The sequence below is a fragment of the Oncorhynchus mykiss genome, chromosome 21, assembly GCF_057628025.1.
Source record: "Oncorhynchus mykiss isolate SJ-2025 chromosome 21, ASM5762802v1, whole genome shotgun sequence".
Classification (NCBI taxonomy): Eukaryota; Metazoa; Chordata; class Actinopteri; order Salmoniformes; family Salmonidae; genus Oncorhynchus; species Oncorhynchus mykiss.
The window spans coordinates 40,297,755-40,419,650 of NC_143042.1; the positions used below are offsets into that span (position 1 = coordinate 40,297,755).

Here is a 121,896-nt window from a genome sequence, read left to right on the forward strand (position 1 = left end):
CTCACAACCATAAAGGGCAATGGGTTCTATAACTGATTAAAGTATTTTTAGCCAGATCCTAATTGGTATGTCGAATTTTATGTTCCTTTTGATGGCATAGAATACCCTTCTTGCCTTGTCTCTCAGATCGTTCAGAGCTTTGTGGAAGTTACCTGTGACACTAATGTTTAGGCCAAGGTATGTATAGTTTATCTGTGCTCTAGGGCAACGGTGTCTAGATGGAATTTGTATTTGTGGTCCTGGCGACTGGACCTTTTTTGGAACACCATAATTTTGGTCAGGGCCCAGGTATGGCAGAATCTGTGCAGAATATCTTGGTGCTGCTGTAGGCCCTCCTTGGTTGGTGACAGAAGCACCAGATCATCAGCAAACAGTAGACATTTGACTTTAGATTCTAGTAGGGTGAGGCCGGGTGCTGCAGACTTTTTTAGTGCTCTCGCCAATTCGTTGATATAAATGTTGAAGAGGGTGGGGCTTAAGCTGCATCCCTGTCTCACCCCATGGCCTCGTGGGAAGAAATGTGTTTTTTTTCTTGCCTATTGTAACCTCACACTTGTTGTTTGTGTACATGGATTTTATAATGTCGTATGTTTTTTCCCAACACCACTTTCCATCAATTTGTATAGCAGACCCTCATGCCAAATTGAGTCGAAGGCTTTTTTTAAATCAACAAAGTGTGAGAAGACTTTGCCTTTGTTTTGGTTTGTTTGTTTGTTTGTCAATTAGGGTGTGCAGGGTAAATACTTTGCCTGTCGTATGATAATTTGGTAAAAAGCTATTTGACATTTGCTCAGTACATTGTTTTCACTGAGGAAATGTATGAGTCTGCTGTTAATGATAATGCAGAGGATTTTCCCAAGGTTGCTGTTGACGCATATCCCATAGTAGTTAATGGGGTCAAATTTGTCTCCACTTTTGTTTGGTTCCAAACATTGGGGTAGATTCCAGAGCTAAGGATGATGTTAAAGTGTTTTATTATAGCCAATTGGAATTTGTTGTCTGTATATTTTATCATTTCATTGAGGATACCGTCAACACCACATGCCTTTTTGGGTTGGAGGGTTTTTATTTTGTCCTGTAGTTCATTCAATGTAATTGGAGAATCCAGTGTGTTCTGGTAGTCTTTAATAGATGATTCTAAGATTTGCATTTGATCATGTATATGTTTTAGCTGTTTGTTCTTTGTTATAGAGCCAAAAAGATTGGAGAAGTGGTTTACTCATACATCTCAATTTTGGATAGATCATTCTTTGTGTTGTTGTTTGCTTAGTGTTTTCAAATTTTCCCAGAAGTGGTTAGAGTCTATGGATTCTTCAATTACATTGAGCTGATTTCTGACGTGCTGTTTTTTTTCCGTAGTGTATTTCTGAATTGTTTTAGTGATTCACCATAATGAAGGTATAGACTCAGGTTTTCTGGGTCTCTGTGTTTTTGGTTGGACAGGTTTCTCAATTTCTTTCTTAGGTTTTTGCATTCTACATCAAACCATTTGTCATTGTTGTTAATTTACTTCCGTTTTCTGTTTGAAAGTTTTAGATTTGATAGCGAAGCTTAGAGGTCAAATATACTGTTAAGATGTTCTACTGCCAAGTTTACACCTTCACTATTACAGTGGAACATTTTGTCCAGGAAGATGTCTAAAAGGGATTGAATTTGTTGTTGCCTAATTGTTTTTTGGTAGGTTTCTACACTGCATTCCTTCCATCAATAGCATTTCTTAATATTACTCAGTTCCTTTGGCTTTGATGCCTCATGATTGAGTATTGCTCTGTTCAAGTAGACTGTGATTTTGCAGTGGTCTGATATGGGTGTCAGTGGGCTGATTGTGAACGCTCTGAGAGACTCTGGGTTGGGGTCAGTGACAAAGTAGTCTACAGTACTACTGCCAAGAGATGAACTACAGGTGCACCTACCGTAGGAGTCCCCTCGAAGCCTACCATTCACTATGTAGATACCCAGAGTGTGACAGAGCTGCAGGAGTTGTGACCAGTCACGGGAAGTACTTGTGTTTACCCGCTGTTTGGGCACCAGAGTTTAGACACACTGTGTTTGGGAAAAAGTGGACTCCCCTTTTGAGTCCATAAGGAGTACGGTCTGTGTCTTGCGTATGTCCTCAGTGGGTATGGGGGGGGGGGGTCAGGGTGGATGACAGGGGGGGGGGGGGGGGGTGCTCAGAGGGGTAAGATCCCCTGGGCTTGGGGTTCTTCATTTATCTGTCGACGTAGTCAGGGTCTGGGGTGGACGGTTCTGCTGTGGTGTCGAGACTTTTGTCAGGAGCTGAGGCGAGTGGTTATATAATGAAGAGGTCTGGTCTGACCCGCTCGGGGTGGCGGTATCTTTCTCAAGGGAGAGCTTCTCCTGCTGAGCTAATTCTTTGATTAGGTGAAAGTCTAGCTGAAACTGTTTGAGGTTTCCCAATACTCTCAGGCAGATAATTACACTGGCTGCTTTATATAATTAACATTTCGTTATTTCTTTTTCCATATTTTCTCCTTGTTTCTGTGATAAAAAAAAATAAAAACAGTTTTAAATGAAATTCCTGTCCTGTGTTGTATTTTAGCATTTTGATACTTGTGCAAGGCAATTGATAAGCATTACAACTTTGTGATAGGAGCCTCCCAAGTTGCGCAGTGGTCTAAGACACTGCATCGTGTTGTTACAGATGCTGGTTCGAGACCTGTGTCAACTGCGACCGGGAGACCCATGGCGATGCACCATTGGCCCAGCGTTGTCTGAGTTAGGGGAGGGTTTGGCTGGCCGGGATGTCCTTGTCCCATCGTGCTGTAGAGACTCCTGTGGCGGGCCAGGTGCATGCACGCTGACACGGTCACCAGGTGTATAGTGTTTCCTCCAACACAAAATGTTTTTTTTTTGTGGATGGGTATTCATTTATATGTATAAAATGTATAATAGTAACATTTAAAATGAGTAAATCGGTTAATTTTGTATACATTTATTTAAATTTACATCGGGACGCTTCTGGGGGGATTCTGGTAAGATGCCTGCAAAGCCTGAATTCTGGGCAGTCATTCATTTTGATTCCGGGCCGAGTCCGACACTCGATTCTGGGCTGATTCAATCAGTTCCAGCACCCCGGAAGAGGGCCGCTTCTGGGCCGATTCCTCATTGCTAGCTGGGAAGACTCTACAGGTGCTCAAGATACGTGCTTTCAAGACCATAAATCACTATCATCTCTTTGCTACAAATTTATATTTTGTAAGTCCAATAATATTCTGATACTCTGTGATAATATTTCATCTCCATCAAGTGAATACCTTGGCATCCAGGCCTTATTAGGCCTACTTGTAACCTAGCCTATTGATAGGAAGATGACTGATAGCTAAACATTTACCAAGATGATTCATTCGATGATTCCTTCAATCTCTCTCCTTTCTCTTAAGGCTGTTTTGCTGTGTGTGTATTTCAGAATTGGTCAAATACAGTCACACCATTGGAGTTTGGGAATCTGCCGCGCCTTTGCCTCCACGGACCATCTCAGCAATTCTCAGCCGCAGTCCGCACACAGTGCACTTTCCCTAGACGGCCTGGAGGGGGTGGTATTGCTACACTCAGGTATGAACCAAGCACCTAGACATGTATTTCTATTCTCTCTCTGTCTCTTGTCTCTTCCTCTGCCTCTCTCGCACTCTCTTATTATTTCTGGGGTGTATTGTATTAGGGTTCCCATTAGCTGTTGCTAATGCAGCCGCTACTCATCCTGGGGTCTCTCTCTCTCTCTAACGTGAATGTCCTTGAGGGGCTTTCATCGTCTTCTTTACTGTTTTCTGTGGATGGATGACCAGTTTCTTACACTCACCAATCCTTTCACCTTAACCCTGCATAACGTTATGGGACACTCCCTTCCTAGCTCCTCAGAGTCATTTCTCTCTCTCTCTCTTTCGCTCTCTCTCGCTCTCTCCCTCCCCCTCTTTCCGGCTTTCCCTTCCCCCACTTTCTCTAAACACATACTAATTTCAAGCGAAAGGAAAGTCAACGATACAACACACCCATTTTACACAAACTACACAGGAAATGGGAGAGGAAGGGGTTAAGGACTTCTACAAGTGCACTCAAATTCAAAGCCCCTTGAGCCTTTGTGTGTGTGCGCATGTGTGTGTGTCTGCCTAAGTGCTTGTGTGTTTGTGTGTGTGTGTGTGTGTGTGTGTGTTACAAATGGTCTAATGTCCCCATAATGATGTTAGGGTGTATACAGAGCACTAATGACGTAAGCAGAGGAGATGGCTGTTAAAGAAAATCTCCCATCTCTGCTCACATGAAAAGTTCAAATCAAATCAAATTGTATTTGTCACATGCTTTGTAAACAACAAGTGTAGGCTAACAGTGAAATGCTTACGGGCCCTTCCCAACAATGCAGAGAGAAATAAAATAGAGAAATAATAGAAAAGTACAACACGTAATAATAAAAGTAATAATAGATACATAATGAGGTCACATACACATATTTAGCAGATGTTATTGCGGGTGTAGTGAAATGCCTGTGTTCCTAGCTCCAACAGTGCAGTAGCATCTAACAATTCACAATAATACACACAAATCTAAAGTAGAAGAACGGAATTGAGAAATACAGAAATATCAGGACGAGCAACGTCCGAGTGGCATTGACAAGGACTAGAATGATATGATAACTTAGTAATATACACGGGGCACCAGTATCGAGATGATGTGCATGGGTACGAGGTAATTGAGGTAGATATCAAATCAAATTTAAATGTTATTTGTCGCGTACACATATTTTGCAGATGTTATCGAGATGTTATCGAGTGTGTTTATGTTCCTACCTAGAATGCTTATGTTCCTAGCTCCAACTGTAATACTTAACAATACAAAACAATACACGCAAATCCAACAAAGAAAAAGAAAGGAATTAAGAAATATAGACATTACAACGAGGAATGTCAGAGCCAGGAATATAAATATACATGTACAGTGCCTTCGGAAAATATTCAGACCCCTTGACTTTTTCTACATTTTGTTACGTTAAAATCTTTTTCTAAAATGGATTAAATAAATAAAGAATCCTCAGCAATCTACACACAATACCCCCTAAAAATGTATTTTTGCTAATATATTAAAACAAACTGAAAAACTTTAGTATTAAGTATTCAGACCCTTTGCTATGAGACTCGAAATTGAGCTCAGGTGCATCCTGTTTCATTGATCATCCTTGAGATGTTTCCACAACTTTATTGTAGTCCACCTGTGGTAAATTCAATTGATTGGACATGATTTGGAAAGGCACACACCTGTCTATATAAGGTCCCATTGTTGACAGTGCATGTCATAACAAAACCAAGCCTTGAGGTCGAAGGAATTGTCCATAGAGCTCAGAGACAGGATTGTGTCGAGGCACAGATCTGGGGAAGGGTACCAAAAAGTTTCTGCAGCATTGAAGGTGGTGGCAGCATCATACTGTGGGTGTGTTTTTCAGTGACAGGGACTGGGAGACTAGTCAGGGTCGAAGCAAAGATGAACGGAGCAAAGTACAGAGAGATCCTTGATGAAACCTACTCCAGAGCGCTCAGGACATCAGACTGGGGCAAGGTTCAACTTCCAACAGGACAACAACCCTAAGCACATAGCCAAGACAATGCATTAGTGGCTTCGGGACAAACCTCTGAATTTCCTTGAGTGGCCCAGCCAGAGCCCGGACTTGAACCCGATGATACTTTGGACCCGATGATAACTCTGGAGATACTTGAAAATAGCTGTGCAGCAATGCTTCCCATCCAACCTGACAGAGCTTGAGAGGATCTGCAGAGAAGAATGGGAGAAATTCCCCAAATACAGGTGTGCCAAGCCTGTAGCGTCATACCCAAGAAGACTCAAGGTTGTAATTGCTGCCAAATGTGCTTCAACAATATACTGAGAAAAGGGTCTGGAAACTTAACTAAATGTAATGTTTCTAAAAACCTGTTTTGCTTTTACATTATGGGGTAGTAGTTTGATGAGAGAAAAAACTATTTAATCAGTTTTAGAATAGGGCTGTAACCTAACAAAATGTGAAAAAAGTCAAGGGGTCTGAATACTTTCCAAAGGCACTGTATATGATGGTGTGTATAGATAGACAGTATGGACAGTATACGACTAGAAAAGGTGTTTTCAGCAGTAGTTATGTAGGATGAGCCTTGACTATAATACAGTATATACAGTTGACGTCAGAAGTTTACATACTCCTTAGCCAAATACATTTAAACTTAGTAAACATTTGTTGAATGTGAAATGTCAGAATAATAGTAGAGAGAACAATTTATTTCAGCTTTTCTTTCTTTCATCACATTCCCAGTGGGTCAGAAGTTTACATATACTCAATTAGTATTTGGTAGCACTGCCTTTAAATTGTTTTACTTGGGTCAAACGTTTCGGGTAGCCTTCCACAAGCTGGGTGAATTTTGGCCCATTCCTCCTGACAGAGCTGGTGTAACTGAGTCAGGTTTGTAAGTCTCCTTGCTCATACACACTTTTTCAGTTCTGCCCACATATTTTCTATAGGATTGAGGTCAGGGCTTTGTGATGGCCACTCCAATAACTTGACTTTGCTGTCCTTAAGCCATTTTGCCACAACTTTGGAAGTATGCTTAGGGTCATTGTCCATTTGGAAGACCCATTTGAGACCAAGCTTTAACTTCCTGACTGATGTCTTGAGATGTTGCTTCAATATATCCACCAAATTTTCCTTCCTCATGATGCCATCTATTTTGTGAAGTGCACCAGTCCCTCCTGCAGCAATGCACCCCCACAACATGATGCTGCCACCTCCGTGCTTCAAAGTTGGGATGGAGTTCTTCGGCTTGCAAGCATCCCCCTTTTTCCTCCAACCATAACGATGGCCATTATGGCCAAACAGTTCTATTTTTGTTTCATCAGACTAGAGGACATTTCTCCAAAAAGTACGATCTTTGTCCCCATGTTCAGTTGAAAACCGTAGTCTGGCTTTTTTATGGCGGTTTTGGAGCAGTGGCTTCTTCCTTGCTGAGCGGCCTTTCAGGTTATGTCGATATAGGTCTCTTTTTACTGTGGATATACAGTGCCTTGCGAAAGTATTCGGCCCCCTTGAACTTTGCGACATTTTGCCACATTTCAGGCTTCAAACATAAAGATATAAAACTGTATTTTTTTGTGAAGAATCAACAACAAGTGGGACACAATCATGAAGTGGATCGACACTTATTGGATATTTTAAACTTTTTTAACAAATCAAAAACTGAAAAACTGGGCGTGCAAAATTATTCAGCCCCTTTACTTTCAGTGCAGCAAACTCTCTCCAGAAGTTCAGTGAGGATCTCTGAATGATCCAATGTTGACCTAAATGACTAATGATGATAAATACAATCCACCTGTGTGTAATCAAGTCTCCGTATAAATGCACCTGCACTGTGATAGTCTCAGAGGTCCGTTAAAAGCGCAGAGAGCATCATAAAGAACAAGGAACACACCAGGCAGGTCCGAGATACTGTTGTGAAGAATTTTAAAGCCGGATTTGGATACAAAAAGATTTTCCAAGCTTTAAACATCCCAAGGAGCACTGTGCAAGCGATAATATTGAAATGGAAGGAGTATCAGACCACTGCAAATCTACCAAGACCTGGCCGTCCCTCTAAACTTTCAGCTCATACAAGGAGAAGACTGATCAGAGATGCAGCCAAGAGGCCCATGATCACTCTGGATGAACTGCAGAGATCTACAGCTGAGGTGGGAGACTCTGTCCATAGGACAACAATCAGACGTATATTGCACAAATCTGGCCTTTATGGAAGAGTGGCAAGAAGAAAGCCATTTCTTAAAGATATCCATAAAAAGTGTTGTTTAAAGTTTGCCACAAGCCACCTGGGAGACACACCAAACATGTGGAAGAAGGTGCTCTGGTCAGAACTTTTTGGCAACAGTGCAAAACGTTATGTTTGGCGTAAAAGCAACACAGCTGAACACACCATCCCCACTGTCAAACATGGTGGTGGCAGCATTATGGTTTGGGCCTGCTGTTCTTCAGCAGGGACAGGGAAGATGGTTAAAATTGATGGGAAGATGGATGGAGCCAAATACAGGACCATTCTGTAAGAAAACCTGATGGAGTCTGCAAAAGACCTGAGACTGGGACGGAGATTTGTCTTCCAACAAGGAAATTATCTAAAACATAAAGCAAAATCTACAATGGAATGGTTCAAAAATAAACATATCCAGGTGTTAGAATGGCCAAGTCAAAGTCCAGACCTGAATCCAATCGAGAATCTGTGGAAAGACCTGAAAACTGCTGTTCACAAATGCTCTCCATCCAACCTCACTGAGCTCGAGCTGTTTTGCAAGGAGGAATGGGAAAGAATTTCAGTCTCTCGATGTGCAAAACTGATAGAGACATACCCCAAGCGACTTACAGCTGTAATCGCAGCAAAAGGTGGCGCTACAAAGTATTACCTTAAAGGGGCTGAATAATTTTGCACACACAATTTTTCAGTTTTTGATTTGTTAAAAAAGTTTGAAATATCCAATAAATGTCGTTACACTTCATGATTGTGTCCCACTTGTTGTTGATTCTTCACAAAAAAATACAGATTTATATCTTTATGTTTGAAGCCTGAAATGTGGAAAAAGGTTGCAAAGTTCAAGGGGGCCGAATACTTTCGCAAGGCACTGTAGATAGCTTTGTACCTGTTTTCTCCAGCATCTTCACAAGGTCCTTTGCTGCTGTTCTGGGATTGATTTTCACTTTTCACACTAAAGTACGTTCATCTCTAGGAGACAGAACGAGTCTCCTTCCTGAGCGGTATGACTTATGCCTGGTCCCATGGTGTTTATACTTGCGTACTATTGTTTGTACAGATGAAAGTGGTACCTTCAGGCGTTTGGAAATTGCTCCCAAGGATGAACCAGACTTGTGGAGGTCTACAATTATTTTCAAAGGTCTTGGCTGATTTCTTTTGATTTCCCCATGATGTCAAGCAAAGAGGCACTGAGTTTGAAGGTGGGTCTTGAAAAACACCCACAGGTACACCTCCAATTGACTCAAATGATGTCAATTAGCCTATCAGAAGCTTCTAAAGCCATGACATCATTTTCTCGAATTTTCCAAGCTGTTTAAAGACACAGTCAACTTAGTGTATGTAAACTTCTGACCCACTGGGATTGCGATACAGTGAATTATAAGTGAAATAAGCTGTCTGTAAACAATTGTTGGAAAAATTACTTGTCATGCACAAAGTAGATGTCCTAACCGACAACTATAGTTTGTTAACAAGTCATTATTGACTCCAACCTAAGTGTATGTCAACTTCCGACTTCAGCTGTATATATGAAGTGGGTTAAACAGAATGTAAACATTCTTAATGTGACCAGTGTTCAATGACTATGTACATTACACGGCCAAAAATAGGTGGACAGCTGCTTGTCAAATGTCTCATGCCAAAATCATGGGCATTAATATGGAGTTGGTCCCACCTATAACAGCCTCCACTCTTCTGCAAAGGTTTTCCACCAGATGTTGGAACTTTGCTTCCATTCAGCCACAAGAGCATTAGTGCGGTCAGGCACTGATTGTTGGGCGATTAGGCCTGGCTCACAGTCGGCGTTCCAATTCATCCCAAAGGTGATCGATGGGGTTGATGTCAGGGCTTTGTGCAGGCCAGTTAAGTTATTCCACACCAATCTCAACAAACCATTTCTGTATGGACCTCGCTTTGTGCACAGGAGCATTGTCATGCTGAAACCGGAAAGGGCCGTCCCCAAACTGTTGCCACAAAGTTGGAAGCACATAATCCTGAGGAATAGTTATTGTGCTGAAGTTACTTCCAGAGGCAGCTAGGAACTCGGTAGCGGGTGTTGCAACCGAGGACAGACGATTTATACACTCTACATGCTTCAGCACTCAGCAGAACCCTTCTGTGTGGCCTATCACTTCGCAGTTAGACGTTTCCACTTCACAATAACAGTACTTACAGTTGACCGGGGCAGCTCTTTGAGGGCAGAAATTTTACAAACTGACTTGTTGTAATGGTGGCAACCTATGACGGTGCCACGTTGACAGTCACTGAGCTCTTCACCAAGACCATTCTATTGCCAATGTTTGTTTATGGAGAGTCTATGGCTGTTTGCTCGATTTTATACACCTTTCGGCAACAGGTGTGGCTGAAATAGCCAAATCCACAAAATTGAAGGGGGTCCACATACTTAGTGTACATAGGGCAGCAGTCTCCAAGGTGCAGGGTAGAATTTCAGGTAGCAGCCGGCTAGTAACATACTGCAACTGTCACACCCTGAACTTAGAGAGCCTTTTTATTTCTCTATTTGGTTAGGTCGGGGTGTGATTTGGGTGGGCATTCTAGTTTTTCTATTTCTTTGTTGGCCGGGTATGGTTCCCAATCAGAGGCAGCTGTCTATCGTTGTCTCTGATTGTGGATCATACTTAGGCAGCCTTTTTCCCACCTTTAGTTTGTGGGATCTTGTTTTTGTACTGTTGCTTTCCAGCCCTACAAAACTGTGCGTTTCGTTTCGTTTTGCATTTGTTGTTTTTCGGTGTCATCAATAAAAGAAAGATGTACGCCTACCACGCTGCACCTTGGTCCAATCCATCTTTAAACGAACGTGACAGTAATTTTATTCCTAGTTATATGTAAATATAAAGTGACAGATAATTAACAGTAGCAGCAGCGTATGTGATGAGTCAAAAAAGTTAGTGCAAAAAGGGTCAATGCAGATAGTCCGAAAAACCTATTTGGTTAACTATTGAACTAACTATTTGTCAGTCTCATGGCTTAGGGGTAGAAGCTGTTCAGGGTCCTATTGGTTCTAGACTTGTTTGCTATGTAACTGAGCCACAGAGGAGGGTAGTGCATTGTGGAAGGGTGTTGGTGGGGGGGATACATAACATTTGATGCTTGGCAAGATTAAACACTTCTAGAAGTTTAACAAAAAAATCTAACAGTAGATTTGTGGTAATGGCTGGAGCGGAAAGGATGGAATGGTATCAAATAAATCGTGTTTGATGCCATTCCATTTGCTCCGTTCCAGGCAATATTATGAGCCGTCGTCACCTCAGCAGGCTCCACTGGTGTTATCTTATTCCAGTCAGTTGTATGTGTGCGTACATCAACAAACTTAATCCTGGTGAAATAGGATCAGCCCGGCGTATGCCTACATCCATGTCACGTTTCTGCTAATATTTCCCTGTAGCACAGTGCAACACTTCAGGATTGAAGTTGTCCACCTTGGCTTAAACTTTAAACCATCTCCAGTTGAATCCTATTCCTCATATGCACGACTCTTGGACCAGTACAGATCCTCTGGTCTTAAAATTAGTCCACTACGATACGAGTAATAGGGTGTCATTTGAAACTTAAATCGAGGTGGACAACTCCAGTCCTGAACAACTCCAAGTGTGTGCAGGCTTTTGTTCCAGCCCAGTTTTGGCCCATTAAATGTACCTACCTTTGACTTTCCCTTTTCCGCTGCTCTGTCAGACTCCAGAGTGGAGCTCCAGCCTACCAGCGACACCACCCTGAACCCTAGGAGCTACCACAGCAGCCGGCTCTCCCTGGAGGACAAAGCACTTCCTGCTGGCGGGGAGGGGAAGTTCCGTGATGGGAAAAAGAGCATAGGGACAGATTATGAGGAGAACTGGCAGGACGTGAGGGACAGCACCAGTGAGTCCACACACCTTGAGGATGACGAGGATTAGGAGTCCCTCCAGTCCATCTATGAGGAGGAGGAAGAAGGGTTGGTGGTGGTAATGCCAAAGCACATACAAATAAGAATAATAATAAGAAGAAGAAGAGGCAGGATGTGAAGGGGACCTCCACTGGGAGCCCATCCCCATACCTGCAGGTACAGACATTGTAGAACACAGACATTGAAGAACTGACAACACGAGTTACCTCCATTCGATGTTATTCAATGAGTCTCTTGTAAAAAAGCACTTATAAAGAGAATCCACTTTTGTCATTATAGAATCAACCAAAGGGTTTGGGTTGTTTTGAATGCGCTACTTCTGGTTTGAAGCTATTGTGTTTTTACATTTGCAAAGGAACGTAGAGGTTGTGCTCAAAGCCACGACACAGGAAGTGGGAATTGTTTCTAGTTGGCTTTTGAGTACCCTTGTTGTTCCTCTGGCTTAAGATGAAGCAGCGTTATAATATACGTATGTCTTGTTCGTTTCTGACAGTGTTTTGTATTTTCTTTGGCTTTTGTCCTTGCAGGAGTTCCATAGTTTACCGAAGAGACTGGTTCCCTCTGAGATCAAACACTGTCTGTGTGAACTTGAGGTGAGTGACAGAGACAGAGAGGAACTGGGTTGCAAAACCAGACATTGGGTTCAAGTACTATTTTGTTTTTCAAATGCTTTGTTTGATAGAGCCTGTCTGGAGTGTCAGATGACAGTGTTTTGTACTTTTCGGGACTATTTCATTGGTTGTATTATGCCAGGCAAACTCATTAGAGTGCAGCTAATGTTTTTGAAAGACAACAAATACTATTTTTAACTCTGTCTGGTTAAACAATGAACAACAACTGACAAGAAGAAACAGAGCTAATGTTGATAATTATAACCTCAACAAAATGCAGACAGATTTATGATCATTTGGAGATGTGTGTTCTCTACTAACTCCTCTTTCAGTTCCTAGTGCTGGCATCTTGCCAGGTTTCTCTCAGAAAACATTCATGAAATGAAGACTGCAACCAGACACCATCCTTAGTGATCAAGAGCAAATTGCCCGCTGGGTACACCACATCCATTCAACATGGAAACGTGGGTCTTATTTGGTTGAAATGTTGATCAATAAGATTTCCACCATTATTCACCCACTCAAAAAGATCGCTAGAAGTTTGCTGAAATTCGAATGTTTCGAATGTTGGTTGTGCTTTCAACCATCTGAAAGCACAGCCAAATTAAAGTGGAAAAACAATGTCTGATATTTGGTTTAGTTGTCATCTAAATGTGTTATCACTGCGCTTTCAACCAATTAAAAGCACAAGAAAGCTCAATTGGGAATACCATGTCAGATATTTTGTATTTATACAACAAGTTGACGCGTTATCACTGTGCTTCATCAAATAGCAAAACCAAATGACCTGGATTTCAGTTGAGATTAAATCAAATCAATTGTTATTCATCACATGCTTCGTAAGTAAGAGGTGTGGGCAAATAGTGAAATGCTTACTTACGGGCCCTTCCCAACAACGCAGAGTGAAAGAAAATAGATAGATAATAAGTAAAACACGTAATAATAAAAGCAAAAATAGATACTTAATGAGTAATGATAACTTGACTACATACAAGGGGTAACATGCAGGGAAACAAGGGGTAACATAACTAGGAATAAAGTCACTGACTGATAAAGAGAGAGAAGGAGCAATTGAAGATATGGCCAGTTGGAAATGATTTACAGATGGGCTTGAAGGAAGGGGGAGGGGAGAAAAAGAAGTTGAGGCAACAGATGAGAGCAAATTGCATGGGAAGGAAAGCAAGAGAACAGTCATGGTGAAAGGGGTCACCTGTGGGAGAGGCTTCTGAGGAAGAGAGAGTAGCAGTGAACCAAGCTGACACCCAACAATTAGGAGTGAGCCAAGCTGACACCCAACAATTAGGAGTGAGCCAAGCTGACACCCAACAATTAGGAGTGAGCCAAGCTGACACCCAACAGGAGTGAGCCAAGCTGACACCCAACAATTAGGAGTGAGCCAAGCTGTCACCCAACAATTAGGAGTGAGCCAAGCTGACACCCAACAATCAGGAGTGAGCCAAGCTGACACCCAACAGATAGGAGTGAGCCAAGCTGACACCCAACAATCAGGAGTGAGCCAAGCTGACACCCAACAGGTAGGAGTGAGCCAAGCTGACACCCAACAATCAGGAGTGAGCCAAGCTGTCACCCAACAATCAGGAGTGAGCCAAGCTGTCACCCAACAATCAGGAGTGAGCCAAGCTGACACCCAACAATCAGGAGTGAGCCAAGCTGTCACACAACAATCAGGAGTGAGCCAAGCTGTCACCCAACAATCAGGAGTGAGCCAAGCTGTCACCCAACAATCAGGAGTGAGCCAAGCTGTCACCCAACAATCAGGAGTGAGCCAAGCTGACACCCAACAATCAGGAGTGAGCCAAGCTGTCACCCAAAAATTAGGAGTGAGCCAAGCTGTCACCCAACAATCAGGAGTGAGCCAAGCTGTCACCCAACAATCAGGAGTGAGCCAAGCTGTCACCCAACAATCAGGAGTGAGTGTGTTACCTATTTGTACTACTGTTGTATGCACAAATCAAATGTTATTGGTCACATTAACAGGTGTTATTGTGGGTGTAGCGAAATGCTTGTAAGGTGTGTGTGTGTGTGTGTGTGTGTGTGTGTGTGTGTGTGTGTGTGTGTGTGTGTGTGTGTGTGTGTGTGTGTGTGTGTGTGTGTGTGTGTGTGTGTGTGTGTGTGTGTGTGTGTGTGTGTCCATCCGTCCGTCCGTCCGTCCGTCCGTCCAGCTCTCTACTGTCCCAGCGTTGCACTTCCAACATAATGGATGGGGAGAGGAAAAAATAAATGAGAAACACAGTTTTGTCTTGATTGAAACCGTTGAAATCAATTGTTTGTCTGCAAATATTTACCATTCTCACAGAGATCAAATTAACTGCACATTCACTTCCTCCTTACACCTGGACCTTTTCAGTGAAGGGAAGTAGGTAAGTATTTACGATAGCCTGCTGTATGCTAAATTAATGGTTCACACTTTGGCCTCTTTGGAGTCAAGTCACATGCAGTAGTGGTGCGTGGGTATGTTCACTGGGGAAGCGTTGTGATAATTGTTTGTTTGCTCTATAACCTGTTAATTCATATACCTTGAGATTGTGATACAGTGAGGGAAAAAAGTATTTGATCCCCTGCTGATTTTGTACGTTTGCCCACTGACAAAGAAATGATCCGTCTATAACTTTAATGGTAGGTTTATTTGAACAGTGAGAGACAGAATAACGACAAAGAAATCCAGAAAAACGCATGTCAAAAATGTTTTAAATTGATTTGCATTTTAATGAGGGAAATAAGTATTTGACCCCCTCTCAATCAGAAAGATTTCTGGCTCCCAGGTGTATTTTATACAGGTAACAAGCTGAGATTAGGAGCACACTCTTAAAGGGATTGAAACATAAGAACACTCAACTGAAATGTGGTTGGCATTTGAATCACGGGTTACACATTTAGTCATTTGGCAGGCACACTTTTCCAGAGCATTAATATTAAGGTAGCTAGGTAAGACAAGCACATATCATTCATCTTAAGGTAGCTAGGTAAGACAAGCACATATCATTAATCTTAAGGTAGCTAGGTAAGACAACCACATATCATTAATCTTAAGGTAGCTAGGTAAGACAACCACACATCACAGTCATTTTAAGCAAACCTTTCCTTGATGGAGGAGCTTTCAGCAAAGTCAGGACTAGGAAGAAAAGACAAGTGCACAAGAAGGGCAAGTACATGGTAAGCTGTTGAAAATGTTTTAAGCCTGACATGAACATTCAATGGTTATTAAGACATTAATGATGGTATAGCATTTCTCTCCTAAAGACACATCTGAAGTATACAGTACATTCAACACACAGTATGGTTGCTATAGATTGGAGTGGTATTATATGCATGGCCCTCATTCATGGACGTCACTGTTCAGCCATGATAGCAAGATTATGGAAGTGTGTTCTTTTTCAAACAATAAAATGCAAACAGTACGCCCCCATGTTAACCGTCACGCAAGATAAGGAACAAAAAGTTAAAGCACTTGCTCAACATTTCTGGTGAAATTGCACTTCTTGCTTGGCCATCTAGTTTACCACTCTCTTCTCTGGGTCCTAAGCCACGTGAAGCTGTTGGGTGACCATGTGAACCTGCTGGATGCCTGATGTGGTCCGTGTCTTAACCTCACGAGCCATCTGGCACCAGGCACAAGCGTAGCAGCAACACACCAACCCGACGTCCACGCAGGTCGAACCCTGAGAGGGGTAAGAAAGAAGGAGAGATGGATAGAAAATGAAAGCAGAGGACAAGAACATGTCAAGAGGACAGAGTTAAAAGGAGGATACGGATAGAGGTGGAGAGAAGAATAGGGCGTATAGAATGGTTCAGAGGACGAAGGAGAGAGATACGGTTGTAGTTAATTTCATATTTAGCGTTATATTTAAAGGGGAATCAACACTAAGAACAACAACATTTCCAAGCACACCAATGATATTTCTTAACACCTCAAACGTCTGATAGTTTCCAACACCATTTCCCCTCAGAAGGGTAAATGAGAGGTGCTGTGGGTACCACCCCCACCTGCCCCTGCACCCTCTGTCCACACTCACCTCCCCTCCCCACTTCCCCGCCTCTGTCTACCCTCTTTCCCAACCCATCCCACCCACTTTCCCCACCCACCCACCCTGCCATCTCCCAGGGCTCGTACTGTACCTGGATGCCATAGCGTTCTCTCATGGAGGAGCGCAAGCAGCAGGAGACAGCCATAAAGGCACATGGGTCCAGCAGGGGCATACAGGCACACCAGCCGTAGTGGGAGGCCGTCTGACACTGAAAACAGGGGAAGCACCAAGTGGCACAGCAACCTGCAGGGGGGGGGGGGGGGGCACAATTCAAGGTCATCAGAGTATCATGTAATAAGTACGTAATACTTGATGATTCATATGCAGTAGATTACAATGTGACATAACAAACTTTTGTTCCGATTGAAAATAAAGGAAAAACAATACGAAAATGTATGTAAATAAACTCATTTTCAACACATACAGTTGGAGTCGGAAGTTTACATAGACTTAGGTTGAAGTCAATAAAACTTGTTTTCAACCACTCCACAAATTACTTGTTAACAAACTATAGTTTTGGCAAGTCGGTTAGGACATCTACTTTGTGCATGACACAAGTAATTTTTCCAACAATTGTTTACAGACAGATTATTGCACTTATATTTCACTTACTCACAATTCCAGTGGGACAGAAGTTTACATACACTAAGTTGACTGTGCCTTTGAACAACTTGGAAAATTCCAGAAACTGATGTCATGGCTTTAGAAGCTTCGGATTGGCTAATTGACATCATTTGAGTCAATTGGAGGTGTACCTGTGGATGTATTTCAAGGCCCACCTTCAAAAGAATTCAGCCAAGACCTCAGAATTTGTTTTTTAGACCTCCACAAGTCTAGTTCATCCATGGGAGCAATTTCCAAACACCTGAAGGTACCACGTTCATCTGTACAAACAATAGTACACAAGTATAAACACCATGGGACAACGCAGCCGTCATACCGATCAGGATGGAGACTCGTTCTGTCCCTTAGAGATTCATGTACTTTGGTGCGAAAAGTGCAAATCAATCTCAGAACAACAGCAAAGGACCTTGTGAAGACGCTGGAGGAAACCGGTACAAAACTATCTACATCCACAGTAAAATTAGTCCTGTATTCGCATAACCTGAAAGGTCGCTCAGCAAGGAAGAAGTCACTGTTCCAAAACTGCCATAAAAAAGCCAGACTACGGTTTGCAACTGCACTTGTGGACAAAGATCGTACTTTCTGGAGAAATGTCCTCTGGTTTGATGAAACAAAAATAGAACTGTTTGGCCATAATGACCATCGTTTTGTTTGGAGGAAAAAGGGAGAGGTTTGCAAGCCGAAGAACTCCATCCCAACCGTGAAGCACGGGGGTGGCAGCATCATGTCGTGGAGGTGCTTTGCTGCAAGAGGGACTGGTGCACTTCAGAAAATAGATGGCATCGTGAGGCAGGAAAATTATGTGGATATATTGAAGCAACATCTCAAGACATCAGTCAGGAAGTTAAAGCTTGGTCACAAATGGGTCTTCCAAATGGACAATGACGCCAAGCATACAGTGGGGCAAAAAAGTATTTAGTCAATACTTATTTTCCACCATAATTTGCAAATAAATGTATTAAAAATCCTACAATATGATTTTCTGGATTTTTTTTCTAATTTTGTCTGTCATAGTTGAAGTGTACCTATGATGAAAATTACAGGCCTCTCTCATCTTTTTAAGTGTGAGAACTTGCACAATTGGTGGCTGACTAAATACTTTTTTGCCCCACTGTACTTCCAAAGTTGTGGCAAAATGGCAACAAAGTCAAGTTATTGGAGTCGCCATCACAAAGCCCTGACCTCAACCCTGTAGAAATATTGTGGGCAGAACTGAAAAAGCGTGTGCGAGCAACGAGGCCTACAAACCTGACTCAGTTACAACAGCTCTGTCAGGAGGAATGGGCCAAAATTCACACAACTTATTGTGGGAAGCTTGTGGAAGGCTACCCAAAACGTTTGACCCAAATTAAGCTATTTAAAAGCAATGCTACCGAATACTAATTGAGTATATGTAAACTTCTGACCCACTGGGAATGTGATGAAAGAAATAAAAGCTGAAATAAATCATTCTCTCTACTATTATTCTGACATTTCACATTCTTAAAATAACGTGGAGATAATTTTTAACCTAAGACAGGGAATTGTTACTAGGATTAAATGTCAGGAATTGTGAAAAACTGAGTTTAAATGTATTTGGCTAAGGTGTATGTAAACTTCTGACTTCAACTGTATATATTACCTCATCATAATTTCTTCTCTTGTTTCTCCCACTTCCTCCCACTTAGCCTCTCCCTCTTTCCCTCAGTCTCACCACTAAGTGCTGGGTATGGTTGAGACAGAGTGAGTCAGATCTCAACTCTCCCTCTCTTCTTCGCTCTCCAGCTCTCTAGAGGGCTTTCAACAACTACAGATCAATAACGGAAAATCATCAACCATCAACCAACCAGTGGTGGAAAAAGTACCACATTTTCATACTTGTAAAGTAAAGATACCTTAATAGAAAATGACTCAAGTAAAAGTGAGTCACCCAGTAAAATAAACTACTTAAGTAAAAGTCTAAAAGTATTTGGTTTTAAATATACTTAATTATCAAAAGTAAACTCAGCAAAAAAAGAAACATCACTTTTTCAGGACCCTGTCTTTCAAAGATAATTCGTAAAAATCCAAATAACTTCACAGATCTTCATTGTAAAGGGTTTAAACACTGTTTCTCATGCTTGTTCAATGAACCATACGCAAATAATGAACATGCACCTGTGGAACGGTCGTTAACAGCTTACAAATGGTAGGCAATTAAGGTCACAGTTATGAAAACTTAGGACACTAAAGAGGCCTTTCTACTGACTCTGAAAAACACCAGAAGAAAGATGCCCAGGGTCCCTGCTCATCTGCGTGAATGTGCCTAAGGCATGCTGCAAGGAGGCATGAGGACTGCAGATGTGGCCATGGCAATACATTGCAATGTCTGTACTGTGAGAGGCCTAAGACAGCGCTACAGGGAGACAGGATGGACAGCTGATCGTCCTCACAGTGGCAGACCACGTATAACAAAACCTGCACAGGATCGGTACATCCGAACATCACACCTGCGGGACAGGTACAGGATGGCAATGACAACTGCCTGAGTTACACCAGGAATGCACAATCCCTCCATCAGTGCTCAGACTGTCTGCAATAGGCTGAGAGAGGCTGGACTGAGGGCTTGTAGGCCTGTTGTAAGGCAGGTCCTCACCAGACATCTCCGGCAACAACGTCGCCTATGGGCACAAACCCACCGTCGCTGGACCAGACAGGACTGGCAAAAAGTGCTCTTCACTGACGAGTCGCGGTTTTGTCTCACCAGGGGCGGTGGTCGGATTCAAGTTTATCGTTGAAGGAATGAGCGTTACACCGAGGACTGTACTCTGGAGCGGGATCGATTTGGAGGAGGATGTTCATGGTCATGGTCTGGAGAGGTGTGTCACAGCATCATCAGACTAAGCTTGCTGTCATTGTAGGCAATCTCAATGCTGTGCGTTACAGGGAAGACATCCTCCTCCCTCATGTGTACCCTTCCTGCAGGCTCATCCTGACATGACCCTCCAGCATGACAATGCTACCAGCCATACTGCTTGTTCTGTGCATGATTTCCTGTCATGTCAGTGTTCTGCCGTGGCCAGCAAAGAGCTCGAATCTCAATCCCATTGAGCACGCCTGGGACCTGTTGGATTGGAGGGTGAGGGCTAGGGCCATTCCCCCCAGAAATGTCCGGGAACTTGCAGGTGCCTTGGTGGAAGAGTGGGATAACATCTCACAGCAAGAACTGGCAAATCTGGTGTAGTCCATGAAGAGGAGATGTACTGCAGTACTTAATGCAGCTGCTGGTCACACCAGATACGGACTTACTTTTGATTTTGACCCCCCCTTTGTTCAGGGACACATTATTCCATTTTTGTTAGTCACATGTCTGTGAAACTTGTTCAGTTTATGTCTCAGTTGATGAATCTTGTTATGTTCATACAAATATTTACACATGTTAAAATATTTACACACGTAATTGCTAAAATATACTTAAGTATCAAATGTAAAAGAAAAAGTAGAAATCATTTCAAATTCCTTATATTAAGCAAACCTGACGGCACCATTTTCTTGTTTTATATTTCTTTCAGGATAGCCAGGGGCACACTCCACACTCAGACATAATTTACAAACTAAGCATGTGTGTTAGGTTAGTCCGCCAGATCAGAGGCAGTAGGGATGACCAGGGATGTTCTCTTGATAAGTGCGTGAAATTGGGCAATGTTCCTGTCCTCCTATGCATTCAAAACATACTTTTTGGTGTCAGGGAAATTGTACGGAGTAAAGATTTTTACTTTAGTACTTTACACTGCTGCAACCGACTAATGAACATACAATAATTGTAAGGCAGGGATGGCATCAAATGATTTCAGTTCTCTCCTGTTCACTGTCGCTGTTCATCAGGGCCGCAATAGAGGATACCAATATATGCGCCCCAAGCCAAACTAGAATAGTCCCAGTAAGCAAAGTGATGTTGAAAAGACGTCAAAAATACATACAGTTGAAGTCGGAAGATTACATTAGCTTAGGTTGGAGTCATCATCCACTCCACACATTTCTTGTTAACAAACTATAGTTTTGGCAAGTCGGTAAGACAATCTACTTTGTGCATGACACAAGTCATTTTTCCAATAATTGATTACAGACAAATTATTTCACTTATAATTCACTGTATCACAATTCCAGTGGATCAGAAGTTTACATACACTAAATTGACTGTAACTTTAAACAGCTTGGAAAATTCCAGAAAATTATGTAATGGCTTTATAAGCTTCTGATAGGCTAATTGACATAATTTGAGTCAATTGGAGGTGTACCTGTGGATGTATTTCAAGGCCTACCTTCAAACTCAGTGCCTCTTTGCTTGACATCATGGGAATTTTTTTTTTTTTGCCAAGACTTCAGAAAACAAATTGTTGACCTCCACAAGTCTGGTTCATCCTTGGGAGCAATTTCCAAACACCTGAAGGTACCACGTTCATCTGTACAACCAATAGTATGCAAGTATAAACAGCCGTCATACCGCTCAGGAAGGAGACACGTTCTGTCTCCTAGAGATTAACGTACTTTGGTGTGAAAAGTGCAAATCAATCCCAGAACCACAGCAAAGGACCTTGTGAAGAAACAGGTACAACACTAAAATGAGTCCTATATCGACATAACCTGAAAGGCCGCTCAGCAAGGAAGAAACCACGGCTCCAAAACCGCCATAAAAAAGCCTGACTACGGTTTGTAACTGCACTTGGAGACAAAGATCGTACTTTTTGGAGACGTCTGATGTAACAAAATAGAAATGTTTGGCCATAATGACCATCGTTATGTTTGGAGGAAAAAGGGGGAGGCTTGCAACCCGAAGAACACCATCACAACCGTGAAGCACGGGGGTGGCAGCATCATGTTGTGGGGGTGCTTTGCTGCAGGAGTGACTTGAGCACTTCACAAAATAGATGGCATTATGAGGAGGGGAAATGATGTAGATATATTGAAGCAACATCTCAAGACATCAGTCAGGAAGTTAAAGCTTGGTTGCAAATGGGTCTTCCAAATGGACAATGACCCCAAGCTTACTTCCAATGTTGTGGCAAAATGGCATAAGGACAACAAAGTCAAGGTATAGGAGTGACCATCACAAAGCCCCAGAGGTGTGGACTCGAGTCACATGACTTGGACTCGAGTCAGACTCAAGTCACAAATATGATGATTTGCAACTCAACTTGACTTTAACACCAATGACTCGTGACTTGACTTGGACTTGAGCCGTATGACTCGACCTGACTTGATACCCTCCCCAAACCCAAATATTAAAAATAATGCTATTTTAAAAAGTGTGCAGCTCTTCATTTAAGTGATTACAGTTTGAATCGGACATCAGCCAATCAAATTGTGCCAGCTGAGAAAAAGTTGTGTGTGGCAGTGCAAAGGAATGTTGGCGGGTGAATTTAGAGATGGAGCCCTTGGAAAGATGATACCCAAAAATGATTATTTTCGGTTATAAAGATGACTCTGTATCAACAAAAAACAGATTGCAACTTGCAAAACATGCGGGAAGAAAATTACAGACGGAGGCACAACAATTTCCAACGTTGTTTGACATTTGAAGCTACACAAAGAACGGTAAGTCATGGCTAATATAGCCGACAGCTATATATTTTATTACTTTACTAGTGTATCATGTAGGCTAGCGTAATGTTAAATCAATGAGCCTCCACACAGTCAGTTAGTGCGGTAACGTGATCATTGCACCCAAGATCGAGCTACAGCTGGCTAGGCAGTTGGAAGCCTAAATCCTGCCCGATGTTCCTAAAACAAGGTTGGGCGATTGTGGTTGGGCGATTGTGTACAAGCCTACATCGCCCGATTGCACCCCATAGCGATCCTCGATAGTCGATCACTATTGGGGGGGGGGGGGGGGGGGTTCTTTCTCCTGGCTACCCATGTATTTCCATGGAAATATAACGTTTATTTGGAAAATAATAAATATATGGATATTTTTAAAGGCATTCATGATTTGCGTAAATGTAATATACTAACTATTACTCTTGTTAAAAAAATGAAATGGTATTACATTTGGTGAAGAGCCCATTATGACTTGTTTAGGACTCGAAACTCAAAGTTAAAGACTTGAGACTTGACTTGATACTTGACAGTCTTGACTTGAGACTTGACTCAGACTTTCCTGTCTTGACTTGGGACTTGACTTGGAACTTGAGTGCTAAGACTTGAGACTTACTTGTGACTTGTAAAACAATGACTTGGTCCCACCCCTGCAAAGCCCTGACCTCAATCCTATAGAAAATTTGTGAGCAGAACTGAAAAAGCGTGTACGAGCAAGGAGGCCTACAAATCTGACTCAGTTACAACAGCTCTGTCAGGAGGAATGGGCCAAAATTCACACAACTTATTGTGGGAAGCTTGTGGAAGGCTACCCGAAACATTTGAACCAAGTTAAACAATTTAAAAGCAATGCTACCAAATACTAATTGAGTGTATGTAAACTTCTGACCACTGGGAATGTGATGAAAAAAATAAAAGCTGAAATAAATCATTCTCTCTACTATTATTCTGACATTTCACATTCTTAAAGTAAAGTGGTGGTCCTAACTGACCTAAGACAGGGAATTTTTATTAGGATTAAATGTCAGGAATTGTGAAAAACTGAGTTTAAAAGTTGGCTAAGGTGTATGTAAACTTCTGACTTCAACTGTATTTTCCAGACCTTGAAGTTAGGTCCAATTCAGGATCTGAATGAAAGGTGAAAATGTATTTTCCGTATGGTTAAAATAAAAACTTTCCATGACATTGAAAATATGTATTTTCTGGATGTTGAAATCAGGCTAATTATTGGGTTCTGTATGAAAGTTGAAAATAAGTAATTTATAGACATCTATGCTTAGGCCAAATCAAGGCTGGTCCAGATCGGACAAAATCTGAACCAAACATAGACGTCTATGATTGGTTCAGATTTGGTCCAGACCGGACCAAAAACCAATGTCCATGGATGTGGAAATCAAGGCCGGTCCAGAACTGCATAAGAAAAAGACGTCCACAAGGCGTTGGTGTCAGTCCGTGCTTACTGAGATGTAGCCTGAAATTGAATTGTATGAATTCCCATCTATGTGGTAAGTCTACCGTTTGTAAGACCCCAAAAACGACATCCAGACAGGACCAAGAAAACATGTCCCTAAGACATCAGCTCGTGGTCACGTAGGCCCACAGTTTGTAAAACCTGCCATTGCGTTGGCTTTATTAGTCCTTATTCCGGTGACTAATCAATTTGGTCATTTAAGCTGTTAATATTAGCTAAACAACTTTAGCAGGAGCCTATTTGCAAGCCTATTTGCAATGTATTTACACAGCGGGAAATGCAGGAGTTTTTTATGTTTTGCTATGATCAGCTTGTCAAAAATGGACAGATACAAACTTGAAACCACTGATCATGACAATGGCGTGAAACTCCTGGACAACAGTTGTGATTGTCCATTCCATATTGTCCATTTTACTTTTATCTGTCCTGATTTTAGGATGTGTTTGTTAACATGACAGCCCTCGTCAATCTGCTGCCGTATCCCGTTTAATGAGCGGGCGGGCAGTGATGTTCATGTAAAATGTCCTAATGAAACAAACTCTGTCCCTCCCTGTAACGCTGAACATTCATTGACATTCCTAGAGCGCAGCCCCCCTTGGTCTCCATGGCTCCCGATGACGTCACCCACTTAGCTCTGGCTTTGTGTTTGTAATTCTCCAATCGGGTTCTCCTTGACCCTCCAACCACCCCCATTTCCCTTCCAGTAAATGTTAGATTCGCACAGGAAAACACAGCTCAGACCCCTCCCCTGGTAGGCCTGCAGTTTTCTTTTTTCAATTGAACTGTACAATGAATATGTATGCCTACTCTGAGTTAATCTAAAAAAATGTAATAATAGAAATATACATTACAAAATAAAACATACACCTAGATCTGGGTGTGGAGATGAGCATATTATGGAAGTGACTCGATATGACTTACATGTGCCCATGTCAGAGCAGCAGTCAAACAGTCCTGTGCTCCATTGCCCTGAGCTCTGGGTGGTGGTTACAGTGGTGATCTGCTGCTGGACAGCCATGGCTACACCACAACACACCCAAGGAGGTAGGGAATGAGGGAAAGAGAGAGAGAGTGCGTGCGAGAGAGAGAGGGAAGTAAGACAGGAGGGAGGGAGAAAGGAAGGAAGGAAGGGAGGGAGGGAGGGAAGGAAGGGAGGGAGGGAGGGGAGGAAGAGAAGAGCTTACATTTAGTGGGGAGAGAGATGTACTGGGCTGATAAGGGCTTTTAAAAGCATGAAAGGATGTAGTTAGATATTATACATTTGCATGTTAAATGGTTAACTACTATCTTGAACAATAATAATTTCTAAGTTAAATAATGTTTATAGTAATGTATTTATTTAAAATACATGTTGTAACATTTCCAATTTTTTTTTGTTGTTGCTGCAAACAGCATGTGCCTGTATCAAATAATGTCGAACATTCATATTGAATAATACATTCATACGAAAAATAAAAACTATTGAAAAATAAAACGTGCTACTCATTTATATCGCATATCTTGTCGAATCTTGAAAGTTTTGTAAATAAAATGCAACCAACCAGGAACACTTATTTTTTAAATAACTATTAAAGTTTATATCCATCTCTAATCCAATAGTTCCGGTTTCTAGTGGGAAAAGTATAAACTCATCTCGTTCGATTTAAACAAAAAGACGTTAATAAGTCATGCAATATGAAAGAACGAACTCTTTAATACATGAATATACATTTACGGAATTTGTAGTCTTACCTTTCTTAGTATTCAACTACAGCCTGAGTAGAGAAAGGGTGGACACTGGTTGCAGCAGAGTGAACAACTGTGTGCAGCAGGCTATTCCAAAGAACCGATGAGCACATCTATAAGGTCAATGCGGAAAGCTGAAAGATCGGTTCCTATTATAAAAGTTGGCATGGGTTACACTTTTGTCTCTGCCTAAATCCACCATATTGTAGCAAAAAACATTTAGGAGTACTTTAATTATTGTGGGTCCAGTGACATTTTGATGTATATCAGGACGATATTATTTTTGATATAATACATACTCATATTATAATTGTTAGGGTCCTCCTCTTTATTGTCAGGACAAAAATATTTTCACGATTTCAGTAATATCTTCAAAATCAATAAATCAAAGCAAGTTGTTGGGTTCATTTGACCTGATAAAGTAAAATCATGTTGAAAAATGATGGTAAAAGTACAATTTATAGTCATAAAACATACATTAAAAATGATAGTGTTGCTGCTTCCTGTTTTTATTTGTTATTGTTGCTTGAGGGTCAAAATACCGCTTTCAGGTATCCAAATTCATAATCAATATCCTGCAATAAGTCATGATATTTTGAAGACCAATACATACAAGTTACTCGCTACACACACGTCACACTTGTGTTCAGATTACTAGTATTTTTCTAAATTAGTACCTTATAATATACACACGCACCAATATTTACCAAATGGTCACTCAAGACTGGAATTGATTAGCTTGTTCTACTGTAATCAATAGCGTGCTCAAATTAATAAGTCACATCAAAATGGTATATCAATCAATGGAACTGGGACCGTTTGCGCTCTTCTAACAGACAAATCTCAATTATATACTACATATATGTCGATAGATGACAACTTGTCGTAGCCATTTATCAATGTAGAGTGCATTCAATTTAAGAATTATGGAGTCTATTGTGTTTTTGGGAACCTTCAATGCTGCAGACATTTTTTGGGGGTACCCTTCCCCACAAATGTGCCTCGACACAATCCTGTCTCGGAGCTCTATGGACAATTCCTTCGACCTCATGGCTTGGTTTTTGCTCTGACATGCAGCGTCAACTGTGGGACCTTATGTAGCAGGGTTGTACCTTTCCAAATCATGTCCAATCAATGTAATTTACCACAGGTGGACTCCAATCAAGTTGTAGAAACCTCTCAAGGGTGATCAATGAAAACAGGATGCACCTGAGCTCAATTTCGAGTCTCATAGAAAATGGTCTGAATACCAAATTCTGTGTTTGTTTTCGTTATGGGGTATAACTTAATAATCAAATCCATGAAGTCCCACTACCGGCGCATATGACATAAACACTGCAAGCACCAAAGATATTGATATGTTTCAAGCCTTCGATTTTGTGAGATTGTAAAGACTATAAACTTCAAAACTAACGTCACCAATTTGAGGTAAAAAAATAAAAATAAAATGTGTACTTCCTATGCGGCAACTTTGGTTTTAGAAGTGGGGGGGCTTCATAGTATTTTGTTATTTTTTTGTGCGTTAAACACTCCAAACAGCCTACCCAACCGCTCAGAGGCATCCGTGATCCTAAAGCACACATCTTCCTCCGTTTGTATCACGGAAGCATTTCCTCAGTATAAGGCACCTAAACTCTGCTTGGAGTTTGCCAAAAGGCACCTAAAGGACTCTCAGACCATGAGAAACAAGATTCTCTGGTCTGATGACACCAAGATTGAATTATTTCGCCGGAATGCCAAGCGTCAGATCTGAAGGAAACCATCCCTGTGGTGAAGCATGGTGGTGGCAGCATCATGCGTGTGGGGATGTTTTTCAGCGGCAGGGACTGTAACACTAATCACAATAGAGGGAAAGATGAACAGAGAAAAGCACAGAGAGATCCTTGATGAAAACCTGTTCCAGAGCGCTCAGGACTTCCAACAGGACAACAGCCAAGATAATGCAGGGGTGGCTTTGGGACAAGTCTCTGAATGTCCTTGAGTGGCCCAGCCAGAGCCCTGACTTGAACTCGATCGAACATCTCTGGGGAGACCATAAAATAGCTGTGCCACTGACGCTCTCCATCCATCCTGACAGAGCTTGACGGGATCTGCAGGGAAAAATGGGAGAAACTTCCCAAATACAGGTGTACCAAGCTAGTAGTGTCATAGCTAAGAAGACTTAAGGCTGTAATCGCTGCCAAAGGTGCTTCAACAATGTACTGAGTAAAGGGTCTGAATACTTACGTAAATGTGATATTTCAGTTTTTGATTTTCAATAAATTAGCAAAACATTCTAAAGAATACTGTTTTGCTTTGTCATTATGGGATATCAATTTTAGAATACAGCTATAAGATAACAAAATGTGTATTAAGTCAAGGGCTCTGAATACTTTCCCAATGCACTGTATAGTAAGTATGTGGTCGTAATTCTGCTAAAACTGCACTAGATGGCAACGTCTCAACTGTTTTAGGATCGTGCTTAAAAAGAGCCTTGCACGCCACTGAACGTCACACATGTTCTTCCGCTGTTTGTCCTAATTTGAATTGAATTTAAAAAGTGACTGTATCGAATTTATTGTATTGGAATATTTGTTATGTTTATTGATAAAGTAAATTATGTATGTGGTAACATAAAGGGCCTGTGCCCCTCAGAGTAAAAGTCCTATCCTGTATCAGAGCAGCACATGTTGGTGGAGACATTTTATTGTTTAGCATGAGTTTTGGTTATTTATATACCCAAAAGCATAGTTTCCAGTTGAAGATGGGAAAATTACTATATTGAAATGTGGGTATTAGGCACTGTGCACACTCGCTCACTTTGTGATTGACAAACAGCCAGACAGAGAAAGAGGAGGGGGGTGGGGGTGAGTAAGAGATAATTCTCTCACTCAGACTAGACCATTGCATTGCATGTCTTGGAAGTACTCAGATTGATGAGATGATCACTCAATTTTTACACGTGTTGGAAACTATGAGAAGAAAGAGACTACGATGAAAAAATCCAATACCCCAAATCCAGTATCAAAAGAGGGATAATGTCAATACCAAACGGGACTGGAGAAACTGGCGCAAAGGACTACACCTATGTACGGGTTTGTGCGTCGACCGTCTCCTTCATAATATTGGCGTTCTTCAACATCGTCATTAACTGGACTATAGTGCGCGAGGAGCGACTTCGGAGCCATGCGCGCTTTGTGTTAGTTTTTCACCTGTTGATGTCAGCTCTGGTGTACTTTGGGATGTGCTCTGTTTTCTACCTCCAGATTTACCTCGGCGCCAGGCTGGTGGCATCCATCTGTGTGGCCATGGTAACTGTCCTAATCACCAGCGCGTCCAATATACTCCTGACTCTCACTGCTATGGCGCTGGACCGTTATTTTGCTGTCTGTCACCCTATGAAGTACAGTTCTGTCTGGCATTGGCCCTGGTTAGTTGGACTACTGACGTGGGGGCTCGCGCTGGTTATTCCCCTCACTCTGCTCCCCAAGACGGAGCTGGACGCAACTGGTCCAAATGGGGAATGTGGACGGGAACAGCTGAAGAAAGGTGAACTGAAAAAAATCTTGCTGATATCTGTGTGTACGATATTGATTCTGTACAGTTATGTAAGGATACTGTTTGAGGGGCGAAGGTTGGGGGTGATAAATCGACGCAATAGTGTCGGATGCAAGACCATCGCCCTGCACTTTACTCAACTCGCCGTGTACATCCTCCCCAACTTTGTGCTAATAGTTATCCAGAAACAAGAACACCTTCAGTCGGGGACCAAAGAACTGTCAGCGGTGGTGAGCTTTGCCTTCTTTAGTTTGGCGCAGTGCATAGCACCAATCGTCTACGGTTTGCGTAAAGAGGAACTCTTGGAGCAGGTGCATCGCCGGTTCCCTTGTTGTTCCCGCCACCTGAAAAGCGTTCTGGAGTGGACCGTGCGTGCCACGACGCCTCGTCTGCATCCGCATCCACAGCCACGGTATGTGTTAAAATATTTGTGGTTAAGATAAATGCCAAAACGTGTTACTCACTTTATGCACACTCATTTGTCGAGCCCAGTGGCTTGGAGAATGATGAATGGATGAATACTGAAAGACATTAGGCATGACTAAATACTCACTTGTGTAGACCAACCAGAAACAGTACGGATTATTCAAAAAAACGTAATATTTTATACTGTATATTCTCTGACAAAGTTAAGAAAGTTGATAGCTATCATTTGCTGTGTTTCCTGCTTCCCCTTTTTTTACTTCAGTTTTGGAAAATGTGGGATGTGAGACTACAGACAAAGCTATTCTTACCGTAGCTGAAAAAAAAATGAAACAATAATGTCTCTGACAAACATCACATGGCTTCGGAGACATCTTGTTTTACTCTGATGCATGTTTGGCTTATTTTCCACAGGGAAAGAACATTGACATCCCAGACACTCATCTCACTGGAGCCTCCACAGACACCAGTATAAGGGAAGAGGGAGCCCTCACTACTAACTCAACTACCCCTGTAACAGACCCATCAGTATGTCTCCAGTGCTCCATAGGCTGGGCTAAATACGTTTTGTACCAGCCTGATACTGCCACCCAAATGCCATGGAGACGCTGGTGGAATGGAGGGTGTAGCAACTAGACATCACAACACATTTGGGAGCATATTGTATATCCATACAGTGTGGATTCACCCTCTTTTGCTGATTCATTCATACAGTACTTGAATATCCAGCATCTGCACAAAGCTGTGAAAGTGCTTCTGTTCTACCCAGGATGTAGTGACTTTATAGGAATGGGTATCGCTATGAACATACCGGCCCCAGACCTGTATTAGGTTAACTGCACAGTGTCAGAGAAGAGTCCAACGAGGTTTTGACTAATTGGACTGAAAATGTACCGTACAAAACAGTGGCACAGCCAGAGATTTGTTGATGGGTGGGCCAAAAATATACACTACCGTTCAAAAGTTTGGGGTCACTTAGAAATGTCCTTGCTTTTGAAAGCAATTAAAATAACCCACAAAACACCAGTCTCAACGTCAACAGCGAAGTGGTGACTCCGGGATGCTGGCCTAGGCAGAGTTGCAAAGAAAAAGCCATATCTCAGACTGGCCAATAAGAAGAAAAGATTAAGATGGGCAAAAGAACACAGACACTGAACTCTGCCTAGAAGGCCAGCATCCCGGAGTCGCCTCTTCACTGTTGACGTTGAGACTGGTGTTTTGCGGTTACTATTTAATGAAGCTGCCAGTTGAGGACTTGTGAGGCGTCTGTTTCTCAAACTAGACACTAATGTACTTGTCCTCTTGCTCAGTTGTGCACCGGGGCCTCCCACTCCCCTTTCTATTCTTGTTAGAGACAGTTTGCACTGTTCTCTGAAGGGAGTAGTACACAGTGTTGTGTAGCTAGCTAACACAACATAGTTAGCTAACACAAAGTGCCATTGGAACACAGGAGTGATGGTTGCTGATAATGGGCCTCTGTACTCCTATGTAGATATTCCATAACAAATCAGCCATTTCCAGCTACAATAGTCATTTACAACATTAACAATGTCTACACTTTATTTCTGATAAATTTGATGTTATTTTAATGGACAAAAAAATTGCTTTTCTTTTAAATACAAGGACATTTCTAAGTGACCCCAAACTTTTGAACAGTAGTGTATATATTTTTACTACAATAGAGGAAAATGTATAGTTTTATAGCTCATTTCATTCTATTCTACACATTTTGCCATGAGGCTTAGAGACATTTTTAAAGCTAATTGAAGCAACAAGCTAATTGAAGCAACAATGAAAAAAATAGGTGTGTTGATTGTGATAAAGGCACTGGATTATGAGCTGTCTGGTGTGCTAAATGAACAAATGAAATAAACCGTGACATGGTGTATATATAGCCATAGAAGCACAGTGACATTATGCCTCAATGCAGTCATATTCGTGGCTTATTGGGGGTGTGGCTTTCAGTTAGTTATTTTTGGCAACCCACCCCGTGAGTGAATGTCATTCCAGTGAATCTGTTTTTATATTTCATCAAATCTGACTAAACCAGTGTTTGCTATGAATTTTATCTCATGGTGTTTGCAAGTTTAGGTAAAAAGACAAATAATGTCCCGTTTGGAAACCAGACAAGTAAAGAGCATTTTTGCTCAATCTCATTGGGTGGGTGTGGCTCCCCTGCGCCTACTCCGCTCTTACAAATCCCCCAGAAGACACCAGAATTGACTGCATGAGCATTGTGCAATTTAGCCTACTATGCAAAAGTTGATTCCTTTCATGATAATTGAAGCAGCAATTACTTTTTTTGTGAGATAAAGTCAAGACAATGCGTACTACTTGAAATGAAAAGACTCCAATTAATTCAAGCAGAAGCCAGATTGAACATTATTGCCCACCCCCACCAAATGGACCCGTGACAGATTTTCAGTAATACAAGAGTTAATACTGTGAACAGCATGTGATCTGGAGCAGTAGCAGCTCTGTGGTTGAGCTCGCGTCACTTCAGTTTGTCAGACTTGGCGCTCACTGTACACTCAGACAAGGGGAAATTCTCAACGGCAAACCGCAAGAGTTCCTCATTACTGGCGCAGCAGATAGCCTACATGCAAAAACACAACCAAACTATGATTCGTAATGCACATTCACAGAGGATGAAGCAGGGGACAATGTTTGACATCGACACATAATCAGTCTTCACACACCACAACTCATTCCTGTAATTGCCTGGTTAGGTTCGGTAAACGAGGATGTTGATGAGGTGAAACTAAGATTAAGGTTCAGATGAGTGGACTGGAGGGGTTTACCTGCTCAGACCCACATGACACAAGGTTTTAATCCTGGACTATAAAGTGCTTTTAATGAAGACTTGTCTCAACATGTTTTTTTTGTTTAGGTTAAGTGTTAGTGTACTTGGCCTTTCCCTCAAACTAACAGAATTATACTGTTATGAATACTTGGGGTACCACCAGGTGGCATAAGGTATAGATGAATCGCACTCTGTTCTGCACTCTGTTCTGGGCAGCCTTCTCCAATTCGTTCCACCCCACGCTGGATCTTTTGTTGTCTTCTTCTAGCTCTCGCCTCCAGGTGTTTCATGGCCGCCCTCTTTTCCGTTTCACATGGGAGGAAACATATAATAAATAACAAAGGGTAACATTTATCAAACAAACAACTTTTAAAAGGGCAGTTCAAGTGACTATACTTCAGTTAGACATTGTATTTATTTTGTCAACACATCACAATATCTCCTCTAAGCCCCCTGGTGCAGTGCACTGGCCAAGCGTAGAGAAAATAAGCAAGACAGCTCAATTTGCAGAAATGTTCCAATGCTACATTCTGGTGCAGACAGACAGAAGACAGAGATTTCCTTCCAAACCTTGAACATTACAGAGGCGTCTACCATCATGCGACTGCTATGAGAACAGGCACTGGCCAAATGTGTGTGTGTGGTTTCAAAAAGACCTGACAATTCTCCAATGAGTCAGTTTAAACTATTATCTTCACTTAATATGTATGTAGTACGTACCTGATAACAATACTAAATATTGTTGTTCCTTGCAATCAAAATATTTAAAAACAGCATTGAAATGGGCACTGTAAGGCTAGCAGACATTCTGGGGGTAGAACGGGGCAAATAAGGGCCATGTAAGAATCCTGCGAGGGCATCAGAAACTATGTAGCAAAATGTCCATAATATCTCGATACAGAAGACAACTAGGAAAGCTGCTGTTACTGTCAATATTACTCGGCAACGTGCAATCATTGGACAATACACTAGACGAGGTACGATCACGAATATCCTACCAACGGGACATCAAAAACTGTAATATCCTATGCTTCATGGAATTGTGGCTGAAAGACGACATGGATATTCAGCTTACGGGATACACTCTGCACCGGCAGGATAGAACAGCACACTCTCGCCCCCCCTCGTAAGACGAGGGGGGGCGGTCTGTCCATATTTGTAAACAACAGCTGGTGCACCAAATCTAAGGAAGTCTCTGGATTTTGCTCGCCTGAAGTAGAGTATATTGTGATAAACTGCAGGCCACACTACTTGTCTAGAGAGTTCTCAGCTATACTTTTCGTGGCTGTTTATTTACCACCACAGACAGATGCTGGCACTAAGACCGCACTCAGTCAGCTGTATAAGGAAATAAGCAAACAGGAAACCACTCATCCAGAGGCTGCGCTCCTAGTGGCCGGAGACTTTAATGCAGGGGACCTGATCACCGACAATGACGAGACAGCCTATAGGGAGGAGGTCAGAGACCTGGCCGGGTGGTGCCAGAATAACAACCTATCCCTCAACGTAACCAAGACTAAGAAGATGATTGTGGGCTACAGGAAAAGGAGCACCGAGCACGTCCCCATTCTCATCGGCGGGGCTGTAGTGGAACAGGTTGAGAGCTTCAAATTCCTTGGTGTCCACATCAACAACAAACTAGATTGGTCCAAACACACCAAGACAGTCGTGAAGAGGGCACGACAAAGCCTATTCCCCCTCAGGAAACTAAAAAGATTTGGCATGGGTCCTGAGATCCTCAAAAGGTTCTACAGCTGCAACATCGAGAGCATCCTGACCGGTTGCATCACTGCCTGATACGGCAATTGCTCGGCTTCCGACCGCAAGGAACTTCAGGGGGTAGTGCGTACGGCCCAGTACATCACTGGGGCAAAGCTGCCTGCCATCCAGGACCTCTACACCAGGCGGTGTCAGAGGAAGGCCCTAAAAATGGTCAAAGACCCCAGCCACCCCAGTCTTAGACTGTTCTCTCTACTACTGCATGGCAAGCGGTACCGGAGTGCCAAGTATAGGACAAAAAGGCTTCTCAACAGTTTTTACCCCCAAGCCATAAGACTCCTGAACAGGTAATCAAATGGTTACCCAGACTTTTTGCATTGTGTGCCCCCCCCAACCCTTGTTTTACGCTGCTGCTACTCTCTCTCTCACACACACACACACTTTTTCTTTCGCACCATTGGTTAGAGCCTGTAAGTAAGCATTTCACTGTAATACCTGTTGTATTCAGCATACGTGACAAATAAACTTTGATTTGATTAGACCCTATTACAGTTTATCGAGCTAATATTAATTTTAGCCGAGGAAACGGCTGCACTTTGGTCATAGTAATGGTAGATGTGAAGGAATGACATTACCAGCACATTAACTCTACAGAAAACATTTCCTGTTTAAGAAACTATGAAAGTCATTTGAATTTCTAGCTAACGTGTAGTTCTTTCTCAAAATCAAGTCACAGAGGGGTACTGCACAGCATTTTGCGATTTGTTTCCAAGGCAAAGATTTTATAACGGGTTAAGTTGTTGCATGCACCGTATGAATTAATATGGACTGAAACTAAGCAGGACTAACCAATCACACAAAAAGGCATGAAGATACACATAGAAGCCCAGCTTTCAATACATCAATGTATCTAAACAAAATAGCCTTCATTTTAAATTATCCATAGAACGGCTATGGGAGGAATGCTTAAAGTCTCTGTGTCTCATTGACTTAAATAATTCTATAAACATAAGTCAACACATTCAGCTTACTGGCGATGCGGACAGTGCATTTGATAAACAGATCATCTTGCTTGCAGTGTTACACTAGGCTAAACAATCATATATGTATCATAGAACGATCGTGTTGACATCACGTACATATGAGCTTTAACATTCATGGTGCATTTAGGAGCTCCAACCTCAAGTTCCAGAATTGGATTACAGATTCGAGACACATTGACAGTACTGTCATTGCGTTGGCCAATTAATAAAAACAAGTATACATTTCTCAGGATGGAATCGGGTGTCATATTCAGTCCCTTGGCACTATATGGAGGATGATATAACGGATATAAAATGCACAGAGCAGAGGTGACAGTTTGAGAAGGAGATCAGAGGTGGAGGTCGGAATGTAAGAGAAACAGAGTGTGGCTGTAGTTAAAGAGTGAGTGGAAAGGGGAGATGGAAAGAGTAGGGAGGGAGAGGCAATAAAGAGAGGAGGGAGAGCTAAGAACAGGGATGAGAGGGGGCATTTAGAAGCCCAGAGCCAGAGGGGAGACCGCTCCTCCGTTTTCCTCCACGACTGTAGAGATGGCCCTCAGGTTCTTGAAGATCTGCTCGTCATTGCGGGTGCGTAGAGTCTTGATGTTCTGCATAATCCTCTCACGGGCCTGACGAAGGGAGGAGAGAAAGGAGAGAGAGAGTGGAAAGAAGAAGAGGAGAATGTTAAATGAGCACGATGAGAAACAGAGAAGGCAAGAGGAGTACTTGTCTTTATCTATAATCAAACAGAACATTGCACCTGCACATCTCAAAATACTGAATCAGAGGGGTTGGGTTAAACCGAAGTCCACCAAACAAACACGCACAGTGTGATGACGAACGTGTGAGGTACAGAGACAGAGATTGCGTATGTGTGTAGCAGTGTACTAATTTATACTGAGACAGGACGACCACCATGGTGTACAGGTCAATGGCACTGGCAGCAAGTCTCTTCAGCACAAACTGCGCATCTGTACCAACGACAACCAAACAGAGTCATACAATCAAACACCCTTCTGATTGACACAATCACACAACAACCATGTTCACCACTGCAGTGGCTTACATACCACAGTATCACCATCCAAGCCACTGTCCTAGCAGCACCTATCCAGTCACGTGGACAGCGCTCTTAGTCACTCAACTAGGATCCTCCTGCCGTGTTTGAGGAGCGGCACTTCAACAAGGGCTCCCATCTGCTCACTGGCTTGAATCGTCCACAGAACACAAAAATATCAACGGCAAACTGAGGAACACGTACAGTCAGGCACCAACACACTAATATACTCACCAGTTCTCCGCTTTGGGTTCCCTGTAGTGTCAGCCCTGTGCCCCAATCTGCCTTCCGACACATAGAGACAGGGAGAGAGAAGGATGGAGGAACAATGCATGATGTTCGTAATGTGTGTTTGTGTTTGTGTGTGTGTGTGTGTGTGTGTGTGTGTGTGTGTGTGTGTGTGTGTGTGTGTGTGTGTGTGTGTGTGTGTGTGTGTGTGTGTGTGTGTGTGTGTGTGTGTGTGTGTGTGTGTGTGTGTGTGTGTGTGTGTGTGTGTGTGTGTGTGTGTGTGAGAGAGACCAACCTCTTGGCCTGCTTGGTGAGTTCTCCAGCCAGAGTGTTCTGTAGGCATTTTAGCTGGTTATCAGCATTCTTTACACACACAATTTGTGTTCAATTTGTATAGCTAGATTCACATCTTAAGAGTAATGCTATAATGGTATGTACACAGAGTTCAAGTCAGAAAGGAAGAGAACAGCAAATAATATCAACGCAGGTTATTGCACCTGATACAGTCCATACAGCTCACAGTACAGTAGGGGACTTTACATTCGGACAAATATGTTTTATTAAATCTTTGCTTCCTGGTATTCTACTTAGTAACCTTTGACTCTCTGTTAGCCGGAAACTGTTGAGAGCCATGAATCGCTAGAGGATGCCACCTAGTTCCCTTGAAGATCCGTAAGATTCTGTGCTCAAGCAAACACACACACACATGAACACACACACATACACACAAAACAACAAAACATGTCAACATTTCAAGTTGAGAAGGAGGTTGAATCTAAGCTAAGCTACTACTAATATTCTTACTGCGTGAAGCTCAATTTAACAACCTAGACATCTTTATTAATTTTCGGAACTTATCCCATGAACAGTGAACGGTTTGGCCAGTTGGATGTAGAACCAACAATATGATGCAACAGAGCCTCCGCTTGCAGTGAGTATGTTTTTGTCGCTGACAGTATCACTCTTGAAAAGACACAGTGAGCTGAGAGGAAGCAGAAGAGGAACTATCACTGCTCTGAAAATAGACTGAGTGGTACATACTGTAGTGTCTGTTGGCTTCGTGTTCACACTGGCCAGATGTACGATGTTATTAGAAACTGTTTACCAGCATAATTAGAGCAGAAAAAAATACATGTTTAGTCATATGGTCTGATATTCCACGGCTGTCAGCCAATCAGCATTCAGGGTCGAACCACCCAGTTTTATTTCTACTAATACTAAACTGAGCTGCTGTATTCCTGATTAGTGGTCAACAGTACAGTGCAGTACAATAACTAAGAGATGATGACCTACAGCAGTTGTCACAAGCTCCGGTACAAGGGAGCTACCTGGCTTGCAGGCTTTTGTTTCCAGTCCATCAATAATACACTTTATCGATTAGGCTTAGTTGAAGATTGTGTATTAGTGCTGGGCTGGAACAAAAGCCTGCACACCCAGGGGCTTTCCTGGACCAGGGATGGTGGGCAGATTAATGATCTGTTATTTATTACATTTTTATTTAACCAGGTTAGCAATTGAGAACACATTCTCTCTTACAATAACGACCTGATCAAGATAGGGCAAACATCTTGCTTGGTATAATTTGGGTTGTACCTTTTATTCTATGAGCTGGGGCCAAGAGGTTTTAAATACATACCTTTACAAACAGTCCTACATTTTAGCACAGCAAGGCTCGTCTCTTGCTGCTGTATCATCTTCAACAATCTTTCACAACCTTTTCCTAGGAACTTGTATGTCATTTTCAGCAATGTTTCCATGACCCCTAACAGCAGTGCCTTGTTTCAACATGACAAGGTTTCTGAAGTGTGCGTTGCTGTTTATTCGGGTGGGTCTAATCCTGGAGGCTGATGTGTTAAAAATGCATTCCAGACGGTGTCTATTCCACAAGTTATCACCAGGCTAAATCTTTGACATTGTTGGCTAGCTCCTCTGAACAACAGCCTCATAACGAGAGAGCACATTTCCTATGCCAGGAGATATCGTGCCTCATTAGCTCATTGTTATGGATGTGTACAAATAAATGTCACTTGAAAACAGCTTAAACAAATGAAGCTACTGTTTTTATTCTGTCTGCACTGTTTAACGTGACTAAGTCAGCCATAGTTGGCCAGCTAGGAAGCAAGGGATAAGAACGTTGCCAGCCACTGGGTTGCGTCCATAGATACAGAACAAAAAGACTGGACAACTGGGTCTCGTCTCTGGCAACCGTACTAATAGAGCGAACGACCAGCCGGCTTGGGTAGCAACCCTAGAGCTGTGTTTGAATACCCATTCTAACATACTGTATACTACATATTTAATTCGTATACATATTATATACTATTAGTTCATTTTAGTATACTGTAAACAAACAGTATCATTTCAGTTGAGTGTACTAGAGCTTCACCTGTCTACCTGAATTTGATGCTATTTCTATGCTACCTCTTGCTAGCTTGTTAGCATAACAAATGACTACCTAAACATTTTACGATTTCGGTTCTGCTCGTAAATTCAATCTGGATTGCCACAGAAATAATGTGGTTGCGTTTATGAAGGCATTGGTTAACATTAGGATACAGTTTGTATTTATTTAACTAGGCAAGTAAATTAATAACAAGTTATTATTTACAATGATGGCCTACACTGGCCAAACCCAGACCACGCTGGGCCAATTGCATGCTGCCCTGTGGACTCCCAATCATGGCGGGTTGTGATACAGCTTGGATTCGAACCAGAGTGTCTGTAGTGATGCCTCAAGCACTGAGATGCAGTGCCTTATACCGCTGCGCCACTCGTTTATGTTACTGTAGGCTACATTTACAAAATAACAATAATACGAAAATAATAATAAATATATATATATATATATATATATATATATATTAAAAATAAACAAATAATAAAAATAAAAATCTAAACTTCAATTTATTTTATTTGTGGAGTGCCTTTATTACAATTATGAAAAAGAAAGCATGTGTTGGAACACATAACAGCTTATTTTTATAACAAAAATACCCTTACCATGGTCAAGACACATTGTCAAATTATGAAAAACATCAGCAGCCTAAACATCATTATAAGCGCCAAGTGGCCTTGATAAATAGTAAAACTCAGCACAAAAGCAATAATGGCATTATAATTAATGTAAGTGTCCATATGCCAGCAGTCAAAAATAGTCAATTATTGTGAGCTGGTGCTTGTTTGCGTCTTCGGCATCAGTTGGGTTTCATTTAGCTGTTATCCCTTCTAACAGTTGACACATGTTGTAACTTTCACTTGCTTGACACATCTTTGTTTGGTAGTGCGTAAATAGTCTCCGGTTTTCTCATTATTGTGACCCAGTCGCCTTGTGTCTACAGTCTACAGCAAGGTTGCAACTGCTGTGCAGGTTACTTATTTTGCGCAGAGAGAGGAAGCTCCCATCTCACTTGTTCATGTTCATGGTGCAAGCCAGACTTGTTTTCTTTGCAAGCATTGCCATTGAAGTGAATAAATTGTCTACGGTGACATTTCTCCCCTTGCCAACATAAGACTACATCATCACTACATTCTCCTACAATCGCTCAGCTGCTGCGGATATTTTTCCAGATATTGAAAGCCGTTAAGCATGTATAATTACGCACGCTCTCACTGTGTAGCATACTCCAAGCAGACCAGAGTACCCTGATAAGACTGCTTTTATTCGGTGGACTGATAATAGGGTACATAACATTTGATGATTATAATTAGTGAATCAATACAATAGAATGTCCAGCCCTGTTCTTCATTCACAGTTGGTTGTTGCATACAGTAAATTAGGCATTGTTTGCTTCTCCTCGCTCATCAACTCACCCCATCATCCTTTACTTAATTTAATCTGTTGTTATGTGTGAAATTAGTTTCGGTATGGTTTAGGGTCAATTTCGAGGCAATTATCGGGGTGATTATTAGCTGGACACAGCACTTTCAACTGTCAGAAGGAGCAGAACAGACCCTACTGTCAAGGAGGAGGGGAAACTGGGGGGAAGCTATTTTTTTAAATGACTTGCCCTCCTAAAACTAGTTCTAACTTCATTTCTGTGTGATATTAAGATTCTATCACTAACCGTGTGTTATACTGTATAGTCGTCTTAAGAAAAACTAAAGGACAGAGGGTGACATGACTTAAATAATGTCAATCCCCAAAACATGTAACCAAGGCCCAGTATTCAAGCCTGTGTCTCAAGATGTGAGGTTTCTTGTTGTTCGCAGTCCTCTTTCTCTGACAAAGCGAGACTAAGTATAAGCTTCCTCAATTTGTGACAATGAACAATAATATTTGTGTCACTCAATTCAACCTTTTATAGATTCTGGGTTATTTATTTTGGAAATCCCAATAGGTAGAAGTCCAAGCACAATGGTGGCAAGGAGAACTACTCTGTTACTGTGAGTTAAGAATACATGAATATATCGTGAGGACTTTTTGCAGACTTTTTTCTTTAGTCAGATCCCTCTCACGCTCATTAGGACCTGTCTCCCTCAGGCGGACCATGCTGTCAACAGGATCCAGTTTGACAACAAGATCCACATCTATAGAGCAATCCAGGAAAAGGTGGCCCACATGGCCATGATGCACTGTCACAGAGGACAAGTCACCCGCACACACAACACACACACACCCTCTAATTTTCATTGGCTAGCAACTAACACTGTTGTGGTCCATGCAGTCCAGATTGACACTGCCATCCATAAGATCTTCTGCCTCTGTACATATTCAACCCTATCCATTAGACAACAATGTCTGCCATCTTATTTCTCTGTGTTTGTCTGTGATCTTCCTTATGTGGAAGTCTATCTGTCAACAGGGGAAGTGGAAATGGCTGTGTCAGAGTTCAAATTTAGGGGGGCAATTTACTGGAAGGCCTTCTTTAGAAATGAATGATCCTGTGGTGTGTGTGCATGTTGACACTTTCTCTCTCTATTTAACAGTAAGTAATGTGGACAGTAACTGATGAGTGAATTCAGTTCATGGGAGGCATGGGCTTCATGAAGGTGCGATGTCTTGCCAATTCTGAGCTCACTCATAGGTTATATGTGTGGTTAACCCTAGAACCGCTAAAGCAGTCATTTTGACTGCACACAATTTGTATTTTTTTTATTGGGGGCATTTCATCAGTGCATTTAGCAACAGAGGAAGCAAAGGCAGACTCGAGACCTTAACCAAGTGCTTTGTGTTTGGGTGAGCTGCAACCACCACCCATGGGCTGTGAGCTGAAGGATTGCCTCTCAAACAACCACGGTTCCCATCTAGAACGGGGGCTAGAAGTAGCAAAATAACCAAATGACTGAAAAAGACCCACCACAGAATACACTTTCACTACAACGTCTTTGTTTATGGTAACTAGGGTGTTTGCATATCATTTTGCAGTTGTACTGTGTACTGTTCGTTAGTAACATGATTATCTGCTGTTTTTCGCCATATTATCACAGCTCCTGCAAATAAATTATCTGCAAATAATGAAATAATGAATACATGAATGTAATCACGCTGCACCCTAAAGCTTCCACAGGATATGGCACTGTAGAAACCAGTGCCAACCTGTACAATGTATGGTGGGGAAATTCCATCCTACCCACTACAAAGGAAACAAGAGTGACAAAAGGTTGGATGGAGGCAGCAGACTGAAGAGAAGATACTCAAATATGTGTTAGCTTACCAACAAAGTGAGAGACTGAGAGGAAATGAAAGAGAAAGCATTTCTGCTGAATGGATACTAAGTCAAATTCTACCAATTGACAAAATACCATGTCACAATATTTTTCACATTTTTGACAGTTTGACAGGTATTTGATGTTTTAATAAAATAATATGCTTTATGAGTAGATAATGACCCTAGAGTGGAAACAGAAATTAAAAGTTATTTCAATTAGTCTTTCTCCATTCTGAATGTTTTATATTGTTAAATCCAACTTCAAACAGAAATAATTTTCAGCATTTTCATCCATTTCTGAATTTTTGTTATAATTTCCAGACTGTGCCCCACAGAGCTGCATAATACGGTCAAAAATCTATGCCTAAATAATTGGTGAAGTGTTGGAATCATGGAAAGAAAATTATTCATCTAATTCTATAGTTGGAATATAGTGGGCAGCACCTTTAATACATTGTTTCACATGACAATAAATTAATAAACCAGGGAGGAATTCTTGACAGGGTAGGAAGCAAAGTGTTGGTCAGTGTTTCCAGGGGACGCTAATCTGATGTTACATCACATTTTTTTACCAAGTGTAGCTATCTAGCTAACATATTCATGATTCACCTATTCCGCTCTGATTTGGAAGATACCGTTGCACAAACAACATTCTTATGTAGGCCTACACCAGCACTTGTACCAGGCTGTATAGGGCCCCACAATGGAGACGTCATAGTACCCATAAAACCTAGCAGTGAAACAGGGAAATGGTTCCAATCGTTTTTTTCACCATTCATTCAAATAAGGGCTGTGTTTTGAGTAAACTTACCCTGGTGTGACATTTTGATTTCCATGTAAAAGGTGACTTTTATCAATATATTCAACGCCATTTACTCTCAGATTTGAAAACACTACTTAGCATCAAAGTAGACATCATGAAGACTACACATCCCTGCGAGCTCCTGCACGTCATCTCTAGCTGACACCTTTGCTCACAATTATTGTGTCAATTTAAAAACTGCACAAGACAGTTCAAATGTTAATTACAAATGTTGCTAACATTAGATAGCTAATCCAGAGATTCGTACCTTTGCCTCGATTTGACAGTCTTGTCCAGATCATCATGGCATTTGTAGTTCTTTATGACGGCGACATTAGCAGCTAAATAGCATTTAATTTTGGGTGGATAAATACAGGCGAATATGTTGATTAAAAGTCACCTTGTTCTAGAGAAATTTACACCGTTAGCGAAATGTCACGACAGGATAAGCCTACATGAAAAACAGCCCTTATTTTAAGTATTTATAAAATCTATGGGAAAAATGAATGGGGGAAAAATGACTGGAACCATTTCCTTGTTTGATTGCGAGGTTTTATGGTTATTATGACTTATACTGTGGTATTCTATTGGCTAGCTAAGTTTGCTCTGACTTAGTACATTTAGCAAGCTAGCTAGCCAGTTATCTAGCAATTAGCATTTGCGGCTAACACAATTTATTTTAGCTAGAACTTGCTAAGAAAAGAAAACTAGCTGACAGTAGTTTGCAGACAGTACAATACACAAACTAAAAGTGTAATTATAGAATGCTTGTAGAAAGCAGCATCGTTCTCACAAACATCTGCATTTGACCATGGAGACAGCAGAATGAACGGCAAGAAAGAACTCTTAACTCCGTGGTTGAGCAACTGCTCTCTCCTTGAGTGACATGGCTTGGTGTGCGAAGCAGCATTCAGCAGGACGAGAGGGAGAAAGACAACTCAAGTAGAAAACAGAGTAAACCGTAACGTCGGACATTACACGCTCCAGCATTGCATATCACATTTAACAAAATCAACAATGCCGTCATAGAAGGTAAAGTAAAAATCAAAACCGGTTCCTGTATCAATACTGAAATAGTAAAATAAGGTAAATGCCCAGACACACATGGATGGGTTCCAATCTTAAACCATAAGACCTAAAAGAAAGGTGGGGGAGTCACATGTCCATATTATTTGCTCGACACTAGTCCAATATGTTGAAACTAGTGGTCAACCTAGTGAGTACTAGTGTAAAATCAGGGGTGGGTTGGTGGGTGGTTGAACTCAAGGCAATACTCATCATTACTGATAACTTACAGCCTTGGTGATGACTCCCTTCATGGTGCTGAAGAGGGTGGTGACAATGCCCGAAGCGCCCATTGTTCAGGATTCATAGCCACCTTGAAGCTGCCACGCACCTCGCCAAGAACGCAGTCGGCGGGCACGAGCAAGCTATCAAAGAACACCTCCGCCATGTTGGACGCCTTGATGCCTATCTTCTTCTCTGGGGGACCACTGGGAAGGGTTAGAAGGAGGAGAAGAAGATGAGGACAGGTGTAGAGGGGGCTGAGGGATGGCGGGCAAGGTTGGAAGAAAGAACAGAGGATTTGTGAAAATGTAATAAACAGATTTTCCACTTGAAAAGGTCAGTATAACACATTCATCTCCTTATCTCTTAACCATCTATCCCATCCCTTGCTAACTGTATGCCCCACCCATCTAACTATTTACTGTGTCATTCCTCCAAAGCTCCTCTCCACCACGAAGGCAGTGATCTTGTCCTTCATCTCTCCAGCCTTTTCATCTTTCACCGGGGTCTTGGTGAATACTGTTATGAGGGACAGTAAGATAGGCGAAATGTAAACCATTGATGCCCGGGATCACTGAATGTGAATGCATAATGAACAACCTAGACTAGTGTGATCCAGATCTTGCCTCCATTGAACGTAAATTACTCTCCGTAGGGCAAGCGTACCGCTATTGTCTTAATAGAAGTAGCGTCAGAACCACTGGCCGGCTCAGTCAGACAGAACGCTGCTATTCTATCTCCCACACACACACACACACACACACACACACACACACACACACACACACACACACACACACACACAGACAGAGGAAAGCACAACATCTATCAGACCCACATACAGGCCCTATTTGATCCACAACACCATACATAGGTTGAGCCAGTCTGAAGAATAGTAGTTGAACGAGATTAACTAAGCATTCAAACCAGTCTTTCTCCCAAAAATAATTCTAGCTCCAGCTGTCATGAAAGAGAAGTAGATACTCACTCACTGTTGATGGCTTCCACTGTTTATTTAATGCCACATTTCAACCTATAAGGTCTTAGGCTGGTTCTTACCTGTGGCTAGTTTGGGCAGGTACTTCTCTTTCTGGGCAGGGTTGCCATACAGCAGGATGGCCTTTGATGCCAACCCCCAGGTCATCCATGCCCACAATCTCCACCAGCCTGGCATACCGGTGGAGGAGACAGGATTCATGATGTCAGTGGATCACACAACATCAACTTGGTTTAGAGCCGGGGTCTCAAAGTCTGCTTCTAGAGAGCTACTCTGCGTGCAGGTTTCTGTTCAAGCCTGTAGCATAGCAAGTACTGTAGCATAGCATCTGAGTCATCTGACCACTTCTGTATTGAGCGAGTCACTGTGGTGGGCCGGGCGCAGTGTGTGCTAACCAGGTCGCCAGGTGCATGGTGTTTCCTCCGACACATTGGTGCGACTGGCTTCCGGGTTGGATGCGCGCTGTGTTAAAGAAGCAGTGCGACTTGGTTGAGTTGTGTTTCGGAGGACGCATGACTTTCGACCTTCGTCTCTCTGTAGCGATGAGACAAGATGTTAACTGCTAACGATTGGATACCATGAAATTGGGGAGAAAAGGGGGTAAAAAAATAAGAAACAAATCTTCCAAGATTGTGCTTTATGTTCTGGTCTCATGAGGATTCTACATTTCATGTCGGGGAAACGCCAGTAAGTAGCTGCTCCATTCTCATTTCACCACTTTGCTGCTGTCATTGCAATAACTTGATGAACTTCCAAATGGTGACGTGGGTAGTGCCAAGAGTCACAAAACATGTTCGATGCCAGCCCTCCTCTCCGTTGTTGGTCTTCGCCAAGCCTTGCAGGACAGCCTCGTAGCATTTCCATAATTCGGAAAATAAAAAAAGAGATAGAAGCAGATTAGCAACCATGTAATTGGCCTTTGGCATGCTGTCATCAATAATAAGAATAATAAAGCCATTAGTGTTAATTTGAAGGTGTGTCCACATACCTTTGTAATGACACAAATATTAATTTCCACAAAGTTTGCTGCTTCAGTGTCTTTAGATATTTTTGTCAGATGTTACTATGGAATGCTGAAGTATAATTACAAGCATTTCATAAATGTCAAAGACTTTTATTGACAATTACATGAAGTTGATGCAAAGAATCAATATTTGCAGTGTTGACCCTTCTTTTTTAAGACCTCTGCAATCTGCTCTGGCATATAGAAAAGAGGTCCATACAGAAATGGTTTGCCAAGATCGGTGTTGAAGAACTTGACTGGCCTGCACAGAGCCCTGACCTCAACCCCATCAAGCACCTCTGGGATGAATTGGAACCAGTGAAAGCTGGTGACTTGAAAAATTGAGGAGGATGGCAGACCGACGGTATAGGCGCGGAACGCACAGAAATGACTAAGTGTATTTCAAAACTCGTCAAAGACGAATTATTTTAACCTAAAGCATTTAATAAAGACATTTATAGTATGATATTATGAGGAATAGGAATGAGAGGGATACTTGCACAGTGTTGGAAAGGGATCACAGCAGTGATTGAATGACAGTATGAGGCGTGAATTGAGGTGTTCAGAGACTTGACCACTGCAGGACAGGATTTAACACAACACACTACACAGTTTGACAAAAGAGCTAAGAATGAGTTAGTCCAAGCAAGGAGTAAAATCATTGATGTGTAATAATGTGTTTGTGTATGTGATTGACTCTACATACAGTAATGAGAAAAATTTGATAGGAGTACTCACAGTGCTTGGAGGGGAAACTTGCAATGTGCCAGTGGATGAGCAGGCACACGAGATGAGGCTTCAGTTCATGTCAGGAGAAAGTTGACAATGGTAGTGGAGTGGATTAGTCATCACCTCTTAATCAGGGAACACGAGGGGACTTAGCTGTAAAAAATGTAAAACATTCATTTTTAAAAATTCATATTTTTATTTCACCACCTTTATTTAACCAGGTAGGCTAGTTGAGAACAAGTTCTCATCTACAACTGCGACCTGGCCAAGATAAAGCAAAGCAGTGCGACAAACAACAACACAGAGTTTCACATGGAATAAACAAACATACAGTCAATAATACAATAGAGAAAGTCTGAGGTAGTTGGATGGGCTATTTACAGATTGGCTATGTACAGGTGCAGTGATCTGTGAGCTGCTCTGACAGCTGGTGCTTAAAGATAGTGAGGGAGATATGAGTCTCCAGCTTCAGTGATTTTTGCAGTTCGTTCCAGTCATTGGCAGCAGAGAACTGGAAGGAAAGGCGGCCGAAGGATGAATTGGCTTTGGGGGTGATCAGCGAAATATACCTGTTGGAGAGCTTGCTCCAGGTGCGTGCTGCTCTGGTGACCAGTGAGCTGAGATAAAGTGGGGCTTTACCTAGCAACGACTGATAGATGACCTGGCGACAAATATGAAGCGAGGGCCAGCATGAGGGAAGGATGCTTTGTTGCGAAATAGGAAGCCGATTCTAGATTTAATTTTGGATTGGAGATGCTTAATGTGAGTCTGGAAGAAGAGTTTGCAGTCTAACCAGACACCTAGGTATTTGTAGTTGTCCACATATTCTAAGTCAGAACCGTCCAAAGTAGTGATGCTGGACTCTGGATTCTGTGGAGAAACCGTACCCATTACATGAGGAAAACTGTTGTAATGAACACTTGGAGTATGGTGGGCTGAATTTTCTGGACATTACTACCTAAAATAATACTTTTAAGATCAATTGGATAAAACAATTCCTAAGAAGACCCACTTTTATGTGGAATTTTATTCCTCATGTCTTCTCTACTTTTGGTGGCCTTTACTTCATGTTGGTTTGCAATTACAATATTGACAAAGGTCCAGTGAGACTTTGCTTTTCATCAGCAGGTTTTCTTGTCATGGTCCTTAATTTACAAGCATAATTTTTCTCCACACAGATATTATATATGGACTCATCGGGATATATTGTATAAAAATACTTATTTGTTTTTAGAATATTGGTTCCGAAATATTATCCTATTGGTGAGCCAACTTGTAAATGCAGAGTTTTTTAAAACTTGGTTATAAGGAATTCTTATCACTTTACAAGGTCTGTCGTGGAAAATTGCAAGATTATGTTATAATGCTTGTAAGATTATATTATAATCTTTGTATTACATTATAATAGTTGTTACATTTGACAGAATAGAGTATTGTGTGTGTGTTCGACTGAGGATGGGCCTCTATGAGATAGCACTGACAGAGGAGATTTAGGATGTCTTTGGGTAATAAAGCCTAAAGAGCATTCCAGATAGTTAAGGTAATGTTTTTGTGCTATACCGTACCAGGTTGAGACATGTTCCAGTTTGGAGTAGAAGGGGGCCAGACACTGGTCTTTACAATGAGAACTGTTGACACAGCAGTAACTATCTGCTATGTTTTATAGATATCTTTCATACAAATCTTAACCTTTGTGAACTGTTCCTAAGATCTGTGGTTCGTTATGTACGTTGAGAGGGGTGTATCTTGGCTATAAAAGATCTTTGTACTTTTCTATGGTTCATTAGAAATGGCGCATCATTGAAAGTGAAAAAGGCTATTTCAAAACTCTTTTTAAAAAGATGTAGTTTAAGTGTAACTGACTGGTGTGTGAAGTTTGTAACTCTCTCCTCCTTTGGTAAAGCAGAAAAGGGCCACCACAGGTCCCTGTAACACCTAAAGATTTTGCAATTGTTTCAGATGCCATTCCCTCATACCTTCCATTAACCCTGTTGACTCATCAGTAGGGAAGATTTGTTTCTCTTTTGGTCCATTCAACAACAGAGCAATACAAACCTTATTTCAGTAGGAGGTTGTATCTATTATACCTTATGTAATGCCTTATTGGAATGGTTTGATTGATAATATATTTTGGAAAAAAGTTTGGATGTTGCCACACACATACCTACTTATTAACAAAATTAAGGAATTTTCCTTTAAAATTGTTCATAAATATTGTCCTGCCAACCACTTTGTGAAGAAGTTTAAGGAAAACACAAAGTCAAATTGTACCTTTTGCAATGACCACCCAGAAACTTTTTTGGCATTGTATTCATGTAGGAAACTATGGCAAGACATTAGTAGATTTATAATTGAACAACACATTTATGAAGATTTTACACTATTGTGGAGAGATGTACTGCTTGGATTCTTTACCTACGATAGAAAAAAGCTGAAACAATTTTATGTAATTCATTTCATTATTCTTTTGGCCAAATGTCATATTCACAAATGTAAATTTACAAACAAACACCACATTTTCTTACCTTACAAAAACAAATTGAACTATATTTTAAGACAATGAAATACTCTAGTAACAAAAAAGCTGTTATAGTTAAGTGTATGTATGTCCCTTAAGGTCCTTGTGTAATGTGATATTGTACCTCCTAGCCCAATTGTCCTTTGTATATTATTTATATATACTTGTGTTCCCACATGTACTTCCTGTACTGATTAGATATTTTTTAAGTATGAGTATTAAAACACAGCTCTTGTAACAAAAAAAAAATGTAATACATGAATCAATACTATTGGTTCCCCTTTACATCTGTATGAACATTTCACAACCCTTGGACCAATAAAATGTGTTCAAAATAGCTTTTCATTGGCTCTATTGGCTGGCGAAATTGTCCGTCAAACGCATATCTTCACTCCTGATGATATTTTTGTTTGTGGGTTTATTTTTGTTTGTGGGTTCTAAGCGAGACACAATCAGAAGTAAGTATTTCTCTGATTTAATTCTGCTGCTGAAATTATGTTTTGAGGGCGAGTGCTAATCAAATGGCTAAGTAGCTAACCCGCTATTTTAGGCTAATCCAGAATCTGACAGATAATGATTAATCTCCTGTTTATAGCTCCCCATATTATCTCTGCTTCTTGGCTAACTTGTCATTGGCATAAAGAGTGAACAGATAAATCAGATGTTGCAATAGTTTAAATGGCTTTCACATTAGATTTCTACTAAATAAACTCGCTAAATTTGCTAGCTGCAGTGTCAACCATGTAGTTAGCTAATGTTAGTTAGATCAACCAGTCAGTCCAGTGCAGCATCATCCCACTCCAGGAAAATACCCTTCAAACTGGAAAGGAGAGGCTTGGAAGAGGAGGATGGAGGGTAAATCCTATCTTGGCAGGAAAAAGATGATGGAGTTGACTATGGCAATTGATATCTGTGAGTATGGCAATTGATATCTGTACTGGTTGATTATTTATTACTTATGTGGGTGATTCTCATGAAACCATGTCTGTGATGAATTCAGCTATATATGCTTAGTTTTTGTCTCTAACTTGTTTTGGGCTCCAATATTATTTTTGTGTTTACTCAGTCTCATTACCGTAACACGTCCAGGTCAATTTTGCAGGACTTTACATGCATTTCATTTATAAAGTGTAATGTGTTACATATTCAAAGACAGTTATCATTTCTGGGTATTCACATTATAAACAAGTCTTTTTTCAGACAGAAAAACGTGTGTCCAAGCACTTGTTTCTCATTATCATCGTGTTTTTTTTACAGTTCCTGTAAAAAATATTTTTTTTTATTTTTTTTTTACCCATAATACATTACTAAGAGAAGATCAAAGATGGCTACAAGGTAAGCAAGTCTTTTTTCTTTTATTACGTTTTAATTTGATAATTGTCCTCTTACACACCATTTACCCATTTTAGATTACCATAACTGTGTAATATTTATGTTTGAGAATAGTGAAACTATTTACAGTATAATAGATTAGAAAGAGCATGAATTGATGATGTAAGTTTTCTAGCTGAGTCATAACGGCTTGGTTAGCTAAATTTGCTATTGGCCTTCTCATTACCGTAATGCTCATTTATCAATACCATGCCATATGGTTGTCTGTGACAGTAATTCAAAGTTCAGTTACGGTAATGACAGAAACTGTTTCTGATGCATGTACAATGTAACTCCATCATACTATGTGCGCAACAGATACACTGCTAACCAAACAACAGTTCAAGGTGCATGCACACTTGAATTAAAAAGGGCAACTGCAATGCAATTATTTACTTTTTTCAGGTTTTTCCCAGACCTAAAAAAAATGGTCTCCTGATGGGGTTTAAGCATTGTTAGCACATCCAATTTTGTTGTTATTTTATTAGAAGTGTTATTTTGAGAGCATAAACCTGAAGGGAAAAAAATCTGAACAATCACAATCCCTGCATGACCCTTTCGCGTCCCACCACTGCTAAAAAACAAAGTAACAATTTTTATAATTTTTCAAAGGCACATTACAATTAAAAATCCAAAGTTTATCTGTTGTTTTTAGAACACCAAAAGTGGTGTTCGGTCAACAGATGTCCCCATCCTAGACCATATGTTTTGAAAACCCGGCTCAGCTATAACAATGCAAACCATTCAAAATGAATTAAAAATAATTTCCAGACTTGTGGTGTTTATCTTTTCCACTGACCACTAAACTTATTGGTGTTCTATTAGATTGTAATCTGTCATGGTCCAAGTATATTGATTATATTGTTGTAAAGATGGGAGAGGTTTGTCTGTGATAAAGAGATTATCTGCTTTTTTTTAACATCACATGCAACCAAACAAGTCCTGATAAGCTCTGGTTTTGTCACATCTTGACTATTGCCCAGTTGTATGGTTAGGTGCGACAAAAAAGGACCTAGAAAAGCTGCAGCTGGCCCAGAACAGAGCAGCACGTCTGGCCCTCAAATGTCAATAACATGCAAGTCAGTCTCTCCTGGTTCAGAATGAAGGAGATATTGACTGCATCCCTGATGGTCTTTGTAAGATGTGCTGAAAGTACCAAATTGTCTGTTTGGCCAGTTAACACATCGCTAAAAACCTATACCTACCCCACAATACATGTAACTAGGGGGTCTCGTCACAGTCCCCAAGTCCAGAACAGAGGCAGGGAGACGCACAGCACTGTATAGAGAAATGACTACATGGAATTATCTTCCACCTCAGGTAAGTTAGGCAATCAAAATCCGTTTTAAAAACAGATAAAACAAACCCTCAAGGAACAATGCGGACTGAGAGACACACACATAAACCCAGACATTTTTATAATTATATATTTTTTTATTTTCTCCTTTTTACAAGATGAATACAAACCCCAAGCCAGATGTATGTCTCAACACCAACAGGAAAAGATCAACACCATATAATTTCCAGGTCTTGTTTGGTGCTTATCTGTATCATTCATTTTTGGGGTTTTTGCATATAGGTGTCTATACACACAATAAATGGCCTGGGATGTGGATTTAAATGGATAATTAAATAAACCAATATGTAATGTGTGTTAATTTTATTTTACCCTTATTTTACCAGTTAAATTGACTGAAGTCATTCTCATTTATAGCAATGACCTGGGGAATAATTACAGGGGAGAGGAGGGGGGATGAATGAGCCAATTGGAAGCTGGGGATGATTAGGTCGCCAGATTGGGAATTTAGTCAGAACACCAGGGTTAACACCCTTACTCTTACGATAAGTGCCATGGGATCTTTAGTGATCACAGAGAGTCAGGACACCCATCTAACATCCCATCTGAAAGACAGCAATCTACACAAAGCAATGTCCCCAATCACTGCCCCAGGGCATTGGGATATATATATATATTTTTAGACAAGAGGAAAGAGTGCATCCTACTGGCCCTCCGACACCACTTCCAACAGTATCTGGTCTCCAGAGACCGATCAGGACCAACCCTGCTTAGTTTCAGGGGCAAGCCAGCAGTGGGGTACAGGGTAGTATTCTGCTTGCTTCCTTACCCTGTAAGCAGTCTATTAACAAGAGAACACAGCAATCCTTGCTTGGGTTTTGTTTACCTGGTCACGGTCTCCATCTTTTTAACATTGATAGCACAAAACCAATTTAACTGAATATCTGTGATATTAGCATATTTCACATTTCATGTCCAAATCATCTTAAACTAACTTTATTGAGCTAGACAATCAATTTTTGGCACTGGGATGATTTGGACATGGAATGTGAAATATGCTTATAAAAATCGGGGATATCCACTTGCAGTGGTTTTGTGCTATAAACCAAAGCATGGACTGCTGTCTTGCCTTGTCCATTGACTGCTTACAGGGTAAGGAATCCAATGTACGTTTGTAATTTCGGTGATTTATCCCTTTTAAGTCTACTTTTGAGACATAAGACTACTTTTGAGATGTGCAAACATGTGCCAAACTTTACATTTTTTGAGTGTAATGCCCCTTTAGTGGATGTGCAATAATCTAGAACAATCTGATTAATCTAAACTTCTTGTTATCTTGGCAGATAAACGTCTTGGCAGATAAGAAAAGAAAGAAGGCTGCATCAAAAGCTAGGGTGGAGAAGCACAGAAATCCAGAGCTGCTTGAGCAGCACAGAAGAAAGGAAAGAGAGGTATAGAGAGAGGAAAAATTGCAGTCATGAGTGGTTTCAGAGTTGGAGTGCTGATCTATGATCGATTGCAGAGCTCCCACTCCGGACACTCTTAAGCAGTGCAGTTAGGGTCCTCGGGGGAATCTTGGGGATAAACTTATTTCTGTGCCTGAAAAAGAACACATAAAACATAAGCCCAAAATGCACCACCAAAATGAGTGAAATCACATTTCCTATATCTCTTTTCCACTCAATCAATCTAAACACATTTACATTTGAATCATATAGCGGTCACTCCTATCCAGAGTGACTTGGCGTTAGTGCATTCATTTTACGATAGCTACAGTAGGTGGGACAACCACATATCTCAGTCAAAGTACGTACATTTTTTCTCAATAAAGTAGCTACCAGCAGTCAGTGCTAGCAGAGTGCTAGCAGAGGGGGAAAAACTCAAGTGCGAGTTCACAAAAGGCAAGTGAGTTAGTATTAAAAATCTACACTGCTCAAAAAAATTAAGGGAACACTAAAATAACACATCCTAGATCTGAATGAATGAAATATTCTTATTAAATACTTTTCTCTTTACATAGTTGAATGTGCTGACAACAAAATCACACAAAAATTATCAATGGAAATCAAATTTATCAACCCATGGAGGTCTGGATTTGGAGTCGCACTCAAAATTAAAGTGGAAAACCACACTACAGGCTGATCCAACTTTGATGTAATGTCCTTAAAACAAGTCAAAATGAGGCTCAGTAGTGTGTGTAGCCTCCCTACAACACCTCGGCATGCTCCTGATGAGGTGGCGGATGGTCTCCTGAGGGATCTCCTCCCAGACCTGGACTAAAGCATCCGCCAACTCCTGGACAGTCTGTGGTGCAACGTGGCGTTGGTGGATGGAGCGAGACATGATGTCCCAGATGTGCTCAATTGGATTCAGGTCTGGGGAACGGGCAGGCCAGTCCATAGCATCAATGCCTTCCTCTTGCAGGAACTGCTGACACACTCCAGCCACATGAGGTCTAGTATTGTCTTGCATTAGGAGGAACCCAGGGCCAACCGCACCAGCATATGGTCTCACAAGGGGTCTGAGGATCTCATCTCGGTACCTAATGGCAGTCAGGCTACCTCTGGCGAGCACATGGAGGGCTGTGCTGCCCCCCAAAGAAATGCCACCCCACACCATGACTGACCCACCGCCAAACCGGTCATGCTGGAGGATGTTGCAGGCAGCAGAACGTTCTCCATGGCGTCTCCAGACTCTGTCACGTCTGTCATGTGCTCAGTGTGAACCTGCTTTCATCTGTGAAGAGCACAGGGCGCCAGTGGTGAATTTGCCAATCTTGGTGTTCTCTGGCAAATGCCAAACGTCCTGCACGGTGTTGGGCTGTAAGCACAACCCCCACCTGTGGACGTCGGGCCCTCATACCACCCTCATGGAGTCTGTTTCTGACCGTTTGAGCAGACATGCACATTTGTGGCCTGCTGGAGGTCATTTTGCAGGGCTCTGGCAGTGCTCCTCCTGCTCCTCCTTGCACAAAGGCGGAGGTAGCGGTCCTGCTGCTGGGTTGTTGCCCTCCTACGGCCTCCTCCACGTCTCCTGATGTACTGGCCTGTCTCATGGTAGCGCCTCCATGCTCTGGACACTACGCTGACAGACACAGCAAACCTTCTTGCCACAGCTCGCATTGATGTGCCATCCTGGATGAGCTGCACTACCTGAGCCACTTGTGTGGGTTGTTGACTCCGTCTCATGCTACCACTAGAGTGAAAGCACCGCCAGCATTCAAAAGTGAGCAAAACATCAGCCAGGAAGCATAGGAACTGAGAAGTGGTCTGTGGTCACCACCTGCAAAACCACTCCTTTATTGGGAGTGTCTTGCTAATTGCCTATAATTTCAACCTGTTGTCTATTCCATTTGCACAACAGCATGTGAAATGTATTGTCAATCAGTGTTGCTTCCTAAGTGGACAGTTTGATTTCACAGAAGTGTGATTGACTTGGAGTTACATTGTGTTGTTTAAGTGTTCCCTTTATTTTTTTGAGCAGTGTATATCTTTGGGGGGCGCTGTGTTATTATATAAGATACTATTTGAAGATGTAGCATTCCAGCCATTTTAGAAGATGGGCAGGGACTCTATTAAGATGACATATACTATTATAGAGACTATAGACTACTGGTATATATATATATATATATATATATATATATATATATATATATATATATATATATATATATATATATATATATATGTTTTATTCTATTTGTCTTCTATTTTATTTGATAACGGGAACATGGTGGTATGGTAACACAATCGGTAACACAATTACAGGACATCACTGTCTGTGTTCTGAAAGAGGGAGAGCATGTAGAGAAAGAAAGAGGAGAAAGTACCATAGATTTCCTCTTCGCTCCAGTCGCTGCCTCCCTCCCCACACCATTTCGTATAGACTGCTTTAAGCTTGACTCTGTACTGGCATCTCTGGTCATATGAAACCTTCCCTGGTACACGTTCCAATTGTATTTCCTTACCCTGGAAGAAACATACACCGAACCATAAGTGGAACTCAAAGTGTACTATTTGACTGACACACCCATGCACGCACACACACAGCAGATGTCCAAAGCCCTTTATTCTAACACATTCAGTAGGTCTGTAAAAACAATGCAAATACTGTCCAGTGACTAAAGCTCTATTTTTATTGGTGTAATTCGCATACGTGGCCGGTCTCAGGTTGACAATAGCAGAACGCCCATCCCCTCATCTGACACATATTCTGTCTGCAGCCAGCTAATCTTAGGCCTCATTAGCTGTGTATTTGTTCATGGATCATTAAGTATGATTACAAAACACAGTTTCTGAAAAGTTCCCTGTTGCAAAATAGATTTTTATCTCCGTGAGACTAACCTGTACAACAATGGCACGGCTGAGTGGCGTGCAGTGCCTTTGGAAAGTATTCAGACCCCTGGACTTTTTCCACATTTTGTTACTTTACAGCCTTATTCTAAAATTGATTAAATTGTTTTATTTCCCCTCAACAATCTACACACAATACCCTATAATGACAAAGAAAAAAAATAGGTTTTTAGAAATGTTTGCTAATTCATATAAAAAAAAACTTCAATATTACATTCACATAAGTATTTAGACCCTTTACTCAGTACTTTGTTGAAGGACCTCAAATCAAAATCAAACTTTGTCACATGCCCTGAATACAACAGTGAAATGCTTACTTACAAGCCCTTAACCAACAGTGCAGTTCAAGAAAGAGTTGAGAAAATATTTACCAAATAAACTAAAGTAAAACATAATAAAAAGTAATACAATAAAATAACGAGGCTATATTCACGGGGTACTGGTACCGAGTCAATGTGCGGTGGTACAGGTTAGCCGAGGTCATTTGTACATATAGGTATGCGTGAAGTTCATAGATAATAAACAGTGAGAAGCTGCAGTGTAAAAAAAACTATGGGGGGTGTCAATGTAAATAATCCGGTGGCCATTTGATTAATTGTTCAGCAGTCTTATGGTTTGAAGCTGTTAAGAAGCCTTTTGGTCCTAGACCTGTTACTCCGGTATTGCTTGCCGTGCAGTAGCAGAGAAAACAGTCTATGACTTTGGTGGCAGGAAGCTTGGCCCCAGTGATGTACTGGGCCGCACGCACTACCCTCTTTAGTGCCTTATGGTCAGATGCCGAGGAGTTACCATACCAGGTGGTGATGCAACCAGATTGGTGCAGCTGTAGAACTTTTTGAGGATCTGGGGACCCATGCTAAATCTTTTCAGTCTCCTGAGGGAAAAAAAGGTGTTGTCGTGCCCTCTTCACTTGGTCTTGGTGTGTTTGGACCTTGATAGTTTGTTCGTGATGTGGACACCAAGGAACTTGAAACTCTTGACCCACTCCACTACAGCCCCGTCGATGTTAATGGGGGCCTGTTCGGTCTGCCTTTTCCTGTAGTCCACGATCAACTCCTTTGTCTTGCTCACATTGAGGGAGAGGTTGTCCTGGCACCACACTACAAGGTCTCTGACCTACCTACAGACTGTCTCATCATTGTTGGTGATCAGGCCTACCACTGTTGTGTCGTCAGCAAACTTAATGATGGTGTTGGAGTCGTGTTTGGCCACACAGTCGTGGGTGAACAGGGAGTACAGGATGGGACTAACCACACACACCTGAGGAGCCCCAGTGTTGAGGATCAGCGTAGCAGACGTGTTGTTGCCTACCCTTAACACCTGGGGGCGTCCCGTCAGGAAGTCCAGGATTCAGTTGCAGAGGGAGGTGTTTAGTCCCGGGGTCCTTAGCTTAGCGATGAGCTTTATGGGCACTATGGTGTTAAACGCTGAGCTGTAGTCAATGAACAGCACTCACAGAAGTGTTCCTTTTGTACAGGTGGGAAAGGGCAGTGTGGAGTGTGATTGAGATTGCATCATCTGCGGATCTGTTGGGGTGGTATGCGAATTGGAGTGGGTCTAGGATATCTGGGAGGATGCTGTTGATGTGAACCATGATCAGCCTTTCAAAGCACTTCATGGGTACCGACATGAGTGCTACGAGGTGGTAATCATTTAGGCAGGTTACCTTCGCTTCCTTGGGCACAGGGACTATGGTGGTCTGCTTGAAACATGTAGGTATTACAGACTCGGCCAGGGAGAGTTTGAAAATGTCAGTGAAGACACTTGCCAGTTGGTCTGCACATGCTTTGAGTACACGTCCTGGTAATCCGTCTGGCCCCACGGCTTTGTGAATGTTAACCTGTTTAAAGGTCTTGCTCACATCGGTTACCGAGTTATTCCACAGTCGTTCAGAACAGCTGGTGGTCTCATGCATGCTTCAGTGTTGCTTGCCTCGAAGGCAAAAGGCATTTAAAAAGAAAGGAGGACCAAGGCACTCTTCATATAATTAATTAAAATGCCTTTATTCGTATGGCATGTTTAATAGAAACAAAGTTTATATGAAGAGTGCCTTGGTCCTCCTCTCTTTTTGATTACCAATTTACCCCTTTTACCAAAGAGCACCTTCTAGCTACCAAAATGTACTATTGTGTACCTTAGTAGCGCTTCCCTTCCTCATCTTTCTACTAGAAAAGGCATTTAGCTCGTCTGGTATGCTCGTGTCACTGGGCAGCTCACGGCTGGGTTTCCCTTTGTAATCCGTAATAGTTTTCAAGCCCTGCCATATCCGATGAGCATCAGAGCCAGTGTAGTAGGATTCAATCTTAATCCTGTATTGACACTTTGCTTGTTTGATGGTTCGTCTGAAGGAATAGCGAGATTTCTGATAAACATCCGGAATAGTGTCCTGCTCCTTGAAAGTGTTAGCTCTAGGCTTTAGCTCGATGCGGATGTTGCCTGTAATCCATGGCTTCTGGTTGGGATATGTACGTACGGTCACTGTGGGGACGATGTCCTTTAGTCTTCTTGGGTATGACGCTAGAAGCTTGGCACACCTGTATTTGGGGAGTTTCTCATATTCATCTCTGCAGATCCTCTCAAGCTCTGTCAGGTTGGATGGGGAGCATTGCTGCACAGCTATTTTCAGGTTTATCCAGAAATGTTAGATCGGGTTCAAGTCTGGGCTCTGGCTGGGCCACTCAAGGGCATCCAGAGACTTGTCTCAATTCCACTCCTGCATTGTGTTGGCTGTGTGCTTAGGGTTGTTGTTTTTGCTCTAAACTGTGGGACCTTATATAGACAGGTGTGTGCATTTCCAAATCATGTCCAATTAATTGAATTTACAACAGTTGGAGTCCAATCAGGTTGTAGAAACATCTCAAGGATGATCAATGGAAACAGGACGCACCGTATCTTAATTTTGAGTCTCATAGCAAAGGGGCTGAATACTTATGTAAATAAGGTATCTGTTTTTATTTTTGTTAATTTGCAAAAATGTCTAAATCTTCTTTCTCTTTGTCATTATGAGTTATTGTGTGTAGATTGTTTTCATGGATATATAAAGGGTGACATAAATAAATAAAAATATCCACACATCCAGGGCTTACCAGAGACTCTTGACACTTGTTGTATTTTAAGATGAAATTCCAGCAGTGGACAGCGCCTATGTCCGGAGGGTCCCAGCTCAGGATGAGATTCCTACCTTCCTCTGTGATCTTCACCTTAGGGGCCGGGGGCTTGACTGAAGGGAATCAGACAGATAGTATAACATTAGATAAATGAGAGTATTATTAATAAACAGTATTGCATACTTGAGAGAATAGTCGTATCATATAATTACTCACTGGTTGGTCTACTTTCATAAAGATAAAGCTTTTTTATATTGACGACTGTCACGAACGTCATCTTGAAAATGACCGGACCAAGGTGCAGCGTGGTGAGCCTACATTTTTCTTTATTTTTTAAACGTCGCCAACAAAACAATAAACAACAAAAACGAACTTGAAGCTCCGTAAGGCTATACATGAATTAAACGAAGACAACAACCCCCAAATGAGAAAAGGAAAAAAGGCTGCCTAAGTATGATTCCCAATCAGAGACAACGATAGACAGCTGTCCCTGATTGAGAATCATACCCTGCCAAAAACAAAGAACCAGAAAGCATAGACTTTCCCACCCGAGTCACACCCTGACCAAACAAACATAGAGAATAAAAGGATCTCTACGGTCAGGGCGTGACAACAACATTTTTACTGACTTCACTTCCTGAGGCAAATGTGTTTGAATGTTTTTCAGATCATACCATGAGGATATCGTAAACATTTGTTTTTAACTGTTAAAAAAATGTGGTATGGAGTTATTCTTACCATGATATCTAGGAAGCACCAGGAAGTTATTCTGTACAGATAAGCCATCGAGAGTCCCATTGACCTTGAAGTAGACGTCATATTGAAGGAAGGATCCTCTCAGGTGACATCCTGTCCTCTGACCATCTCTGTACTGGTACTCACTGCATGCTGCTATGTGGGAGGGACCAAGGTATCTGAAACATAAGGGATGAGAGGGATGACAATCTGTCACTGCTCAGCTAAACCGACACAGCTCAACTGACAAATATTCAGTGTTCCAGGAGTTATTTTACCAGTTCAGTTGTTATCCGTTGAATTGGGTAGGGATGTATTAGGGGATTTTGACAGGAAGTAGAATAGTTCTCACCCATAGTAGAGCTGGAGGTCTGAGGCCTGATTGACTGGAAGCCAGCTGCAGTTCATGGCCTTAGAGGAGTAGAGGGAACACTGGAAGTTCTTCACCAACTCTGTTATAAATAAATAAATATATATATTATATATATTTGAGAGAGAGAGAGAACAGACTCATGGCAGACTACAAAAATAGGATCTGACAAAGAGAGAGATGGAGATTGAAATGTTGACCTATTAAGGTTTTCCATCCAGCATAGCCTTAAGCTGTGTGGCTGTTTGCTCAACCCTGTGTTCAATATTTTATTGGATGTACAGTATCTACCGTAAACTAGAATTAAATGCAAGGGAATTTCAAACATGTAAAACAATATTAATCGCAGCACATTGTTCATATTACAGTAGACACATTGGATATAGTTCAGAGGGGTTCACCTGTCCCAATTCATAAAGGGAAAACTCCTTCCACTTAAGCCAACTTTTCACTTAGTCTCCCTCTGAAATCATTGCATGACTAAGTGAAAATTCAAAGTTAGGATTTGCCCCAGTGATTGTTACCTACCTGTGGGTTTAGTGATGGATTTGCTGACAGGTTTGCTTATGGTTCTACCTGTACAGTGTTTGGGGTTTGTTTGCACTGTGTAATTCACTGCATCTTCCGTAGAGAGTCTATACTCTTTATACAACTTGAAAGTTGTCTCTACTTTGGGTCTCCTCTGCAAAGAAAAATGTTATCTGTAATTTCAAATTCAGTGTTATATCTAAGATTAATATGGTGTATATTAAAATGGCCTACAGGTTAACATCACTTCATATCAGATGTTTCTCATACTTTAAGATGTTATAATTTATAAAGTAGCTATAAAAGAAAGGTTTTGAAATTGGTGAATAAATATTTTACTTGGCTTTTGATATAAATGTAATTGTGATTCATATTTTGCATTTGATTGTTTTCTATAATATGCATGAATATGTGTCCCCATTCAGTCTATGCGTGCAAACCAGTCTGTAATTAAATAAATTCCAAATTAATATTTGTATTAAAATAAATGTCCCTTTCGTGGGCCCGAGTGAAACAGTCGACTCACCTCTCCGATCGTTGTAGTGATCATGTAGTTCACCTTGCATGATGCATCTAAATTATTTGGTGCATTCCACGACAGCTTTATACGGAATTCAGACTCCCACGTCAATGACAGATTGAGCGGCTCAGGGAGAGCTGAAGAGGTGACAAGAGATGAGCAGTGTAAACTACCCTGTATGGCAATGTGATGACCGACTGCTATATATATTGATCCACAAATCTGTTTGGAGTATGCCCTACTTAGAATTTCTGAACAACATGACTCACGGGGGAAAAGTAACAACAACAAGCATAACCCATATATATGCTTTATAGTTAGGCTACATCAAAAATAATAGGCAAATAATCATAGCCCGTTTCAAATTAACATGTTACAATGGATGCAGATTTGGCTCGGGAATCCAACATGTACTTTCATTTTAAAAGGCTTTCCTACTGAAAATGATTAAACAACTTCTGCCACATACAGTAGGACTTAAAAAGGTAATGTAAAGTTCACACAATTGCATTACCTTTCTCAGCTGCAATCTCTGTTGCGACGAAACAAATAAAGTATTGTAGAACCAAGATACATTTCAAAATCATGTTGTCCTGCACGGAATTCCAAAGGTAAGGATCTCAGAATTGTCAAGTAGTGGTCTCCCAAACTGAGAGAACAATGCAACACTGCCTCAGATCTGATTGGTCACAGGATAGTGATTGATGTCTCAATCACAGAGGTTATAAAAAGATCCGGAGTTCTGCTGGTAATTTGTTCTACCTTAAAAGTGATGAATATACATACTGCTGGGAATAGGGCAGGGCAGCGTGTGTGTGTGTGTGTGTGCATGCAACCAGACATGTTGATTCTTGCCAAAGCAGGATTCAGGCAGATTAATCTCAATTCATTATCTTGTTTTCGGAAAACCAGCTGGTTGCCACATCAACACTAGCTAACCCTTCCAGCAACCCCTTCACAGCTAGGTGGCTTCTTACAGGCAGAAGGCAAGTTCTTAACTGACTTTTAAAGATGGAATCCTTAATGCCCTTACAAAAAAAAGATTGCAGTTTTGAAACTGCCATAAAAGTGCAGTAACTGAAGTCGACTATTGTATTTTGGACACCAAGGTAAAGAAGGTTTGAAGTTGGATATTCAACGGATATTCACGCTTTCAAATGTAGTTTGAAAGCTATTGACTTGAGCCACAGGCTCCAAATAAGTGTCATTATGTTGGAAAAATTGCGCAGGACGTTGCACAGGTCTATTTTCATGATTTGGACATTAATTCACTTTCCAAAGCTAATAAACATGTGGAAATGTGAGCAGCATTTTTTATTTCTAGTTGAATTAGTTAGGGAGCGTGAACAAAGTACAAACTCTTTTTACATTTGAATTTCAATAGCTCCTTGGTCATGTGACCTACTTGACCCAAACAAGGTCCAGAATGTCCACTGACTGCCCTTCTATATTGCACACCCTTTAGTTTGTCCATTTTCATCTAACAAGATTTTACATAAATTTTTCAAAATGTAAAATTTCAATAGCTCCTTGGTCATGTGACCTAGTGACTTCAAACAAGGTTCAGAATGTCCATTGACTATACCTTCATATCGCACACTCTGATGTTTGTCTACTTTCATATCATGCTATTAGACTTAAATCTGTAAGCTTTGCAGGCCTTCATTTCACATGGGTGTTAAACATTTAAGTTAACAAATGTTCCAGCCTCGCAATAACTATCTTTCACATGGACACTGAAAAGATCCGCGAATGGCTGTATGTGGAATGGATCAAGGATAGGAGAGGTGTTCGAACAGAGGTGCTTAAAGTAAGGGGCACAGGTAGGCCTCATGAAAAACAATGTTTCATATGCTCTTTTTATTCACAGTAATAGGCAGTGATTTGTTAGAGTGAGCTTGATAAGGTGAAATAATTATTTTCATAGCATCACTTTCATATACTGTATATTAAGACAAATCCTTCTACGTTGAGTATTAGAACACAGTTTCCATAAGCTGATAATGACTTGATTTGAGTGCATTCACAACAAGCCACCTGCAGACAACTTACAACATGCAACAGTGCATTTGAGGGTCGTTTTTCTGATGAAAATAGTTATTTGATGCATGGCCTACTATTTCTAACTGGAAAAATAAATTCCTACGTCTTGTGAGTAAAATCCTTTTCCCAAAATTGATTTAGGTACATGTTTGTGAAGAGGTATGAGGGTTGTGATATGGGTCATTTAATAGCAAAACCATTTAAGGGATCAATACCAATACCAATAACCATCAGACCAAGTGTTTTTGGTTGACCCTGCTGGACAGAAAGAGAAGAAGGAATCAGAACACGCTGCATTCAAATTCAGGTCTTAGTTATTCCATTGTACTGGATCTAATACATAATAGCATTTTACCTACATTCATGAGTGTAATATTTTTTGGGACATACTGTGAAAAACTCTTGGCTGCTGGCTGTGTCACTTTCAGACATGCGCAGACCAGACTGAAAGGGGAAGGGTAGCTCTTGACTTGATCCACAGGGGTTCTCTGTAAAGAGAGAGTAATCCAAAAGGCAGACACACCCCTTGACTTTCAATTGGCACCGTTGACCTGTATGTATATTCTCTCCTGATAGGCACTTTAGTCAGACTGTGCACCACAGAGCCAGAGGTATGAGGAGAGACATCCTCCTTTGTATTTATGGGAACAAATATTTCCTAACACTTTGGATCCTATTCTTGGACAGTTAGAAGACACAATGCAACATGTATTTTTTATTTTTTACTAATTACTGTCCGTGAGTAACCTCAACCTTGTGGGTCTGTGGGTGTTTGGGCCAATAAAGTGGCAACTCAATTCTACCAGTGACGAGTCTCTCATGCCCCTATGAACGGGGGCAGAGGGCAATAGCTTTTCATCTAAACCAGTCCTTTTATACCGGAGTACACTAACCCCTAATTGGGGCTCTTTTCTTGACACACAGTAACAGTTTACCAGATAAGAAGTCAAGAAGATCAAAAAGTAGATTGTTGTAAGGGTGTATTACATCCTGTGCTGCCACATTGTCATATCCATTCTGGATTCTGAGTGGTAAAATCATAGTCGAAAAATGCCTCTATGTATGTGTATACATTTTCCCCCAAGCCAAATGGGTTGGAGTTGCAATCTACTGCAGAGTTCTGTCATGCTATCCAGGTCTATGCCCAAACAGTTCGAGCTAATACTTTTCCAGAAGTAAGTCTCTCACTGTTGCAGCTTGTTTACAGACCCCCCCGAGCCCTGGACACCATATGTGAATTAATCCCCCCCATTTATCTTCAGAGTTTGTACTGTTAGGTGACCTAAACTGGGATATGCTTAATACCCAGTCCGTCCTACAATCTAAGATAGATGCCCTCAACCTCACCCAAATTATCATGGAACCCTCCAGGTACAACTTCAAATATGTAAACTCAGGCACCCTCATAGATATCATCCTGACCAACCTGTCCTCTAAATACACCTCTGCTGTCTTCAACCAGGATCTCAGCGATCACGGTCTCAATGCCTACATCCGTAATGGGTCCGCGGTCAAACGACCAGTCAAACACTCCCTAAAACACTTCAGCGAGTAGGCCTTTCTAAATCGACCTGGCCCGGGTATCCTGGAAAGATATTGACCTCATTCCGTCAGTAAAGGATGCCTGGTTATTCTTTAAAAGTGCTTTCCTCACCATCTTAAATAAGCATGCCCCATTCAAAAAATGTAGAACCAGGAACAGATATAGCCCTTGGTTCACTCCAGACCTGACTGCCCTTGACCAGCACAAAAACATCCTGTGGCGTACTGCATTAGCGTCGAATAGTCCTCGCGATATGCAACTTTTCAGGGAAGTTAGGAACTTATCGGCAGACTCAACAGCCTTGGTTTCTCAAATTACTGCCTCGCCTGGTTCACCAACTACTTCTCTGATAGAGTTCAGTGTGTCAAATCGGAGGGCCTGTTGTCCGGGCCTCTGGCAGTCTCTATGGGGGTGCCACAGGGTTAAGTTCTTGGGCCGACCCTCTTCTCTGTATACATTAATGATGTTGCTCTTGCTGCTGGTGAGTCTCTGCTCCACCTCTACGCAGACGACACCATTCTGTATACTTCTGGCCCCTCTTTGGACACTGCGTTAACAACCCTCCAGACGAGCTTCAATGCCATACAACTCTCCTTCCGTGGCCTCCAATTGCTCTTAAATACAAGTAAAACTAAATGCATGCTCTTCAACCGATCGCTGCCTGCACCTGCACGCCCATACAGCATCACTACACTGGACAGTTCTGACTTAGAATATGTGGACAACTACAAATACCTAGGTGTCTGGTTAGACTGTAAACTCTCCTTCCAGACTCACATCAAACATCTCCAATCCAAAGTTAAATCTAGAATTGGCTTCCGATTTTGCAACAAAGTATCCTTCACTCATGCTGCCAAACATACCCTCGTAAAACTGACCATCCTGCCGATCCTCAACTTCGATGTCATTTACAAAATAGCCTCCAATACCCTACTCAATAAACTGGATGCAGTCTATCACAGTGCCATCCGTTTTGTCACCAAAGCCCCATATACTACCCACTACTGCAACCTGTACGCTCTCGTTGGCTGGCCCTCGCTTCATACTGGTCACCAAACCCACTGGCTCCAGGTCATCTACAAGACCCTGCTAAGTAAAGTCCCCCCCTCATCTCAGCTCGTTGGTCACCATAGCAGCACCCACCTGTAGCACGCGCTCCAGCAGGTATATCTCTGGTCAAAACCAATTCTTCATTTTGCCGCCTCTCCTTCCAGTTCTCTGCTGCCAATGACTGGAACGAACTACAAGAAACTGGAAACACTTATCTCCCTCACTAGCTTTAAGCACCAGCTGTCAGAGTAGCTCACAGATTACTGCACATAGCCCATCTATAATTTAGCCCAAACAACTACCTCTTCCCCTACTGTATTTATTTTGCTCCTTTGCACCCCATTATTTTGTATTTCTACTCTGCACATTCTTCCACTGCAAATCTACTATTCCAGTATTTTACTTGCTATATTGTATTTACTTCGCCACCATTGCCTTTTTTTGCCTTTACCTCCCTTATCTCACCTCATTTGCTCACATTGTATATAGACTTACTTTTCTACTTTATGTTTATTTTACTCCATGTGTAACTCTGTGTTGTTGTATGTGTCGAACTGCTTTGCTTTATCTTGGCCAGGTCGCAATTGTAAATGAGAACTCGTTCTCAACTTTCCTACCTGGTTAAATAAAGGTGAAATAAAAATAAATAAATTGTCTGGTTCTTACCTGTGTCTAGTTTGGGCAGGTACTTCTCTTTCTGGGCAGGGTTGCCATACAGCAGGATGCCCTTGAAGTCGATGAACACCCAGGGCGATGCCAACGCACAGGTCGTGCATTGGGAGGGAACTACTTGAATTTGCCCAATAACTCCAAACGAAAAATGTGAGTTTCTAACGGTTTCTGTTGCAAAACGTTAGAAACTCACGTTTTTAGTCGGAAATTCTGAGACTAATGAATACACCCCGGACTTCGGCAGCACGAGAAAGTCTGGTTTCCTTATTTCAAAGTGGGAAGAGTCAAGAAAAGAAAACTTCTTCAAAGAAAACGCATATCATAGCGCCATCTACTGTTCTGGAAAGTTGGTGGACATTAATATTTCTCTAAAATCCATTCACAAGATATTGTAAAAAAAAAAAAAGTCTTTCATTTTCAGTCTATTACAAATTTATTCTAAAATACAGAAACAAAAAGTGACAATGAAATCAAACAAGAAGGACACCAAGGTGACACTGCTATACTTCATCTAGCACCTTCATGGTTCGGTTATACATCATCGTTGTCGTCATCTATATATTCCTTCGTACAAAATGGATGCTAACGCGTGTCATTAACATACAAAATATGAGGCAAGAGGATGAGGGGAAATCACAGTTATTTGAAGAGAAAACTCATGATTCAATCCCAAAAGTACAGTTTTTGGTGTGTCTTCGTCAGCCTGAAGTACCATTTCTTATGCCACATAGTCCTAGACATGGTTACAGTACATGGTACCCATTCTTGTCATTTGAGGTCTTTATCCTCTGATTGCCAGACAGAAGTTTGTCTGTCATTGTTTGACCTATAGCTTCACAAGTTCACTATTCTATACTATTGCATTTACATGAAGTTATTATAGATATATACAAAGGCAAAAATAATACAATAAAAACTAGTTGGCACACAAGTTCATGAAAAAAAAAATGGGCTTGATGAGACATAATACATTTCATACATGTCTTTTAGGAGGCTAATGGCTGAAAATAAGGCACTTATGAGTCACGTGATACAGCCCCAAATGCCATTATCAACACAACATGATCAATTTCACCTATAAAAGAGGAAGTGGCGCCCTCTACTGTCCGAGTCCTCTCAGTACACTTGGCGACAGCTCATTTGGCCAGTTCGTTACTTCAGTCGTTTCAATGAACCACCACTACAGTTACTCACACCCACCCAGTCAGCCAAACGCTATTAACTAAATGTTGGAGATAGGAACACAAGCATTTCACTTCAACCGCAATCACAAATGCTAAATATGTGTATGTGACCAATAGAATTTGATTTTGAAATCGGTGATTTCAGAAGCAGAACTAAACCAATACACACACGTTTTAAATAAAACGAGAAGAGTTGCTTTTCTGACATGGAGAGTCCAGCAGCATGTTTCAGAGTTGCAAGTCAAGATGTATGCCAGTATATTCAGAAAAGGGAAACCAGACATGATGCATTTCATGTCTTTTATGATACTGTGCCAAAATTCCTCTGACTCACTGTTGAACCCTGTTCTTACCAGACATGAAATGAGTGACACCAATCTACTAGGTCCTAATCAGACCACAAGCATAGACTAGAATATTCAGTCCCCAAAGAGTGAAACTCCTAAACCTCACATCAATAGTCACTCACTTCACACGCACATCATCAGACTACATGACATCCACAAAGAACTCGCTGGGGTTGCCCATGGCTAGGTGGAAGGACTGGCGCGAGGCCGTCAGCTCGGGGGGAACAGAGCCCAGGTCACGGGTTGGGGGGGCCCCGGGTGGTCCTCCAGGGACAGAGGGGCCCATGCCCGGGTGCATGGGGACCGAGGGGTGCTGCTGGGGGTACTGGTGGGGGTGTCCCATGTTTGGGGGTCCCATGTGTGGGTGTGGGTGCTGGGGCACCATCATCACCATCATAGGGTTGTAGGGCATGGGCATCCCCGGGGGATAGGGCGACATGTGGGGGGGCGGTGGCATGCGGTGATGATGATGATGCGAGCGCTGTGAGGAGTGGCTGTGCTCGCTAGGCGTGGCCGAGCCGTGGCCCCGCCTCAAGCTGCTGCGGACTGAGTATTCTGATTCGCTGCCGCTGCCCGAGCGAGAGTCCCCCCCTTCCCCTCCTCCAGAGGGGGACTTTTCTCCTCCTCCCGCCGTACTGCCTTGACCCCCCTTACTGCCTCGTCGCCTCTCACCCCCCTCGCTCCGCGTTGACCCACTGCTCCGGCTCCCTAGGGGGACAAACACAGGGGTTAGAACTGATTACAACTGCCAGCTCTCACACATTTATGGTTATTTCTTTAGTTTCCATAATGCTGTCACAATTTGGACATTGGCCACCAATGTGACACCCTCCCCGGACATCTTTCCCTCCTTCCCTACCTCCCCCTTGGTCTTACCTTCACTGTGCTGACTGGCTGTGCCCGTGCTGCCTGGAGCGAAGCTGTAGCTGGACAGCTCGTGGTAGGGTGGGGGCTGGCTGGAGTAGGGGTGGGGGTGGGGGTACTGGAAGGAAGGGAATGAGTGTAGCAGGGGCCAAGGCGTGGCCCCCGGGAGGGGCAAGGGGGCCAGGGTGTCCTGGTCGGAGGCCCCGCTGGAGCCATCGTTGTCAATCAGGGACAGGTTGGCCATGTCTGGGGGGGACGGGGAGGGGAGAAGTAATGAGGGAGGGGAGAAGGAGAGAGAGAGAGAGTTCAACTTTAACTGGTTGACGAACTAGTTTGGGCAAAGGGTTTGAATAAGCTCTTACAGCTAGAAGATATAGGCATTAGCCTTTCAACAAATAAATTCATTCAAATAAAAAAATCCAAGATATCAAAATGATTTTTCTTCAGCATAAGTGCCCCCCTGGTACTCACAGTTCTCACAGTCGCTGAAGTCTCCGAAGATGTAGTAACACTGTTCTGAGAAGGTGATCTTGTTGACCGTGTGGCGGATGAAGCCGGCCTTCAGCAGGTTGCTGGCGTACTTCCTGGCCTCGCGGCGGTCCTGGAAGCCCTCGATGTGGTGGTACAGCCACTCCACCACATCAGAACCTGGAGATAGACACACACACACGAGAGAGAGAGACGCGAGAGAGAGAGACACGCGAGAGAGAGACACGCGAGAGAGAGACACGCGAGAGAGAGAGACGCGAGAGAGAGACACGAGAGAGAGACACAAGAGAGACACAAGAGAGAGAGACGAGAGAGAGAGAGACACGAGAGAGAGAGAGACACGAGAGAGAGAGAGACACGAGAGAGAGAGAGACACGAGAGAGAGAGAGACACGAGAGAGAGAGAGACACGAGAGAGAGCGAGGATGAGGAAAGAGTGTCATTAGTTTGATCCCTTTAAATGTTTCCTTTTTATCTTGATACAGAGGCCTGACTATGGCCCCATGCTCTAACTCACCCAGGAAGGCATTGGGGATGGTGATCTTGAGCCACATCCTGTCTCTGACCTCCAGGCCAGACTCTGGGGAGGCCATGGCCTTAGCCACCGACGCCATGTCAGAGTGCAGGGACAGGTTGAAGTCATCAAAACCTGGAGTGATACAGAAGGAGAGAAGGAGTAAGAGATACAGGAAAGGAGAAAGGGAGAAAAAGAGAGGGGGAGATAGAAAAAGAAAATGAAGAAGATAGATGGAGAAATAAAAGGAGAGAAAGGGGGGTAGGTTTGAGGAGAGAGATATAAACTCAGCAACAAAAAAAAAGAAACGTCCATTTTTCAGGACCCTGTCAAAGATAATTCGTAAAAATCCAAATAACTTCACAGATCTTCATTGTAAAGGGTTTAAACACTGTTTCTCATGCATGCATGTTCAATGAACCAATTAATGAACATGCACCTGTGGAATGGTCGTTAAGACACTAACAGCTTACAGACAGTAAGCAATTAAGGTCAGAGTTATGAAAACTTAGAACACTAAAGAGCCCTTTCTACTGACTCTGAAAAACACCAAATGTCAGATGCCCAGGGTCCCTGCTCATCTGCGTGAATGTGCCTTAGGCATGCTGCAAGGAGGCATGAGGACTGCAGATGTGGCCAGAGCAATAAATTCCAATGTGAGATATAGCTGATCTTCCTCACAGTGGCAGACCACGTGTAACAACACTCGCACAGGATCGGTACATCCGAACATCACACCTGCGGGACAGGTACAGGATGGCAACAACAACTTCCCGAGTTACACCAGGAACGCACAATCCCTCCATCAGTGCTCCGACTGTCCGCAATAGGCTGAGAGAGGCTGGACTGCGGGGCTTGTAGGCCTGTTGTAAGGCAGATCCACACCAGACATCACCGGCAACAATATCGTCTATGGGTACAAACCCACCGTCGCTGGACCAGACAGGACTTGCAAAAAGTGCTCTTCACTGACCAGTCGCGGTTTTGTCTCACCAGGGGTGATGGTCGGATTCACGTTTATCGTCGCACGAATGAGCGTTACACCGAGGCCTGTACTCTGGAGCGGGATCGATTTGGAGGTGGAGGGTCCGTCATGGTCTGGGGCAGTGTGTCACAGCATCATCAGACTGAGCTTGTTGTCATTGCAGGCAATCTCAACGCTGTGCGTTAGAGGGAAGACATCCTCCTCCCTCATGTGTACCCTTCCTGCAGGCTCATCCTGACATGACCCTCCAGCATGACAATGCCACCAGCCACATACTGCTCGTTCTGTGCGTGATTTCCTGCAAGACAGGAATGTTAGTTCTGCCACGGCCAGCGAAGAGCCTGGATCTCAATTCCATTGAGCACGTCTGGGACCTGTTGGATCAGAGGGTGAGGGCTAGGGCCATTCCCTCCAGAAATGTTGGTGGAAGAGTGGGGTTACATCTCACAGCATGAACTGGCAAATCTGGTGCAGTCCATGAGGAGGAGATGCACTGCCGTACTTAATGCAGCTGGTGGCCACACCGGATACTGACTTACCTTTGACCCCCCCTTTGTTCAGGGACACATTATTCCATTTCTGTTAGTCACATGTCTGTGGAGCTTGTTTAGTTTATGTCTCAGTTGTTGAATCTTATGTTCATACAAATATTTACACGTTAAGTTTGCTGAAAATAAACGCAGTTGACAGTGAGAGGACGTTTCTTTTTCTGCTGAGTTTAGAAAAGGAAGGGTAAAAACCGAGGGAGGTAGACAGCCATCATTGACCACATAAAAAAGATCTAGTCTAGAAGAGAAAGACAGATGTGGCCGGTGCTTCCTGTGCCAAGGTCGGGTATAAAACGCCTGGCACGCGACAAAGGAATGGATAGACCACAATAAAAATAAAAGATAGAGAGAGGGAGGAGGGCAGAAATGAGAGAAACAGAGAGGAAAACAAAGTAAGAGAGAGTAGACTGGGGGTCAGTCAAGTGGAGAGAGAAAGAGCGAGAAGGTAAATGTTTAAAAGAGTGAGAAAGTTGAAAAGAGAGCGGTAATATGTAGAGAGTAGCCAAAGAGAGAGAAGAAAAAAGAAAGAGCGTGCAGTACTCACGTTCTGTCTCAGTGACAGAGGTGGTGGTGATGGTGCTGAGAGCAGAGCTGCCGGTGTAGGGAGGGTAGGCCCCCGCCAGGGCTACCGAATGGCTCACCCATGCTGCTGGGTCTATGGGCCGGATTGGCTCATCTACAGCGAGAGGGGGGGGGGGGGGGTGGCACACGAGATCTCAAAAATTTAATTTCTTTGGCATTTCATAGGATAAAGTATTGATGGCCCCACTATACAGAGTGTACAAAAGATTAGGGACAGCTGCTCTTTCCAAGACAGACTGACCAGGTGAAAGCTAAGATCCCTTATTGATGTCACTTGTTAAATCGTCCTCAATCAGTATAGATTAAGGTGATGAAACAGGTTAAAGAAGGATTTTTAAGCCTGGAGACAATTGAGACATGGAGTGTGTATGTGCACCATTCAGAGGGTGACGGGACAAGGAAATATTTAAGTGCCAGGCGCTCAGGTTTGAGTGTGTCAGAACTGCAACTCTGCTGGGTTTTTCATGCTCAACAGTTTCCTGTGTGCATCAAGAATGGTCCATCACCCAAAGGACATCCAGCCAACTTGACAACTGTGGGAAGCATTGGAGTCAACATGGGCCAGCATCCCTGTGGAACGCTTTCGACACCTTGTGGAGTCCACGCCCCGAGAAATTTAGAATGTTCCGAGGGCAAAAAGGAGTGCAACTCAATATTAGGAAGGTGTCCCTAATGTTATGTACACTCAGTGTCAAAGACCATAGAGACAGAGTAGCTGTACAACTCTGTGGTAGAGACGAGGTGTGCAGGCTGCTACTCACTGCGGGGGAGGGTGAAGTAGCCCTGAGGTGACGGGTCCCAGCACTTAGCCACTGTCAGGATGATGGGCCTGAGGGAGAGACAGAAGGACAGGTCATCATCGCGTGTCAACTGGCATTTCCCATTGAGCGCAGGCAAAAGGGCTGGACCGTGTAAATGTACTGAAGTCCTTAGGTCTGAAACGCACCCCGGTTTGTGCACGATCTCCCTCAGCACGCGCACCGCGTCGTCGTTGCTCATGTTCTCAAAGTTGATGTCGTTCACCTTGAGGAGAAAGAGAGTCCGTAGATATGAACGGTCCAACTCGAGAACAAATGCCTCATGTAATCAATTACCAGTTATATATACAGTGCCCTGCGAAAATATTCGGCCCCCTTGAACTTTGCGACCTTTTGCCACATTTCAGGCTTCAAACAAAGATATAAAACTGTATTTTTTTGTGAAGAATCAACAACAAGTGGGACACAATCATGAAGTGGAACGACATTTATTGGATATTTCAAACTTTTTTTACAAATCAAAAACTGAAAAATTGGGCGTGCAAAATTATTCAGCCCCCTTAAGCTAATACTTTGTAGCGCCACCTTTTGCTGCGATTACAGCTGTAAGTCGCTTGGGGTATGTCTATCAGTTTTGCACATCGAGAGACTGACATTTTTTCCCATTCCTCCTTGCAAAACAGCTCGAGCTCAGTGAGGTTGGATGGAGAGCATTTGTGAACAGCAGTTTTCAGTTCTTTCCACAGATTCTCGATTGGATTCAGGTCTGGATTTTGACTTGGCCATTCTTACACCTGGATATGTTTATTTTTGAACCATTCCATTGTAGATTTTGCTTTATGTTTTGGATCATTGTCTTGTTGGAAGACAAATCTCCGTCCCAGTCTCAGGTCTTTTGCAGACTCCATCAGGTTTTCTTCCAGAATGGTCCTGTATTTGGCTCCATCCATCTTCCCATCAATTTTAACCATCTTCCCTGTCCCTGCTGAAGAAAAGCAGGCCCAAACCATGATGCTGCCACCACCATGTTTGACAGTGGGGATGGTGTGTTCAGCTGTGTTGCTTTTACGCCAAACATAACGTTTTGCATTGTTGCCAAAAAGTTCAATTTTGGTTTCATCTGACCAGAGCACCTTCTTCCACATGTTTGGTGTGTCTCCCAGGTGGCTTGTGGCAAACTTTAAACGACACTTTTTATGGATATCTTTAAGAAATGGCTTTCTTCTTGCCACTCTTCCATAAAGGCCAGATTTGTGCAATATACAACTGATTGTTGTCCTATGGACAGAGTCTCCCACCTCAGCTGTAGATCTCTGCAGTTCATCCAGAGTGATCATGGGCCTCTTGGCTGCATCTCTGATCAGTCTTCTCCTTGTATGAGCTGAAAGTTTAGAGGGACGGCCAGGTCTTGGTAGATTTGCAGTGGTCTGATACTCCTTCCATTTCAATATTATCGCTTGCACAGTGCTCCTTGGGATGTTTAAAGCTTGGGAAATCTTTTTGTATCCAAATCCGGCTTTAAACTTCTTCACAACAGTATCTCGGACCTGCCTGGTGTGTTCCTTGTTCTTCATGATGCTCTCTGCGCTTTTGACGGACCTCTGAGACTATCACAGTGCAGGTGCATTTATACGGAGACTTGATTACACACAGGTGGATTGTATTTATCATCATTAGTCATTTAGTTCAACATTGGATCATTCAGAGATCCTCACTGAACTTCTGGAGAGAGTTTGCTGCACTGAAAGTAAAGGGGCTGAATAGTTTTGCACGCCCAATTTTTCAGTTTTTGATTTGTTAAAAAAGTTTGAAATATCCAATAAATGTCGTTCCACTTCATGATTGTGTCCCACTTGTTGTTGATTCTTCACAAAAAAATACAGTTTTATATCTTTATGTTTGAAGCCTGAAATGTGGCAAAAGGTCGCAAAGTTCAAGGGGGCCGAATACTTTCGCAAGGCACTGTATGGCTATCTAGTTACCCCGGTCAGTCACACACACACACCTGAAGCAGCATGTCCCCGGGTTCGATGCGTCCGTCGGCAGCCACCGCCCCTCCCTTCATGATGGAACCGATATAGATGCCCCCATCCCCTCTCTCGTTACTCTGGCCCACGATGCTGATGCCTAGGAAGTTATACTTCTCTGTGGGAGGGAAGAGGATATCGGTTATTTCATCTCAAACTTTTAGGAAGAAAGTTCCTTGAGATAAAGAACCTCTGAGAGGTGGTGGTAAGAGTTGGTGGAAAACAAAAAAAAAGTGACAGCAAGTGAAGAGAGAAGGATAGAGACATGACAGGAGGAGAGAGGGGAGGAAGTGGTAGTGAGACATGGAGTTCAGGTCACAGGGCAGAAATGTGTTGGGAGGGGTGGATGTCAATAGCCTGGTGAAGCAGACTGAGCGCTTAAGTTCCATTTCACTTCACAGAACGTGAGCTACACACGCATAGTACTGGTTAGGTGGTCTAAAATAACGAGTGAAAAAGCTTGACAGTCAATGAGAGGGTCAAGAGAGATGGGTGGAAGACATGAGAAGGGGAGTGGTGTCGGGGAACAGACGGCGAAAGATACTGACCCATGTTGAGCGTGACGGTGATGATGTTTAGAGACATGGTGGAGTCCGTCACGCTGCTGAACGACGACGCCTGGGACAAGAAAAGGGAAAACGCAATCAATTCCAACGCAGAATGGGACATTTCTGACTTAAACGGTTTATGTCGCAAACTTAAGTCAGAAATTAAGAGAGGGGGGGAAGAAGGAATAGTGCATTCATCACCCTTTCTAGCCTGGGCGGGCGCTGTTTCTTGCGCCTGCGGTGGCGTTTGAGCAGCCTGGACGCCGTGCTCTGCTCTGTGGAGCTGCTGAACCGGCTCATGGTGTCGTCATCCTCAGAGTCACAGAAACTGGTGGTGTCCAGCTCGCTGCTCATCACCGTGGTAGCGCTCTCATAGCCCGCTAGGTGGCGCTCCATGCGGCTCTGGCCGTTTATCCTAGGCCCTGACGCACCAGAGATCGAGAGAGCAACAGATAGGAGAGCAGGGGGAGAAGAGGAAGAGAGATAGAGGGGTTAACTATGGATTTCACGTTTATTCATGTTATCAATGTCAATTGCTATTACCACTAGAAAAAGGATTGCGTTCAGTAGACAAAACATTTTGAACCGGGAAGCCTGACATTGCCCAATAAGAAACGCTCATTGTCATTTTCCATTGTAAAATGTTCCATTACAGTGCCCTACTGAACATGACCCAGTGCCGTTCCATCATGGTTCGTCAATAGTTACCACAGCCACAAAGTCCTAAACCCTGCATATTTAACAATTGTATTTTTATGATTTAGCCATTTTGACTTTGTGGCTGTTATATCTAGTGGAAACCATCATGTGACAAAGGGCAGGCGGTGCAGAGTGCTCACCATGTTGCTCCATGGCCTCCCTGTGTCTGGGTCTCTCTCTCCTGAAGGACACCACAGACTCTGTTTCTGTCTGGTCATCCAGGTTCTCCACACTGCCTGCTGCATTGGGACTGCATAGGGGAGAGGGTTAAAGTAGGGAACGCTCTGGAACATACATTATTAATAAAACACAAATAGCAGCGCACACCTAATGTCTAATAATATAGGCCACAACACAGATCGTATTACAACCTATGAGGACAATGTGTATGAATAGGAAGCAATGGATTAAGCCTAGTTAAGGTTGGGTTCAAATAGTATTTGAAATCTTAATTTTCAAGAACTTTGAGGGATTACTTTAGTCTGCCTTGAGTGCTAGATGGGCGGGTTTGTACTTTTGGGGCCATTCCACTGGTCCCATTGCACCAGGAAAACTCTATATAGTGCAGCTAATGATTTTAAATACTATCTGAACCCAGGTTTGCAGTGTATTATAACCTAGACAGCCAGTAACTAGACCCTGTTCCCAGGCCAGGTGCTTACTGTCAATAGGCGGCACAGGCTCAGATCATGTTCAAATGGGCCGTTGTATTTAACAGTAGGTAACATGATAGCTGGAGTGACTGAGGTATTCTGTCATAGTATACGTTAGATACAGTACGAGATACATTAGAGTAGCACACTGATTATTCGGGACTGTGGGAGAGGATGTGCGCTCATACTGGAACGATGGGGGTCTGGAGTCACCGATGCCCCCGGTCCTCTCGACAGGTGGGGGTGGGAGAGGAGGAGGGGGTGAGGGCGGGGGCCGGACTTCTGCTGGGGGTGGAGGAAGGACTGGTGGTACTGGCTCTGCTGCTCCTGGCGTGTCTGATGAAACCAACTGAGGAGAGCGGGAGGGACAGAGATTTGGAAGGGGATGATGGTGAGGATGGAGGATAAAAAAAATTACAAAATAAAATAAAACATTTAAAATTAAAATAAAACAGGTGGAAGAAGAGGATTTATTATTCTAGTTTTTGTTGTCAGTCAATTTTTTAGGTTGTTAACTTTGTTTTTTACTCAAAGGGCCTTCAACGGGCCGCCAGTTGCCAATCCCTGACCTTGCGCAAGGCATCCAATTACCTACTCCCTACAGACCCAACATACTCCTCCTACACAGACCAGTCTGCCTGGAGAGGGGCTAAAAAGCCAACAAACTATCTTTCAACAAAGATTCTGGGTTTCTATACATTTCAATTTCTCTATGACAAAGGAGACTGAACAAAGCATCCATTCAAATGTGTTCTAGTTTCATGGATACAGTTCTGTCCTGAACCTTCCCCTGTTTTGATTGAATATCCCCTCTAAGGTGTCAGAGACACAGTGCCACAGAACACTTCTCCCCCTTTCTTTTCTTTAAGCTCTCTTCCTCCACCTCGTTCTTCTAAATGGCTGTTTGACTATAGAGCAGTCATCCCTCTGGGACCCTCCACCCTATCATGTGTCAGTCCCTATGGCCTCCTCTCTTTGTCCAACCCTTTTAATCCCGCTCTCTCTCCTTTCTTCTCCTTCATATGCACTTGGCAGATGTTTTCCTCCCAACCGGGACAAGTCACAATGTTTTGTCTGCAGGACTCATATCCTGCATGTTCTTTAGGGTAGGTAATATGATCATAAGTGAGGACATTTGAGGACGTAGTTACATTCACAGACCAAGGTGTTCATGATAGTGGGTTTTTGTCAGTGCCCTTTTAGTAGTTAAAGCAGGGTCATAGCCACAGAGGTCGGTAGAGAAATGGCCGCCATGTTGGCACCAAACATTCCATGACAATAGCGTTCTAATTGGCATTCTTAGAAGATCGTGTAATGGTCTTGGAACTTGACGCCAATGTGGAGATCGTTTTAAACTCTGAAACTCAGACTGAGTTTGCCAGAGTCTGTAGCCTACATCTCTGGCTCTGGTTCAAAGCTCACTTTGAGCAGTTTATGATACATTTGAACTGATAGGTCCAACTCAGCAGTATTGTTCCGACTTGGGAACTTGACTTTTACAATTCGGTCCTGGAAAAATAGTTTGTAGCGATTCAGGAATTCCCCCTCTGTCTCCCTTCTACTGCTGCCCTTTCACTGGTCCAAGATAGCTGTGGACCGTCTAACTTTACCAGTTTGCCCTTACCCATGACACCACTCGTCCGTTGAAGCAGGGGAGCTTGGCACTGTCGTCTGAGATCTCTTCCTTCACCACCCTTAAAAAAATAGAAGAAAAAAGAGATGAGGCTAAGTGAAAACACAGAGACAAACACATACTGTAAACCCATACGCAGAGACCGACGTAAAGAGCAACACGAGGACACCGCTGCGTTCGTTTCCCAATGACTCAGCGTCCTTACCAAACCACAACGGAGATAGATACACACTCCCTACAACTACATCTGAAACTCTCACGGACCAGCCATTGTTTCTTGAGACTTAGGAATCCATCACTCTTCTTTTCCTCTGCATCCACTTATACAACATCAGTGAGACAGAGTCTGCTGTGTAATATTTGTCTGTCTGAGCCACTATGTTATTACTGCAGTACTTAGGACCTGAGCTTGACATGAGTACTGTGTAGAGGAAACATTTAACCGACTGCCTAAAGACTTACAGCTAAGCTTTTTCATCTTAATTTGCCTCTACGCCTGATGTTTTGTGTGTGTGGTTTGGTTGGCCAGTGTGTGTGTGGGGGGGGGGGGGGGGGGGGGGTGTAGTATGGTCAGCTCTGCCCAACTCTGGGGTTTTGTAAGCAGCTGTTGAGGGTTGGTTTTATGGGTGAGTGTGAGCAGCTGTTGTTTTGAGTGTAAGCAGCACAGGGACAGATTGTTGTGGGCACCGGGGAGGCATGTCACAGGCTGGAGGCGGGCCTTGTGTGACAGTGCTGGAGTGGGTGAATGTGAGAACCCGTCTTTACCCCCTATCGTGCCCTCTTTGTCATCTCTCGCTCTCAGTCTCTTTCAATCCTTTCTCTTGCCCTCGGTCTATCCTGTTCTTTCTTGCTAAGAGGTCAGACTCAGATTGCGTCCAGAAAGGGACAGATGCAACATTCTATCCCTAACAGGGTAATAGTCTGCATACCTCACCATTCCAAACAAAATGACCTCCCCCTCAAACTATTTCACCAACTCACTCAAAAATGTCTCAAACACAAACACATCTTGGAAATTCAGAATCCCCTTGGAATCCTAAAACCTGACATTCTTGCCCAGCACCTCCCTCCTAGCCGTTACTTCTTTGCCTCGCACATCCCAAGCAAACACACGTTTTCTCTCCCATCTACTAATCTCTCGCACAGCACACCCAAAACCACCATTCACTTCGACTACCCCGACCCCTCTCCCCATGCTCCCCACCCCACTCTCTTCCTGTTGATTCTGCCACGGCCAGACACCAAGCAAATGGCCTCTGTCCAACCCCTGGTCCCCGATCTGGTCTGCTCTGTTCCACACTGCTCAGCTCTGCTCTGACTGCCACACACAGCCTGTCTGACAGCTGGCTCGCACTCCAGGAAACAAAACGCAAACAGAACAGGCAAACACACACACCAATGCTTTAGTTACTTTACTGAGGCCTCAGGCTGACTAGCTCTGTTTTGATTGGGCAGCTGACTCATTTGAGCTGGGTTTAAATGTAGCCTACTTGTAACTGACTCTCTTGAGATGTTTCAAAATGTTGTGGTTGTGGTAGAAGTAGGCTTAGGTCTAACGAACCCAGGAGTCAGACACTTCCAACGGCTTGACTACAACTCACATTTTTAAAAATGGATTTAACCTTTATTTAACTAGGCAAGTCAGTTAATAAATTCCTATTTACAATGAGGGCCAACCGCGGCCGAACCCTAACGACGCTGGACCAATTGTGCGCCACCCTATGAGACACCCAATCACGGCCGGTTGTAATACAGCCTGGAATCAAATCAGGGTCTGTAGTAACGTCTCTAGCACTGAGATGCAGTGCCACCCAAGAGGCCCACTAATGAAGCTGGAGCATTTGATTGTTTTAGTGCCCGTTTTAAAAACATAACATGGTGTCTTGGTTTCGCGTTCAGTAACATCCGAGATAGACATCAAAGTATGTTTTACTAGCTTTACAAAACTTCAGCAGTTTAACTGCAAGTAATGAGTTTAACAGAAGCCCTAGGTCTCATCAGTCAAACTCCACCACAAACATGCATTCCATTCAACCTAGGGAAATGCACAACTGACAGGCAGCCACCAAAGAAAGATTAATTGCGAGAGCAGACAGCTCTTTCAGTCTGGAGGATTTAAATGGGAGAAAAGAAGGAGAGAGAGAGCGAGAGAAAGAGGAGAAAGGGAGGTATACAGGGGTTGCAGCCAGCCAAGCTAGGGTGTTAGGGGAGACAAAAACTTGGTCCAGTTCCCAAAAGGGAAGAAAAGCTGAGGATTTCACAAGCTCATGAAGAGAGAGAGATGGGAATTAGTGATGAGAACAGCCAGGGTAACAGCCAGGGTGAGAAGGGTTTTTCTTCATTGTGGTGTCCAATGTAAAGACAGTATTTATGCCGGAAGTTATGCTTTGACCCATATTTGGATACTAGTATGTTTGCCTGGTCTTAGCTATGAGAGATCAGGAGGGGTGTGATGGATAGAGATGGTTTGGCTTTCTTTGTGCAGTCATTGACCCCCCACATCCACTACGTCTTTGATAGGCGACAGTCATAACGTTATGGGACATTGTGCTTATTTAACTCAATTAAATACTATTATAATAGCCTAACAGGCCAACCAAATGTGTCACCTTGTTGCATTAACTGTCTAAAGATAAAATCACAAACCCCTATTCCAAACATTAGATCAACTCAAGCGTTTCCCCCTTCTCATGACACTTATTTTCTCCCACTAGCCAATTTTGTAACTAATTGGCGACAGATTTTCACGCAAATATTCTAAAATCTACATAAATAAAATATGCAAATTTTCCCACCAGAGATGCGTTTCCATCAAATGCACTTGTTGCAGATTAGTCTGTGCGTGCCGACGTAGTACACATAAAATGTGTTATCCCATGTACCGAATAAAAAATAATAAGTAAAACGGGTTTCCATCGCATTTTCAACTCTACTGATGGTTTTGGCACAGAAAAATGTTGCGTTAAATAGCAAATTTGCCAACTCTGGTTTTGGCATGTGAACTCTAGCCAACAGCTCGCAGATAGTGCGAGTATAGCCTGCATGAGATTATTATGGACAGAACAGCAACAATATTTGCCCAACATCAATAATAATATGCCAGAATAAGCCCCTTGATAATTATTGGAAAGGGACACCCTGTGAAGTTAACGGCATGCTTTATCCAAGTCGTAGTGGGAGGACTACACAACATGTCATTACGTTACTCCAATTTTACTTCGATATGATGGTTATTACATCCATATATGCATATAGAAGCATTTCCAGCTACATTTCTCCCATAATTACATTTTACAGACACAAAAAGATCCCACCTTGTCTAGCGTACATATAGTTTACAGACAAATGTTCTGTTTCCGTCAGGTCTGTTGTGGTATGTTTTTTTATCCGACATGTACTTTACTCGCATAAAAAGGTTGGATGGAAACCTGGTTACTAACCACTAACCAGGTTTCCATCCAACCTTTTGGTGCGAGTAAAGTACATGTCGGATAGAGAAAAATACCACAACAGACCTGACGGAAACAGAACATTTTTAAGTAAACTTTCCAAATGTCGACAAAACAAAATACACTAGACAAGGTGGACTCATTTTGGGTCTGGAAAATTAATTGTGATAAAATGTCGCTGGAAACCCTTTTATGCACATGTAATAATAACCATCATATCGAAGTCACACAATAACGTGTGGTCCCCACTAAGACTTGTAGGGAAAGCATGCCGTTTATTAGGCTACAGATTAAATAAGTTATGATGAACTTCACAGGGTGTTGAAAGTGCAAGGTGATGAACTTGATGCTCCTTTCTAATAAATATTAAGGGTCTTATTCTGGCGACATGATCAAATGCCGTTTGACAAATCAAAACAATCTTGCTCTTCTGTCCATAATAATCTCATGTAGGCTATGCCTGCACTGTATATCTGCGAGCTGTTGGCTAGAGCGCATGTGCCAATACTAGAGTGGGCACACTCGCTATATAACACAAACATGTTATAAAGGAAGCGGATCCTTTATTCGGATCACCAACCAGGACATTGGATCTAATCAAAAAGGCCGACCCAAAACAACGTTGCTGCAGAAGAGTTAGACGGAGCAGCCTCCTGGTCAGACTTCAAAGGCATGCACACCACCCATCGTTTCCGAGTATATTACTCGCCAATGTCCAGTCTCTAGACAACAAGGTAGACAATTAGGGCATATGTTGCCTTCCAGAGAGACATCAGAGATTGTAATGTTCTCTGTTTCACGGAAACATGGCTCTCTCGGGATATGTTGTCAGAGTCGGTACAGCTACCGGGTTTCTTCATGCGTCGCACCGACAGAAATAAACATCTCTCTGGGAAGAAGAAGGGCGGGGGTGAAGGCTTCATGATTAATGACTCGTGGTGTAATCATAACAACATACAGGAACTCAGGTATTTTTGTTCACCAGACCTAGAATTCCATACAACCAAATGCAGACCATATTATCTCCCAAGAAAATTCTCATTGGTTATAGTCACAGCCGCGTATATCCCCCCTCAAGCGTATACCACAACAGCCCTCAAGGAACTTCACTGGACTTTATATAAACTGGAAACCATATATCCTGAGGATGCATTTATTGTAGCTGGGGATTTGAGGATTTGAGAACAAGGCTACCTAAATTCTATCAGCACATTTTTTTGTAGCATTCACGTGGGAAATACACTGGACCACTGCTGCTCTAACTTCCTTGATGCATACAAGGCCCTCCCCTGCTCTCCCTTGGGCAAATCCGACCACGACTTAATTTTGCTCCTACCGTCCTATAGGCAGAAACTCAAACAGGATGTACCCGTGACAAGAACCATTCAATGCTAGTCTGACCAATCGGAATCCACGCTTCAAGATTGTTTTGATCACTCAGACTGGGAAATGTTCCGGGCAGCCTCAGAGAATAACATTGATTTATAAGCTGATTCGGTGAGTGAGTTTATAAGGAAGTGCATTGGAGATGTTGTACCCTCTGTGACTATTAAAACCTACCCTAACCAGAAATCTTGGATAGATGGCGGCATTCGCACAAACGTGAAAGCGCGAATCACCGCATTTAACCATGGAAAGATGACTGGGAATATGGCCGAACATAAACAGTGTACTTATTCCCTCCGTAAGGCAATCAAACAAGCGAAATGTCATTATAGGGACAAAGTGAAGTCGCAATTCAATGGCTCAGACACGAGATGTATGTGGCAGGGTCCACATGCAATTACGGACTACAAAAAAAAAAACAGCCAAGTTACGGACACCGACGTCTTGCTTCCAGACAAACTAAACACCTTCTTTGCCTGCTTTAAGGATAATACAATGCCACCGACGCGGCCCGCTACCAAGGACTGCGGGCCCCCCCTCTCCTTCTCCGTGGCCGACGTGAGTAAGACATTTAAATGTGTCAACCCTCGCAGGGCTGCTGTCCCCAGACGGCATCCCTAGCCGCATCCTCAGAGCATGCGCAGACCAGCTGGCTGGTGTGTTTATGTACATATTCAATCGCTCCCTATCCCAGTCTGCTGTCCCTACATGCTTCAAGATGGCCACAATTGTTCCTGTACCCAAAAAGACAAAGGTAACTGAACAAAATGACTATCGCCCCGTAGCACTCACTTCTGTCATCATGAAGTGCTTTGAGAGACTCGTCAAGGATCATATCACCTCCAGCTTACCTTCCACCCTAGACCCACTTCAGTTTGCATACCACCCCAACAGTTCCACAGACGATGCAATCGCCATCACACTGCCCTATCCCATCTCGACAAGAGGAATACCCATGTAAGAATGCTGTTCATTGAGTACAGCTCAGCATTCAACACCATAGTACCCTCCAAGCTCATCATTAAGCTTAAGGCCCTGAGTCTCAAACCCACCTTGTGCAATTGAGTCCTGGACTATCTGACGGGCCACCCCCAGGTGGTGAGGGTAGGAAACAACATCTCCACTTCACTGATCCTCAACACTGGGGCCCCATAAGGGTGCGTGCTAAGCCCCCTCCTGTACTCCCTGTTCACCCATGACTGCGTGGCCATGCACACCTCCAACTCAATCATCAAGATTGCAGACGACAACAGTAGTGGGGGCTTGATTACCAACAACAACGAGACAGCCTACAGGGAGGAGGTGAGGGCACTGAGTGTGGTGTCAGAAAACAACCTCTCATTCAACATCAACAAAACGAAGGAGATTATCATTGACTTCAGGAAACAGCAGAGGGAAAACCTCCCCTATCAACAGGACAGCAGTGGAGAAAGGAGAACATTTTATGTTCCTTGGCGTACACATCACGGATAAACTGAAATGGTCCACCTACACAGACAGTGTGGTGAAGAAGGCGCAACAATGCCTCTTCAACCTCAGGAGGCTGCAGAAATATGTCTCGTCACCTAAAACCCTCAAACTTGTACAGATGCACAATTGAGAGCATCTTGTCGGGCTCTATCGCCGGCTGGTACGGCAACTGCACCGCCCTCAATCGCAGGGCTCTCCAGAGGTTGGTGTGGTCTGCACAAAGCATCACTGGGGCAAACTACCTGCCCTCCAGGACACCTACAGCACCCGATGTCACAGGAAGGCCAAAAAGATCATCAATGACAACAACCACCCGAGCCACTACCTGTTCACCCCGCTACCATCCAGAAGGTGAGGTCAGTACAGGTACATCAAAGCTGGGACTGAGAGACTGAAAAACAGCTCTCAAGGCCATCAGACTGTTAAACAGCCATCACTAACACAGAGAGGCTTCTGCCTATTTACAGACTTGAATCATTGTTCACTTTAAATAATGCAACTTTAATTATGTTTACATATCTTAAACTACTCATCTCATATGTATATACACTATTTTATACCAGCTATTGCATTTTGCTCATGCCGCTTGGTCATCGCTCATCCATATATTTTTACATCTACATATTCTTATTCCATCCATTTAGATTTGTGTGTATTAGGTAGTTGTTATGGATTTGTTAGATTACTTGTTAGATATTGCTGCACTGTCAGAACTAGAAGCACAAGCATTTCACTACACTCGCATTAACATCTGCTAGCCATGTGTAATTTGATTTGAAATGTTTGAGAAAACCATCAGTAGAGTTGACAATGCAATGGAAACCCATTTAATGTGTTTTTAAAAAAAAAAGTGTTACATGGGACATCGAGAAAGGTGCAATTGCGACCTGCAATTCAGTGCGTTCCTGCATGTGGGCATTCCAGTATCTGCAGGGACACCTACTTATACTTCTATTGAACCATTTTTAAGATGCGGGGGAGTTCCAGTACAGTAGGTGGTGTTAATGCACAATAACGTTGGATGCCAGCCACCAATAAACCCCACAGAAGGGGTGGGGCCGACAACAGCTGCTGGCTAGCCGTACACCGGTAAACAGCGTCCTTCGTCCCTGCATTTCTGTCAACGTTGCCGAGGGCAGATGTTCGGCAGGCGGGAGCGAAGGACATTGTCTGCTAGCTTAGCCAACTAGTCCAGTACACAACAGGCGGGAGGCGACACTGTGTGCACGTTAGCTAATTAACACACGGTGTCCCTAACTAGCGAGTTAGCTAACACAGTGTCGCCGCAGCCCTCCGCCCTCGGTTTTCTCCAGTGCACAGCATGCGAGAGTGACACTGCGTGCTAGCTAACTAGCACACGGTGTCGCTAATTAACAAGATAGCTAGCACACGGTGTATCCCCCATCCTCCCACCAGCTGTGCTAGCGGAAGGCGGGGTGACAACGTGTCCTTAGCCCCCACCTGGCAGGCACTGTTTTCCCGCAGTTCTGTTAACCTCTTAGAGCTCTAGGGGCGCTATTTCATTTTTGGATAAAAAACGTTCCCGTTTTAAGCGTGATATTTTGTCACGAAAAGATGCTCGACTATGCATATTCTTGACAGTTTTGGAAAGAAAACACTCTGAAGTTTCAGAATCTGCAAAGATTTTGTCTGTAAGTGCCCCAGAACTCATTCTACAGGCGAAACCAAGATGATGCATCACCCAGGAATTAGCAGAATTTCTGAAGCTCTGTTTTCCATTCTCTCCTTATATGGCTGTGATTGCGCAAGGAATGAGCCTACACTTTCTGTCGTTCGCCCAAGGTCTTAGCAGCATTGTGACGTATTTGTAGGCATATCATTGGAAGATTGGCCATAAGAGACTACATTTTCCAGAGGTCCGCCCGGTGTCCTTTGTCTAAATTTGTGCGTAATCTTCAGGTGCGGTCATTTTCTCCTGGGATTCAGGAGAGAAAGCATGTATCCAAGAACGATGTATCAATGAAGAGATATGTGAAAAACACCTTGAGGCTTGATTCTAAAAAACGTTTGCCATGTTTTCAGTCGATATTATGGAGTTAATTTGGAAAAAAGTTTGCGTTTTGAGGACTGAATTTATGGATTTTTTTTGGTAGCCAAATGTGATGTATAAAACGGAGCTATTTCTAATACACAAGGAATCTTTTTGGAAAAACTGAGCATCTGCTATCTAACTGAGAGTATCCTCATTGAAAACATCAGAAGTTCTTCAAAGGTAAATGATTTTATTTGAAGGCTTTTATGTTTTTGTTAATGTTGCGTGCTGGATGCTAACGCTAATGCTAACGCTAAATGCTAACGCGAAATGCTAACTCTAGCTAGCTACTTTTACACAAATGATTGTTTTCCTATGGTTGAGAAGCATATTTTGAAAATCTGAGATGACAGTGTTGTTTACAAAAGGCTAAGCTTGAGAGATGGCATATTTATTTCATTTCATTTGCGATTTTCATAAATAGTTAACGTTGTGTTATGCTAATGAGCTTGCTGATAGATTTACACAATCCTGGATACAGGGGTTTTTTCATAGCTAAACGTGACGCAGAAAACGGAGCGATTTGTCCTAAACAAATAATCTTTCAGGAAAAACTGAACATTTGCTATCTGAGAGTCTCCTCATTGAAAACATCTGAAGTTCTTCAAAGGTAAATGATTTTTTTGAATGCTTTTCTGTTTTTTTGTGTAAATGTTGCCAGCTGAATGCTAATGCTAAATGCTACGTTAGCCATCAATACTGTTACACAAATGCTTGTTTTGCAATGGTTGAGAAGCATATTTTGAAAATCTGAGATGACAGTGTTGTTAACAAAAGGCTAAGCTTGAGAGATGGCATATTTATTTCATTTCATTTGCGATTTTCATGAATAGTTAACGTTGCGTTATGGTAATGAGCTTGAGTCTGTATTCACGAACCCGGATCCGGGATGGGGAGATCAGAAAGGTTAACAACAGTAAGGGCAGGGGTTCGGCAGGCGGTAGCGACCAGCTGGCTAGCAAGGCATACTCCGGGGGTGGGCACAAAAAACCCCAGATAGTTTTATTTCCCTTTTGAACCCGGGGAGGGGGGATGGACCAATGGGGTACTTGGCGGGGGTGTTCATGAAGTAACTATTTGGATGCTCGAGGGGGTGGGGCAGGAACGCCCCGAATTACACACCATTGAATTTATATGTGCACAATGTCATCACGCACAGCCTTTAATCTGCTGCAACAGGTCAATTTGATAAAAACATATCTGGTGGGAAAATGCGCATGTTTTTTAATGCAGTTTTATTCATATTCGCATTTAAATCTGTAAACATAGTTACTGAATGACACCTTTCATTTGCAACATTGGATCATGCAAGTTGATCCAGTTAAATGGTTACCAGTTAACTTAACTATTGTAACTGTCGTTAATAAAGTGTAGCAACAGTTCACCCTTTGTGTCTTTGGGAGTATAGTCAAAGATAAATAAACTTTGCAACAATGTATCTAATCAACTACTGGACTCGGGTTGGTTTTCTTTATCAGAATTTGCCTGAAACCCACAACACGACACCGCACAATCTTGCATCACTGGCTCTCACTTACCCGAAGTCCTGGTCCATAGACTTAAAGAAGAATTTGTAGTTGGGCTTGTTCAAGACCTGTTTAAAATCCAACAAAGTGATATTTTCGGCAGGAATCTGAATCTTCACCAAATACGGCGTCTCCTCCTCGTCGATGTGGTATATTATTTTGGTTTCCGCCATTTCACCAGCAACTTTTTTTCAGCTGTACCACACAAACTATGGAAGAGAAAGGTAGCTAGTTAGCTAACACTAGCTATGCTAACGGGAGAAGAGGGTGAGGAGAAGTGCTCTTACAACACTAGCCAGCAGTGAGTTTGCCCTGGCCAGAACTAATAAAAAAGTTTAACATCTACTTATATCACGAACATATCGCCTTAGTTTATATCCCCCAAAGAAAAATATATAATTCCCTAACGGCGAATGGGTTAAAAACCACGCACACGCTACATTCACAAGATCCACTACCCACAATTTCTCCCCCAACAAAAACATAAGGGGGGGTCTAAAACTTTTCTCCCGACTATTACAAGCCAACGCGGCGTATGACGTCAGGTATGCTCCCTTTACGTTTTCGCTCAACGTGCCACCGTCTGTCTGTATCCAATGGTCTGTAGAAATATTCCAGGAATTTTATTCCACAACATAATTCATCTTCATGATGATAACCGTTATGCTAAACACAAGTCAAAACATGAAACAGACATGAAATGCTTTTAATAAATAGCCAAGGACTGTAGTACAATGTAATAATAAAAACTCCATTAATGCCCATCTTTACAGTTGAGAACGGCCTATATTACACCACTAGAGGGAACTCTAAATCAGTGCATAGCAGAAAACAGAGCTGTATACAGAATTTTCTGAACAACATTAGCGCTACTTACATCAACTAAATCTGATTATGAGGCTGTATACATCAACTTTGATCTTGTAAGCATATTTGTATTTTACAGTTTCAAGGCTGTTTGAGGTAGGCCTATAGTTCATTCTGGATCGAGGCCATATTCAAATATTTTGACAATACACATTTCCTTACTTTAGAAAGTAATCAAGGAAAGAAGAAAGGATGCATGTAAAAGTGTTCATCCTCCCCTCATTTGCAGAAGAAGCTTGGCCCGAACACTACCGCCACTATGCAGGTCACCCCAAACAACACCCAGAAGACCACGGCTAGCAGCTGCACACATACCAGGGTCCTCCTGTGGTGCTGCAGCACCTCCACCTCATCAACCAGTCCTCCACCTCCGCTGTGGGGCCTATCGCTGGGGTGCATCTGCTCCACCCGGAGGCTCACTGTGGGCAGGATGATGAAGCGAGAATCCCTGCTGGCCTCCAGGGAGAGGACCACACTCTGAGTGACTGTGGCCAGTCGGGTGGCCACCGATGTGGGCATGCGGAAGGCCATGGGCGGCAGCTGGGCCAGGATGCGGGAGTTGCAGGGCAAGGTGACAGGGTCCCCTGTCTCCAGCGTGGTGGGGTGGCGGCAAAGGGGGCAGGAGATGGCAGGACTGGGAGGGCTCTGGGGGTCCGAGGGGTCAGTTGGATACGGGGACAGCTGGATCCTCTGGAGGCACTCGGTGCAAAAGACATGGAGGCACTCCAGCATGCGAGGACACTTGCTGCTCTGGTTGTACTCCTGGTAGCAGATGGGACACTCCACATCTGTGGACTCCCCTAGGCTGGGGGTGGCTGCTGAGACTGGGTGCCCCTGGAAGAGCACTGGTTCCGGGGGCTCAGCCATGGTGAGTGAGAGGGTGAGATGGAGGTGGGAATGGGAGTGGAAGGGGGAGTGGGGGTTCAGGGTTAGACTGCTGTAGGGACTGTCAGATGTTCTCTTGTATGTCTGCAGAACCTGGAGGGAGATATGATATGATCAAATGTTGATTATATTCTTATATGTACAGTATACGTGTTCCTATAGTATAGGCCATTTCATCCTGTTTCAGTATGTGTGTAACATAGAGAAAATAAAATTGGCCTATATGGGGTTAAAACGTTAAATCGATGTAAAGCCTGCCCCCCCTACCAGTGGGGAGCTGAGGAAATACAGTGCCTTGCGAAAGTATTCGGCCCCCTTGAACTTTGCGACCTTTTGCCACATTTCAGGCTTCAAACATAAAGATATAAAACTGTATTTTTTTTGTGAAGAATCAACAACAAGTGGGACACAATCATGAAGTGGAATGACATTTATTGGATATTTCAAACTTTTTTAACAAATCAAAAACTGAAAAAGTGGGCGTGCAAAATTATTCAGCCCCCTTAAATTAATACTTTGTAGCGCCACCTTTTGCTGCGATTACAGCTGTAAGTCGCTTGGGGTATGTCTCTATCAGTTTTGCACATCAAGAGACTGAATTTTTTCCCATTCCTCCTTGCAAAACAGCTCGAGCTCAGTGAGGTTGGATGGAGAACATTTGTGAACAGCAGTTTTCAGTTCTCTCCACAGATTCTCGATTGGATTCAGGTCTGGACTTTGACTTGGCCATTCTAACACCTGGATATGTTTATTTTTGAACCATTCCATTGTAGATTTTGCTTTATGTTTTGGATCATTGTCTTGTTGGAAGACAAATCTCCGTCCCAGTCTCAGGTCTTTTGCAGACTCCATCAGGTTTTCTTACAGAATGGTCCAGTATTTGGCTCCATCCATCTTCCCATCAATTTTAACCATCTTCCCTGTCCCTGCTGAAGAAAAGCAGGCCCAAACCATGATGCTGCCACCACCATGTTTGACAGTGGGGATGGTGTGTTCAGCTGTGTTGCTTTTACGCCAAACATAACGTTTTGCATTGTTGCCAAAAAGTTCAATTTTGGTTTCATCTGACCAGAGCACCTTCTTCCACATGTTTGGTGTGTCTCCCAGGTGGCTTGTGGCAAACTTTAAACAACACTTTTTATGGATATCTTTAAGAAATGGCTTTCTTCTTGCCACTCTTCCATAAAGGCCAGATTTGTGCAATATACGACTGATTGTTGTCCTATGGACAGAGTCTCCCACCTCAGCTGTAGATCTCTGCAGTTCATCCAGAGTGATCATGGGCCTCTTGGCTGCATCTCTGATCAGTCTTCTCCTTGTATGAGCTGAAAGTTTAGAGGGATGGCCAGGTCTTGGTAGATTTGCAGTGGTCTGATACTCCTTCCATTTCAATATTATCGCTTGCACAGTGCTCCTTGGATGTTTAAAGCTTGGGAAATCTTTTTGTATCCAAATCCGGCTTTAAACTTCTTCACAACAGTATCTCGGACCTGCCTGGTGTGTTCCTTGTTCTTCATGATGCTCTCTGCGCTTTTAACGGACCTCTGAGACTATCACAGTGCAGGTGCATTTATACGGAGACTTGATTACACACAGGTGGATTGTATTTATCATCATTAGTCATTTAGGTCAACATTGGATCATTCAGAGATCATCACTGAACTTCTGGAGAGAGTTTGCTGCACTGAAAGTAAAGGGGCTGAATAATTTTGCACGCCCAATTTTTCAGTTTTTGATTTGTTAAAAAAGTTTGAAATATCCAATAAATATCGTTCCACTTCATGATTGTGTCCCACTTGTTGTTGATTCTTCACAAAAAAATACAGTTTTATATCTTTATGTTTGAAGCCTGAAATGTGGCAAAAGGTTGCAAAGTTCAAGGGGGCCGAATACTTTCGCAAGGCACTGTAGGTTGCAAGTTCAAACCCCCGAGCTGACAAGGTACAAATCTGTCGTTCTGCCCCTGAACAGGCAGTTAACCCACTATTCCTAGGCCGTCATTGAAAATAAGAATTTGTTCTTAACTGACTAGTTAAATAAAGGTAAAAATAAATTAAAAATAAACTTTAAAAAAGGCGGAACAGTGAAAGTAGAGAAACAAAGGAGGACAGGAGCTGTGGATGGAAGTGATTACTGGGGCCTACACACACATACTCTCTCTCTCGTTGTGTTTGAGGTATTTCTTGCTGCAGGCTAGGTAACATTATAATGGTGTTGCGCTAACAACACCAACGCGAAGTTCATACAATGCAGAAGAACATTCTCAGGCCTACTGAGTTTGAATTCCACTGATAGTTGACTAGTGAAATATAGATTTGTTTCAAGTAAACTGCCAATGATCTAATCTCTGAGCGTTGTTCCACTGCTGCATAATAGGGCCAATGAACCAAAATATGCAATTCAAGTGTAGCATACATTATGGCAAAGGAGTATACCCACTGTATTGTACTCATCTGATATTTCCTCAGGCGTTTATGTGTTTACCTCATTAAGATCACAGTGTACTTTCATAAACAGTGCTATTCTAGTCCCAACCCTCCACTCACACGGGACAGAGCAAGGCAAGCCTGACTCAAGAGAGCAGTTGCCTAGCAGTAGGGATCTATTTTGTATTGGGCCACGGGAGCAGAGATGGTAAGAAACACATTTACAACTGGAATTGATCTAGCTGTACATGTAATAAGATCAAAGTAATGAAGTTATAGCTTTGATTTTGTTCAATAACCTCAATAGATATTCCACACAAATTTGGTCAACATTTACCCTGTGTAATTTGGTTGACAATAATTCTAATGACTTGTTCCAACTCCTAGACATGCACAGACACAAATGACACAGAATGGCAAAACATTAGGGCTGAGTTAATCAGTTAACTCATGTTACGTTTTTGTAATTTTAGTACATGCATTTTTTTAAATCATTATTACCGGTAATCAAATTGTCTGAAAGCATTCAAAATACATTGAGAACATACCAAATACATAATCTTTGCCAGTGTTTCCCAACCGGGAGTACGCGTCCCCCAGGGGGTATTTGGTAGAAGAAAAAATATTGGGATTAATATTACCAAAAATATATAGTACATTTACTAAAATGTTATTACGCAGGAAAACATTTACTGCGGTCACTGGTGTGAAATATGTAGTTATTTTAGATTTTTAGGCCTACTTTTTGACTTTACTGGCCTCTGCCTGCCTGCCGGTTGGCTCAACGTTTGATCCTCTGCTCGCGCCAAGTGCTCGTGATCCTTTGCTCCAAGGGCTATAATGCCTGCTGCTGTTATCCTGACAGAAACTACGAATGATAAGACAGAAGTAGATGCACTGAAGACGTTACAATTGTCAAATAACACAGTGTGCCGTAGGATCTATGACATGGGCGTTGATATCGTTGATCAATTGGTGGGGAAAAAATAAGCTTTTTTCTGCAGTTGGACGAATCGACTGATGTCAATGGGGAAGCCCAGTTGATTTCGTTTTTGTGATACAGAGACATTTCGGTAATGAATGAGCACATTCTGTTCTGCAAGAAGCTAACGGGGAGAAGTACAGGTGGGGCTGTGTTTAACGTCATTGACAGCTTTTTCACAGAGCACAATCTGGATTTGAAAACCTGTGTTCGTGTGGGCACGGGATCGTGCTGCATCAATGCCTGGGATAGGGAAATTATTAACGTTAATTGGCCACACAAAGAAGGTAAATCCCACTGTATTGTTCACAGAGAGGCATTGGCCAGCAAGATAACGAGTCCTGAGATGCATGATGTTTTGAAGGATGCAGTGAAAGTGATTCACTTTATAATGTCCAGGTCTCTGAATCACCGAATGTTTGAAAGGCTCTGTGATGACAGTGGGACTGTGCACCAGCAGCTACTGCTTCATAGCGATGACCACCGTTGTCTCTACCGAGGGAAATCGCAACAGAGGCTCTTTGGCTGTGTGCTGAAGTAAGTGATTTTCTGTCTGAGCACTCACACCCCTTGTGGAACACAGACTGGGGTGTCCTCCTTGCCTATCTTGCTGATGTGTTAAGCAAACTGAACAACCTGAATCTAACTCTGTGAGGTAAAGACAAGGGAGTAGTGAGGGGGACATAATATATATCAATATTTTTTTATCTAGTCAGATAAACACTCCAAACAGCCTATCCGACCGCTCGGAAGCATCCACATGGTCCTAAAGCACACCGTGGCCTTGTTTTGTATCACATTCCAATGATAAAACGGGGGAGGACAAAAATGCAATTTCATAATGTCCCTAATGAAAGTTGTGCCCCTGGTAAAGACACACATTCTAAAAATGTATGACAAAGTATGAGGATTCATGAAGAAGATGAAACTCTGGGAGAGGAACTGTGAAGATGGGGCTAATAAGTTGTTTCCAGCAGCATGACACCAAACCTTTTACAGTGCTCCTATGGTGCAAATAGTATTCTCACATTTATCCAAACTCAACAGTGAGTTCAACTCCTACTTCCCTGACATTGAAAACAAGTCTGCCAAACTTCACTGTGTGCATAAACCCACATTTTGTCAAATTTACATCTATGAATCACTCCGGTCGCACAAGCATGAGGGGGTACTACATGCAGGTCAAAGTGTTTTAGGGTACAGTACCCAAAAAGGTTGGGAACCACTGATCTATGCAACTAAAAATAACAATGCAATGTAAAAAATAAGATTGAGGTTAAAGTGTGCTTTCTCAATTTACCTAATTTAGCTAACCGTTACTTTAGACAAAATTAAGAAAACAATATTATTGTAATGTTTTTTGTATGAAAAATCTTGAACTACAGCTTAATTTGAGCATGTCGGGGCGACACGTAGCCTAGTGGTTAGAGCGTTGGGCCAGTAACCGAAAGATCGAATCCCCGAGCTGACAAGGTAAAAATCTGCCCTTCGGCCCCAGAACAAGACAGTTAACCCACTGTTCTTAGGCCGTCATTGTAAATAAGAATTTGTTCTTAACTGACTTGCCTTGTTAAATAAAAAAAGTGCAGAATTTGTGATTAACCGCGATTAATCACAGCAAATCCTGCGATTATCTTAAATAAATGTTGCTATAGTTTGAAAGCACAACAAATAATACTTAGGCCTACTTGATGGTGTCAGATAACGGTTATGATAGCCTGTGTATTAATATATTGCTACTTTATCTATGTACGTCCGTTGATATCAAAACACCATGGGAGTGAAACTCACTGACACTTCATCCATATGTAGTGTGGACAGAAGATAAGGAAGACTTACCTCCTCACACACACAGTCACACACCCCTCGGATCACGGCTCCGTACCAAAGTTCTCACTAAGCCATATATACATATCTTCCTCCTTTTCTGTCCACCACGTACAGTAAACATCAAATCTACCTCTCTCCCTCTTATCTTTGCTGGCTCGCTTACTCTCCCTTTCTATTCTTCACCCTGTATCTCCTCTCCTCCCTTGCTTTACCCATCCCTTGACATCTTTTCATCTCTCCTACTGGGCCCAAGGTTGTCTCCTGGTTGCCCTGACATTAATTAATTCATCTCCAGGTGACGTGGTGGTAACTAGTAACCAGGGACACGTAATAGGTAGTAGCCACCTCCTCTAACCCTGACACTTCTCGCTGTCCTGACAGTGTATTTACATTGTCTTTGTCAATGTACAGGTTATTCAGAATGACAGCATAAGACATACTGTTGTGAGTCAAATTGCTGTGGATGTCAATCAAGAGGGGAATTCATTTGTTTATGATTTTGGTATCAGTTCAAAAAGCAGCAACCTGATAAATAGTTGAGTTACTGGTGCTGGTCTAATGGAACTCACATAATGTCTTGCCTTCTATCTGTATGTCTGTAACACCATAGGAAACCGATTGCATATGTTAACATCCTCTGTGAATTATCTACAGAAAAACATTTCTCTGATCATGCATGTACTGTATGCAGCCAAATAAGGTCACGATACAGATCCAAGAAGTTTGGTCGGCAGTTGGGCTCCCTAGTGGCGCAGCGGTCTAAGGCACTGCACCTCAGTGTTGGAGGTATCACTACAGACCCTGGTTCGATTCCAGGCTGTATCACAAACGGCCGTGATTGGGAGTCCCATAGGGCGGCACACAATGGGTCCGGGTTTGGCCAGGGTAGGCCACATTGTAAATAAGAAGTTGTTCTTAACTGACTTGCCTAGTTAAATAAAGGTTAAATAAATAAATTAAATATGTAGCCAAAAACAGGACATGAACAGATCACCCTTTGCCCATTTCACAAATATTGTGTGTGTGTGTTAGCGTGTGTGCACGCGCACTGTGGTATGATTTTTGTGTGTGAATATGTGTTACATTAATATTTACACACTATTCACATATACATATTAATATACAGTCTGACCCATAATTATTGGCATCCTTGATAAAAAAGATTGTATAATATGAATAATACATATTGGATGCTAAAAAAAAGAAAAGGGAAATATTATTTTTAGAGTAAGCGATTTTGTTTAACAAGCAATACAAAAAAATCCCTGAAAGATTCCCTGAAACATTTTAGTAATTTAGAAAACAATTATCCAGAGCGACTTACAGTTAGTGCATCCATCTTAAGATAACTATGTAAGATAACCACATATCACAGTCATAGTAAGTACATTTTTCCTAAATAAAGAAGTTATCAGCAGTGCTAGTAGAAAATGCAAGGTTTATTTATTTTGGGGGAGGAGAGGGGGGGATAAGACTGAGATGTCTTATTTAAGGTACTCTTTGACGAGGTAGAATTTCAGACGTTTTTTGGATGATGGATGGGGACTCTACTGTCGTAGCATCAGGGGGAAGCTGGTTACACCATTAGGGTGCCAGGACAGAGAAGAGCTTTGACTGGGCTGAGCGGGAGCTGACCTCCCGCAGGGAGACCAGAGGTGGCAGAACTGAGTGTTCAGGTTGGGATGTAGGGTTTGAGCACAACCTGAAGTTCAGGAGGGGCAGTTCTCCTTGCTGCTCCATAGGCAAGCACCATGGTATTGTAGTGGATGCGAGCTTCGACTGGAAGCCAGTGGAGAGTGGGGTGACATGGGAGAACTCGGGAAGGTTGAACACCAGGCGGGCTGCGGCATTCTGGGTAAGTTGCAAGACCTGATATGACGAGTGCCTGGATTTGGACCCGCGCTGCTTCTGTGTGAGGAAAGGTCGTCCTCTGCGGATGAACCTGCAGGAGCGAGTCACTGTTTTGATGTTTGCAGATCCTAGTCACACCAAGGTTCTTTGCACTCTGGGTGGTTGACACTGTGGAGCTGTCGACTGTGATGAAGAGATCTTGGAGCGGGCAGGCCTTCCCCAAGAGGAAGAGCAGCTCCATCTTGTCGATGTTGAGCTTTAGGTGGTGGGCCGATATCAAAGCTGAGGTATCTGCCAGGCACGCAGAGATGCTTGTCGCCACCTGGGTGTCAGAAGGGGGGAATGAGAAAAGTAGTTCAGTCATCTGCATAGCAATGCTAGGAGAGACCATGGAACTTGTTTATTGTCACAAACACCAGATAGGTGCAGTGAAATGTGTTGTTGACTAAACATCAAGATATATGATAAACAGATATGATGATTTGTATGTCAGTGTGTGTGCTTGTAGAGTCAGTATAAATGTGTGTGCATATGATGTGTTTGTGAGCAAATTAAGAATGCGTGTGTTGGAGTGTCAGTGTGCGTGAGTGTGTAGAGTCCTGTGAGTGTGCAAAATGTAATACAAAGGTCAGCTTAGATAGTCTGTGTAGCCATTCTGTTAGCTATTTAACAGTCTTATAGCTTGGAGATAGAAGCTGTTCAGGAGTTTGTGTCAGACTTTATGCACTGGTACCGCTTACCGTGCAGAAGCAGAGAACAGTCTATGGCAGGGGTATTCAAACTCTTACCCTATGAGGTCCGGAGCCTGCTTGTTTTCTGTTCTACCTGATAATAAATTGTACACGCCTGGTGTCCCAGGTCTTAATCAGTTCCTGATTAGAGGGAACAATGAAAAAATGGTGTGGAACTGGCTTCGAGGTCCAGAGTTGAGTATGATGGGTCTATGGCTTGGGTGGCTTTAATGATTTTCCAGGCCTTCCTTTCATACTGCTTTACATAGAGGTCCTGGATGGTAGGGAGATCGGCCCTGTGATGTACTGGGCTGTCCGCACCACCCTCTGTAGCAGTGATACAGCCAGTCAAAATGCTCTCAATGGTGCAACTATAAAACTTATTGAGGATTTGAGGACCCATGCTGAACCTTTTCAACAGACTGTGTGTGTGTGTGGACCATTGTAAGTCCAAGGTGATTATCTAGATGGGTGAGGACAGTGTGGAGAGCAAGGGTGTCTATGATTATGAAGTTGATGTACGCTATAACCAGCCTTTCAAAGCACTTCATTATTACAGGTGTGAGTGCTACAGGGCAGCAGTTATTGTTTCATGAAGCTATAATGTTCTTGGGAACAGGAATGATGGGGGTAACCTTAAGACTTGGGGATTACAGACTGGGCTAATGAAAGGTTGAAAATGACTGCGAATATGCCTGTCAGCTGTTCTGCGCATGCTCTGAGGTCACACTCTGGAATAACGTCCGGCCCAAGGCCTTGCGAATGTTGACCAGATTAAAGACCTTACATCGGCCTTGGAGAGCGAGATCACCCTGTCCTCTGGGTCAGTAGGGTCCCTCACGCACGGCACGGTGTTGTTATTGTCGAAGTGTGCATAAAAATGTATTGACTTCAACTGGTAGACAGGTATCATTGGGCAGATCAAGGCTGGGTCTTCCTTTGGCCCCTGTCCTCAGCCGTAGCCTCAGTGTTGTCTGAGATAGCCCTGGGTGCGGTAGCCATGTCCTTTAGTTTAATGCCAGCCTCGGTCTTAAGCCATGGCTTTTGATTGGGAAAGCAGCGAACCTTCACGCTGATGCATTTCCTAATGAAGCCGGTGACGAAGGTCGTAAGCTTGTTGATTTTATCAGCAGAGACTCTGAACATATTCCAGTCAGCCCTAGCAAAGATGTCCTGTAGCATAATCTCTGATTCTGATGACCATTTCTCAACAGAGCGAGTCATGGGTACTTCCTGTTTGAGCTTCTGCTTGTAAACAGGAAGCAGGAGTACGGAGTCATGATATAATTTGCTGAAAGGGGGGGGGGGCCTTGTATGCTTGCTTGTGGGTAGAGTAACAGTTTTTAATAAACTCTAGCAAAGCAGTCCTGTAGCACAATCTCTGATTCTGATGACCATTTCTCAAAGGAGCGAGTCACGGGTACTTCCTGTTTTGAACTTCTGCTTGTAAACAGGAAGCAAGAGTACGGAGTCATAATCTAATTTACCAAAATGGGGGACGAGGGAGGGCCTTGTGTGGTTGCTTGTGGTAGAGTAACAGTGGTCTTTATCGCCCCTGAGGGCGAAGGAGACATGTTGATGAAAATAGGGCATCACGGGTCTTAATGACGAATAATTAAAATCGACGGCAACAAGAAAAGCAGCCTCCGCGTCGCAAGTTTTCCTGCTTGTTTATAGTCTCTTACAGTTCGTTAAGTTCCAGATTGTTATTTTTCTTGTCCTGAGGTGAAATGTATACAACAGTCACGATAACAGCTGAAAACTCCCTCGAGAGGTAGATTCGGTATTGGACCATCAGGTATTCCAAGACGGGAGAACAATGGGTCGAGAGTTCCACTACGCTCTAGTCAGCACACCATTTGTTGTTGATGAAGAAGCAGACCGCTCTTCATTTCCCTAACTCCACTGACCTGTCCACTCACTGAAAGGGGAATCCATTGAGTTGGATAGCCATGGGGGGTATCTTGTCCGAAAACCATGTTTAAGAAAAGCTAAACTTGGTTTTTGCCTGATTAACCTCTGGTGGCAGAGCATTCCATGATGACATGGCTCTATACACAACTGAGCAACGCATTCAATCCGTTTTTGGTCTGGGTACAGTGAAGAAACCCAAGGTGGCGTGTTTGGTGATGTATGACAGTTCATGAGGTCGTATCTTATTGAGTCATCATACTGTACATGCAAGACTGGATGTTGCAATCTTTCACTCACTATAGGATGACTCACTTTCAACATAGACATGAACCCATGTGGGTGTTATTTCAAATGAAGGAATCTAGGTACTTCCCATGACAAAGGGGTTGAACTGGAAATAGGAAAGGGAATGAGAAAGAGAATGTAAAGGAAAGTAAAGTGTACAGTTTGTGAGAATCTCCATTGAAATATTTTCTGGTCAAGGAATAGGCTTTATCTGGGTCCGGGAAACCGGCCCAATGCCTCTTTTTCTGTTCAGTACAAGTTCTAAACGGTTTTGTTCTTAACATAACTACATACAGGATCCCTTTTTACAGTAAGTACATCTACAGGTGTTAAGCACAGAGGAAAATGGTTCCCGGAGGACACAACACATCAAAGAGTACAGTCTAGATTCTTTCAGATGTCTCATCCTTCCCAAGATCCTGTTACTCTTTGCTTTGACTGTAGGAGGAGGAGGAAATCTCCATGAAAAGAGTTCCCGGGTCACCTGATAGGTCCAGGGCTTTGTCTGGAGGATTTACCGTGGAGGCAGAAGACTGTTGTCACGTCTTTGACCCAACAACACCCCGGAGAGTGTCAGAAAGAGGGAGCTGCTGGGATTTCTGGGAAGGAAAAGCCATATGAGGGATTACAGAGGGCGAACAGAAACATATACAATAGTATCTGTTGTTGTGTTTTCATAACAGATTCTTGCAGAGCACGTGGTATAACTATCAGCTTGTTTAATATCAAAGTTGTATTAAGCTGATCAAGGGCAGTAGTGAGGTGTAAATCAAAGGGTATCTGAGCCAGTGTGACTAATAAAGAGTAGACAACAGTGAGACATATGGGTCGTACGTGACCGATGTGGGTTTATGTATGGGTTATGGTATTAGCAGATAGGCTATGGGATAGCATAGGAAGTTGTGTCAGTCTGATCTCCTGGCAGTCATGGCTTAGTCTGGGTATCAGTCTTTTTAGCTAACATTCCACTCCCCACTCCCGTCTTTGGGAAATGACAGGTAGTGGCAAGGAGTTTAATGTAATAGCTGAACAGAGACAGCAACCAGGCTAGTCATGGCTCAGTCCTGTTCTGTCCAGTTTGGTGCAGTTACAAAGTAGTCTGATGTCATCAAGAAAAAGCCCAGAGGGATTTTACCAAGGGATCTGGAATTCTATGAAGACTTTCACTAGTATCTTCCCTGGTCTCTCCTCTCCCCACAGACAAAGACATACAGACAGATGCACAGACAGGGAGGGGCCAGCTTGATGCAGAATAATATCAAAATCACTGTATTTCACAAGACAGGAAACCCTGACTCAAGCACTTTGTCTTACATTTATGGTTCTCTATTATATCTGGGAAATGTTTGTGATAATATCAGACAGACAATGGCCAAACTGTAGCAGAATGGCCGACGGACCTTATTATATATACAGTATAAAGTAAGTGTGGATAAAGAGTGGGAGAAGGGTTATGGCTCACCAATGTGAGGGTTGTCACAAGTTAACACAGCCACAAACTCATAAATATGGCTAAACTCCGCCCATTTCTAGCATTTACCTTCTTAAAATGTGGTTGTAAACCCTAACCACACTGCTAACCTTATGCCTTTGTAGTTAACTTGGCTTTGCGGCTGTGTTAACAGTTAACAAGTGATGACCCTATGTGGGAGTTGCCTCTCTCTTTGATGACATCACTGTATTTTAAAAGATTAGTCATCTGTTAATAACAGTATGTTTGGCAAGCTGTCAAGTGAGATCCCTACCTCCCACGCACTTCCCCCTCTAAAAAATCAAAACACACTGTAGCCTCATAGTCTCATCATTCCGATAGTTCATTCTCGTTGAATGAAACAGCACCCAAAGAGAAACAAAAATGTGTTCAGAACATGAGTGCGGAATTTGTTACAGAAGCTACAACACGGATCGTCGGTGTCCTCGTGAGTTACAGTGTAAGCACATCTTTTGTGAGAGCTGTATCGTGACTCTTTCTCGACCCTCGGTAAGTGAAGTGGAATCCAGGAAGGAATGTTCGCGGCAGGACAAGACAATTGTTTGCCCACTGTGCCGGTACACAACGTCGGTCTCGGGTAAAGTGAGGGCAGCGCTTCGGGTAGACGAAGGTATTCTTGAGCGCATGATGTCATCTGGCGTACTAAGCATGACAGACGACGAGGAGGATCATGAAGATGATGAGACTTCTCATGAGAACTCAGCCGAGGAAAGGGACTCCTCTTCGGGTTCCGTAGTTGGAAGGTTCCGCCGTTCGCTGAGGCGCGTCTGGGGCAAATTAACTCGGAATGATGACCAACGGAGAGCGGGTAAATTGCTCTACTCTATTGCAGTACTGTAATTTAGTTTTCACAATAATAAAACACGACTACTCATATTCAATTAGTTTCTATTTATAGCCTATGGCTACTGTTATGACATTTTCACTACTTAAGTTGTTATATTCTATACCTACCCAAAGAAGCATAGCGGGGTTGCCTGCGCTGCAGACGTCTGTATGTGTCCGCTAATACAGGACTATTAAAGGCACAGTGCACTACTTTTGTGAAATATATACAGTACCAGTCAAAAGTTTAGACACACCTACTCATTCCAGGGTTTTCTTTATTTTTAGTCCTTCAAGACTAAAAGCATTCCTCATGAAGCTGGTTGAGAGAATGCCAAGAGTGTGCAAAGCTGTCATCAAGGCAAAGGGTGACTACTTTGAAGAATCTCAAATATAAAATATCTTTGGATTTGTTTAACACTGTTTTGGTTACTAATTGATTCCATATGTGTTATTTCATAGTTTGTTTAAACTATTATTCTACAATGTAGAAAATAGTAAAAATAAAGAAAAAACATTGAATGGGTAGGTGTCCAAACTTTTGACTGGTACTGGATACAGTGGCTTGTGAAAGTATTCACCCCCCTTGGCATTTTTCCTATTTTGTTGCCTGACAACCTGGAATTAAAATAGATTTTTGGGGGGTTTGTATCATTTGATTTACACAACATGCCTACCACTTTGAAGATGCAACATATGTTTTATTATCAAACGAACAAGAAATAAGACAAAAACAACTACTTGAGCATGCATTCACCCCCTATTCACCCCCCAAGTCAATACTTTGTAGAGCCACCTTTTGCAGCAGTTACAGCCGCAAGTCTCTTGAGGTATGTCTCTATAAGCTTGGCACATCTAACCACTGGGATTTTTGCCCAGTCTTCTAGGCAAAACTGCTCCAGCTCCTTCAAGTTGGATGGGTTCCACTGGTGTACAGCAATCTTTAAGTCATACCACATATTCTCAATTGGATTGAGGTCAAGGCTTTGACTAGGCCATTCCAAGACAATTTCAAGACAATTTCCCTGTATTTAGCGCCATCCATCATTCCTTCAATTCTGACCAGTTTCTCAGTCCCTGCCGATGAAAAAACATACCCACAGCATGATGCTGCCACCACCATGCTTCACTGTGGGGATGATGTTCTCGGGGTGATGAGAGGCGTTGGGTTTGCGCCAGACATAGCGTTTTCCTTGGTGGCCAAAACGCTCAATGTTAGTCTCATTTGACCAGCTTCCATATGTTTGGGGAGTCTCCCACATGCCTTTTGGAAAACACCAAATGTGTTTCCTTATTATTTTATTTTTTTAAGCAATGGCTTTTTTTCTGGCCACTCTTCCGTAAAGCCCAGCTCTGTGGAGTGTATGGCTTAAAGTGATCCTATGGACAGATACTCCAATCTGTGGAGCTTTCCAGCTCCTTCAGGGTTATCTTTGGTCTCTTTGTTTCCTCTCTCATTAATGCCCTCCTTGCCTGGTCTGAGAGTTTTGGTGGGCGACCCTCTCTTGGCAGGTTTGTTGTGGTGCCATATTCTTTCCATTTTTTAATAATGGATTTAATGGTGCTCCGTGGGATGTTCAAAGTTTCTGATATTTTTTTTATAACCCAACCCTGATCTGTACTTCTCCACAACTTTGTCCCTGACCTGTTTGGAGAGCTCCTTGGCCTTCATGGTGCCACTTGCTTGGTGGTGCCCCTTGCTTTGTGGTGTTGCAGAGTCTGGGGCCTTTCAGAACAGGTGTGTGTATATACTGAGATCATGTGACACTTAGATTGCACACAGCTGGACTTTATTTAACTAATTATGTGAATTCTGAAGGTAAATGGTTGCACCAGATCTTATTTAGGGGCTTCATAGCAAAGGGGGGGAATACATATGCACACACCACTTTTCTGTTTTTTATTTTTAAATATTTTTTGAAACAAGTTTTTTTTTTTTTTTCATTCACCAATTTGGACTATTTTGTTTCTGTCTATTACATGAAATCCAAAATAAAATGCCTTTAAATTACAGGTTGTAATGCAACAAAATAGGAAAAACACCAAGGGGGATGAATACTTTAGCAAGGCACTGTATATATCTGTTTTTTTTTCTGCAGATTTTGTTTTACTTCCCGTGGCTATGCAAAGAAGCCTACTATTTATAGTTTTTTTTCATAGGCCTACATATTTATTATCCCCTTACAGATTGTATGACTGATGAGGACCTACGAGACCTTGCCATGATGTCATGCTACATCATTTGATGAGGACTCCGTTGGAAAAAAGTAATCAGCTGCTGCACCTGATTGATCATAGAGAGGGTGTTGCTGTCCATGAGCCAACGCTACAGTATTTAGAATGGAGAAGACTGGCGGGTCCAGTTGGAAGTTGGAGCAAGCAGGAATATAGCCTCTTCGCACCGGGAGACCTGTACACGTTGATCTCCCGTTGCTGAAGTTGACATCCCTTACCCCGAATAACATATTTACCAGCTCTCTGGTATATTTACGAGAAACTTTACCTGTCACTGAAGGCAATTCTATAATCCTGTTTACCATTTGGTACGGGCTATACAATGTGTGAACTATGGTAAAAATGGTATAAATATACATTTTCTGAAGCTCACTCCCTAGTCCCCATACAGCCTACTAGTTTTCCGTGATTTTTCCATGTGATCCTAGATGGCAGCACACCATTAGGAAGATAGGATGTGAATTTGGTTAATTTGAGGAAAGTTGGATATAAATGTTTGTTTTTTTCACACATTGTAAAAATAAACTAGCAGGAATATAGCTTTAATTGCACAGGCAGCCCAATTCAGAGCTTTTTTTTACTAATTGGTCTTTTAACCAATCACATCAGATCTTTTCCAGAGCTGATCTGATTAGTCAAAATAGCCATTATTGGGTAAACAAAATATCAGAATTGGGCTGCCTGTGTAAATGCAGCCTGTGTATTCTATAATAGCCAACTAGGCCTAAGTGTCGATTTATTCTCACTTGCATGTCATAATTTGGTGGTGACCAAACATAAACACAATGGTAAAACAGAATTGTAAAGGCTGAAAATGACAAGACCATCCATATAGGCTTTTTCTCTGAACCCATTTGGCTACCAAATGAAATGTTGTTGTATGAAATTGTCTTTGGTGCTTTGAAGTAGCCTATTTTATTTAACCTTTATTTAACTTGGCAAGTCAGTTAAGAACAAATTCTTATTTACAATGATGGCCTACCCCGGCCAAACTCTATGACTTTCCATTTCCAAAGATTAGAATAAGTATTTCATATTGTTGGTGCTAAGTTCACAAGCACAAACTTAATATAATTCAATATGTAATTCAGTGTATTTACTTCATTCACTTTCATTGATTGTGCACTTTTTTTAGGCCTATGTTTTGTTGTAATAAAAGCATATCGGCATACCAATATTACTGTCTTGTTCGATTCATTTTCATCTATAGCCTTGATAAATATGTTGCAGCAGTAACTGATGCTTCCTTTTACCCTGAGAATAAGTTAATCATTTAGGTGAATAAAGGATACAGTTATGAACTTCTGCTCGGTTTACCATTATAATGAATATAAGACAGTTTAAGCTCATACCATATAGGCCTATCCAATAATCAAGAAAATAAATGTTCACAATAGCTACATTTCCATCCAATTAGCAACAGATTTTCATGTGAATATTCAACAATCGCATAAAAACATTATGCACATTTTCCCACCAGAGATATTTCGGTCAAATGGATTTTTTGCAAATAAAAAGATGTGCGTGATAAAGTACTGCACATTTATTTTATTGATTTATTTCACCTTTATTTAACCAGGTAGGCTAGTTGAGAACAAGTTCTCATTTACAACTGCGACCTGGCTAAGATAAAGCATAGCAGTGTGAACAGGCAACAACACAAAGTTACACATGGAGTAAACAATAAACAAGTCAATAACACAGTAGAAAGAAAAAAAGAGTCTATATACATTGTGTGCAAAAGGCATGAGGAGGTAGGCGGATAATTACAATTTAGCAGATTAACACTGGAGTGATGAATGATCAGATGGTCATGTGCAGGTAGAGATACTGGTGTGCAAGAGAGCAGAAAAGTAAATAAATATAAACAGTATGGGGACGAGGTAGGTAAATTGGATGGGCTATTTACCGATGGACTATGTACAGCTGCAGCGATCGGTTAGCTGCTCAGATAGCAGATGTTTGAAGTTGGTGAGGGAGATAAAAGTCTCCAACTTCAGAGATTTTTGCAATTCGTTCCAGTCACAGGCAGCAGAGAACTGGAAGGAAAGGCGGCCAAATGAGGTTATGGCTTTAGGGATGATCAGTGAGATACACCTGCTGGTGCGCGTGCTACGAGTGGGTGTTGCCATCGTGACCAGTGAACTGAGATAAGGCGAAGCTTTACCTAACATGGACTTGTAGATGACCTGGAGCCAGTGGGTCTGGCGACGAATATGTAGCGAGGGCCAGCCGACTAGAGCATACAGGTCGCAGTGGTGGGTGGTATAAGGTGCTTTAGTAACAAAACGGATGGCACTGTGATAAACTGCATCCAGTTTGCTGAGTAGAGTATTGGAAGCTATTTTGTAGATGACATCGCCGAAGTCGAGGATCGGTAGGATAGTCAGTTTTACTAGGGTAAGTTTGGCAGCGTGAGTGAAGGAGGCTTTGTTGCGGAATAGAAAGCCGACTCTAGATTTGATTTTAGATTGGAGATGTTTGATATGAGTCTGGAAGGAGAGTTTACAGTCTAGCCAGACACCTAGGCTATACACACAACCATTTCTTCTGCGGTTAAATTCCCTAGTAGGCTACCGAATAGAAATACAAGTTTAATTGGTTTCCATCTTATTTTCAATTCTACTGATGGTTTTGTCACAAAATGTTTTGTGTTATATAGTGAATGTGCCCACTCTGGTCTTGGATGTTGCGCTCCAGCCAACAACTTGCAGATGCAGCCTGCAGATACATTGCGGGTATAGCCTACATGATGAGATTATAGACAAAAGAGCGAGATTATTTTGATTTGTCAAACGGCAGCCAAGCATCGATCATCATGTTACTATTGGAAAGGAGTATAAAGCGCATCACCGTGCACTTCCACCACCCTGTGAAGTTCATCATAGCTTATTTCATCTGTACCCTAAGAAACTGCGTGCTTTCCTGAGTCGTAGTGGGAGGACCACACAATATATTAACCTGTGACTCCAAGTTTACTTCTACACTGAACAAAAATATAAACGCAACACTTGGTTAAAGGCATCAACCAAGTTTCCATCAGATTTATGCCTTCCCTTGAATTTTACTATGACGTATAATTTTTCCTCAGAAATTCTGGAAGAGGCAATCGACATGAATGGTTGTACCTGTGTTCACATGGGCCTGGGGTGTGTTCAGTGAGTTGAAAGATTCAGAAGATTGCAGAATGCAAATAGAAATGTAACAAATAGAGCTAACTTGATTCCCTGGCCTATTCTAAGGCTTTTACCTTCAAATCTTTGTTTGTTAGTTACAATCTACTACTCTCTGATTGAGCTGTGTTGTCTGCATTTCTGTCTTTTGGTTGGTAGGTGGATGGTCAGCAACGGTGTCAAGGACTCTTAAGACTTGTTCAGATTGGAAGTGAAAAAAATTGCATATCTGATTCAAATCTGTTCTTTTTCATGCAGTCTGAACAGCCAAAAAGCACATGGAATCGGATATTTCAAGCCACCTTCCTAAGTGTTTTGAAGTCCGATACACATCTGATTCCTGGCCATGCGCTCGTCTGAACTGTCAAATCTGATTTATTTGCCCCGAAGTTGCTTTTAAACTGTTATTTGGCAGAACTTGTTGTTTGCTAGCTACTCTGTTGATAGTTTGACAAGGACATGTGTTCGCTAACTAACTTCATTGTTTACAAATGAGTGAATGTGCTAGAAAGCTAAACAGCTACTTAGGTAGCTAGTTGACTGCTGTGGCTAGCCAAAACATACTTGTTTTGAAAGTTAGATCATCTTGTCCTTTGAGGCTTTTGAAGTGTTCGAACACTATGATTTTGACCATTCAAAGCAACTAGGAAATGTCCATGGCAGGCATTGTCACCTTAACTGCGACATAATGTCTGAGTGATAGGAACTAAGCATGAGCACCACCATCAATCAGCCTATGCCACTGCACACACACCCGTCATTACTAGGACAATTAGCGTAGCCATGTCAGCAAATGACTGCTGTCTGAACAGACACACGTCCGATTTGGTCACTTGTAACTTTCTGTTGGGACAGACGGTAGTCCAAAACGGATTTGAAAAACAAGACTGATTTGAGCATTAAGGCCTGCAGTGTGAACAAGGCTTAAGGGATCATAGTTCTCACCTAGTCAGTCTATGTCATGGAAAGAGCATGTGTTCCTAATGTTTTGTAAACTCAGCATATTTAAAATACAGGCAAATCACGTTTTTGACTGCAATGGGCCTTTACTCAAGTAGCCTCAACATCTCAACAGACTATTTCCCAACCCTTTGTATTGTGATAGAATTGAGAAATTGAATTATATTTAAGTAATGTAACTGATGTCACTAACCTAATGAAAGTTACTGATATCATTAACATTTATATATCGAAAAGTGACAATTTTCTCATATTAGTCAGTGCACTAATGTAATAAAACTTGATTTTGTCCTACAGACTTCTGTTTGTGTGTCTGGTAATAGCTGCTGTAGATGTTAGTTGTTTAGCTCCATCAAGTGGTGAGAGAGAGAAAAAGTACAGTATTATGCTTATTTACATTTGTTTTATTTTACCTTTATTTAACTAGGCAAGTCAGTTAAGAACAGATTCTTATTTTCAATGATGGCCTAGGAACAGTGGGTTAACTGCCTTGTTCAGGGGCAGAACGATTTTGGTTACTAGTCCAACGCTCCAACCACTAGGCTACCTGCCGCCCCTTATCTCTTGTGATGATTTAGTTAATAACTTTAATAGCAAGGACAACCATTGATGGCATAGCTCCAGTAAAGTTGAGGAAGGACACATCCAAATGGAGAGCCCCTTGGATGAGTGAGGAAACAAATCAATTAAAGAGAAATTGTAGAAAGGCAGAGCGGAAGTGGAGAAAGTCAAAGTTGCAGGACTATTATGATATTCTGAGAGAGCAACAGTGGTGTAAAAATACTTTAAAGTACTACTTAAGTCGTTTTTTGGGGTATCTGTACTTTACTATTTATATTTTTGGCCAATTTTCACTTTTACTTCCACTACATTCCTAAAGAAAATAATGTCCTCTTTTCCCTGACACACACAAGTACATTGTGACAGGAACATTGTCCAATTCACACACTTATCAAGAGAACATCCCTGGTCATCCTTGCTGCCAGGGGCACACTGGCGGACTCACTAAACACAAATGCTTCATTTGTAAATTACAGTATGTCTTGAGTGTTGGAGTGTGCCCCTGGCTACATAGTACGTCAAAAAAAGAACATTGTGCTGTCTGGTTTGCTTAATATAAGGAATTTGAAATGGTTTACACTTTTACTTTTGATACTTAAGTACATTTTAGCAATTCCATTTACTTTGAATACTTACTGTAAGTATATTTAAAACCAAATAGTTTTAGACTTTTCCTCAAGTAGTATTTTACTGGCTGACTTCCACTTTTACTTATTAAGCCATTTTCTATTAAGGTATCTTTACTTTTACTCAAGTATGACCATTGAGTACTTTTTCCACCACTGGAGAGCAACTTGGCATATATAACAAGGCAATTAAACTGAACAAAAATATAAATGCAACAATTTCAAAGATTTTACTGAGTTACAGTTCATATAAGGAAATCAGTCAATTGAAATACATTCGTTAGACCCTAATCTATGGATTTCACATGACTGGGAATACAGATATGCATCTGTTGGTCACAGATACCTTAAAAAAAACGTGGGGGCGTTGATCAGAAAACCACAATTTGCAACATGCAGCGCGACACATCTCCTTCGCATAGAGTTGATCAGGCTGTTGATTGTGGCCTGTGGAATGTTGTCCCACTCCTCTTCATTGGCTGTGCGAAGTTGCTGGATATTGGCGGGAACTGGAACACGCTGTCGTACCCGTAAATCCAGAGCATCCCAAACATGCTCAATGCATGACATGTCTGGTGAGTATGCAGGCCAAGGAAGAACTGGGAAATGTTCCACTTACAGGAATTGTATAGAGATGCAACATGGGGGCCATGCATTATCATGCTGAAACATGAGGTGATTGAATGGCACGACAATGGGCCTCAGGATATTCTCACATTATCTCTGTGCGTTGAAATTGCCATTGATAAAATGCAATTGGGTTCGTGGTCTGTAACGTATGCCTGCCCATACCATAACCCCACCGCCACCATGGGGCACTCTGTTCACAACGTTGAAATCAGCAAACTGCTCGCCCACAGGATGCCATGTCAGCGGTCGTGAGGCCAGTTGGACGTATTTCCGTGATCTTTTCTTTCAGCTCGTAAAACATGGGACCAACACTTTATATGTTGCGTTTATGTTTTTTTTAAGTATAGAAATGCCAGATGGGCTCATTTTTGTAACTTGATCTCTATTAATCAGAATAATTTGAGATTGCTCTTCTCGACCATTGATGCCCTGATAAATCCTACCCCCACAAACCTACAGTTGAAGTTGGAAGTTTACATACACTTAGGTTAAAAAATTCCCTGTCTTAGGTCAGTTAGAATCACCACTTTATTTTAAGAATGTGAAATGTCAGAATAATAGTACAGAGAATGATTTATTTCAGCTTTTATTTCTTCCCAGTGGGTCAGAAGTTTACACATACACACAATTAGTATTTTGTAGCATTGCCTTTAAATTGTTTAACTTGGGTCAAATGTTTCAGGTAGCCTTCCACAAGCTACCCACAATAAGTTCGATGAATTTTGGCCCATTCCTCCTGACAGAGCTGGTGTAACTGAGTCAGGTTTGTAGGCCTCCTTGCTCAGACATGCTTTTTCAGTTCTGCCCAAACACACATTGAGGTCAGGGCTTTGTAATGGCCACTCCAATACCTTGACTTTGTTGTCCTTATGCCATTTTGCAAAAACTTTGGAAGCATGCTTGGGGTCATTGTCCATTTGGAAGACCCATTTGCGACCAAGCTTTAACTTCCTGACTGATGTCTTGAGATTTTGCTTCAATATATCCACATCCTTTTCTTTCCTCATGATGCCATCTATTTTATGAAGTGCACCAGTACCTTCTGCAGCAAAGCACCCCCACAACATGATGCTGCCACCCCCGTGCTTCACGGTTGGGATGGTGTTCTTCGGCTTGCAAGCCTCTCTCTTTTTTTCTCCAAACATAACGATGGTCATTATGGCCAAACAGTTCTATTTTTGTATTCTCCAAAAAGTACGATCTTTGTCCCCGTATTCAGTTGCAAACTGTAGTCTGGCTTTTTTATGGCGGTTTTGGAGCAGTGGCTTCTTCCTTGCTGAGCAGCCTTTCAGGTTATGTCGATGTAGGACTCATTTTATTGTGGATATAGATACTTTTGTACCTACCTGTTTCCTCCAGCATCTTCACAAGGTCCTTTGCTATTGTTCTGGGATTGATTTGCACTTTTCGCACCAACGTACTTTCATCTTTAGGAGACAGAACGCGTCTCCTTCCGGAGCGTTATGACGGCTGCGTGGTCCCATGGTGTTTATACTTGCGTACTATTGTTTGTACAGATGAACGTGGTACCTTCAGGCATTTGGAAATTGCTCCCAAGGATGAACCAGACTTGTGGAGGTCTACAAATTTTTTTCTGAGGTCTTGGTTGATTTCTTTTGACTGTTCCATGATGTCAAGCAAAGAGGCACTGAGTTTGAAGGGTAGGCCTTGAAATACATCCGCAGGTACACCTCCAATTGACTCAAAGTATGTCAATTAGCCTATCAGAAGCTTCTAAAGCCATGACATCATTTCCTGGAATTTTCCGAGCTGTTAAAAGGCACAGTCAACTTAATGTAAACGTCTGACCCACTGGAATTGTGATACAGTGAATTATAAGTGAAATAATCTGTCTGTAAACAATTGTTGGAAAAATTACTTGTGTCATGCAAAAAGTAGATGTCCTAACCGACTTGCCAAAACTTTAGTTTGTTAACAAGAAATGTGTGGAGTGGTTGAAAACGAGTTTTAATGATTCCAACCAAACTGTATGTAAACTTCTGACTTCAACTGTATTTAAACGGTCAAGAGTCTTTGTCACCCTTGGTGAACATAACTAAGATAATACATATCACATGTGGCGTTCCACAAGGTTGGATTTTGTTTCCGGTACTGTTTAGTGTATATATATATATATAGGAGGACGAGGGCCTTATATGCGTCGCGGAAGTTAGAATAACAATGATCTCGGCTTTTGCCAGCCCGGGTTGCGCAATCAATGTGCTGATAGAATTTAGGAAGCTTTGTTTTCAGATTAGCCTTGTTAAAATCCATAGCTACAATAAATGCAGCCTCAGGATATGTGATTTCCAGTTTACATAGAGTTGAATGAAGTTCTTTTAGGGCCGTCGATGTGTCTGCTTGGGGGGAATATACACGACTGAGAATATATACACAAGAGAATTCTCTTAAAGCATACACTCCCGCCTTTCTTCTTACCAGAGAGATGCTTGTTTCTGTCGACGCGATGTGTGAAGAAACCAGGTGGCTGTACTGACTCTGATAGCGTGTCTCAAGTAAGCCATGTTTCCGTGAAAAAAAGAACATTACAGTCTCTGATGTCTCTCTAGAAGACCCAAGAAAGCCATTGATCAACTGCAAAACATTCAGAATGCTGCAGCACGGGTACTGACCAAGACCAGATGGAGAGCACACATTACACGGGTTTTAAGATCTCTGCACTGGCTGCCTGTGAATTTTATAATTAATTTTAAGATTATTCTATTGATTTTAAATCAATCCATGATTGTGCACCCCAATACATGTCAGACATGCTTTTAAGTTATGTACGCAGAAGGTCCCTCAGGTCCTCTGATACTGGCCTTTTAACTATCCTAAAGCCCAGGACCAAGAGGCATGGAGAGGCAGCCTTTACTTATCCCCCCAGTCTCTGGAATAGCTTTGCTTTTCCTTATAGTGCTTTTCGTTCAGTTTGTGTAATTCTTTTATTTTTTTACCATATGTTTGTTGTGCAGTAAATATTTCAGCTTTTTTTTTGTTTTTTATAGATTTTTTCCTGTTAAGCACACTGCATCTCCTTCCATGCCTGAAATGTGCTGTATAAATAAAGCTTGATTTGATTTAATTATCATGCTTATCTTATTGCATAAAAATTGAGCAAAGGTTGTTTTGGGTCATTTAGACCTATGTCCATAAAGTTCAAATATTTTTTGTTTGTCTTATAGACCTAAATACACAAGAGTTGGGCAAATGTTTAACAATATCCAGGCACACAGGGTTATTGTTCTGATTGTGTCCTTACGTGATTTGTATTTATCAAATTGTCAATGCTTGACTTCAAGATATCTTGTGACATGAAATCCTTTACCTTGACCAGATATGATGGTTTAGGCTATGTGTTTGAAAACATCAACAAGCTCAATGAACTTCCATATCTGCCTTATCTTACTTTATTAGTGACCTATAAACAAATATTAAATGTCATGTAAGGACAAAAAACTCTGGGCACTACTTATAACACATTGTCCATTTAATTCAGCAAGGCAATTAATACCATAACTTGATAATCACTAATGTGTTGATTGAGGTTTTAGTATTCAGACATTTATAATGAACACTTAAACGTGTTTTATGAAACTTAATTTTCATAAAACACATTTAAGTGTTCATTATAAATGTCTGAATACTAAAAAAATATTATTCATTTCCCTGTAGCCATAAGCAGGAGAAAAGTACAGGAAAAAGGATGTTCTCTTGGCACAGAGGAGCTCAGAAGCTGGAGGCCTCTCTACAACCCCAGCCACAGCCTGAGACTTAGCCCTAGTCAACCGGTCCCCAACCGTCTCCAAACTGGCCAGGCTCAGAGGATCTTAAGCCTGAGATCAGGAATCCAACCTGGGACCAACAACATTGTGGCCAACCAGAGAGGGTCCCCCTGATGGAGAGGAGTATTAACCCCCCCAACCTGTATTCCCCCAGCAATTTCATGTCTTCTTCAGAAGTGCAGACTACTACCTCCGATATGCCTCGCTCTACCCAGAGAGTCAGTAGGCCTTGGTTTCTCAGCTACACGCCTTGCAAGGATAACAATGCTAAAACTGCCATGTTTTCAAGGGATTCAAACCAGCCCCAACCCAACCACCATTTCCCCAGACTGAGTCTAAACAACATCCAGCCAAGCTCTGGTCTTCCCAGCAACAATGATGTCCATGTCAGTTCTACCACTGGAGAGGCTAAACCGGGTCCAATACGCTCAGCCCCTTTCAAGACTAAATTCGAAAAGTTTGAGTCTGGAATTTACAGAAGGCCCAAAGGTTCTTGGTCCAAACAGAATGAAGGTGATCTGGACATAAAGCTCCCAGGCTAAACTAGGTCCTTAGGCAGCCATGTTGGATCTTCCCCTGCTGAAATTCAGCCCACCTCCACTAATACAACAGCCGATCAGAGCCAAAGTAGTGCTCTATCTCACAAAACTGTTGATGATCACTCTAGTTATGAAGGCCACAAGTCTACCCCGCATGACTTAGAAAGCAACTAAATGTCAAGCAATCCCATTAGGTACAAGTCTGGTAAACTCACAAAAAGTTGGAACGGCTAGGCTTTCATGGGCTTCCAAAAACATATGGGCAAAGCAGGGTCAACCCAGGACAAAAAAGATACTGACCTCTGTGCCCAAAATGTGCCTCTCACCACAATCACCCCCACCCCCAGTAAGGTTCCACCTGTCTCTGGATCAGTTGAGACCAGTGAAGAGCATCCACACCCAGTTACACCCACCTCTGCCTCCAGTGTCCACCCAAGCCCTCCCGGTGTCCAAATCTAACCAGATCGAAAGCACCACTGAACTCACTGAGAGTCGCAACCCCACCAGCAGCGTTATAAAGGGCAAACCTGTCAAGGGAACGCATGTGAAGGGCCAAAATCATCTTACCTCCTCCGATGCCTCCTCTCCCTCCAACGATATCCAAGGAAATGCCTCTTTCCGTGGAGTCCCACCCAGGGGAGGCTCCAATACCCCAGCGTCAGGCCAAGATAGAGGTGCATTGTACAAGGATCAACCAACACCCAGAAGGTCGGGGTCACCCCAAGGTAAAGGAGGGGACCTGAAGGCTGTCCCACTCCCACTGTTCCCCAGTGAAGCTGATGCTGTTCAGAGTGGAGAGGTAGATGTCAGTAGTGTCAAACGGGATGTCCAAAGTAAGGTAGGGGTCTTCATTAGTGTGAAACAGAGCATGAGAAGTGCATTTTTTTTACCTTAAGATGGGTCGGATCTGCCCTCTGCTGTCTACTGACAATGCCTCAATTTGAAGAGGCATCAGAACTTAACTATTTGAGGACATCTGCAGGTTCTCTCCTCAATAAAGTCTGGTTTGAATTCATGAAAGATTTGACCTGGCCCCATAGCCCTGTTCTATTTATTCAGAATATTGTTGTGCTTGTACATTTAAGTGGTGTAAAGTACTTAAGTATAAATACTTTAAAGTACTACTATAGTAGTTTTTATGGGTATCTGCACTTGACTATTTATATTTTTGGCAACTTTTACTTCACTACATTCCATATCTGGCATGGGCTTAGCCTATAACCGTATTAATAGACTGTATTAACCAGCAGTTATACACTTCAAGCACTGACATCCCAAGGACAAAATACAGTAAACAGACAAAATGATAGATTATAATAAATAATGGTTTAACATCTCACCCCAAGAGGCCCATTCTAAAATAAAACCAATGCATTTTTCAATGTGGGAAACCTCCAAGGGTCAGACATGAGTTGCGTACCAAATGGCACCCTATTCCCTATTTAGTGCACTACTTTTGACTGGAGGCCAATGGGCCCTTGCCAAAAGTAGTGGACTATATAGGGAATAGCGTACCATTTGGGTTGAAACTATGGTCCACTGAACATAACATCAGGGTTGTTTAGGAAGAATGTATTTTTATTGTCATGGGGAGTATTAGTTAGGGGAAATTATGGAGGAGAAAGACATTGGACTCTTTTTGTTATTGATAAATGATAGTTTTCCCATCAGTTTAGTCCCCTTTAGCCAGAGAGGCCCTCTACAATCAGCTTACACAGACTTTCCATCCCTTATCAGGGCTTGAGGAGTGGGGAGGATTTGGCATGCTGGTCCCTGAGTTGACAAACAACATGGAAAGCATTTTTTTTCAACCCTTTGTAAGAAATGATTTTTATGATGATGTCCAACGAAATGACATTATCGTTTTACGATAATGCCAAAATGAGAGTCTATTTTACAAATTCTATTATCAAAAGACAGTCTGTAAATGTGGTTAATTTGTGTTCACTTGACCTTGCTGCTAGAAAGAGAACACACAAATTGAGATGGAAAAATGAGTTGAAAGGTTGTCATAAATCTGTCACTGTGTCAGATTAAGAATAACCTGATTTAAATCGACAACGTTCTTTCTTGACAAGATGACATAGGCCTAAATGCAGTCCAGTTGAAACATCATCATAGCATGTCTAGACTTGCTTTGGAGTCTGTGACTGATGTTCACTTTTTCCAAGTGCTTAGTTTATCCACAAGGTGGCATGTGATACCATTGAAAACTAAATTGGGTGTTTTTTTCCTTGTCATTTCCCTTTGGTTTCCCCTAGTGGAAGAAGTGTCATGTTAGGTTACTTGCTACAGGAATCTGGAGAAATATGGAAAGAACACAACTCAAAAAGATGAAAGAAAACTATAAAACACATTCATTGCACATAATACTTACTGGATAATAACCATTATTGCTAAAATAGCCATAGGCCTCCGTTTAGTTTGGTTGATATTTACTGTGAGTTTTCCACAGTCGGAATCAACAAGACTCAAACATTTCACAAGTACAGGGATGTTGTTGCTTTGGTCCAGCCACCAGTGGTTTAGCACGGTTCCATGTGTCCATGCTATTGCTCAAATTACACCGCTAACAGTCATTTATGGAGGATGACCCTTAACCTTTTCCCAGCGAGTGAGCCTCACCAAAATACCCACTTCCATTCAGGATCCAGCAGTGGGGGGCCAAGGCTAGGGGGAAGCTTGAGGGATCTGTCAATCAAGTTGAAATACATTGTACATTGGATTAATGCAACTCCCCTACAACACCCCCCCCCCCCCTCCCCCCAATACTCCTGAAAAGTGGAACAGTCCACTTTCCCATTAAAGTCTCCTACAGAGTTCAAACCCATTAAAACCATATTGTGTAAGGGGAGTTTTTTCTTGTCCCATGAACTATGCCTGCCTGATTTGGAATGTTACAAAGCAAAGGTAAACTGACAGGTCTTTCTAAGCTCTCTCTCTCTCTGTGTGCACATGAGCGTGTGCATGCCTATGAATGTGTATGCATCTGTGTGTATGTATCTGTGTGTGTGTGACGTGTTTTCTCTTTAAAACTGGCTCCCCCTGGCCCCCCTCCTTCTCTCACTCTGAGGGGAATTCTGTACCATGTGTCTGTGGTTTTCAGGGAGCTTTCAAGGAAAATAAAGCATAGAGGCCTCCCAGTCATCTCCTCCTCTTCCCCTCCTCCTTCTTCTCCTCCCTCTCTTACTCCCTGTCCCTCCCTCGCTCCATGTGGCAGTTTTATGTTTTCTAAGTCATTCTCTTACTCTCTCTGAAACAAAAATGACAGAGTAACTGAGCTAACTACGTACGCAGCATTACATAAACTAGACACCTCAAAAATGATTTCCACATTCCCCATGCAGTACGATTACGGGGTGGGGGAGCGAAAAGGGAGGCAGGGAGGGAGGGAAAGAAAGAGAAAGGCTTTTTGTTTGGCTAAGTACACTATGTGAAAGAGTGGAAGGGAGGAGGGGAGGCTGGGGGGGGGGGGGGGGGGGGGGCGAGAAAAAGGGGCTGAAAATACATTAGTAATGGTTGAGTCTGCTGTGGCATTTGCAGATCAAATTACTTCAGATGGATTTGCTGGGTTTGACTATTTCCATGTTAGTTTGAACTGTAGTAATTCTGCTGATTGCACTGCAGCAAAGTTTACCCTCAACCTTTTCATAAGAAATTAAGTTAAACAAGTGCGCCAAATAGAATGGAAATGATTAAACAAGGACAATGTGAAGGAAAGGGTGATTATTTTGTATTTATTTATTTCACCTTTATTTAACCAGGTAGGCTAGTTGAGGACAAGTTCTTATTTACGACTGCGACCTGAGTTACTGTAATGTACGAAACAGTACTGTTATCATCTCGAGATCAGACTAGAAAAACATATTTATCTCCTTAGTGCCAATGCACAAGACAAGACAGAAATCTAAAGCTTTAAAAACAACACACTATCTTAGTATGGGAAGGAGACGGTATTCTAATGAGTTTGATTCCTGGCAAAATGTTCTATGTAAGACCAGTTTAATTAAGGAGTCTTGCGAAAGAACAACTCAAAAATGTAAGTAGTCTTCATTGGATGTGTGTCATGTGAATGAGGATCTGTATCACACAGTGCCGTTGTTTTATGAGCATTGCCTTATTACAGCATATTGGATGACCGTCATCCATATTCCATTCACCCAGCTCAATGTAACAGCGATAGGTTTAGGCTACTACATGATACTCAAATGTTTCCTATCTGAGGTTGCTACAACCTATCCTATGAAGGTTAAGTTTATAACGTAGATGCACAGGTCAGGAGACAAATTGGAGTAATCAAGGTGACAGATAATACTGACTTGCACACTCTTGCCTGCATCTATCTGATCTAATTTGTCATTAGTCCAAACAGTTACAAAGAAGAGTTTCTATTGGACAAATTCAGGTAAGTTTATCCCCGTTTTGTTTCCGTTTGCTTCCGTTTATTAAGAAAAGTTTTTCAATAGAATCGGCAGAATGAATACACCCCTGATCACTCGCACACACTGGTCACTTTGATAGCAGCCACATAGAAACAGCATCATCACTTTGTTCGTTGTATTATTCCGTCTTGCATCTACGAGCTCTCCTCCTCTTACCCTTTCCCTTCGCCTGTGGACTTCAGTGCACAACACAACAGATGTCTGTGACCAGGCAAATAAAAACTTTCCAAGCCAAACCTTCATACCATAACCACTACACACAGCCTACATCGTTGTCACTATATTAGCTAACGTCATAGTCAACATAGCTACTAGGACTAACGTGTTAGTAAACCCGCTATAATCATGCAGTACAATGCACAACAAGCTGTTTAGCAGTTACACCGGTGGGAGTGGCAATAAATTAATTAAACCGAAAGCTTACCTTGACTTGGAAGAGTTCCAGTGTTGGATAGCCTTAGTCACCTAGCTAACATAAATAGTATTCACCTCTGTTTGAGCCAGGTGTTTGAGCAGGCTAAATTAGGTAGCTGCAGTAGCTAGCTAAGTAAGTGAAAAGAATGCAATGAAATATAGCTAGATCTCTCTCTCTCTCTCTCTCTCTCTCTCTCTGCTGCTTTTCTTTAATTCTTGAAGAAATGAATTTGTTCAAAACTGTTCAACTATTGTCTTTCTCTTTGAGTCAACTACTCACCACATTTTATGCACTGCTGTGCTAGATAGTTGTAGCTTATGCTTTCAGTACTAGATTCATTCTCTGATCCTTTGATTGGGTTGACATGTCAGTTCATGCTGACAGAGCTCCAATAGGTTGTTTTATAAAAAATATTTTTTTTTTTAAATGTTTTAAAATGTTTGAAAAATCTGAAATTTACTGAGTAAGATTGTCCTCCCCTTCCTCCTCTGAGGAGCCTCCACTGGTATCACAGTGTATTTAAGTGTGTCTGGTTCGGAGAGCTTGGCTATTTCCGTGACAAACATGGAGTGAGCTCCTGTCTGTCCGTGCCAGAGAGGAAGTCATAAAGCAGGAAAACTTCCTGTATTATTACCCACGCACCGATGGATGTGAGCACCGTCACATGCTGCTACGTCATGGGGGTTGGAGGTGATGAACGACAGATGGGAAATGAAATAAAAAGTATTCAAATGTGTCCAGTCTAAACTTTTTAATAGTGATTCAAATCTAATAAATATACATTTTAAATCCCCCTACACAGGCTTAAAATATCCCCCCCACACACACATACAAGGAATTCTGAAACACGTTAAATGTTTTTGTACATTTTGGTTCCTCAAATACAATGATGGTTTAGTATGGACTGTGCCCAGAATCATAATCAGTTTTTTTTTCTTCCATTTTCCCCTTTAGTCTACTGATAAGTATAACATAGACACTGTAAACACACACCTGTTGTTAATGTGTTAATGCCCTATAATTGTCTAGTCTGTGTGTGTGGGTCTGCATGCTCCTTTCACTCAACCTAACACGTGGCTGAGGGTGAGAGCCAAAAGATGCTGCTGTACAGAGGACATGTTCCTCCGCCTAGTTTTACAACTAAGGTTCACAGGTCATACACACACACACACCAGATGGAGGCTTGGCTAACAGCCCAAACACTGCAGACAGAGGGAAGATCTCAATTGCATAATCCTTGCGGTCCTCTCCTGGTCCCCTCCTCAAAACCCATTGGAGGAGAAGGGGAGGGACCTCTGGATCTTCCCACAGACCTACCAGTTGTCTTCTACTGGCCTCCAAGCTGCTCTCTCCATCTCTGTCACCCCCTCTTCAGCTTTTTCCCCCCTCCCTTCTCTTTTTATCCCTTGTTTCCTCTAGGTTTATGGCATCACTGTCTGTCTGTGACGGGTGCCCGTCTGAACTCGGTGTCCTCTACCTCGTCTTGGCACCATCCCAGAATACTCATCTGTCTCTCTCTCTCTCTTTCATGGGAGGGGTCAACTGTGGAGCTGCCGCCAACGCAACGGAACACAAGCATTGACTCTGCGTCTCCATGACGACCAGACGGTGGCGGTCTCTCATTCGAGCACTCTCTCTTTTTTCGATGTGGGGGCTCT

At 42.4% G+C, this 121,896-nt stretch overlaps 6 protein-coding genes and 1 long non-coding RNA gene across 9 annotated transcripts; 2 read left to right on the forward strand and 5 right to left on the reverse strand.

Moving 5' to 3' along the window:
- Positions 1-14,915: 14,915 nt before the first annotated feature.
- LOC110500587 (cornifelin homolog A) lies at positions 14,916-25,832 on the reverse strand. The gene is made up of 4 exons (XM_036957988.2): positions 25,713-25,832; positions 24,903-25,001; positions 16,425-16,576; positions 14,916-15,967 (listed from the first exon to the last, which is right to left on the reverse strand). The coding sequence occupies exons 2-4, from the start codon at positions 24,997-24,999 to the stop codon at positions 15,827-15,829; spliced, it is 390 nt and encodes a 129-aa protein (XP_036813883.1). The 5' UTR covers positions 25,000-25,001; positions 25,713-25,832; the 3' UTR covers positions 14,916-15,826.
- A 2,538-nt stretch (positions 25,833-28,370) lies between these two features.
- LOC110500588 (odorant receptor 131-2) lies at positions 28,371-32,526 on the forward strand. The gene is made up of 2 exons (XM_021578003.3): positions 28,371-29,655; positions 30,081-32,526. The coding sequence occupies exons 1-2, from the start codon at positions 28,724-28,726 to the stop codon at positions 30,139-30,141; spliced, it is 993 nt and encodes a 330-aa protein (XP_021433678.1). The 5' UTR covers positions 28,371-28,723; the 3' UTR covers positions 30,142-32,526.
- A 19,753-nt stretch (positions 32,527-52,279) lies between these two features.
- On the reverse strand, positions 52,280-67,352 carry LOC110500589 (uncharacterized). Of its 2 annotated transcripts, none has more exons than XM_021578007.3 (8): positions 67,065-67,352; positions 61,769-61,899; positions 61,243-61,396; positions 60,697-60,796; positions 60,348-60,523; positions 59,589-59,722; positions 55,980-56,118; positions 52,280-53,746 (listed from the first exon to the last, which is right to left on the reverse strand). In XM_021578007.3, the coding sequence occupies exons 2-8, from the start codon at positions 61,790-61,792 to the stop codon at positions 53,703-53,705; spliced, it is 771 nt and encodes a 256-aa protein (XP_021433682.3). In that variant the 5' UTR covers positions 61,793-61,899; positions 67,065-67,352; the 3' UTR covers positions 52,280-53,702. The 2 variants fall into 2 exon arrangements, with proteins under 2 accessions (XP_021433682.3, XP_021433681.3); XM_021578006.3 differs by lacking the exon at positions 67,065-67,352 and adding an exon at positions 62,277-62,552.
- Positions 67,353-67,484: 132 nt separating this feature from the next.
- LOC110500590 (segment polarity protein dishevelled homolog DVL-2) lies at positions 67,485-89,350 on the reverse strand. 2 transcript variants are annotated; one of them, XM_036957990.2, is made up of 14 exons: positions 88,797-89,350; positions 78,892-78,961; positions 77,456-77,616; positions 76,755-76,864; positions 76,117-76,337; positions 75,916-75,985; positions 75,346-75,485; positions 73,529-73,605; positions 73,344-73,411; positions 72,545-72,676; positions 70,471-70,602; positions 69,937-70,113; positions 69,478-69,711; positions 67,485-69,309 (listed from the first exon to the last, which is right to left on the reverse strand). In XM_036957990.2, the coding sequence occupies exons 1-14, from the start codon at positions 88,955-88,957 to the stop codon at positions 68,744-68,746; spliced, it is 2,319 nt and encodes a 772-aa protein (XP_036813885.2). In that variant the 5' UTR covers positions 88,958-89,350; the 3' UTR covers positions 67,485-68,743. The 2 variants fall into 2 exon arrangements, with proteins under 2 accessions (XP_036813885.2, XP_036813884.2); XM_036957989.2 differs by having other exon boundaries at positions 77,417-77,616; positions 88,797-89,324.
- A 124-nt stretch (positions 89,351-89,474) lies between these two features.
- LOC110500875 (uncharacterized) lies at positions 89,475-92,008 on the reverse strand. Its single transcript, XM_021578397.3, has one exon. It carries the CDS (start codon positions 90,516-90,518, stop codon positions 89,871-89,873), a length of 648 nt encoding a protein of 215 aa, XP_021434072.1. The 5' UTR covers positions 90,519-92,008; the 3' UTR covers positions 89,475-89,870.
- Positions 92,009-97,192: 5,184 nt separating this feature from the next.
- LOC118942937 (uncharacterized) lies at positions 97,193-103,074 on the reverse strand. The gene is made up of 2 exons (XR_016490336.1): positions 103,002-103,074; positions 97,193-101,154 (listed from the first exon to the last, which is right to left on the reverse strand). It is a non-coding gene; the product is annotated as an uncharacterized LOC118942937 (long non-coding RNA).
- LOC110500591 (uncharacterized) lies at positions 102,134-105,253 on the forward strand. The gene is made up of 2 exons (XM_021578009.3): positions 102,134-102,855; positions 105,060-105,253. Exons 1-2 carry the CDS (start codon positions 102,411-102,413, stop codon positions 105,116-105,118), a joined length of 504 nt encoding a protein of 167 aa, XP_021433684.2. The 5' UTR covers positions 102,134-102,410; the 3' UTR covers positions 105,119-105,253.
- The last annotated feature ends 16,643 nt before the right edge of the window (positions 105,254-121,896 follow it).

Excerpts from the sequence above, each read along its gene's own strand:
- LOC110500587 (XM_036957988.2), bottom strand. The coding sequence starts at position 24,999 with ATGGCTGTCCAGCAGCAGATCACCACTGTAACCACCACCCAGAGCTCA. Across the intron at positions 16,577-24,902 it reads CTGCTCTGACATGGGCACAT|GTTGCTGTGCCACTTGGTGC; the intron begins GTAAGTCATATC and ends CCCCCCCTGCAG. Across the intron at positions 15,968-16,424 it reads GAGAACGCTATGGCATCCAG|GGTTCGACCTGCGTGGACGT; the intron begins GTACAGTACGAG and ends TACCCCTCTCAG.
- LOC110500588 (XM_021578003.3), top strand. The coding sequence starts at position 28,724 with ATGTCAATACCAAACGGGACTGGAGAAACTGGCGCAAAGGACTACACC. Across the intron at positions 29,656-30,080 it reads CATCCGCATCCACAGCCACG|GGAAAGAACATTGACATCCC; the intron begins GTATGTGTTAAA and ends TATTTTCCACAG.
- LOC110500589 (XM_021578006.3), bottom strand. The coding sequence starts at position 62,349 with ATGATTTTGAAATGTATCTTGGTTCTACAATACTTTATTTGTTTCGTC. Across the intron at positions 60,797-61,242 it reads ATCCATCACTAAACCCACAG|AGTTGGTGAAGAACTTCCAG; the intron begins GTAGGTAACAAT and ends TATTTATAACAG. Across the intron at positions 60,524-60,696 it reads GACCTCCAGCTCTACTATGG|ATACCTTGGTCCCTCCCACA; the intron begins GTGAGAACTATT and ends CTTATGTTTCAG.
- LOC110500590 (XM_036957989.2), bottom strand. The coding sequence starts at position 88,957 with ATGGCGGAAACCAAAATAATATACCACATCGACGAGGAGGAGACGCCG. Across the intron at positions 76,865-77,416 it reads CCCACAGTCCCGAATAATCA|TCCCAATGCAGCAGGCAGTG; the intron begins GTGTGCTACTCT and ends TCCCCTATGCAG. Across the intron at positions 73,606-75,345 it reads CCGGGGACATGCTGCTTCAG|GTGAACGACATCAACTTTGA; the intron begins GTGTGTGTGTGT and ends TTTCTCCTCAAG.
- LOC110500875 (XM_021578397.3), bottom strand. The coding sequence starts at position 90,518 with ATGGCTGAGCCCCCGGAACCAGTGCTCTTCCAGGGGCACCCAGTCTCA.
- LOC110500591 (XM_021578009.3), top strand. The coding sequence starts at position 102,411 with ATGTGTTCAGAACATGAGTGCGGAATTTGTTACAGAAGCTACAACACG. Across the intron at positions 102,856-105,059 it reads TGATGACCAACGGAGAGCGG|ATTGTATGACTGATGAGGAC; the intron begins GTAAATTGCTCT and ends ATCCCCTTACAG.